At 34.3% G+C, this 144,179-nt stretch overlaps 1 long non-coding RNA gene across 1 annotated transcript; it reads left to right on the top strand.

Annotated features, from left to right (window-relative positions):
* Nucleotides 1–139,593: 139,593 nt before the first annotated feature.
* LOC126940658 (uncharacterized) lies at nt 139,594–143,081 on the top strand. The gene is made up of 2 exons (XR_007720856.1): nt 139,594–139,929; nt 141,940–143,081. It is a non-coding gene; the product is annotated as an uncharacterized LOC126940658 (long non-coding RNA).
* Nucleotides 143,082–144,179: the final 1,098 nt, after the last annotated feature.

Raw genomic sequence — 144,179 nt, 5'->3', positions numbered from 1 at the left:
ATACTCACACAGAGAAGAGTGAGAGCAAGCTTATAAGCAAGTCGTGTCTTATAAGGACACTACTCTTATCAGGATGGCCCTCACTCTTTTGATCTCATCTAAACATAATCAATTTCCAAAGTTTCCATCTTCAAATACCTTCACATGAGCGACTAGGGCTTCAACAAGTGAATTTAGAGGGATGGGACAATTCAGTCCATAGCACGTAGGTAATTCCTCATATATTCTCTCTCAGCTCATATATCAAGCCTTCCCTGGCCATCCTGTTCACAATAGTTCTATTCCTCCCCAGGCATTTTTATCATATTACCTATTTCCTCAGTGCATTTACACTCTTCCCTCGCTTCTTTATATTAGATTTAAGTTCCAGTGAAAGTAGCTTTTTGTGTTCATGCTGAAACAGTGATTACTGCAGAGAAGGCTTCAAAAAATGGTCCATGGGTGAGTGAATGAATCAATGGCTCACCATAATAATTCACATATGAGTGCTTTAGCAGCTTTAATTTTGGGGGAGAGGTGGTCTTTCTTAAATGGTCATAAATCAAACCAACTTCAGTTTTCATGCATTCACTCCTATTCTGTTATTCTGAGGCCACATGGAAAGTCATTAATTCTGTGACATAATCAACTGCACTTCAAAAATTTATAAACAGCTATCCAGACCCATTTATATTTTCACTTTAAAGGTTGTGTGTGCTTACAAAAACATTTAATATGACAGGTTTCTAATCCTCTTGTCATCACTGACACTTATCTCAGGAAGTTTTCAGTTTTCAAATGACCCTTTGAAAATGTGTGGTCCCAGTAGAATATAACACTCTAGGTAACGCCTCACTAAGCTGAGGCTATAATAGGACATCACTTCTCTTGTTAGGGGCTGTGTATTTTTATTAATGCGGAATAAAATATTTTGCCTTTTCTGAGGAAACATGATTCACAAACAATCTAATGGATATTTCCATTTTTAATTGTGTCTATTTTCTCAAAGCTAAAATCAGTTTTGCCAAGTGTCAAATATCAAGAATTTTAGGGCCTTTTAAACTGACATTTAAAAACCAAGAAAACAAAAAAAGTTATTCTAAATAGGTTAAGATTCCAAAATAAATCCAGAGGATTGACACAAAATGAGATCATGCTGTTTTCACAAGCGAGATCAAAAGAAGCTTCCAAATAATTCATGAGACTTCTGATTTATGCCATATGGCTGGCATCTTTGCAATAATCAGCTTGAACTTCCTATTTAAAAAATGATAAAGACCTTCAAAGGAAGCAATGAAAACAACAGAACCAAAAATTGATTAACAACCAATGGTTAAAATCAGTTAAATTTGTAACAATTATTTCCCTTTTTGGTTGGATTAAGACTACCTTTGTTTCAAAAGTGCTAGTCGTATTTAGACTCTAAATTCTGTAATGTCTAGAGCTTTGTTAAGAATATCACCACAGTAGTCAGATACCCTGGGTTCAAATCACAGGGTGAACCTTGTTGATTTTAAGGCAAGTTACTTAGCATCTTCATGCCTCAGTTTTCTCATTTGTAAAATAAGGGTATTAAAAGCATCGAATCAGAAATACATACAAGATATTTAAAACAATGTGCATATTACTCAGTAAGTATAAAGCAGGTATTCAATAAAAGTAAACAATTAATGGTGAGGTTATTATTATAGAATATAATATTTTAGTTTGCTTGAATACATTTAGACATATAGAATCCCGTCATCAATGGCTTCCCTATCGGCTAAGAAATTCACATTTTAGCACAAGAATTTTGTAGTTCTGTTGCTCTAATGGAAAAATTTTACCTTTGGAGTTATCTGGGTCACCATCACCACCGTCGCCACCTCCACTACTCTTGTGCCTCAACCCACTGATCTCTCCACTAGACCCTGGCCACTTCAGCTCCTTTCTGCAGACAGTGAACATAAGCATCAACTGAAGTTAGAGTCTTAGAAACTCAGGCCCTATCCTAGATTTAATTCTGAATCTTCCTTTTAATAAGACCCCAAGTTTATTCATATATTTATCAGTATATAAGAATCTCTGCCCTATATTTATCCAGGGCTGCAGCTTCTGGCAAAAGACTGTTCAAATCAGTAATTCTGAGATTATGAAATAGTACCTTATACACTGAAAATTTTTAGAGTCCATTAATAAATCCAGATGTGCAGGTATGGAATCAAAAGCAAAAAAGATTCTGAGATTTAAAGTTGTATCTACTTTATGTGTATACACTTGGGTATTACATAAAGGAAGGTAGAAATAATTGTACAGTGTTTCTTGCTGGAAGCAGAAATATCAATTGACCTTCAGCTCCAGATCTGCAAGAATATTTGAACAGCATCCAGTTAGATAGTAAATAGAGAAAGGACTTTGACAAGTACTGTTTGTATTAAAGAAAACACTTGGATAAATTTTTTCACAACAAATACAACACTTAAAAAAATTTATAATTGGAAAAGAGCCCAGTACACAGGAGACATTGGATAAGTGTATGTTGAAGTCAACCAAAAAGTGAAAAGAGAAAATTACAAAGAACAGACAATCTTTCAGATTTTAGGAAGCTCTCTTTTGTGGCAAAAGAGATAATTTCAAGATGATGCCCTAAGTGCAGGATAGGAGTATGTAAGGGTCATGTGAGAACTCCTGTATGCATCTCACCCAACTTGAGTGCATATGGGCGTAAGAGGGATATCTGTAAATGACATTTTTTCCTGAATTTAAAAAGCATGATTGCTGCCTATGGGGTTAGAAGGGAAGGTAATGACATTCCAGAAAAATTGACGTAGGCTTTCCTGTGAGTCATGTATGATCAGGCAGCAGCAGGAGATATCTTGGGAGAAATATCAAAATTCACAACATGGAGCTTCTTGCATGAGGAGCTTGTGTATGGTGGAGTGGGGTGGAAGTAATTGTAGAGGAGATTTGAAGTGTTTCAAGGAGAAAAATGCTAAGATCGGGTTTTAGTTTCATATAATAATTATATATAATAGCATTGTATGCTGATAATGTAATATATATATTTATAATTAATAAAACAAAAGCCTATGCATTAAGGGTTCAATTACTCTTATTTCAAAGATGAGAAAGTATAAGCTTAGAAAAGTTATTTTTTCAAAATTATGCATGATAGAGCCTTGCACATGGTAAATACTAGATATATTTCTTGCTAAAAGCAAACACACAAAAAATAACAACAAAATAATAGGCTTTACCATAGTTGGAACATTCAGCAGGACTGTAGTTTGGTCTATTTTTTTAATGCTCTCAATGAATGAAAAGATCTGATCAGTGAAAATGAAGTTTCCTTGTATCTTTTGCCTCTAACTTCATGATGGCCCACCTTCAGCTCTCTGGAGAAGGAAAAGCAGACATTTCTAGGGGAAGTAGTAAATGACTTCAGGTGATCTAGGCAGTCGTGTAAAGAGAGGGATCGGGACATCATTAATTCATGGTGCAGACAGGACTCTTGGCCTGGTTCACCTGGTGATTTGGTCCTCAGGGTAAAAATATGATATAATAGCACTGCACATCTTCGTCTTCAAATAACTTTCTTCTTGGTCACACTTCTCCAGTACAAACTGGTTGATCTTCATGTCTGGTGTGAAGGCTCAGCCTTTTATCTCAATTCATCATCCTCTTGGGAATTTTACTCATCTTTCTGTTATTTTTGATTTTTCATATTATGTAATTTATGTTTCTTTCTTGGTTTACCCTCTTACTTGAGGTACACATCTTCCAATAACAGATTTAAAACTGTTCCTTGGGAGAAAAATGTATGGCGATCTTAAATATCTGAAAATATTTGTATTCTACCATTATACTTAATTTTCTGAGTATAACATTTTCAGGTAGGAAATTATTTTCCATTAGAGTCTTTTAGCCATTGCCTCATTGCATTTCTTTTTGCTTCCAGAGATGCTATTGAGAAATTTCAAGCCATTCTGAGAGCTTATCTTTTATCTGATATTTATCTTTTATATTTTCTCTAGAAGCTTTTGATTCTTCTCATTGTTCATAGTGCTCTGATAGTCCACAAACATGTGCTTTTGAATGTAACTTGGTATGAATTTATTTTCATAGAATGTGGTAATCACTTAGAGTGGTATCTTTTAAATTGAAAATGGCCATTCTTTGGTTCTAAAAAAATTTGCTTATAATTTTCTCTCCTCTATTTTCTCTGTAAACTCTTTTTGGAAGAGGATTTTATACTGCAATCATCTAATTTAATTACTTTTTTCTCAAGTCCTCTTTGTGTTCAATTTTTTGAATTCTTCAACTTTATTACTAGCTTTTATATTGCGTGTTCTTTTCTATTATCATCTTTTAAATTCCATGAGTCCATTTTAATTCTAATTTTATGTATTATGATATCAGGGTTGCTACATCTTTTTGTACAATTCTGAAGACATTAAAATAGTTTTTAATGTCTGCATAATTTGTTTCCACTAATTGGCTTGCTTTCTGTTTATTTTGTTCTTTGTCATTTAGATTAGAAACTTTCTTTAGCTATCTGATAGCTTTTTATTGTTAGTTTATATGTAAGAGTAAAAACATTTAAAAAACAAAACCTTGACCTCAAATTTTGAACCTAGGATTAAGCATGGTGAACTTGGAATTCACTATAGGCTGATCTGAGTGGGGTGATTAATGGATGATTTCTCATTCCAGCATATTTGAGTCTTTCTTCTTGACAAACCAAATTTTTCATAGAAAAGCTCTCCAATCTCCTGTTCAGAGTGACGTCTGCCTTCTAGAGATTTGAAATAATAGGGAGGTAGCAGTGTAAGGTAGAAGGAGTGTGAAGTTTCAACATTCAACACCCAGTTTTTCCCTTTTAAATAATACCTATATATTCAATTATTCAAAGGATCTTCCAGATTCAAAACAATGTTTTACCCCCACCAATAGTATTGAGTAGGGTAGCAGAGGTTAGCTCTTAAAGACTTCTCAACTTTTTCTCACCCATTTATCCTTATTGAGGGGCATCCCTTCAGGTAAACCATCAGGTGAGGCTTGGATGTGTTGTTTTTCTTATTTAAACTATACCTCTCAATACCTAATCCATTACTATTCATAGTGATAATAGGTCCTCTCAGGGTTTACACTTAGTAGAAAAAGTATGTTTAGTTAATAAAAGTGTATTTATAGGTATGCATATGTTTGTAATAATTTTATAATTATAGTACTTAATTTTATCTTTTTTACTTTAGAGCAATCTCATATATTAGAACATATATTATGAAAAAATAAATATACAAAAAGCAATGCATTTGAAAAGTTATGACAAGAAGTAATAAATATTTAGAGATATGTGAACTAATGCAATTAGAACTCTCAAAGATATTTAGAGACATGTGGACTAATGCAACTATAACTATCAAAGATGCTAAGACAAAATCACACCCGTAAGCTGTAAAAACAATACCTCTGGCTAATACCAACGTCTCCTCTGTTAACACAGTGAACTTCAGAGTGAATTGTGTTCATTGTCGTTGAATGTACATGTATACTAACAAATAGTTAATATTACAAACAATGTGTAAATTATAGGACACTTATACTTTAAGGAGTTCTTAATTTATGAAGCAAACTATGAACACGATTGCATAGAGGATAAATTTTTGGTAAAATACATTACAAACCAAATTGTACTGAGTTTCAACGACCCCAAATGCTAATAAAGCAGAAGATAATTATATTAATTAGTAGATGTGACAGAAAGTGTTCTACTAGAAGAAATATTTGCAACATGGTACAAAGGGGTAGATCAATAAGGAGTGAAACTAATTGAGATTGCAGATCTCTCTATATATTTCAGAGAGACAGGCATTTTAAACTGGGTCATAAAATGGATTGGGTGCTAAAAGCAAATCTGAGATGAATGAGAAGGCAAAATGAGAAGGCAAGCATGAGATTTAGGTTAATATGAATTCAAAAGCTCCTGCCCAGTTTAGAAAATGGGAAGTTAAGGTTCGTTCTTGTTACTTCAGAGCAAACAAAATGTGAATTTAAAAGGAATAGGTGTCAAGATTAAAAGGACACATTTCACAGGACAGGAAATAGGTGGTCATGGGCATTCTTGTAGATATAAAATGAGTGAAGGTTGGCTGTTTTTTGATTTTTTTTCCTAAATGAAGACACTAAGGAAAAGTTGATAGATTTTACAACATATGCAAATGAGATTAGAAACCTGTTTGCACATTCCAGATTAAGAAGAAATTTTGAGTTTGAAATCTCTAAACAGCATAAAATACTATTTTAATGAACTATTAGGGCCACCTTAAATTTTACCAGGAGTATGGAATCAATCAGACATGATTTTTATAATTAATTTATGTATCAAAGTAAATTGTCTGACACATTAAGACTAACTGTCAGAGCAGCTATGATAAAACCACAGCAACAAAGCAATCGAACTTCCACAGTGTTAGTAAAAGATTTGGGGATATAATTGCTTGAAACCTGAATTAATTTGTTGAGAGTAAAAAATGGTTAATCTTAGTGGTTTGAAAAGATGATGAAATAGACTATAGAAAAATTATACCCTGACATTAAAAATATATTACTATATACCTATATTTTCCTCTCTTTCCTTCAGCTTCTCAGCTTACTACTATCTTCGTGTTGTCTTCATTTTCTAGGAGGTTTTCTATACATGGTGGAATATACATCTACTTTCGGAATCAAACCTTGTCTTTATGATTCATGTACAAATGAATGCTAAAAATAAAAAAAACAAAAGTGACAAATACCACTACATGAATTATTAATTAGAGAGTAATAAATTCCTGTCCTCTTTTCTTAAGATAACCCAGTTCCCTCCACTACTTTCACCACTGGAAAGTGGTAGAAGCAGTTGGTAGGAAATATTTCACTAGCAGTTCAAAGACTACATATAACCAATATTTAGTGAATACCAACAATGAGCCAGAATACTCTGCTACAGACACATTAGCAACAAGGAAAGAAAAATTTTGGTTCTCATGGAGCTTATATTCTAAAGAAACAAAATAAATATGAATAGTAAGCATATAAGTAAGTACATTATGTTTTAGAAGGTGATGCATACTTTGCCAAAAATGACAGAGTATAATAAAATAAAAGAGATTGGGAGTGCTGAGATTTAGGGTATTGTGGGTTGCTACTTTAAGTATGGTTCTTAGGGTAGTACTCACTGAGAAGGTGATACTAGAGCAAACCTTACATGGAATGTGGGGCTTATCATGCAGATTTATCTAGGAGAGTGGCATTCCCTGCCAGGGCTAATATAGGAACCTCTCTGACATTTTAGAGAAGTTGCAAGAAGGCTAGTGTGGTTAAAATTGGAGGGTGAGGAGACGAGGGCAGAAACTGTAAATCATTTGTGGTCTTGACTTTCATTCCGAATGAAATATGTAGATTTTGGAAGGTTTTGAGCAAAGGAATGACATAATCCAACTTATATTTTGAAAGGATCACTTTGGCCGTTCTGTTGAGACTAAATTGCAGATAAACTGAGAAGTAAGAAGGAAAGCATGGAGATCAGTTAGAGGACTTGGAGTAATTCAGGTGTGAGCCGATGACATTTAGGATGGATATCTGTGCTGAGCAATGTGTCATTAGGTTATTGCATTGTGCCATTTGGTTATTTCATTGTGCCAATATCTTAGAGTATAGTTACACAAACCTAGATGATATGGTCTACTATACATCTGGGCTACAAGGTACAGCGTATTGCTACTAGGCTACAAACCTGTACACCACATGACTGCACTGAATATTGTAGGCAACTGGAACACAATGGTATTTGTTTGTATAAACATATCTAAACATAGAAAAGATACGGTAAGAATACAGTATTATAAGCTTATGAAACCACTGTCATAAATGTGGTCTGTCATTGACAGCAGTTATTATACAGCTCATGACTACAGAGCCTCTGGTCCTTAAAGAGACAGTGTGCAAGCAAAGAACACATTTACCAGAGCAATCTAGATTCTATTTTCTATTACATTTTAATGATGCTTAATGAAGACAGCAATGCAGTAATGCTGTATTTTATCCCTCAAAATAAAAGAGGTAATTATATTGTAGCTAGTTACTAATAATGTGGATAGTCATGGATATAACATTTTCTATATTTTATAGGGCTTTTCTCTATCATTTATTTATATAATCATGTTCTCTCATTATTCTATGAGGTAGAGAATCCTGGTATTTTAATAACCTTTTATAAATAGAGAAATTAATGACCACTATAATTACATGCTTTGCCCAACTCATAAGATCCTCAAGAATTCCAAGTTGAAAACAACATAGAAAATGCTCACATTTGATCCTGCTATTTTCTCTGAAATATTGTTTTTCTGTTTAACCATCAATCACTTTTTATGAAATCATTTTATGCAATTGTGTCTATTTTCTTTCTCCTGATTCCTTTTAGCACCTGTGGATTCTGCCCTTGATGTTATGATTGTTCTTTAAAGGACAATTCCTTTGACTAGGGATCCTTCCTAATTCCTTTAATTCCTCTATTTCCTCCCCCTTTATGGAATTTAGATGGTGAATCATCTTCTTCTCCTTCTCCTTCTTCTTCCTTAAACTCTCTCATTGTCTTCTGTCTTGGCTCTGCTTTTATCTTCTTATAGCTCATTGGTTCCCCCAATCTTCTTTTTTTTCCCTCTCTTTTTCACTGAAAAACTTTCTAACTTTCGGTAATGTAGGAAGCTGAATGTCAGATTTCCCATTATAAATTAGTGCCCCATGTTTCATATAATTTTAATCATGACAACTGTAACATCCAAGTCTAACTCACTTATATGCATACAACTATCTTTAGGAGATTTTTGTTTGAATGTTTCATCACAACCTCAGAAATTTTAACACTAATTTTATAGGATGCTCTCAAAATTTACTATTTTTCCAATTTCTGGATGTTGACATTACTCATCTCCTTCTTGTTCCTGTTGATGCTTCAAAATGTTGATGTTATCTTTAACTCTTACAGGTTGTTCAATTACTTCTATTTATATTTATTTCCAAAGGACTCTCAGGTCAAACATTCTCTTTTATTTTTATTTCCATCAACCAAGACCTGGCACTCATTAGTCCACACCTGATTGACTTCAACAATATCATTGCCAATTTACTGACTTCTAGAACATTTTGCATATGCTGCCTATTTGCATGCTGTATTTAGAAATTCTGAGGTGACTTTTTCCTGCTATAGCATCAAGTCTGAATAGTTTTGGTTCTCAGTTTTGTAGATTACTTGACATAAATTTACTTCTCAAAATTTATTTTACAATTCCCCATAATTTTTTTGATTTGGTCAGAAGAGAGCAATGAACAACTAATGTCTGTAAAATGCCAAGTATATTCTAGGTATACGAGACACTAAAGAAAACCATAATTGAAAGATTTTAGCCAGGCATGGGGGCTCATGCCTGTAATCGCAGCACTTTGGGAGGCGGAGGCGAGAGGATCCCGAGGTCACGTGATCGAGACCATCCTGGCTAACACGGTGAAACCCCGTCTCTACTAAAAATACAAAACATTAGCCGGGCGTGGTGGCGGGCGCCTGTAGTCCCAGCTACTCGGGAAACTGAGGCAGGAGAATGGGGTGAACCCGGGAGGCAGAGCTTGCAGTGAACGGAGATCGCGCCACTGCACTCCAGCCTGGGCGACAGAGAGAGACTCCGTCTCAAAAAAAAAAAAAAAAAAAAAAAAAAAAAAAAAAAAAAAAAAAATTAAAAAGAGAACATAGTACATGGTATAGTCCCTTTGTGGATGTCTTTGAATAAGCCAATATGGCGATATGACATGTTTTGCAAAAAGTAGGAAAACTTATTCTGAAAGTGAAATCAGGTGGCAAATGCTGGCACTGTTAGTTAACTTGTTATGCTTCTGTGGTAACACGGATGAATGACTTAGAGACATGCATAAGCAATACAGGCATATTTTCTCCTATTTAACTTTTATATCTTTAAAATTGAATACTGAAGTAATGTTCATAAGCCTATAACCTGAGACTGAACTAACATTGAAGAAATAGGCCCATAAAAGAACTCTTGGTCACGTACAAGATCAGTGCTCCAGTTACCTTTACAGAAGTTGTTAGAAGCTCTCCATAGAAGCTGGTGCATTTCAGGGAGCTAATGGATTTAATGAGGGTGGTAGTGAAGTTTTTCATTCTCGTCAAGAAAAAAAATAAAAGGAAAAAAAAAAATGTCAGTGAGCTTTTGAACAAATATATCAGTGATTTGCAGTATCTTTTTACCTGCCAATAATTGGCATATTCTTTTTGATACTTCCTTTTAAGCTCATTTCTGAATAAAACTAAGTAACAATTATGTGTGTGATGTGCACTTCTGAGTCGGTGTACATGTGTTTAATAGACAAAAAGACAGACAGAAAAGGAGGAGATTAAACAAATGGCGAGCCTCCTATCCACAAAAATGTTTTGTAGGGAGATTGAAGAAATGGCTATATATTGCAAATGTGGGACAATATATGTTGGGGGTGGTGAAAATATTAAGATAGCGAAAGACCTGAAGCCAAAAGACTGGACCCAAGTGTGACTAACAAAAAGGATAGGCCACTTCTCCTGGATACTTAATGAAACTAGAAAGACATGGGGCTCTCAGCATAAGTGGTATAGGATTTGAGTCCATTTAATTTGTGGGTTCAGCCACTGCATTCTGCCAGGCCATGCCATGTTAAACTGGCCATGGGAGCAGCTGCCAGCCAACACCCCATGCATCCAGGCATAACACATCATATATCATGAGGAAATAATAACCATTTTTCTCATCAAATTGCAGTGAAGTGAAAAGAGCACTAGTCTAAAAAGCCAGCATTCCAATAGAATTTAAAAGTTCTATCATTAGAGTCAACTAAGAAGGCTACAAACAAATGTAAACAAGTTAACAAAAAACAAAACAGTTAAGTTGGCATTTAATAGGAAGGAAACCAAGCATATATATATATATATATATATATATATATTCCCTAGGTGATATCAATGCTAGTTAAGAACCATTAATCCAGATGGAATTGAAGATTCTTATATATTCCAATAATATTCAGTGCCTACAGTTTTCATAGCAGTTTATAATATGCATTTAAATACATATTTTTCCTTTTTTAAGCAGACTGAAGACCCTTGAAGACCTTAAGAGTTGATGTTTTTGTTTTATTTTTATGGCTTTTATATCCTCAGTGCTTAGCATATCACCTGGCACATACTAAGTTCTTGGAAATATGTATTTTATGAATATTTGTGATTGAATACATGACTGTACAATCCCATATTTTGTTTTTCAGTCCCACTGGTATTAGCTCTGTGACATCTCTTGGCAGGCTGTTTCTCTTTATTTGTGCATGACTGGATCCCCTTTCTATTATACATTGGCCAGGTAAGTTTTCAAATAACTCCAAGCAAACAGCGCTGTGGCGTATCTCTTCTCATGTTACCATGCAACGTAATTGTATTAGTTTTCCTTGGGTTGGGGGCACACCAAAGTACAACAAATTGGTTCCATATGAACTTTAAAGTAGTTTTTTCCAATTCTGTGAAGAAAGTCACTGGTAGCTTGATGGGGATGGCATTGAATCTATAAATTACCTTGGGCAATATGGCCATTTTCATGATATTAATTCTTCATATCCACGAGCATGGAATGTTCTTCCATTTGTTTGCATCCTCTTTTATTTCACTGAGGAGTGGTTTGTAGTTCTCCTTGAAGAGGTCCTTCACATCCCTTGTAAGTTGGATTCCTACGTATATTATTCTCTTTGAAGCAATTGTGAATGGGAGTTCACTCATGATTTGGCTCTCTGTCTGTTATTGGTGTATAGGAATGCTTGTGATTTTTGCACATTGATTTTGTATCCTGAGACTTTGCTGAAGTTGCCTATCAGCTTAAGGAGATTTTGGGCTGAGACAATGGGGTTTTCTAAATATACAATCATGTCAACTGCAAACAGGTACAATTTGACTTCCTCTTTTCCTAATGGAATACCCTTTATTTCTTTCTCCTGCCTGATTGCCCTGGCCAGAACTTTCTCAGGGGTAGAGCATTTGACTGCATTCTGTTGTTTCTTTTGCTGTAAAAAGCTTTTTAGTTAAATGTAGTTTGTAATGTAGCTTTTAAATATATTTTGAAATCATAAACTCTGATCCCCCACCTTTGTTCTTTTTCAAGATTGTTTTGGCGCTTCCTGTTCTTTCGTGGATCCATATAAATTTTAGGATTAAAAAATATTTTTTTTTTGTAAAAAATACAATTAGGATTCTGATAGGGATTAAATTAAATTTTTAGATTGCTTTTAGTAGTATGGATATTTAACACTATAACTCTTCCAATCTATGAACACAGAATGTCTTTCCATCTGTTTATGCCTTCTTTAATTTCTTTCATCAATATTTTATAGTTTTCAGTGTACAGGCCTTTCTCACCTTTATAGTTAAGTTTATTCCTTATGATGCAATTACAAAGGGTATTGTTGTCCTCAATTCTTTTTCAGATACTTATTTGTTGTTAGTGTTAGAAATGCAACTGATTTTTGTCAGATTGCATCCTGCAACTTTAATGAATTCTTTATTAGTTTTAAATTTTTAAAAAACTCTTTATGTCGTCTTTAGGATTTACTATGTCTGTGATTACGTCATCTGCCAACAGAGACGAATTAACTTCTTCCTTTCTGATTTGGGTGCTTTTATTTGTTTTTCTCGACTAATTGCTCTGGCTAGGAATTCTAATACAATGTTGAATAAAACTACCAAAAGTGGGCATTCTTGCCTGATTCCTTATCTTTGAAGCAAAGCTTTCAAATTTTCACCCTTGAGTTTGATGTTAGCTGTGAGTCTTTCATACAAGGATTTTCTTATGATGAGGTATTCTTCTTTTATTCCTAGTGTGTTGAGTGTTTTTATCATGAAAATGTGTTGAATTAAGTCAAATGCTTTTTCTGCATCAATTGAGATGATCATGTGATTTTTATTCTTAGTTAGTATGGTTATAACATTAATTGATTGTTGTGTGTTGAACCATTCTTGCATCCCAGGAAAAAAATTCATGTGATCACGATTTATGACCTTTTGAATGTGTTGTTGAATAAAATTTGCTAGGTTTTATTGAGCATTTTTGTATCTCTATTTACCAGGAATATTTTCTTGTAGTTTTCATGTGGTTCCTTTGTCTGACTTTGACATAAGGGTAATTACAGTCTTGTAAAATAAATTTAGAAGTCTTCTCTCTTCACTTTTCTGGAAAAATTTGAGAAGAATAGAGTTAATTATTCTCTGAATGTTTACTAGAATTCACCAGTGAAGCCATCTGGTCCTAGACTTTTCTTTGTTGGAAGTTTGTTTGTTTTTTGTTTTTGTTTTGTTTTGTTTTAAATTACTGATTGAATCTCCTTAGTACTTATAGGTCTGTTAAGAGTTTCTGTTTCTTTAGAATTCAGTGTTGATATGTTGTATGTTTCTACACATGATATAGTTATTCTAGGTTACTCAGTTAGTTGGCATGTAATTGTTCATAATAATCTCTTACAATCCTTTTTATTTCTGTGGCATCAGTAATAATGTATTCTCTTTCATTTGTGATTTTGTTTGAGTAATCTTTCAATCTTAGCTAGTCTAGCTAAAGTTTTGTGGATTTTACTTATATTCAAAAAACAATTCGTAAATGTTTTCTATTCTTTATTTCATTTATGTTTAAATGTCTTTATTATTTCCTTCCTTCTGCTAATTTTGGGCATAGTTTGTTCTCGTTTTTCTAGCTTCTTGATATGTTACATTAGGTTGATTATTTGAGATTATTCTTCCATTTTAATGTAATTTACAACAGTAAACTTCCCTTTTATTACTGCCTGTGCTGCATCCCATAGGTTTTGGCATATTATCTTTTCATTTTTGTTTTCTCAAGACATCTTCTATTTTCTATTTTGATTTCTTATTTTACCCAATGGTCGTTTAAGGGTGGAATGTTTAATTTCCACATATTTATGTATTGTCTGGTTTTCCTTCTGCTATTGATTTTGAGCTAGATTTTATTGTGGTCAGAAATGGTACTTGAAAAGATTTCAGTCTTCTTAAATTTAAGACTTGTTTATAAACAAACACATTTGATCAATCCTTGGTAATGTTTTATGGGTACTTAAAAACAATGTGTATTCTGCTGTTTTTGCTTCGATTGTCTTGTATATGTCTGTCAGGTCCATTTGGTCTAGTATTGTTCAAATCCTCTATTACCTCATGATATCCTGTCTGAATGTTTTTCTTCACTGTTGAAAGTGGTATTTGAGCCTCCTACTATTATTGAATTGTTGTTTATTTCTTCCTTTAGTTCTACCAATGTTTGTATTATATTTTTAGGTGTTCTAATGTTAGGTCCAAATATATTTTTTAATTGTAACATGTTCCTGGCGAATCAGCCCTTTTTTCATTATATAACTTCCTTATTTGTCTTTTGTGACAGTTTTTTACTTAAAGTCTATTATTTTGTCTGATACAGTTATAGCCACTTCTGCTGTTTTTTTGTTTGTTTGTTTTTTTGTTTTTTTAGTTACCATTTGCATGGACAGTCTTTTTTAATCCCTTTACTTTCAGTCTATGTGTATCCTTAAACCTAAGGGGATTTTTTTTGTAGACAACATTAGATAGTTGGTTTTTTCTTTTTTATTCTCATTCTAACATTATTTTTTGTCTTTTGATTGAGGAGTTTAATCTCGTCACAACATTAGATAGTTGGTTTTTTCTTTTTTATTCTCATTCTAACATTATTTTTTGTCTTTTGATTGAGGAGTTTAATCTCGTCACATTTAAGGTAACGATTGATAAGGAAATATTTATTATTGCCATTTTGTTGATTGCTTTATGTTAATCTTGTAGTTATTTTAGCCATCTTTTCCTCTCTCGCTGTTTTCCTTTGTGTTGGCTGATGTTTTATATTGATATGCTTTGATGTCTTTCTTATATATTTTGTATATCTTCTATACAGATTTTATTTCTGGTTATCATGAAACTCAAAATATATTTATAAGTGCATATTTTAAGCTGATAACAACTTAAGACTCATCACATACCAAAAATAGTCTTACTTATCTTCCTCCCCCTACTTTACACTATTTTCACAGTTTCCATGTATTTATTTTGTATATGTAGTATCATATTTTTTGTTAAAGTTTTTTAAAAAATTGTCTTTTAACTTTTGTACTATGATTAAAAGTAATTTACCAACCATTATATTATTCTATACAGTCTATACATTTGTCTCTACTAATGAATATTAGTAAGAAATATGATACTCATTTAAAAAGTAAATATATAGAAATTATTTTATGCTACCACCTTGCTGTATAGCATACTTTCATTTTAACATGAAAAACTCCCTTTAGTATTTCTTGTAAAGCATGTCTAGTGGTAATGAACTTTCTTCACTTTTGTTTCTCTGGCAAATACTTTTTTCTCCTTTATTTTTAAAAGACAGTTTTGCCTGGTATAGTATTATTGATTAGCAGTTTTATATTTTCTGTCAACACTTCAAATACACAATCCATTCCTTTCTAGTGTGAAAGGTTCTTTCTGAGAAATCTGTTGATAGTCTTACAGAGATTACTTGGTGCATGACAAATCGTTTTTTTTCTTGCTACTTTAAAATCCATCTTTTGACTTTTGACAATTTGATTATAATGTATCTTGATGTGCATTTATTTGGGTTCGTTTGATTTTGCAATTTTTAGATCTAGATGTCCATTTTCTTCACCAGATTTGGGAAGTTTTCTGTCATTATTTATTTAAATTATCTTTCTGTTTCTTTCTCCCTTCCTTCTCCTGAAAATCCTATAATGCATACATTGGTTAACTTGACTGTGCCCCGTAAGTTACTTAAGTTTTCTTCTTTTTAATTTTTTTTTACCTGTTGCTCTTTTGACCGAATAATTTCAAATGATCTGTCTTTGAGTTCACTGATCTTTTATTTGCTTGATGTAGTCTGCTCTTGAATCTTTCAAGTGATTTTTTTTTTAGTTCATTTATTGTATTCTTCACCTCTATTATTTGTTTGCTCCTTTATTTATTATTATTATTATTATTATTGTTTTTATTGTTGTTATTATTGTTTGGAGACAGAGTATCACTCTGGTACCCAGGCTGAAGGAGAGTGACAAGATCTTAGTTCACTGTGAGCTTTGCCTCCTGGTTTCAAGCAATTCTCCTGCCTCAGCCTCCTGAGTACCTGGGATAACAGATGTGCACCACCAAGCCCAGGTATTTTTTGTATTTTTAGTAGAGACTGGGTTTCATTATTATGGCCAGGCTGGTCTTGAACTCGATGTTGGCAATGCTGGTCTGGCCTCAAGTGACCAGCCGACTGTGGCCTTCCAAAGCACTGGCATTACATGTGTGAGCCACCACACTGGCCCTGCTTGTTCCTTTAAAAATAATGTTTTCCGGCCGGGTGCGGTGGCTCACACCTGTAATCCCAGCACTTTGGGAGGCCAAGGTGGGTGGATTACCAGGTCAGGAGATCAAGACCATCCTGGCTAACACGGTGAAACTTTGTTTCTACTAAAAATACAAAAAAATTAGCCAGGCGTGGTGGCGGGCACCTGTAGTCCCAGCTACTCGGGAGGCTGAGGCAGGAGAATGGCAGGAACCCGGGAGGCGGAGCTCGCAGTGAGTCGAGATCGCGCACCGCACTCCAGCCTGGGCAACAGACCGAGACTCCATCTCAAAAAAAAAAAAAAATGTTTTCTATCTCTTTGTTGAAATTCTCAATTTGTTCATGCATTGTTTTCCTGACCTCACTGAGCATCTTTATTACTGTTAACTTAAATTCTTCACCAGGTAAATCGTACATCTTCATTTCATTAGAGTTGGTATAGGGAGATTTACCTTGGTTTTTTATTTGAAGCATATTAGCCTATTTCTTCATCTTCATTGATTTTTTGTGTTGGTGTCTCTACATTAGACAAAGCAGCCACATATCCCAATCTTGATGGGCTGGTGTTATATAGGTGAAGACTCCTGTCAATCAGCCCAGCCGGAGATTCTGAGGGCCTCTCAAATATCTGTCCTACTCCAATCCACTTTCTTTGTTCTTTGCAGGCCCTAGGTGTACAGGGTAAACTAGGTCCTATCTGTACAATGGGATAGTAAGATAAAAGCAAGTTCCTTAGGCAGCTACCAGAAATTTTGGATCATTGGATGCACCATTCAACTCTTTACCTCCCCAGAGAGAAGCTGAGAGCTGCCGTTTTTCTTTCATTATCTTTGTGCTGATCCTAGGGGCAGATGTTGTGGTGAATGATAGCTCACACCTCATCTCTGTTCTACCCCAGGCAGCTAGTTAACGTCAGATTCATCAGTACCCTTTGATAGGCAGGATGTAAGTCAGTTCTATGGGTCCATCTGGAGGAGCTGGGGCATTGGATCTACTCCTCCTTCCCGGGGGAGAAGCTGGACGCCATCAATTTCTCCCATTTACACTGTGCTGAGCTGGGAGGAATAGCTATGGTGGCTGCAAGCACAAGCCACCATCTATTTTTTTCTTCAATGTGACCTGACTCTGCTGGTCTCATCAGCATTCCAAGCCTCACAAAACAAAAGCCAGTCCTCCAGGAAGCTTCCGCCAAGAATCTATGGCATTGGATGTATGGACCAACTCTTTCCTTCCCCTGAGAGAAGCTGGGAACAAGGGGATGTCTTTCCAATTTTATGATTCTATTCTTGGGGCAGTGATTCCAATGAAAGGGTGTTCATAGTCTCCCCACTGGCTTTGATACATCTGGTCCTGTTTAGCTGGGGAAAGAGCCTCTCAATCATCTTCAGGATTTCTTACGAAAACATTTCTGTGCTCATTGCCGAATCAGTGTAGTGGTGGAGGAAAGGATGTTCCAGGTTTGCCCCCAACACTTCTTCCCAACTTCACTCCCACTTTTGGACTTCTTAGGTCTAGAAATTTTGTTCTATTTATTAAATCTGTAGTGTTTTTAAACAAAAAAGTGAAGATATTGACTCTGAAATGGTATATCTACAATTTTTCATAATTTATCTTCTCATGAAAATATTAGGAAAATCATGTAGTTACTTTGTTCATGTGTGCATATAAGCGTTTTCACTGTAAAATATACTGTGAATATTTTTTTACATGTTATGCTATGATCTAAATGGCTGTGCTTTCTAAAAATACAGGGAGTGAAACTTAATCTCCAGTTCCATCATACTGGGAGATAAGGGATGTGGGAGGTAATGGAATCAGTGTCCTTATAAAAGATGTTGGAGAGAGCTTGTTTGTTGCTTCCACCATCTGAGGACACAGCAGTGAGGCACCATCTCTAAAATGGAGGGTAGACCCTCATTTACTGCTGGATCTGCTGTTACCTTGCACTTGGATTTTCCATCCTTCATAACTGTGAGCAATAAATTTTTGTTGTTTATAAATTATCTAGCCTAAGGCATTTTCTTACAGAAGTTTGAAAAGACTAAGACATGTTCTATTATCAACACCAAATAATGCACAATAATGGTAAAGAACTGATTTTATATCAGGGTTTTAAAAATATTACTATGATTACTAAAATCAAACATCCTTTGTTTATTGTTTCAAATGTATAATTTCATGATATAAAATTATGTTCTAACTTCAATTTAAGTACATTACATCTGTAGAGATATACATTAAACATTTTAATATGTAAGTGAGATGAACTAAAACAATCAATGCTGAATAGACCTTCTTTCAAATACATATTAGGTTAAGTTTACTCCCTGATGTGTACTCTAACAAGAAAAATGAAACATTTGATGGATTGTAAAGATAATTTAACATGCTTTAACATTTGCCTAACAGAATTTGATTAGGAAGAACAAGGCATTTTGTTTCTAACTGTTGTAGCCTAAAGCTTGCTATAAATACATACGTACTACTCATCCAGGGAAACTAACAAAATTAATTGTTGACATTGTGGGAAGTCACAACATTGTAAGATTTTATAGATTGCAATTTATAAGATACAGCAGGGCATACTTGTTTTGTTTTACGTGCCCTGCAGTGGAAAATAATTTATAGGCAGTATTCAATAATATATTTATTAATAATCAGCAGAAGAGATGAGTAACACATGAAACCTGAGAATGCTATAGTTTTGAAAAATAAGACTAGGAAAGTCAGATAATTCTATCAGCAAAACTAAAAATGCAATAAACTATTAGCCAAGGTTAAACTTTAAATTAAAATTGTAGAGTGAAAAAAATCACAATATACTTGTTCATCATCAGATTCAAGTCAACATGAAAATCAATGCTTATAACTTCATAAATATTACTTAAAAATTCAAAAGACTCAATTAATTGAAGAAGGCTGTTCTTTCTCTTTCCTTTTTTTTCTTCATTTAGCTAAATCTATTTTCTCATTCCATAGGTTTATTTGCTTTTCATTCTCTCTTCTGTTTCTACATATGCACATTTCTATTTCAGTCTGTGTTCAGGATTTGAACTTCGTTTCTACTTTATTACTTCCTCTATCTCTTAGCTGAGATAAACCAACTAATTTTCTTCCTCTTTTTTTTTTTTTTTCCCATTTTAGATCTGTTCCCAGAAATAGCAATTGTCTGATGAGATTATGAAAGAGTAGAATAGAATAGAATATCTATTTTCCTATTGGAAATGTCAAGCAGAATATATATGAGTGCATGCCACATAATAGATATCCATTAAATGTAGATTATAGATTTTAAAATTTGCACATGGAGGAACTCCATCTAGAACCTCTGTACTACACATATGTTCACGTTTCTTCTCTTTAAGGTTTCAAACTCCAAATTTTTGGTTTAAATTAAACACACTTTTATTCTCTATCTTTTGATATTAACACAGGAATAGACACACATATATAAATACTCTCTTTTTTTATTTCATTGCGTTTTTGGGAAATAGGTGGTGTTTTGTTACATGAATAAGTTTTTAGTGGTGATTTCTGAGATTTTGGTGCACCCATCACCTGAGCAGTGTATGCTGCACCAAATCTGTAGTCTTTTATCCCCCCACCATTCCCCACAAGTCCCCAAAGTTCACTGTATCATTCTTATGCCTTTGCATCGTCATAACTTAGCGACCACTTGTAAGTGAGAACATACCATGTTTAATTTCCATTCCTGAGTTACTTCACTTAGAATAATGCTCTCTAATTCCATTCAGGTTTCTGTGAATACCATCATTTTTTCCTTTTTATGGCTGAGTAGTATTCCATGGTGTGTATATGTATGTATACACCATATATATAAAATGCAACTCTTTCTAAAAATTGCATTGTGGTTAAGAGTTTCTGCTTCTGCAGTGGCAATGAGAGCTGAGGAAGCTGAAATTCCAGAGATGAAAGAACTTCAGAGAGGGGAGCTGACATCTGCATTCACTTTTATTGTGGAGGATGTGTTAACTTTGAGCAAGAACACATGTTTCAGAACTGGGTGTTTGTATTACAAAACTAATGGCGATGAAGAGCAAGTTTTGGTGGGAACTTGAGAACCAGCTTGCCGGGCATATGCCATTCTGAGATTTTACAGGACAGTAATATAAAATTAGTCAGGAGTCTCTCAATTTTGTGAAAATATCGAGGGATCTCTGCAATAGAGATATTTTAGAATTAGGGACTGACTGGGGGAGGAGTTCTGCCTAGACACTATACCCAGTGTTTGAAAAACTTGGGTGATCAAAGTAGAAATCAAATGTAGACAATTTCCTGGGTCTTCAGTCTACATTGACTGAGCACAGTGCCTATTTAGATTAAGGTAATTAACGTTCATTTTCCTGATACGTTTTGGCTGTGTCCTGACCCAAATCTCACCCTGATTGTCATAATCTCCACCTGTCAAAGGCAGGGTCAGGTGAACACAATTGAATCATGGAGGTGGTTTCACCTGTAATGTTCTCGTAGTAGTGAGTAAGTCTCACGAGATCTGATGGCTTTATAAATGGGAGTTTCCCCCTACGGAAGCTCTCTTGCCTGCCGCCATGATAGTGAGGCCTCCTCATCCCTGTGGAACGGTGAGTCTATTAAATTTCTTTCCTTTATAAATTACTGGGTCTAGGATATTTATTAGTAATGTGAGAATGGAATAATATACTCCTTACCCAGCAGAAGGAAGGACATGTCATCTCTCAAGAAGATAACATCATTTGGAGACTTTAAAAAACCCAGTATTTATCATTAGAACAAAATTATTAAGCACATCCAAACTATATGACCAAAATAAAGAGGAAAGCACAGTGAACTCAGATCTGCAGTGATTGCTTTGGAATTAGCTGACGAGGGCTTGAAAACAGCACAGAACACTGACATCTATGAAAAGGAATCATTAGAAAGAAGCAGTTAAGCTAATCAGGAAATAGGCCAAAATTTTCAATACGAACTTCATAAAACACGGTTTTAAATGGTCAGTAAACATATGAAAACCTGTCAATTGCATTCTCACTAAAAAATGCAAATTGAAACCACAATATGCTATCACTGCACACCCACCATAATGAGAATAAAGATAAAAACAGAAGATAGCAAGTACTGTTAAGCGTTTGTAGCAACTGACATAAATTGGCACATTTGCATTAAAAATTATTTGGTAGTATCTTATAAAGTAGAACATACACGTTCACTTTGATCCAGAAACTCACCCTGTTGTATACGTCTAACACATATATTCAATAAAAGATGCATACAAGATGTTCCAAATAGTTCTATTCACAATATTCAAAACTTTGAAACAACACACAATGCTTATTTACTTTAGAACTGGTAGAGTATATAATAATGGCATACAATCAACCAATAGGCATAAGTGAATCAAAACTAGACAATTACTTGGAAGAATTTCTCAAATAACTTTGAGCAAAGTCAGCCAGATATAAATACTACATACGTTACAGCTCAAATTACATTAAGTCGAAGCAAAGGCAACATTTAAAATGTTTTGAATTCAGGATGGGGGTTTGATCATTGGAGTGGAGCACCAAGAAGCAATTACAGGTTACAAGTAATGTTCTATTTCTAAATTTCAATGTTAGTTACACAGGTGTGTGAACTTTTGTATTAACTAACTTTTATATAATGTTTTGTCTTGTTATAATTCATTAGAGTTTCCATTAAAAATAGAACTTTAAAGTCATGGAAAGTTGTAACTACCGCTAGAGAATTTATACTACCAAAATAATGTTGATCTTTAAGGTAGTCATATTTGGACTTTACACTGCATTTATCTCTGCATGAGACTAGCACTATGTAATTTATTGTCTATATTTTTGGAATTGCTTTTGAATTCCTTTGTGCAAAGTATTTTAAAAAAATCAGTATTATAACCATTCTTTAATCTCTTTCGTCAATATTAAATGCATTAAAATATAACAAGTAAATGATAAATTTTTACATTAAATTACTACAACCATTATAAGATAAACCAGTATTGTAGACAAGTGGAAATTTAGAAAACTTGTTTTAAACAATGTGGTAGTAAAAATGATCACAGTGTCATTTTCAAAGAGAACTGAGATACTTATAAATCTAAAAAAAAGCAACTCAGGTTGTTATGATGATATTCCCCATGAAATAAGTGATCGTACGCTTGTGGCTCTCTAGGAGTCTTGCCATGAAAATTCTGTTGATGTAACCTAAATAGGATATTTATTTACAATAGCTGCTCAACGCAGATACTACCACACAGGTGTTATTAATATGACATTTTAAGCTTTTTATAAATTAGGTCAACATGCCAGTTCTTAGCTGAACGTAAGTTCAAAATACACAGGGAATAGACTCACTAATATTATCTGTTGAAAATTATTCTTAAAGGAAAGCACATAGAAATAGGTTGAAAGCATATGTTTCTTAGCATACTGAAGTATAGATTTCAGAATAATTTTGTGAAGGTTATGATTGCTGCATTCAAAATTTTAAAACATGCACAAGTTCTAAAATATCTGACATTCAGTCTGTCATTTCTCTTGGAATTTTCATCCCATGTATCATTGTGTTTACTTTCGATTGTTTCTAATGTGATTGTTTTTACTTTATATTTTTTCAACTTGACAATAGACCTGGATTTCGCCCATAAGGCAGTTTCAGCTTGCGTTTCATCACCAGTCAGGCTGCTGTTAGAATCATCCTTTTACATCTAGTTCTAGATCCTTGAGGAATCGCCATACTGTTTTCCATAATGGTTGAACTAGTTTACAATCCCACCAACAGTGTAAAAGTGTTCCTATTTCTCCACATCCTCTCCAACACCTGTTGTTTCCTGACTTTTTAATGATTGCCATTCTAACTGGTGTGAGATGGTATCTCATTGTGGTTTTGATTTGCATTTCTCTGATGGCCAGTGATGATGAGCATTTTTTCATGTGTCTGTTGGCTGTATGAATGTCTTCTTTTGAGAAATGTCTGTTCATGTCCTTTGCCCACTTTTTGATGGGGTTGTTTGTTTTTTTCTTGTAAATTTGTTGGAGTTCTTTGTAGGTTCTGGATATTAGCCCTTTGTCAGATGAGTAGATTATTATACTTTAAGTTGTAGGGTACATGTGCATAACGAGCAGGTTTGTTACATATGTATACTTGTGCCATGTTGCTGTGCTGCACCCATCAACTCGTCATTTACATCAGGTATAACTCCCAATGCAATCCCTCCCCCCTCCCCCCTCCCCATGATAGGCCCCCGGTGTGTGATGTTCCCCTTCCTGAGTCCGAGTGATCTCATTGTTCAGTTCCCACCTATGAGTGAGAACATGCGGTGTTTGGTTTTCTGTTCTTGTGATAGTTTGCTAAGAATGATGGATTCCAGCTGCATCCAAGTCCCTACAAAGGACTCAAACTCATCCTTTTTTATGGCTGCATAGTATTCCATGGTGTATATGTGCCACATTTTCTTAATCCAATCTGTCACTGATGGACATTTGGGTTGATTCCAAGTCTTTGCTATTGTGAATAGTGCTGCAATAAACATACGTGTGCATGTGTCTTTATAGCAGCATAATTTATAATCCTTTGGGTATATACCCAGTAATGGGATGGCTGGGTCACATGTACCCTACAACTTAAAGTATAATAATAATAAATAAATTAAAAAAAAAAAAAAAAAGAATCATCCTTTTAGATCTTAATCTGGGTTATAATTTGATGTAAATTTAACAGTCCAGCGATCAGGAGTCTGATGTTTCCCAGCAGGAAAACTTCATTTATGTGCAGGGTTTTTTGTGTCTTTGTTTTTGACCTCCCTCGCTTTCTTGTTTTTGGTGAAGCTTCTGTTTGGAGGCAAAAGCTCTTATTTGCAGGCCTTCTTGTGAGACACACCTGTTGGCATATCTTTTGGTGCTACTGCCAAGGTATGAGAGAGAAGTCAGTTTTGTAGCTGGGATTGTGATGTTTTCCCAATTGAGCCAATTGAATATTTTTGAACCACAGAAACAAAATGGCTTCTGAGTTGTTTGTTCATTCTTGATCCTCTATCTCGGGTACCCACACCAACAATATTAGGGTGGTCAGTGACCTTTGGACAAGTTGTTCACTGTGCGTTTCTGATGAGCGGCTGTGATATTTCTTAATAGGGGAATATTTTGAATGACCCTTGCAGGGTCAGCACTTTGTACTGTATTTGTTGAGCTAGCATCCTTTTCTGCTTTCCTACCTCTATTAGTCTGTGTTCATATTGCTATAAAGAACTGCCTGAGACTGAGTAACCTATAAAGAAGAGGTTTAATTGGCTCACAGTTCAGCATGGTTGGGGAAGGCTCAGGAAACTTCCAATCATGGCAGAAGGTAAAGGGGAAGCAAAGACCTTTTCCACAAGGCAGCAGGAAGAAGTGCTGAGCAAATGGGGAAGAGCCATATGTAAAACCATCAGATCTTGTGAGAACTCACTCACAGTAACACCATGGGGGGAACCATCCCAGTGATTCAATTATCTCCACCTGGTCTCCCTTGACATATGGACATTATAGGGATTATGAGGATTACAATTGAAGATGAGATTTATTTGGGGACACAAAGACTAACCATATCACTAGCGAAAGATATATTTCTTTTATTTTCACTGGCTTTAAGTTTAGTGTAAATTGTTTAAATTCCTTGAGAGAAGTTGTTTTGTTTTGTTTTTGAGATTTGAGTCTAGCTATGTTGCCCAGGCTGGAGTGCAGGGGGGCAATTTCAGCTCACTGCAAACTCCACCTACAGAGGTCAGGATTCTCCCACATCAGTCTCCCTAGTAGCTGGGATTACAGATGCACACAACCACACACAGCTAATTTACTTATTTATTTTTGCATTTTTAGTAGAGACAGGGTTTCACCATGTTGGCCACTCTGGTCTTGAACTCCTGACCTCGGGTAATCCGCCTGCATTGGCTTCCCAAAGTGCTGGGATTACAGGTGAGCCACTGTGCCCAGCCTATAAGTAGTTTTAAATAGTTAAATGTTCAATACTATGCTCCAAAATTAATGACTTTAAATGAGAAAAATCTTAATTCAAGTCTTGGCTCTTTTACTTTCTAACTATATGAAATTGGAGAAATTATATCAAATTCAGGCTTTAGTTCATTCCTCTATATTATAGAAACATTTTGTAGGTTTGTTGTGGAGTTTAAATAGTTGATTAATATACAGTACATACAAGAATGGCTGGCAGGTATCACACACTACATTAAGATTAGCTATTATACTTACTGAATATAGTCTTAAGCTATTTTTTAAATATGTGACTTGCTACTTTAGAATTCCAAAGGATAACTTCTATCCCTTGAAATATATATATTTCATAAATATATCTACTTCATAATATGTATTTCTTAAATACATAATATATAATGTATAATGTATATTTTATTACGTATATATTTTTATAATATATTTTACAACATATATATTTCATAACATGCTATATATATTACAACACATATATATTTTACAACATATGTAATATGTATTTTACAACATATATATTTTACAACATGTATTTTACAACATGCATAATATATATTATATATATTTAATTTTTATTGATAATCCGTGTGATTTAGTACTAGGTAATAAACTGTAGTTTACTATAAAAATGCAATACAGGCAAAGAAGATAAATACATTTGTATCAGGAGCTAATTGTACAATATAGTAATTTATTAAATATCTTGCCTACCAAAGGAGTTACAGAAACGTAAATATAATTATAGTCTTCAAGATCCTTAAAGTCTGGTAGTGTCAACATTGCCATAAGAACTTATAGGTGAGAGTTTGAAAGGTAGGGAGAGCACTAGTAAAAAAGAGTAAAGAGTGTCACAAAGTGTTACATGTAGTTAGTTAAAAAGTGTAGTTAAGTCTATAATTACGGTACATAACTGCATTGAATTAAATCATCTTCTGTAATTTATTAGTGCTTCACTCATTTATTAATATTTTGTGCATTTAAATATTAACTTCCCAGATATATTTATAGCTAGAAAACATTTTTCATAAAAGTTAAACATAAATGCACTATAAGTACACTACCTGCCCTTAAGAATAGTATAAGTTACCTTATACCCCCAATCCCCTAATACGCTAAATTTGACAAAGTATCACTTTAGGTATTTTGGGATGTAGTAGGAATGTGTATTAACTGAAGTAGTGGGTTTCCTAACAAGAAATGTCATAGATGATATGGATTATTGATATTTTCAGGAAAAAAGTGCACTATGTAGCGTTAAGGAAGACTTTATTCAAGACATCCCTGTAGGATCAAGACTACTATATCAGGGAGAGAGACTGAACTCAATGCCAAGAAAACAAAAGGAGGGAGAATTTTGAAGGGCTCGAGTGAAGGGTAATTCATGGAGTTTAGTTAATATCAGTAGGTCATCTGTGTTCCCTCATTGGTGCTACTGTAAGTTAGGTTCCTAAGCTCTCACAAGAACTGGGAAATATGGGCGTTTTCTTACTTGATTACATTTCAAAGGAATGGCTTCTTGGTTCATAAGAAAGATATACTTCATTGTAAAACCAGCAAGAGATTGGCAGACAATTTACATCTCAAAGTGGCAGAGAAAGAATTTACAGTTGAAAGTTTTCTAAATTAAATGCTCTGAGAAAAAGGATATCAGAAGTCTGTATTCAGGAAGCTGGAGAAAACGTTAAGGCTTCCTTGGTCAATATCCTTTAAGTATTTGTAGTTCTATTTTATATTTCTTAGCATACTCGTAGGTAGACTAGAAAACAAAACAAAAAACAACCAAAAAAGAGAAAAAGCTCTACAATACACAATAGCCAAACATGTGTGAAGAAAGTTTCAATATGTTACCATGATGCTAATTCAGTCTTGCTATTTAATGTTTAACAAGACTCACAGGTAGTAATAATGAGACTTCACAAAAAGAGGCAGATTTAGTGTAGATTCATGTCTCAGAGTAATGATGAAATTGCACACACATCACTGTTTTTGAATCTTGAACCTACTGCTATGTTAATGCACAATGTAATGATTCAAAGGTTGCCCTGATTTGCCAGATTATATTTCATTCAGTGTGAACAGATGGTGTTGCATTTAGACAAATTGTTCCTTGAAACAAAAGATTCAATTCTCTGCTTTACAGAAGATACATATTCTGCCAACTATTTTTTTCAAGTAAACATCGTATTAGGTAAATAAGAAAAACCGTTATAATTATGGTGAAATTACCTATCAACACTGGTGAATTCCCATGGACCACATTTTCACTTAGTTGTCTTCCATAGATGGAACATATTTTTAACGCCAATGATACTGACATTTCAAATTTTAAGTATTACTGAACTACAGGAATTTGCAATTAAATTATAAAATGCCAGATAACTATATAAAAGCTATACTTTCTAAATAGCCCTAAAATGTTTCAAAATACAATTTACCTTAATTTTTGAACAATTTCTGGTAAGTAGTGGAGGAAAAGGAAAACAAAATTCTCTCGAGGGAGAAGATGAGGGTTTGATGTAGATTATATGTACTTTTTTAAGTTTAAATGTTATTTATAACAAAAACCAGTGTTTTCAATTGAGTTTCTTTTTTAATTCAGAAATTATATACATATGTTTTGCTAAAATTTTACATTTATTTAACATTATATTTATATTTTTTATTTTTTCAATTTAATTTTTATTTTATTCAAAGGGTACATGTGCTTGTTTGTTACCTGTGTATTACATGTTTAATAGTGGGGTTGTGGCTACTAGTGTACTCAGGAACCAAATATTGGACACTGTACCCAGAAGGTTAATTTTTAACGCACACACCTTTGCTACTTCCCCTTTCTTGAGTCCCTAGAGTCAATTTTTTCCATATGTATGTCCATGTGTATCATCTGTTTAGCTCCGACTTAGAACTAAGAACACACAGTATTTGTTTTTCTGCTGCTGTGTTAGTTCGCTTAGGATAATGGCCTCCAAATACATCTGTGTTGCTGCAAAGGACATCTTTTTGTTCTTTTTTTATGCTTCATAGTTTCCATGGGGTATCGGATCAACTGTTGGTGGACATTTAGGTTGGTTCCATGACTTTGCTGTTTTAAATAGTGCTGTAATAAACACACAAGTACAGATGTCTTTTTAATGAAATGACTTATTTTCCGTATTCTACTAGATACCCAGTATTGTGCTTACTGGGTCGAATGGTAGCTCTTTTAGTAGAGATATCTTTGAGATATCTTCATACTGTTTTCCCTAGAGGTTGAACTAATTTACACTCTCATGAACAGTGCATGAGCATTCACTTTTCTCTGCATCCACATCAACTTTTTTTTTTTTTTTCTCTTTTTAATAAAAGCAATTCTGACTAGTGTAAGATAATATCTCAGTGTGGTTTTAATTTGCATTTCACTTATGATTAGGGATATTAAGCAGTTTTTCATACGTTTGTTTGCCATTCATTGTATTTCTTTTGAAAAATGTTCATGTTCTTTGCCCAGTTTTTAATAGATTTTTTTATTGTTGAGTTTGAGTTCCTTGCAGAGTCTGCATATTAATACTTTGTAGGAAAAACTTAAATATTGACCTAGGCAAAGAATTTATGACAGACTTTGAAAGCAATGCAACAGAACCAAAAGTAGATAAATGGGACTTAAACTAAAAAGTTTCTGCCCAGCAAAAGAAATAAGCAACAGAATAAATGGACAACCTACGAAACAGGTGAAAATATTTATTGGCAGTGTTTTTTTTTTAACTTAAGAAAAGCTGCAATCTCAATATGTGATCAATTATGTAATAACAATAATTGCTTTATCATCACTGTCACCATCATTATAATAATCACTATCATATTACCATCATGTATTAACCTAGAAGGCAGAAATATGAACTAAAAACACTTTATCTCCAAATACTCCAACTAAGTTGTTTCTGTTTCTCTTGAGCAATGTAAGAGCTCTCTATATCTGTATCTCTTTTATCTATCAACCTTTGCTGAAATGTTCCACAGAAACTGCTGTTGTTAAAACATTAAACACGTATTTCATATTGTCAAACCCAATGTTTGCTATTCTTAACCTTTTAACATCCTCAATTTTCCTATCTCTGTAAATGGTGCCATAATCGTTTAGTTGCCCAAGCCAAAATTTTGAGGTTATGCTTGGTTCTCCATTCCTCTCCATATGATCTCTAGAGGTTATATAATATGTAGTTATATCTATCAACTTCTCTGCACTTGCTGCTGCCATTTATCCTGTATATGTCAGTAAATATTTTCTTGTTTATTGCAGTTCTCTTAACTTGTCAACCTTCTTATGTCTCTCTAACCCATTTTCTGCATGGCATACAGAACTATCTTTAAACAAGAGGATCATGTTACTCTAGTTAAAAATGTCTGATTACTTTCCTGTGTGTTTAGATTAAAATTAAAACTCATTTAAATGGTGCTTTCTGTTCAAGTGCCTACTTATCTATGTAACCTTAAATTTCACATTCTTATCCATGCCCATTTTATTCTATCTGACCCAGCCACTGTTCATTTTCTTAAACGTAGCCACTGCCTCAGTGTTTTAAAGACTTCATACCAGATTATTCTTTTCTTGTAAGATATTTCCCTAGGTTTCTCCATTGCTCTTTTCATCTTTTAAGAACCAATTTTAAAGTTACCTCCTCAAAAAATATTTATTTCAATCTTAAGTTTTACTCTATTTTCTATTAATTTTGCTCATATGCCATGTCTTAATTTGTAGCTGAATATTGCTTGCTTACTTTTTTGTTGTAACCATGGTGAAATTACCTGTCAGCTCTAGAAATTTCCTATGGAGCACATGTTTCTTTTATAGACTTGAAGTCAGAATTTTAAAAAAATTTATTCCCTAAATGAGACAATTTTTAAATTATGTTTCCCAGTGGCATATCAACTATAGTATATACTTTGGGTCATAGGAACTGTGCATGTATTTTTGACTGCTTTATACTCAGTGCCTGGCACAACAATTGGCACATAAAGCTCTAAGTTATATATAAATAGGTTGAAACAAAGAATAGGGGAGTAAGAAAGTTTTTCCATGGAGAAAGAGTAAACCTTTTGCAAATTTCTACCACTTTCTTAACCAAAGTCTAGAATATTTTCTTTTATTTTTTACTTACCACAAACAGAGGAAATATTTTAAACTGAAGCCTGCATTTCATTATGCTACATGATAGCAACCCAAATTTGGAAATCCATATCAATTTGTATTATATAAAACACTATATTTTGATGGTGACATCTTTTGACAAACACATTCCTTGGTAGAATAGATTGTTAGTCTGATCCACCAAGAAGAAAATTTAAATTACAAACATAAAATAAAAAGCTTCCATCAATTACATCTTTGACTGCTATGCTGATTTCATATATACTAAACTGTGCTACAGATTTACAAAGAACATGATATAAATGTAGCCTACTGATCAAAATTTCTGAGTATCATTAGTTAGCAATTACTGAGTTCCTTTGCTTTGAGAAAGAGTAATAAATAACTTTGAAATGGAGGCTTGCACTGTTTTTCCTCATCTGAAAGAAGAGTATCTACCATACTCTACTTGAACACAGCTGGAAGTCTTAATAAGAACATCAAGTTCTCCTTCAAGCAAGGTTAATTTAGAGCTTTTGTGCCTTCAGAACCGTCCATAAATTAATTTCTACAACCTATAACATTTTTATTAGCTCTTTCAGGAGAAAATTTGAATGTAATGTGCATAAAAATCCAATCCTATAATCTCACATTTCCTGTATAAGATGAGATGAAATACCATATAGAAGTTTCTGTGCTCTATTTTATGCTTATCAATTAGCAATGTTATCAAAATAACGTGAGTTTCATGAAAGCAGTAAAATACTAAACTGCATGCTGATTAGAAATTTCTTTTCTGCTCTGATAAATTTTTCAATGTATCTTCTAATCTCTATTTTTAATACAAAGCTGCTTTCTTTCTTATCAACATTAGTATAATCCATTGTGTATTACTTGCCAATAGATCCCTTTTTTTTTCATTTCTCATTTTCTAGTCCATGATTACATAAACTTTATCACTTATTTAACTACTTTTCCTAAGTTAACCAGGTTTCCTAAGCAACAAAATGGATTTTGGACTAAAAATATTACTGACAGACCATCTATCATTAATAAATTCAGACTGGCCTAATTTATTTTTAAATAAAGTATGACTAGCCTTTTTTAACCTAATCAAATTATACAGTGGTATTCAGCCAAAAAGGAATTTCCTTTATGGAACTGGTTTAAAATTCACTTCAAGGTCCTTAAATTGTTAACTCATGACAGTGTGAAATTCTGTAATTTCTAAATTGCGATAGAATGTATAATTTCTTTCAAAAGAATAAATTATTTAGGAATGTATGCAATTTTGCCTTTGTTCTTATATTTTTAACATATATTTAAATATACAGGTATTCTTGCATAACTTAGATATGTATATGCACTGATTTTAGTAACATTCTTTAACATGTAGATGTTTATATATCAGTAACAGATATGATAATTAGGTGATATCTATAATTATATATGGCATAAGTAAAGAATTTAATCCAATAGCCAAATAAAGAATAAATATTAAATATAATTTAGAAACTGTCTCCTCAACATGACTAATTCTTCCTTTCTCTCTTCCAAAATCAAATATTCTGTATTTTATGTTAAACATTTTATTGCTTTTAATTAATATATTCTTTAATTTTTATAATTCTTATACTTCATATAAATGGATATTATGTGTATCTTTCTGGAAGTATGTTTAATATGATTTAGAGAATCATTCATGTTGAAGCCTGTGCCTGTTTGTTTTTTTTTGTAAATAAAGTAATCCATTGCACATATATAAGACAATGTATATCCTTCGTACTATATTCAATGCCTGACTTATGCAAATACTATACTATTAATATCATTGTGCATGTCTCCTGAGTATGTGCTTTTATAGGATGTTACATGGAACAGGAACTTAGGGGTCATAATTTGTTCGTGTTCAAATTTGCTATGAAAGATGTTTTTAAAAGTGAGTCTACCAATCAATGCACATCTGTACAGGGAAAAGCAACAGAATTTTTTTTTTTTTTTTTTTTGAGAAGGAGTCTCTGTCGCCCAGGCTGGAGTGCAGTGGCGCAATCTGGGCTCACTGCAAGCTCCGCCTCCCAGGTTCACGCCATTCTCCTGCCTTAGCCTCCAGAGTAGCTGGGACTACAGGCACCCGCCACCACACCCGGCTAATTTTTTTTTTTGTATTTTTAGTAGAGACAGGATTTCACTGTGTTAGCCAGGATGGTCTTGATATCCTGACCTCGTGATCAACAGAATTTTTTAAATCACAAAAATGTAAACATTTGACATTGTACAACATTACAAAACTTCTTTGAACCTATTGGATATAGAATATTATTTTAATTTACATGCCCCTAATTTTAAATTTGTAAGTTTTTCTTACAGTCACGAGACATTGGTATTTTCTTTACTGTAAACTGTTTTAGCATAACTATTTGTCAAAAAATTATAATCTAAAATAAGGAACACCTATAAATTATAACATGTGTATTCATGGTTGATGCTTATACTTGGCTGTTTCTCCATTTTCCTATACTTTAATAGATGTTTCTCATCTAGTTTAGATTACAATATTTTGACAAATAATTATGCTAAAATGTTTTCCAGTCTGTGCTCCCCTTCTTTCCTTATACTATTTGTTTTTTATTGAACAAGTAATTAAATATGATATAGTCTCATTTATCAATTCTTTTATGACACATTATTTTAGTCTTATTAAAATTATTTTCCCTGTGTAGAATTAGAAAAATCTAATCATATTCTAAAGGACACTTCAAACTCTGTGATAGTACATATTTATCAACTCATATTCACTAATATTCACTAATTCCTATTTATTAGCAATAACACCATAAATTATAGCTACAAACCTGAATGGCATTTGGTGGATTCAATGAGGGTAATTTAATTTGTAATATCTTTAATCGTTTTCCTTAGCTGTGCTATTAGGTTTTGTGTATTTCATGCAGATGGGTATATGCATGTTTTACATACATACTTTCTGCTTCTCTACTATTCCATTAGGGAATAGATAATCTTGTTTAAGGGAAGTGCAAATCTTAAAAAACAAGAGCTTATAAAAGGGTGGGAAATTAGAAATGTGTGAAAAATGTAAATAAAGCTAATGTGCAATAAAAAATAGAAAATTTATTAAAGATGGGACTCAGTAAGAAAAAATGACATCCTTTTAGTTTCAAAATACGAAAAATGTAGAGTTAGAATTGATACCAAGTTTAGAAGATATAAAAGTGTGAGAAATAATATATATGTAACCTTCTATAAAGGAGGAAATATTAACTTCAACAAAAACATAATTAAAAATAGAATTTAGAATAACCTAAACTAAAATAAATGTCACAGGAAAGAAACTATAAGCAATTTTAGATATCTATGTTCAGAATAATAATAGTTTACTGTAGTGGTAGAAGAATACCAAATATTTGACAAATAATCATATATGGGTTTATGGTTCTAATTGTATTACAAAGTTCACAAATATTAAAGGATATCATTAAATTGAAACATGGTAAAATTAGTTTTCTTTTTTTGGATCTTCTCAGTCTTCCAAATTCTACCCACTGGGGGAAAAATAAAACCTCCTAAGATGTCTGTCTAATGTGAATTTGAAGTTCAAAATGAGATTTTCAAGGCTCAAAAATAAAATTAGCAAGTAAAATAAGTGCATACATAATGGAACACTAGAGATATTATAGTGTGTAATGGACTAGGATAATAATTGGTTTTCCTTGAATATTTCATCCTTTTATGTTTGAGTATTCTATTACAATCATGCAATTTTATTTTCATATTGGGTATTTCTATTCAATAGTACAGCAATATGAATAAACTTTATTATTTTATTAGTTTGATAAAAAAGTGGAAGTAGAATGTTTTGGGGGCCGGGCACGGTGGCTCATGCCTGTAAACCCAGCACTTTGGGAGGCCGTGAAGGGCAGATCACCTGAGGTCAGCAGTTCGAGACCAGTCTGGCCAACATGGTGAAACCCCGTCTCTACTAAAAATACAAAAGTTAGCCAGGCATGGTGGCAGTTGCCTGTAAGCTCAGCTACTTGAGAGGCTGAGGCAGGAGAACTGCTTGAACCTGGGAGGAGGAGGTTGCAGTGAGCTGAGATCCTGCCATTGCACTCCAGCCCGGGCAACAAGAGTGAAACACTGTCTCAAAAAAGGTTCTGAACTATTTCCATTACTTTGTGTAATTTTCATCACTTATTTTTTAAATAGAAATTCTCAACTATGTTATTATTTCATGTGTAAAAATCTAAATGTAAAACATTTATGCAAATTTTAGATCTTATCCATCATATTTCATCTAGTTTTCAGTACTTTAAAATTAAATTATTGATACTGCATAAAACATAGCTTATTTATGATCTCTATAGTCCTATCTAAAAATTTCACTCATCCCACAACATGTTTATGACACTGTCATTAAAAATGATTTTGCATATGGCCGTCACCAACATTTAAGCTTCACATTTGGATTAAAAATGAACACTTTAGTATATGCAAAATCTTAAAGATTTGAGAAATAAATGTATTAAAACATAAACCTAGAGATAATATAAATGCATTTTTGGTCACAGGATATATATTTGCTTCTTATTCATATTTTATAAGAGTGGAACTTCTGGATAGAGAGTATAGTTATTTCGTGAGAATATCATGAAAAACATTTTGCTAAACTTGTTAATGTTCTGTGTTTCTGCTAGAAATATTAATATATTCCATGGTAAAGTATTTTTTAAAAAACATTTGATATGCCTAAAGATTAAACATAAACAGTTAAATGAAATATATGTATTTTGAAATTCATTTTCAACATTTTCTTTAATATTAATCAGTTCATGTTTGTCAGTTGAGAGATGACCTTGTTTGTAATACATAGCTACATGTATATGGGTAAGCATGAAGGTGTATATATCTATAAACAAATCCAAAATGTGTAAAGTGTATTGATATGTGACCGTAATACACTTTTAAAATGAAGAAAGGATATTTGTAAAGTGTTCGTTTATGCCCTACCACCATCCCACAAAGTAGATACTTTAATTTATAATCTGACTTAGATTACGTATCTTAGACATCCTTGTCCTATTATTTGGGAGAGCTGATATTTGAATGTAAGTATATAAGTTATAAATTTTGATATAAAATTATTATAAATTTTAAAATTAGTGTGTACTTATGATTAAATACTATTTTATACAAAATTATCTAAAATGATTTTACAAATATTATATTGATTTTAGCTATATCTCAATTCCAGTAAAAATCTTATTTATGTGACACTACCTTCATAATCAATATTGAATTATTTCTGTAAAGTATCCTTCCCTTGGCAGTCTCTTCCCTATACTCGTTTTTTTCTCCCTAACATTTGTTATCAGCTGATGTAGGGTTTATTTTTAATCTTCCTCTCCCTACTACAACTTAAGCTCTAAGAATATGAATTTGTGTCTCTAATTTGTATTGCACTGTAAGTGTTGCATGTCTAGCACATGAAACTTTACCTGGCACATGGTAGTGCTAATGATAACACTTTACTACTATTGCTGCTGCTGCTACTAGTACTACTAGCAGTGGAACATTCCTAATCTGAAAATCCAGAATTCAAAATGCCCCCAAATATGAAATTTTTTGAATGCTAACATGCCAGCACTGTGGAAAATTCCACACCTGACCTCATGTTCTTTGAAATAAGGTATAAAATTACGTTTGGGTGATGTATATAAGGTATAAATGAAAATTAACTGAATATTGTGTTGAAATTTGGCTACCATCCCCAAAATGTCTCATTATGTACATGTAAATACTCCAAAATCTGTATAAATCTGAAATCGAAAACATGTGTGGTCCCAAATACTTTAAATAAGGGATATTGAATTTCTATTACTACTAAAAGTTAACATCTGTGCAGAGCTTATGTTCCAGGAACCATTCTTAGGTTTTTTTTTTTTTTTTTTTTTTTTTTTTTTTTTTTTTTTTTTTTTTACATATAACACATTTAATATTCAAAATAACTTTATGATATATGCAGCATAATTTATTTCAGAAGGGGAAACTGGGGTGAAGAAAGGCTAAGCAAGATCTTGCCAAATTTCTCACACGAGTAAAATTTGTAGCCTGAATTTAGCCCTTAACTAGTTTATATTCTATAGAATTTTACTTTATACTCATTATTCTACCTTCACTCTGAAGATATTATTTTAAATTAAACAACAGTGATGGGATTTCACATATATACAATTACAAACATTATAGATCAGAAAATGACTTAATTATCAGTGAATTTTTGATCACTTGCAGTTTATCATAAATGAAATTTCCTAAGTGATTTTCCTTCTGAAATATTTATTATGTGTTGAAAGTAAAAACTGAGTAATACCATTTTACCCTTTCTCTTTAAAGCATTATTCTAAGTAATGAATCCTTAACAAATGACCTAGAAACATTTTAATCAGTTTTTTATTACACTCTCAATAGAAATTTATTTCTTGGTAGATAATTTGAAAATAACTGTAACATTGGCTATGAGAATCATTTTATTGTTCAATGTAATTTGCAATATGTCTTAAAAAGACTCTTTAAAAATTTTAATATCTGTGTTGCAGTCTAATTGTAATATTGATTGAGTTATTTAATGTAACATTTATTAAGGATGCATTTATAAAGAAGTTGAAATAGCCTCAATCCACTGTTTCATTATACAGAATTCAAATTTAGCCAAAAAACTTATTGGTTTAACTTGTTGTTTTTGTTGTTGTTATTGTTTTGTTTTGTTTTGTTTGCTACTGAGTCTGGCTCTGTGGCCCAGTCTGGAATGCAGTGGTGTGATATCTTGGCTCACTGCAAACAATACCTTCCGGGGGTTCAGGGAATTCTCTTGCCTCAGCCTGCTGAGTAGCTGGAACTGTAGGTGCCCACCATCACATTCTGTTAATTTTTGTATTTTTAGCAGAGATAGGGTTTTACCTTTTTGGCCAGGCTGGTGTTGAACTCCTGACCTCAAGCGATCCACCCGCCTCAGCCTCCCAAGGTGCTGGGATTACAGGCATGAACCACCGTACCCAGTCAGGTTTAACATTTTAGAAATGTAGGTTGTTGACTTTCAAAAGAAAAATGTAACTAAACATACACAATATGTTGTATATCTCATGATGAAAACGTGTGAGTTCCCAATGCTGTTTATAAGTTGCTACACGGGAAGACACAACTTCTTGCTCCACAAAAGCCATATTATAAACAGTGTTTACTTCTCAGAAGGGACAAAAGTGGCTATTTTTGCATTAATTGATTCATGTATTTATTCAACTAACTTTAATTGAGAGCTTATTATATCCTAGGCTGTGGTCTAGAACTGTCAGAACAGCTGGGAACTAGATAAAGGTTTCTCTCCTCTCTGCATTCATCTTTTCATAAGGAGACAGGAATAAAGCAAATTAATATATACATATATTAAAATTTTCAGCAAATGATAACTGATAACACTTAACAGCATGATTAAAAATAAGTGTGTATGTGTAAGTTGTTTAATGAAGTGATTTGCAGTCATAATGTGAGTAATGAAAAATGGCCATATATGAACTTCATATATTTATTTATTTTGAGATGGAGTTCACTCTTATCAGCTAGGTTGGAGTGAAATGACACGATCTTGGCTCACTGCAACCTCCACCTCTTGGGTTCAAGCAATTCTCCTGCCTCAGCCTCCCAAGTAGCTAGGATTACAAGTGCATGCCACCATGCCAGGCTAATTAGTAGTATTAGTAGAGATGGGGTTTCACCATGTTGGCCAGATTGATCTCAAAATCCTGACCTCAGGTGATCCACCCACCTCAGCCTCCCAAAGTGCTGAAATTACAGGCCTGAGCCGCCGCTCCCGGCTTATGAACCCTGTTATGTAAGAGGGGATGGTGTTCTAGACAGAAAAAAAAAAAAAGATAATAAAACTCAGGACAGTCTGACATATTCAAAGAAAGGAAAGAACCGTGATGCAGCTACTTTAAGGTAATTGAAGGACCAAGCTGAGGTCAAACTCAGGTACAAGGAGGACAGGAGAAAGAGAGATTGTTTCCTGAGGCCTGCTCCTGAGGTCTGGGGGGCCTCAACATAGAAGACTTTAACGAGGGCTATGAGAATTATGTGTCAGGAGCCGTGAACAAAAACCAATAGTATACATGATCATAACATCACTGCTTTTCCAACACAGATCCTTTACATCAAAAGAATATACAACTTCAGTATAATTGCATTGTTTGTACACAAAGGATAAATGCTTGAGGGGGTGGATACCCTGTGTTATAAGATGTGAATATTCACATTGCATATATGTATCAAAGGAAGTCAGATATCCCATATATATATATACACTATGTACCCACAAAAACTAAAGAATCTTACACACACACACACACACACACACCTCAAAAGATACTGCCACGTTGCTAGAATCTCATTTAGTCATTTAGTCTATCATCATATTGTATGAATATGTCTCCCAGGGAGAGGCCATTCAGATTTACAGGCTTTTTTCTTTTAATCTTGTCAGGTTTCAAAAGCAGGAGTGGTCTCAGCAAACATAGACACTTTTACTTTCAGGCATCTGGAATAATTGAGCTAACAGGCAATGCCATCTCTTGCGCTGAGACTCTATCAAGATGTTAATGTGATGTTGGATTTCCTTGAATTTATAACCCATTTATTCATTTCTTTATCCTCCGCTACTATTTCTACTCTCCATCAACACTCAAACTTTTTTGCCTTTGGAAGGGACATTAGAATTGCCACTGTGCTGGTCTAGATTGTAGGCAGCAATACTAGTCTGACAAGTACCTCTGCCTTGGCCCACTCCCATTCTGACAGGGTAAACTTACATGGGTGTAGATCTGGTGAGCTACTTTTACCATCAGGCGATATGGCTACACTCATTTTTAGCCCCAAGTTTGTTAGATGACATGAAGGAGAACCCATCCCCATCAGACCCTTAGGAATTCTGACCTAAAGTTTAAAAACATAGTGACAGTTTGTTGCTTAGAAATTATGCCTGCTTCCAGCACCTGTAGTTGCAGCCCTGCTCCTAGGACCACTGCATCAGGTAGGGGAGGAAACAAAATTGGGGGTGATTTGAGGAAGAAAGAACAAATTATAGTCATACTAGTGTACTCCTCCCTTGGCAAGAATAGCATAGTTATGTCAACATCCTTCCCACCTCCTCTTTTCCAGATTAACCAGGAAAACAGAAAAATCTAATGGGGACATTCTGTTAGTCTCACACTCGTGAAGACAGCCCTTCGTGTTTTTATCTCATCTGTTTTAGACAACTGATATTTAAATTGCCCATTTTACTTCTCTACCAAACTTATCACTCTGAGGAGGAGACCTCTCTGCCCATTGTTGGACATTAGAGCTGCGCGGTGTGTTCCTTGTTCTGAAGAAATGACAGTTGGCCGTCCAAATTTGTGCAGTATATTCTGTTTTATTTTAATGGCACTGAGTATTTGCATCTTTTACCAGTAAAGAAATCTCAGTCTAAAGTCAGTGTCTATTTCTGTCAAGACCCATTTGTAGCCCCCACAGCTACCAGCATCAGTCTCACTTGCCAGCTCTCTTCTGAGCCTTCTCATCAGGGAATCTGCCCCATAGCCATCTGTAGTTCTGTCTCTCTTGCTGACAATCAGAAGAGTGTTTATTGGCATTTTGTGCCTTAGAGTGTGCAAGAAAAACATGCCTATATTTCAGACCATCTATGCATTGCTTCAGAACCCCTATATCTAGTTATTTCAGGGACGGTGGCCACCTCAAGGGAGGACATGGAATGTCTACTTATTGATTCTAGTCGTCTTCTGAACCTGAAAGGGGGTTCTTCCACTGGCCATCAACCTGTCTTACTTTAAAGTACAACTCAAATGTCTATAAGACTGTGCCCCATATGGGGATCGTTTTAACAGGCCAGGCTTCCAGTGCCCTTCTGCCTAAACATGTTGCCAAGCCATTGGCTACTATCCATGAGTCAGTAAAAATGCAAACATAGGGACTTTTATCATTGTTTGAGTTTGTTCATCAGTGGTAGGGGAATAGCATGCAATTCAACCCACTGAAATGACTTGTTTTTACCTTCATTGATCAAAGTAGCATCCTTCCAAAGAGGATAGTGTCCATTCATTTTAAAACTCATCCAAAAACCAAACAGTTCTTGGTTGGTCAGCTGAGAGCCATTTATAGGTCAGTGTGGAACCCGGCAGCTCCTCACACAGTTCCTGAGGCAGTCCTGGGGAAAAGAGACTTGCTGCTTATGAGGCTGTCTTCCATGTATTCCACAGGTAGCGTGATCCTGTATAAACTATTTCCATTATTCAGAACTATTGTGGGCACTACCATCCCATTAGAGTGTTTCTCTGAAATCACTTGAGAGAGCATGGGTATTTCAGATGTCAAGATGAATTTTATGTCCTTCAGTCATAGGAGTAGTTTCAGTTAAAAGCCAGGTAGTAAATATGCCTCAAGTGGAAATTCTCTAGCACAAAGTCCCAGGAGTCCTTGCTGGAAGTCTGTCACAGGCTGTTGCGATAAACACCAGGAAACACTCTAGAGAGAGTTATCAGGTGGGGAGTTTGTCCCTACCAGCACTCTCGCTTCTACTCTACACTCTGTGGGCTAAGGCAATCTTACTGGTTCCCATTTAGCATGGTCAATTGATATTGTTTGAAGGGCAGCTTTAAATGCCTTCGGTTTCACAATACTAGGCAGTGTGAAACATCTCTCAGTAAGACACAAGATCCATTCCCATAAAACCTTTGGGCAAAGGAGACACAGGGTTTTTACATAAAGCCAGTTTAAACATTTCAGCTTTCATAATCCTATCGACGCTTACATTTTTATAATCTAGTCCCAGGGACTTTTCTTCCCCACCCTTAGGCTGTATCACCTTCCTTTGGGCAAAAGGCTTTGGGTCCTCAGGAGTTAAGCCAAGGAACCCGGGTCTCTCTGTCGATCATTTCCTGGATGAATCAGTCTAACCATTACCTCAGGAAATTCCAGGTAGGGTTTCTCATCATAATCTTTACCATCTGTCTTTTGAAGTTACTCAAACTGGAGTAAATGCAGCAAACTAGTTTGAGGCCCTCTAGTATTGGGAGACCACCAGGAGTTACTTCTGGTCCACCCAACTTTCAATGGTATTGTGTTAAGATCTTTGTTTCAGCCCCGTCAATTTCTACTTTATTTCATTTGCCTCTTAGTTTCACTCCTATCAATGTTTTGTTATTGTTAAATAACCATTGAAAAATTGTCACCTTCCTACTATGAGTCCTTTTATTTTCCCTTTTGCCTTTCATTATCTTGTAATTAACCTAATGTTTTTGTTAGCATCTGTAAGACCCAGGAGGGGTAGCTGAGACAGCAAGTTTGATAAGGCATCTGGAACTGTCGTTGGCTTCTGTAGGAGTAACATCAGATAGGGTATCCATATAGAAGAGGACTCCATAACCACAGCATTTATCATGACCTAGGTAGTGGGCATATTCAGTGGGTAAATATCCCAGTCACCACAAAGACAGTCACACATGGGTTGCTTATGAAACATCAGCTGCTTCATCTGGGGTGCTCCACTTGGCATTTATAAGGTAAACAGACCTTAGAGTAGCTTTTATCTGGCCCACCAAGCTGGCTGTTACCTCAGGAATAACCTGTGTGTCTGGATCATATACCCCCATCTGTGATTTTTCAGTAGTGAACTGTGGGTCCTGCATCAACCCAAACATGCTCTTCTAGTCTGCAGCATTTGAAATCAAAGATACTGTTCCTAAATTAATTATTCTCAGAATCCATTGTAGTAAAGGAAGCTGATGATACTGATCTACAAACAGAACAATTTCTTTACACCATACCCTGTAGTTTCAATAGTTACTTGGTTTCATCCTTCCCCAACATTGACTACTTTCTTGGAAACCAAAAGCCTCACAGGTACTTTCTGTCGTCCCTTCATAAATTTCCCCTTGTAGGGGTGGCTCTGAGGCTAGTGGCCTGAGCTCAGACAGACTGACATCTGAGCTTGGTCCAGACTCAACGGCCCAACACAGCATTTTTTTTTTTTTAACTTTCATTTTAGCTATTACTGATAGCAGTAATCAAGGTTATGATGTATCACATTTACCTTACTAGTTTGAATTTCCTTATGTGTCTGGTAAACCAAATCCCAGGGAGTTGAATCCATGCCTAAATTCCACTGGTAACTTTTATTTTTAGTTACTGAGTGCAGCAAAACTGTGACTCCGTACCGTGGGTAACCACATAGCCACACAGAAATTAAAAGGTTCTTCATCCCCCATGCTTTGATCTTTTCTCTTGTGAAATCACATGTTTCTGTTAGCCTGGGCAGTCCTACCACATCCCACTTATGACACCAATTGTTTGGAAACGCTCTCAAGCTGTTTTTCTTGTGCTCTCACACCAACACATCGATCAACACAGAAGACTTTTGTGACTACATGTGTGGGGTTTTCCCACTCACACCAAGTTGTAGATACCAGCTGAGATTCCTCTAAGTCAATTCAACTCTGATACTACCTTTCTGGAGGCAGCCTGAGATCCCACAAGTTGAAGGGCCTGTCCCCAAGACTGCCCCATACCGCCGATACCAGTCACAAGTCTGGGCTTCTAGAACTTCCAGCTGACTGGGTGCAAGTTGGGGTTGCCATGACTCCCTCTTTGTGCTTCACTAATGTGCCAAAGCAGCTCAAATAACTGAGGAAAACAGTTACTTACATTTACCAATTTATCCTAAAGAATATTACAAAGGATATCAATGAGGAGATGCATAGGACAAGGTGGGGGTGGTGTGCCAAGGTTCCATCCTCTCCCTGGGGCACTACTCTCCAGGAACTGCCAGATCCTCAGCTATTCAGAAGCTATGTGAACACTTCTTTTGGGTGTTTATGGAAGCTTTGTTACTTAGGCATGATTCACAACCAAGTAGAAATGTGATTTGGTAAAAAGAATAGAATTGCATACTAATAGAGTGGGAAAACCTGACAGGGCCTGTCCGTTCAGATTCTTCTTGGCCTCTCTGTACAGCATTTCTTCCTCCAGGAATGGGACAGGACCCTCTCTGGAATTAGGGTCTTTTGATCCACAATTAGGTTAGAGTCTTGTCTTGGGCAGGTAAAAGGAAGACAGGTCAGAAAGAGAGATTGATTCTCTTTGCTGAGTTCTGCTCCAGAGGCCTAAAATGCCCCAGCATTATAACAGAAGACTGTAACAAGGAATTTGGGAATTATGAGCCAGAAACTGAAAACAAAACAAAACAAAACCAAAAAACTGTGTGTGTGTGTGCATGTATACATATATATAATATCTATATCATAAAATCACATGTTTGTTTTAATGCTGTAGTCTTTTAGAGTATTAGAAGAATAAAAATAAACAGTATTCATATTTTCACCACCTAAAATTTAAGATTTTTTAATGTTCGATTTCAATCATGTTATTATGTAAGAAATAAACATTTCAGAAAGAGCTAAGCGCCCTTTTATTTATGCCCCAACTCTATCCTTATTCTGTTGGCTTATGTGGCTTTTTAAAAAGTAATTTTTAAAATAGACTTTATGTTTTAGAAGTTTTGGTTTACAGAAAAATCGAGCAGAAGATTCAGAAATTTCATATATATCCCTTTCCCCAACACATGTGTAATTTATTTTGTTTTGTCCCCCACCAAAGTGGTACATTTGTTACAGTTGGTGAATCTGCCATTTTCATCCAAGTTCTTTGTTGACATTATGGGTCACTCTAGGTGTTTTGCATATTATGGGATTGGACAAATGTATAATGACATGTATCCCCCGTTATAATATCCATGTCAAACAGTGTTTGTACTTTCCTAAGTATCATCTGTGTTACACTTATTCAGAACATCTTCCCCACTAAACCCCAACAACAACTTCTTTTTTTACTATCTCCATAGTTTTGCCTTTTGCAGGATTTCATATAGTTAGAAACAGGTAGTAGGTATTCTTTTCAGATTGGTATTTTTCAATTTAGTAAAATGCGTTGAAGTTTTTTCCATGTCTTTTAATGATTTGATAAATAAATTTTTGTTAGTGCTGAATAATAGTCTATTGTCTGAACATACCACAGTTTATCCATTTATCTATGAAAGAACATGTTAACATTGGTTGCTTTCACATTTTGGCAATTATGACTAAAGCTAATATAAAAATATATGTGCAGGTTGTGTAGATGTACATTTCCAGCTTTTTAGTGTGATTATTTAGTATGGTTAAAGGCATCATAGTTACATTTCAGTAAGAGCTCTTATATTTCAGGGATGCATACTGAAATATAGATTAAAAGGTGTAGTGACTGATGATTGCATATTATGAGATAAAGGTAAGTTGGAAAGACAAAAATTATGGGTTATTTTATTTAAAAAATGATTTATGAGTACATGAAGATTCACCTAATAAAAGGCTCACCTAAGAAAAGGCTCATCTGGAGTCTTAGTTAATTCAGTCTTTTTTGCATCCACCATTTGTCCATCTTCCCAAAAGTAATGTATACAAAATGTGTGTTTTTGTTTCTAGTTGGTACAATGGGATTGATGGCATGTCTTTAGAAATTTTATTTTGCTACTTTTAATATATAACTTCAAGGATATTAGAAGCAGCCAGGTGACTTCATATATATGATAGTATATTTCCAGGAGGCTTATGATTCCAGGAGATTTAAGGGGTAACACGCCATCTATTTGTTACTGGGACAGTAAGTGATGGGGTAATTGTTGTTGGGAAAGGTCATATGAAGCAGATGCTCAAAACAATCTAACCTGGGTTTTTTCATAGATTCAAGGAACACAGAGTCATGGATCAAATATTTTATTTATCCCGGGAATACTCTCTTGCCTGAAGAAAATGGAATCACCACTATTTTCTTAACAAATACATGTTACAGACATTTGCTCTCTCAATGCCTTCTCTTCAATCTTTGATATATTCTGTGTCACAAATAGTGATCATGTGACCATTTGTAATGCCCACAAATGCCATGGATTACCATTTTTCATTTCCTCTGTCACAGATTTATCTTAGGAACTCTTAATATGTAAGCAATCTGATCCCAGATCCCCACTTTGTGGATCTATTTTCCAGAGACATTGTAAGTGCTAATTACTTTGTCAGTCAGTGACTAATAAGGGAACAGATGGCACTCTCCAATTAAGATGATTCCAGAATTATTTGAAGGAGCAGAGATCTTCAGTAAAAGAAAAGTCCACCAGAAGGAAAGCAGGCAGATAAATGTCTCAAATCCACATTTATTCCTTTCTTCAATTTCTTGCTGGGGCTCCTTTTTGGAAACCACAGGACAAGATAGTCCATTGAATTAGGGCCTATGTGTCAGACTCTCAGAGTAGAGAACAAAGTGGAGAAGATTGATCTCTAGTGGTAAACAAAGGATACTTGGGAAACAGCTGTCTTCGGGTTGAATATGTCATTTTGAAATAAGAATAAGAATTTCAGAGTAAGGAGCAGGATTTCATACCCAAATGGAGGGGAACAAAGAAGTTTTGTGATCAAGTCCCTAGTTTGGCAAGACAGAAGCAAAAATGTGGGAGTTGTTTTATGACAAGGATAAGGGTAATTAATTCAGTTTAACAGTATAAAGCTAGTTTTCATGTTACTGATACATGATGATTGAATATCTGACCCTGACCTACTGACCTTTACAATGGAAAGAGTTAAAGAAAAGCTCAATATTCTTGTTTTTATTTTTATTTTTTATACTTTAAGTTCTGGGATAGAGGTACAGAACATGCAGATTTGTTACATAAGTATATGCATGCCATGGTGATTTACTCCACCCATCAACCCATCATCTATATTAGGTATTTCTCCTAATGCTATCCCTCCCCTAACCCCTCACCCCCAGACAGGCCCTGGTATGTGATGTTGCCCTCCCTGTGTCCATGTGTTCTCATTGTTCAACTCCCACTTATAAGTGAGAACATACGGTGTTTGTTTTATTCTGTTCCTGTGATAGTTTGCTGAGAATGATGGTTTCCAGCTTCATCCATGTCTCTGCGAAGGACATGAACTCATCCTATTTTACGGCTGCATAGTATTCCATGGTATGTATGTGCCACATAAGAAAAGCTCAATATTCTAATAGCACCTATAACCATGATACACATACACACACACAGCAAACCAAAATATAAGAAATAAATATTAGATAAATATATATGTATATAGATTTAGCAGAACAAAATATAATAAATATCAGAGTAAATTTAAATAGGATATATTTGTATTAGTAAAAAAGATTTATGTGAGTTGTAACTGACTGAGTTGTGTATATTGTGAAACACCAGTGAGAAAGGAAAAGTTTTGCATGATTTTCTTGAAATGGAAGAAAAAGTTTTGCATGATTTTCGTGGTGAAAAGTAAATGGAAAGAAAAAGATGTTGGATTACATAGTTCTCTGTTCTGGAAAATAAGAAATATTAACAATCTTGATATTTATAATTAATAGTCTATTTTTAGAATTCAATCAATAGGAAGAAATTTTTATATCAGAAAGGGTTCCTGAAACGTGATTAAAGTATATCATCCAAAATAATTAAATGATTGCCTACCTCAAACATGATCAAATCAACCAAAGACAGAGAGTCTGCTTGTACTCAATACATATAAAATATTTTATAATATTACTATACAGTAATATTTCAGACTTACTATTACAATAGGCTTACTCTAATAAACTTGTTCTAACTGAAAGGTATGGATATTTATTGACTAAGGAAGAACATTCTGTCATTACATGTAAAGGAACATAGCACTGACTGTCCCAAGGTACAAAGTCCAGGTTCAAAAACTCACTCACTTGATCTGTGATCTCAGGCAAGTTCTATAATCTGTCTCTGCATCAGTTTCCTCACACAGAAAACTAACAATTGGCACTTTTTCACAGGCTTATTATAAGGGTTAAATAAATTAAGTTATGCAGTGTTCCTAGTGCAGAACTTACAGGTAGTAACTGTCATCATTATGATTATGTTTACTGCATGTTCCCAAAGATTTGACATTATCAAATTGATTTTTAAGAAAACATTGAAGTATAAAAGCACAAAAAAGTGCCTTACTTAGTAAGTGGATATTTCTCAAAGTATATGTAGCCATTTAACCACCCAGTTTGAGAAACAGAAAATTACTGTTTCCTGAGAGGCTCTTCTGTGTAGTGTCACATTTGCTGTGTCCACAAATGTCATCAGATTATTTCTTGGTTCAGTGTTTTCATAGCCTATATAACTGGAACTTGTTTTTTGGTACAATTGGAAGAATATGATTTCATTAACAGGTACTACTATTCTGATGACTGAAAAGGAAAATGCACTGACATTTAGATTCATAGTCAGAAGTTATTATATTCCATTTTATTCATGTTAAAAAGCCTGATCAACTCTGGGTCTCCTAATCAATTGATAATGAGACGTGAAGAACTATGTCTTGGATTGCAATCATATCACTGAAAACTATATACTTGACTGTAGTCATGTTACTGAGAAATCCTACTCTATCTCCTTTGAGCATCTCCCTTCTTCCAAGTTCAACTATGCTAACTATCCAGGTTTTTGTTTTATTAAGATTTTTTTTCTTCTGGTTAACAAAGATCAGATGAGCACTAGAATAACATGAAATAGTGATTATTTTTATCTGAAACTTACACCAAATAAAGAAGAGTCATCAGGTAAAAATTAAAATGAACTAAATCCAAACACAACAAAAAACAATGCATAAAGAAAAATATGTCAATGTAGTTTATCATTATTTACTGCACATCTTCAGCTAGTGGTGAGATCAGCTTTCACATAGCCATAAATGGAAAAGAAAATTACACCTCTAAACCCTTCCATCTTCCATACGTAGATGTGTCTTTCTTTAATAAAAAATAAATTGTGTATGTTTGAGGTTTACAACATGATGTTATGAGAAATATACAGACAGTAAAATGGTTATTACATGAAGCAGATTAACATATCTATTATCTCACATGGTTTTGTTTTTAACAAGAGCAGGAAAAATCTATTTAAAAATCTCTAGTATAATACAATGCGGATTTATTAACTGTAGTCCTCATGTTATAGATTGGCTCTCTAAACTTGTTCATCCTGCATATTTGCTATTTTATATCATTTTATCAACATCTCTCCATTTTCTTTCCTGTGCCCTCACCCTTTGTACCACTGCTTCATTCTCTATGGCTGTGTATTTGAGCTCCATTTATTTTCATTCCATATATATGTGAGATTATGTAATGTTTTTCTTGCTACGTCTGTCGTTTTACCTAGTGTGATGTCCTTCAGGTCCATCCATGTTATGGCAAGATGTCCTTTTGTAAGGCTGAATAATATTTTTCATTTCCTATAGGTGTACACATACATGCACACACCCCATATTTTCTTTATCCATTCACTTGTCCATGAGCATTCAGATTGTTTTCATATCTTGGCTATTGTGAATAATGCTGCAATAAACATGGGAGAGCAGATATCTTTAAACAGTAGTGAATATCTCCTTTTCATATATACCCAAAAGGGGATTGCTATGTATATGGTAGTTCTATGTCTTCAATGTGGTAGTTACTAATGTCTTTAGTAAGTTCTATACTCCTTCATAATGGCTGTAAACTCCACAGTCCCACCAACAGTGTGCTAGGGTTCCCTTTTCTCCACAGCCTCATATTACTCCTTGAAACACATTTAATTGAAATATGCCACCATAAGGCAAATTGAAACAAAACTGGTATTAATGTATGAAATCTTATCTAAAACTCATAATTTTCAACTTAGGAATTTTTTTATTAAACATTTAATTTGGAGAAATGTAGGATGTCAAATCAGACTTGTAAAAGTTACTTTAGTCTATACGACTTTAAATATTATTTAAGGCAATTATTTTATCTCATAAATTATAATAACTTACAATATGGCTTAAATTCACATTTACAAAATATTTGAGGGAGTTGAATGTTTTTGGATGCATGATAAACATCAGTAAGATACTTTTAAAATCCTGGATAATTTTTGACATAAAATTAATTTGTATTATTGATGTTTGAGAAACATACAAATAATTGTTCCTAAAAATTCTGTTGCTTTCATATCCCAATTTCATCTTGCCTCTGTGAATCAAGTTACCTGAGATTCCCAATATCATCCTCCTCTCTTCTACTTCTTTCTTCTCCTCCTATGATATGTTCTGTTAATTACAACATTTACATTGTTCCTTCTTTATACTGTCAAATCCACTACGCCTTCTTCAGTTGCCCTTGTATAGTGATCGGTTTCTTCCTGGTCCCTTTGCATCCAGTTTTTATTCACCAATGTATTATGCACTTTGTCACAAGCTATCCCAATATACAATATATCCCAATGTACAATTCTTTCTTCAATTATTTTGTTTTGTTTAGTTTTGTTTTAGAGACAGGGTCTCACTTTGTCACCAAGGCTCGAGTGTAGTGGTGTGATGCTTATAGTTCCAGCCACTCGGAAGCTGAAGCGGGAGGTTCATTGCAGCCTTGGACTCCTGGTCTGAAGTGATCCTCCTGCTTCAGCCTCCTGAGTAGCTGGGGCTATAGGCATGTACCACCACACACTGCTGATGTTTATTTTTACTCTTTGTAGAGACGAGGTCTAGCTACGTTGCCTAGGCTGGTCATGAATGCCTGGCCTGAAGCAAGCCTCCTGCCGAGCCCTCCCAAAACATTAAAATTACAGGCGTGAGCCACTGTCCTCAGCCCTGAATGTATAATTCTGATGATTTTGTCCCCTTGCAAAGACTTAAATACTTCTCCATGCCAATAAAACAATAGTATTTCATATAGATCTTTAGGCCCTAAAAATATATCTATAAAACATATTATTTAATTCTTCTTCTTTAACTCCAACTGTCCTGGAATGTAATGCCAGCCATTATTTATATTTTCCCTGCCTTTGGGTCTTCAAACTTTACACTAATTAAAGGCTGTAAGATTTCTTTGTCACATTCACTTAAGGTCATACATCTGGACATAAAGGGATTACTACAGATTTTAATTTGAGTTTTTAGTATAGTCACATTGTTTTTGAGTATAGGCTTCAGTTCAGCAAAAAAAAAAATGTTATAGAAGATGCTTTTATTCAGACTGCGTATAAGCATGAGGAGGAATCAGTGTTTCATATTTTAAAATATGGTTTGATGTGCAGAATGGTGTAGATGCTAAGGACTTCTAAGTCACTAATTGTGCTTGCACTATTATATTTAATGCATGGATGACTGATCAACCTTAAAGATTCATTTGTGCTCATTCTTTAACCCCAGTTAAAACAAGAATTCCCAATTCAGTGCCACCAACTAATGAGACTTATTTCAAACTGTGCTTTATGGAGATAATTTGTTTTTTGAGATATCATTTTAAGACATTTTAGATAAGTGATATAAATGCAGCCAATGCGAAATTTAGATAGGGTATAAATGAAAATACTGTGCTGATGACTGTCTTTTATGAAATAAGAATTATTTTCATAAGAAAGAAAACAATTTCTATGTAGCTATTTTTTTTTGCAACAGGCAGGCATAACAGTATTTAATATTTCCAAAAATGAACATTGCAAGCTAATTCTAAAAATCATTGTACCACAGTCTCATCTGCTACAATGCTCTTTTAAGTTGTAGGATGCATAATTCTGTATTATAAAAGGTCTATGATAAGTACATGTTCTAGTGTAACTTTATCATATTCCACAAACTGAAACTGTCAATGGCCATACAATCACAATAATACTCTATTTTCTTTAGATGGTGCTATGGTTTGAATGTGTTCCCAAAAAGCATGTGTTTCCCTAATCCAGTTTTTTGAGAGATGGTAGGAAATGTTTAGGGTATGAGGGCTCCACCCTCAAGGATGAATAAATGCCACTTATTAAAGGGTTTGGGGCTGCATGTTTGAGCTCTTTCTCTCTCTGTCTGTCTTAGCTCTTCTGTTACGGGATGAGTTAGCAGGAAAGCCCTTGCTACATGCTGGCCCCTTGATCTTAGACTTCCCAGATTCCAGAACCAAGAGCCAATATATTGATGTTTGTTGTAAATTACCCAGTCTGTGGCATTCTGTTATAAGCACACAAAACAGACTGAAACTGATGAAATCAATAAAACATTATTTTTAATAAGTGAGTTAATGATTACAATAATACATTTTCCATCGTGATATATTCTTTAAGGGAAATGTTATGCCCACAAAATTCAGTATGTTTATTTGTAACTAAAGATAGTAGAATATAACAAAATAAATATTTAATAAAGAGTTTAATCCTGGAATTCTCAGGTATTTAGTTTTACCATTAAATAGATTATACTTCACGGAGAATAAAAAATTCTTTGTCATTTTAAATCAACTATTGGCACAATTATGCTATGTAACGAACCACCCCAAACCCCACTGGTTTATACCGAAAACATTTGTTTTTCTTGCTTTCTGTCTGCAGTTCCCTTGGAGCAACTTTGCTTCAGGCTGTGATTTAGCTGGGCTTGGCTAGGCATGCCTGAGCTTGGCTCCAGTTGATATGGATTCAGGTCTTTTTCAAGACTGTTTAGGCTTAAGGGGCTATAGCTACACAGAGCATGCTCTTACGGCAGACCAGTGCAGCAAAAGAAACCTAACCAAATTACAAACTTCACTTAAAACTCCTGCTCATGCCACTTCTACACATATCTCACTACACACACACACACACAATTACCTTGTTAAGTGGAAAATCATACTTTCAGAAATATTGCTGCTGCTTGAAGAGGGAGGGATTATTTATTGGAGAGTAATTTGTGTTATTGCAGTCCCAACTCTTGTTCCCAAACATCCTCTTTCCTCTTGCATGTAAAACATACATACACACCTTCCTTATGCATCATTAAAGGTCTCATTTATTTATGCCCTTAGGCTAAAATTCTAGAATATTGAGACTACATTAAGTGTGAATTTAGCTTTTCTTGCTCCAGAGACCAATAAACAAAAACATACATGAAACATGCAATTTTGAAAAAAGAAAAGAAAGAAGGTTCAGAACAACTGGTGGAATTGCAACATTTGAAAGTGGAAAGAATTTGAGTCATATAGAATTCAGTGGTATATGGCAACTCAGAATTATTACTGGATAAATGTTTTCACTTTACCCTTTGTTTAGATAGTTTACTGGTTTAGGATTCTGCTTTCTTGTTTCAAAACAGGTCCCAGATTCAATATTATTGACAGTATTTGCCTCCACTTTCCAGGATGTCTTTCCAGTTCTATCTTCCTCCTTGGAGGAAATGACTGGAGACTATTCCCTCCTTGGCAACTTGAGACTCATTTAGTCCAATTACTACCAATATATTGGTGGCACATGCATTATGCTTTACCATCTCAAATAGTTTATTTTAATACAGTGTGTGGGTGCTTTCATTAGCACAGCTGTCTGAAATATGTGGTGATTTTCTATGTATGATCTTAGGTAATTCCATTTTCCAAAGAACATGCCCACACTTTCTGATTTGTGACTGTATCTACCTACCTACCTACCTACCTACCTACCTACCTACCTACCTATGTATCTGTCTACCTCCCTCTCTGCCTCAGTGTAGACTTGACTATAGGTAATTTGGATAAAAACATAATGTGGGACAGGTGCAGTGGCTCATGCCTGTAATCCCAGCACTCTGGGAGGCTGAGGTGGGTGGATCACCTGAGGTCGGGAGTTCGATACCAGCCTAATCAATATGGAGAAACCCCGTCACTACTAAAAATACAAAGAAATTAGCCAGGCATGGTGGCACATGCTGGTAATTCCAGTTACTTGGGAGGCTGACAGGAGAATTGCTTGAACCCAGGAGGCAGAGGTTGTGGTGAGACGAGATCCCCAGCCTGGGCAACAAGAGTGAAACTCTGTCTAAAAACAAACACTACCACCACCAAAAATCTATAATGTGTAGGACAATTAGCCTATTAAAGCCAACTTAATCCTTTTACATGTCTTTGATTTTATATTTGTCTTAATGGCATGTCTTGTGATCGCATGTTGAATTTTGCTTTTTTCTAGTGGCTACTTTTTAATGGTCACAACTTTGGTTAGAAATAATTTTAATTACTATTCAGTTTCTTATCTTTTTCTGTTCTTTCACATTTCTGTTGACAAATTGGCTATCCTTTTATAAGCTTATCAGGTTTGTTATTGTTATACCTTATCAAATATAGTCTACACTATTAAAGTTTTACCTATAAACTTCTTTGATGAAAATTAATTTACTAGATACATGTGTAGAATTTTTCCACTTAGTGAAATGACAGTCTTTACCCAAAGTCATATTTCTACATAATAGATGCCTTTATTTTTTCAGCCTCTTAAAAGGGTTTCCTCACTATACATTACTATCAGCACCCTATATCTGGTATCAATTTCTGTATTTATCAGCTCTTGTCAAAATAATGCTATAAAATACAACATCCTGATTGAGTTGTTTAAACCATGAACTTTTATTTCTCCATTCATTGGTGTAGATATTGGCTGAGGCTCTGTTTTAGTCATTGGATCAGCTGGCTTTCACTGGGATTGGCTGGGCTTGTTTCCAGGCAGCAAATCTCATCTTAGTTTCAGTTGGTTTCATGTATTTTTGTTCTAGTGGCCTAGCTGAAAAAGAGTGAATATTTGCTGATCAGTTATAGAATCAATCACAGTTCTATATTTCTCAATGCCATCATATACAAACTGAAGATCATACTTCTGATCCCTAATATGACTCTTAAACTGAATAGTGATGATGTCAATGGAAAATAATTTTCATAACAGACATACTCATTTGGTTAGCCAATTCCTACTCATATCTACATTTCTAGTTGTTTCAGTAACCTCATACTATTTAATATAATTCAGTTTTAGAGTGGGCACAGATATTATCCATTTTTCTCTGAATAACTAATAAAGTGGAAATAATAAATAGGCATGATTGTTAAAGTACTCGCCTCCTTTTCATCTATAGTGATTCAGTTAAATGACAGTGATAAATAGTGTTATTCCCCCCTCTCATTCTAAAGAAAGTATACTTTGTGATGTACTTTCTCTTATACTTGGTTAAGTGATTTGATTACTGTTTAGCTATTGACTGGTGTATTGCATGGTATTGAGATAAAACAGTTTATAAAACATATATTTGAATATGTATTTTAGGAAGTTGTTGATATGATTTTCACAAGGGAATATTGAATATATCTGATATATTTAATGGTATCCTAATTATAAAATAACTTTATAAATGTACTTCTTCAGTAGTGGTACAACTTTGTAATATCATTTTTATGATTTGTAACTTTCAATATATACAATTATATGAAATGTATGCAGAATATGAAATATATATTGGCAGTCATATGCAATATATGTGATGTTGCACAGTAAATTAAATCTTATATGAAGATTAATTTTTAATTCTTCATCAAATTGAAGAAACTATTATACTTTGTAAACATCTCCTTTATTATCTAATTCAATAGAAATGTTGAATATTTTTCAAAAACAGTTGAAGTTTGCATGCACTATCAATGCCTTCTTAAATATCTTATCAAGGACTCCTTGAATATCTATTAACGTTCACAGCAGAACCTTAATATAATTTTGCTAAAATTTGTCCATATTATTAAGGAGTCATGTTACTAAAGCATATGGGTATATAAATAGCTTATGATTAGAAATATTACAAAAATAAGACTCTTGACTTTATATGCATTTTTATTTTTTGCTATTTCTAGTATGGGTTTTACATTTTAGGTTTTTAAATTCTTCCATATCATAATGGTCCCAATTGGAATACAGAAAACTTAGTTATCCAGTCATAAGTTCTTAACTGGTTGTTTACTTACTATAGGAATCAGTCATAAGTTTAGCTCAAACAAATGTTTAGAATAACTTATCAATTATTTTAAAAAATAAATTTGTGTGGAAGCATACATTTATCAAGCTTCACAATATAGTTTGGCAATCACAGAAAGTTTTTTGTATTAGCATGCATCAAGTTGTAACTTCTCCAAAACCCAAAATAAATGAATTATTATGCTAACTTTTAAACAACTCTAATATTGTCAATTATAGTCAAGGGATGTTTTCTTATAAAATTGCCTACAGAATGAGTTTGCAAATGGAAGAAACAGGCAAAAGTGAGTTTTAACCAAACAACTTTTTACAATGTAACAAGATGTATCAAAATATAAATGTATTATAATCTTTATGTACCAGTTACTTTTCTACAAGATATAATAGATAATAATTAAGACATATAATTCTCTCATACTGATCCACTCATTGTTAATAAAATAATCTTTAAGTTGTTTATATTTCAACCTCAATGTTTACTATCTATGTATTTATCTATCCATATATCTATCATCTATCTGTCCATTCATGAGAGTGTATCAATTAGGATTGCATTTTGCTGCGAGTAACAGAAAAACCTAACAAAAATGGCTTAAGTAATTCAGTAACTCAGGGGATTATTTATTTAACATACCCAGAAGTATTGGATCTGCAACTGAGAACTAGTGGGAAGACCAGAGAGGTCCCCAGTGACTAGGTGCCTCTTCTCTCCCTTGGTTTGTGGCTTTTATGCGTATATAGAAATATTTACAAGCAATGATAGTTGGTATAATGAACACATTTCAAAATCAATGGCTTTAACATGGTAAGATTTCATTTCTTATTCATTCAAAGTCTCAGGCACTACCTTAAAATTTAACATAAATTGGTTGAATTTTCAGTATAAGGTTTGAGTTCCCTAAGAGAAAGAACTGTGCTTCTTCAGTCTCGTTAGATTATTATTTATAATGATGCCTAGAAAAATTCAAATCCTTAAGAATGGCATATTACTAAACTAATATGGTTCTAGTTACTATTTTGTGTTCTTCTTGTGTACACTAGCACCGTTGTTTGCCTACACACAGCACAAAGCATAGGGGCCATAGTGATGAATGCAGTAACTTTCTAACCTATTAACACTTCTGGGTTATTTGAAAAACTACTTACTGTAATCTGTAATGGGAATGAATTTAGCAAAGAGAGCAGGGAAAGAGAGAGAGATAATGAGTTTGTTTCTGATCTTTATGAAATTCTGATTGTCCTCTACTAGTCTTCTATTCATTTCTTATAAACTTCAAACTGAAATATTAGGTAAGTGCATTAGTCTGTTCTCACGTTGTTAGTAAAGACATAACTGAGACTGGATAATTTATAAAGGACAGATGTTTAACTGACTCACAGTTCCACATTGCTGGGGAGGTATCACAATTATGGTGGGAGGGAAAGGAGGAGAAAGCCACATATTTCATGGGACCAGGAAAGAGAGCATGTGCAGGGGAACTCTCTTGTATAAAACCATTGGATCTCCTGAGACTGACTCACTACCATGAGAACAGTTTTGGGAAAACCACCCCCGTGATTCAGTTATCAACACTTGGCCCCACTTTTGACACATAGGGATTATTATAACTCAAACTGATATTTGGGTGACGACAGAGCCAACACATCATTCTGGCCCTGACTCCTCCCAAATCTCATGTCCTCACATTTCAAAAAAAATCATGCCTTACCAACAGCCCCCATTTCAGCATTAACTCAAAAGTCCACAGCCAAAGGTCTCGTCTAAGACAAGGCAAGTCCCATCTGCCTAGGAGCCTGTAAAATTTAAAGCAAGTTAGTTAGTTCACAGATACAATGTGAGTAGAGGCATTGGGTAAATACACCTGTTCCAAATGGGAGAAATTGGCCAAAACAAAAGGGCTGCAGGCTCCAAGCAAGTCCAAAATTGAGTGGGGAAGTCAAATCTGAAAACTCCAAAATGACCTCCTTTGACTCCATGTCTCACAGCCAGGTTGTGCTGATGCAAGAGGTGGGTTTTCATGGTCTTGGGCGTCTCTGCCTCTGTGGCTTTGCAGATTACTGGCCCCCTCCTGACTGCTTTAACAGGATGGCATTGAGTGTGTACTGTTTCTCCAGGCACGCAGTGCAAGCTGTCAGTGGATGTACCATTCTGGGGTCTGGTGAATGGTGGCCCTCTTCTCACATCTCCACTAGGCAGTGCCCCAGTGGGGATTCTGTGTCAAGGCTCCACCCCTACATGCCCCTTCTGCACTGCCCTAGCAAAAGTTCTCTATGAGGGCCCCACCCTTGCAGTAAACTTCTGCCTGGACATTCAGGCATTTCCATACATCCTCTGAAATCTAGGTGGAGGTTCCCAAACCTCAATTCTTGACTTCTGTGTACCCACAGTCTCAACACACCATGTGGAAGGAGCTGCACCCTCTGAAGCCATGACCTGAGCTGTACCTTGGCCCCTTTTAGCTATGGTTGACGTGGCTGGGACACAGGACGTCAAGGCCCTAGGTTGCACAGAGCATGGGGGCCTCAAGCCCAGTCCACAAAAACATTTTTTCCTCCTAGACCTCCAGGATTGTGATGGGATGGGCTGCAGTGAAGACCTCTGACATTCCCTGGAGGCATTTTTACCATTGTCTTGGCGATTAACATTTGGCTTCTTGTTACTTATGGAAATTTCTGCAGTGGGCTTGAATTTCTCCTCAGAACATGGCTTTTTCTTTTCTATCACATCATCTGGCTACAAATTTTCTGAACTGTTATGCTCTGCTTCGCTTTTAAACATAAATTCCAATTCCAACCATATCTTTGTGAATACCATAAAACTGAATGCTTTTAACAGTACCCAAGTCACCTCTGGAATGTTCTGCTGCTTAGAAATTTCTTCTGCCAGATGCCCTAAATTATCTCTCTGAAGTTCAAAGTTCCACAAATATCTAGGGCAGGGACAGAATGCTGCTGGTCTGTTTGCTGAAACACAGCAAAAGCCTCTTTTGCTCCAGTTCCCAACAAGTTCCTCATCTCCATCCAAGACCACCTCAGCCTGGACTTTATTGTCCATATCCCTATCAGCATTTTGGTCAAAGACATTCAACAAGTCTCTAGGAAGTTCTGAAATATCACACATCTTTCTGTCTTCTCAGACCTCCAAACTGTTCCAACTTCTGCCTGATACCTATTTCCAAAGTCACTTCCATATTTTTGGGTATCTTTACAGCAGCACCCGACTCTACCCTTATACATTAGTCTGTTCTCATGCTGCTGAAAAAGATATACCTGAGAATAGGTAATTTATAAAGAGGTTTAATGGACTCACATTTCCACACAGCTAGGGAGGCCTCACAATCATGGTGGAAGGAAAAGAAAGAGAAAGGCATGTCTTACATGGTGGCAGGCAAGAGAGCTTGTGCAGGGGAACTCTCAATTATAACACCATCAGATCTCATGAGACTTATTCATTACCATGAGAATAGTATGGGGTAACCACCCATATGATTCAATTATGCCCCACCCTTGACACATGGGGATTATTACAATTCAAGGTGAGACTTGGGGGGGACATAAAACATATCAGTAAGAAAATGTAAAACAGCAACCATGAAATAAAACATTTGTGTAATATAAACTGAATACAAAGTAAGCATTCTTAAGAAATTAATTTAGTGGGCTGGGTGTGGTGGCTCATGCCTGTAATCTCAGCACTTTGGGAGGCCAAGATGGGCAGATCACAAGGTCAGGAGATGGAGACCATCTCAGCTAACACAGTGAAACCCCGTCTCTACTAAAAATACAAAAAATTAGTCAGGCATGGTGGCGGGCACCTGTAGTACCAGCTGCTCTGGAGGCTGAGGTAGTAGAATGGAGTGCACTTGGGAAGCAAAGCTTGCAGTGAACCAAGATTGTGCCACTGCACTCCAGAGTGAGACTCTGTCTCAAAAATAATAATTTAGTGATATACATGTATTTCATAGACTTTTATGTGTATATATGCCTGTGTGTGCTTGTTTGGCTAATTATATAGCTGCCTTTGCAATTGGTATGGAACAATACCTTGGATTATGACTTGAGGTATTTTACTTTATAATTCCATATTGAAAGCAGAGACTCCTAATTAAACAATCTTAAAGAATAGTTTTTGTAGAAATTAAAATTCCAGAGAATTGCCACTGAGTCTTTAATATGGATAACAATAAGACAGATCCTTGTGTGTAATTTGTGTGATACATAAAATATCACAGTTATGTCTCTCAAATTTTGATTTATATAAAGAAATAATTCTCAGATGAATTGTGCTTAAGTCTCAAATGACTAGTATATATATTTGAATATAAAAAAAAAAAAAAAAACAGAATCTATTTAGTATTTTTCAACTCTGCTATTTCACTACTGAAGCTTCATGTTGTATCTTTTAGTACTGAAAAGATCTTGTTTGTGTGTAGTATTTTTGTTGAATAAAATAGGAATTTAAGGCATACCTTCTGGAAAATGTTTATTTTCAGAGGAATATTTCGGTATGACTAGCTTACACTTAACACATATAAAAATATTCACAAACTTTGCATGTTACTTTAGGATTTGCATAATGTTCAGTAATATTGCATTCCAGTTATATATATTACTCCATATGGTTATACAGAGCAGATACATTTCCCAATATTTTTTTTGTTTTTAACACCTTAGAATAAACAGAAAAGTGAGATTCCAAGGCTTTAAAAAAAGCCATCTTTAATTATTTGAGTTGAAAACAAAAAATATACATGATAAGGCAAACAAAATCTATATCACAGACTGTTGTGAAAAAAAATCATTCCCAAAGTAATTAAGTATATTAAAAAATATCAATTACAAAGTTAACCTAAATTAGAAATAATTGAAATTCAGAAATTTTCACCATTACGCTACTGATTTTATAAGTATAAATTACATATATACATAAAACATATACATAAATAGGGTTCAGATGGAATATAATTTTTATATATGCTTATAATTTATGAGGTAGAAAGCACTACTCAAGGCCGAGGAATTACTGTAGAATTAACTATTAGTATACTGAAAATGTGGAGCTTGGTCTTTAGAATCTATAGAATCTATAGATTCAAGTTTATGTCTCAATATGCCAACTATATTTGTTACATGCCTTTGAATGAGGAGTTTACCTTTCTAAATTTCTGAATTTAAATAGTTTTTTTTCATTTTTGAAGAGAACGATTATGATAGCTAATATTGTTTGTGTGTCAGACCGTGTACTACATTATGCTGTTTAACACTTATAAAAAGCCCAAGGGGTATGCCTTAATATTTTCCACAATTTATAGAGGATAGTCTATAGACTGTGATATATGAATAGTCTAGGCATGGAGTTGTTCAAGTAGTAAATAACAAAGCAGTAAAACAGTTTTAAACAATCTGATTCTAGAGCTCAAACATGTAACCAACAGAGTCCATGACTTTTACACAGGACTTTTATGAAGATTCAATTAAAACCTATTTCTAAAATTCAAAGTAAAATTCATTGTATGTAGAAAACTTCAAGACTTACCAGTTATTATTACTATTAATATGATACTGGTTTACTTTCATAAAATATGTGAGTACTTTTGGTAAAAATCCACTTAATTTGTTCAAGAACAAATAAATACCAGTTACAGCAAAGACACATAAACATCTCCTTAAATATACTATTTTAAATTAAAACACTTTCACACATTAATTTTAAAACAACTTTCTGTAGATTTAAAGCTTTTCAGTTAGCCATTTATCTGTTTTATTGTAGTACTTGCGTTTTACTATTTTAAGTTTTTAAATAATAGTCATTAGATCATGACATTCCTATATTTAAGACATTCCAAGGACTTTTGATCAACTCAGCATAGAATCAAAGCCCTTACCTGACCTCATACGATCAGCACAATGTTTTTTCAGTGTCTCCAAACACGTAGTACTCCATCAGCAATAGCCTTTTTGCTCCTCCTGAAATATATTTGAATATGGATTTTTCACCTGGTGTATTCTCTGCCAGAAATCCTCTCTCCCCATTCAATAATTCAGCACACATAATTTAGGGCTGAGCTCATTTATGAGCACAGCAAAGAAGCCATTCCAGTCAAATCTATTTAAAAGGCTTTCACCTCATTTTTATCCCTTAGCTAGCTTTATTTTTCTTTATATCACTTGAAAGTATGTTACACTCTATAATATTTTACTTGCTTAGTCAATAACAATGTTATACGTTTCATAATGACAGTATTTTGTATTATTAATCTCATTATACCTGGCACCTAAAAGGGAGCCCAACACAAGGCATAAAATAATATTGTTGTATTGATGAGTAAGTAAAGCCATATATGAGCTAACTTAGCAGTCTGGGAATTGAAGTCCTTTGTCCTTCTTGAATAAAATACACTGCTAATGCAGTCCATACAAAATCGAGGTTCAAATTCTTTCAACTTATATTAGAACATGGGGGATAAATGGGAAATGATCTGAGTGCATTCATTTCTAGGTTGATGTTTACAAGTTATTTTTCTACTTTCATGTTTTCTTACACAAAATCAATTTGATAACATAGTTTAAAAATTGTATTACAGAGTTTCAAATTTCCAAACCACATATCTCTTGCTTTTCACATTTATATTCCATTGGTTTATGTACTCATTAACTGAGTTGAGTAATTTGAATAACAAGTATGAGTGAGACAACAAATTTCACAAAAATTCTTCTGTGATCACCAGTGAAACTTGTGGGGAACTTAAGCTGACAAGGAGCCTGTTGTTCCCTGGCATTCAGAAAACCAAAGCCACCAGAAGGGTACATTCTACAGAAGGGAATGGAGAACGTCTGTTTTTTAAGCTAGTTAGTAATGAAAAGAAAAGATATCTTCTACTATACATTTGTATTTCATTTGAAATTTACAACAGCCTCTTGAAGCAAGTAAAAAACAAGTTTATTTATGAGGAAATTGAAAACTTACCTAAAAATACTCATAAGTGACAAAATTGGGAATGAAATCAAATCCTGTTTCCCTTTCACTGTGCAACATACTTTGTAAAATCTGAGGAAATGAGCTAAAAATATTTAGGCCATTAGCTTCTTTCAATAAGTCCATTGTCTCTAAATAAGTTATTTCATGTATTGAAAAAAGAAAATGTTACATCAGAATAGGGAGGAAATCAAATGTCTCACTGGGTAATGAAAAAACACACACATACATATACATACACATACCTGCAGACACACACACACACACACACACAGGCACTGCTTGGTAGATGCTGCATTGTATGAAACTAGAATTCCTCTAGTGAGTGTAATGATAAAACTTCAGCACAGAACTCTTTACTGAAGAAATATGACAGACATTTTTAAATTTTCCCTGATATGATTCACAGAAGTGAAGATATCGACTGCTTTTTCATTGTACCACCACAACTCTCAGAGAAAAGAGAACTTTCTAACATGAGAGACATTTTGAGGATTTCCTGTTTAGTTCCAAAATGTATATGACAAAGCCCATATGTAAATTTTTTTGGTGTTTTGGACTTTTTAACAATTTATTGAAGCTCAGGTTCTCCACTAAGAATAAAAATTAAATGCATAAAACACATTGGACTAGAATACAGTAGATTACATTGAAATATAGTAATCAAAATCTTAGAAAAAACATTTGTGATTAAGCAATCTGTATACTTATTTATTAATAGATTAAATAAAAAGATCTAAAGAGAAGGATGTTAACTATTTTTTTCAAGGTAATAGCAAGTGAAAATTATGACAAAAGCCATCTTATGATATGAAAATGTGTGGATACTATTTAAAAGTCATATAGTGCTTATTTTGTGGTTTGCTGCCTATATTCATATATAATGAGAATAATTTCCATTAATGTTAGTGAAAATAAAGATACACTATTTGTCTCATAAAAGTTCAGGGATCTCTTTAATTCTGCTTACAAAACATTACATTTCACAGAATGCAGAAGAATTCCTGCTACAGAATATTCTATGGCCCACATATCTTCTTTTTCTTTTCTTTTTATTTATATTTTATGCTTTATGTATATTTTAGTTTTGGATTTTATGTTTTATTTCCCTTCAAAAACTATAATCAATTCAAATATAAACATTGCACATTGTCAAAATTATATTCTGCTTAATATGATAGAGTTTGACTTGGAATTAGCTTTGCAGCAATAACACAAAACATTAAGAGAGTAAAAATATTGAGAGAAACCTCCTACCATAAATTCCAATTATAAAAATTAAGACAGTTATTCAAGAAAATAATATAGATATAAATCTAATGCTTTAAATATTTGTAAATGTTTTTCAAATAAATTCTTAATATGAAAATGTAAATGTAGAGTACTCGACATTTTTATTATCTTTTAAAGAAAGGAGTTCGAAAAGATTCAAGAACAGTGCATGTGAATTAGGGGATATGTATATTTTTTAAGTCCTGAAGTACACCTAAACAGTGGAGTACTGAAAATTAAAACAGATAGAAAACAACAAAATCCCTTGCCCAAATGCTTTTGCAGCTTAATTTACACATTCATTGTTTCACAGGAAAATTCTGTGACTTCTACCTTCAGATCCAAATTCAGATATGTGTCACTGTCTTCTTGTATTTGTGTTTAAATGTATGCTTAGGTGACATGCAAACAAAGCTGAGAGCTTTAGTGTGTAATCTAAGATGCATCCAAGCACTTACAGCTTTATAAGCACTACTTTATTCATTCAGACAAGTATACCAGGTATATAATTCCCACAGTGACTTGTGTTACATAGGGAATTGGTGAGACCATAGATCACTTATTTTCATTAAAAAAAAAAAAAAAATGCTAACACCTTCACATTCGCATTTATTAGGAAGCTAATCTGACAAAGTGAGGAGGAAGTCCCACATCTTTATTTGATTTGAGTGAGCTGGGTGTCCCGGAGATGAGTGTTTCCTACCTCTGGCCTTCTACCAACAAGAGTACAAAGGAGCCTGGGGTCTGGTGCTCCGGGAAAAACCACTGCTTTAATTCCCTGACTCCATTAAGAAAGCCTAATCATGGAATCCATTCTTGCTTATATCAGCCACTACATTTCCCCCAAGTGCTTGTTCCTCACAGATTATCTCTCAGATGGTTCAAATAAAGCCGCCTCTGATCAAAATATTTTAAAGTTTGTCCCAGATACCACACACTTTCATTTTATCTTTTCAATTTTTTTCTAAATTATTCAATAACATCCAGCATGTGCTCTATTTTCCATTTTTTTTTCATTGTTTGTCTTCTGATTTTGATTGTAAACTCTGCTAGATAAACCAATTTTGTTTGGCTTATGTACTTGTATGTCCCCCATATTTTGAGTAATGCCTGGCAGGTGGTACTTGATGCAAAAGTTGTTGATGGGTTAATCAATGACTAAAGGAGATGTCTCCAAATAGGATATATCCTCCTCCCAGTTTACCTTAGCATCTCAAATCCCAGTATTGATGACCAAATTGATGCTTTCTCATGCCACCAGACACCCTCGATCTGCACATACTCTATTCTCCTCCTCAGTTTTCTGAACAATAAAGAGGAAAATGTTGCAGCTAGAAATTGTGAAATCATCTCTGTCTCCAGCTCTTGTTTCATTATCATTGCAGTCCTAGCCTCAAATATGAGTAGAACATTTCAAAAAGTTTCTGAAAAGTGTGCTTCCTTTCAGGAGATTTGGAATCCCTGACAGTGATGCTCTAACTTTCATTACTGGCATATCATTGTCATAGAAAGATATTCTAGTGTTACTTTTTTCACCCTTAACATGCGTTTTCTTCCTCCGGTTATCATTCTCCTGGTCGAAGCAGCATCAATGTTTATCTTTAAATAAAAACAGACTATCATACTCTCATGAGAAACTATATAGATGAGTTCAAATTTATAGTCTAAAAACATCAATTTATTTCATGCTTATGTTTTAGAAACGGTTCTTCAGAAATAAAAAAGATTGAGATTTTCTTGACATTACTTCACTCTATAATATTTCTACTTATTCATAAACTAATTTCTCTATATGTAACTGGAGTTCATTCAAGTGGTATGCTAATTTGATTTTATAACTAACTAAATTATTTCAATACCAAATAGTGACCATCCCTCCTTTTCTAAAGGAGAGAAGGAACATTGTGGACCCCATGTTAATTACTGCACTAGACTCACTGTGCCAAGTGCTTGGGTATGAGCAAAAGTTACCTGTCATCCTCTCCCCTTCCTGTGTTCACCTGTCTTTCTGTGTTCTTTTTTGCCTTTCTCTCCATTTGGTGGCATGCTCATTTTTCAATCACTTTACCTTGGCATCACTAACAAACCTACTTTTTTTTTTTCTCCCACATCCAGGCTGTTCATCCAACACATTTCAAAATTCTGTTATTTCTTCCTGTTCCTGTCCTTAAAAGCTGTCACTTCCTCTCTGTTCCTGAAGCCAAAAACCTCATCCTAATATCTTTATCTACAGCAACATGTTCTCCTCCTCTACTCAAAATTTATTCTGTGGTTTATTTTATAAGCCACATAAATTAGCAAGATTCCTGTTTTCCATTCAAGGTGATTACCTATTTTACATTAAGTTTCTTCTGACTTGATAGAAGCTGAGTTCTTTTTTATTCAACATGCTCTTCTTTCTGCATGTTCACATGGAGACATGCCCACTTTGCCTCTCCACATTGTTTTGAATGCTAGACATGATTTGTTTATAATTCCTTTCATTCATATCTCTGAGTTGAGAAAACTCAAACCTTACACCTCTGAATCAATCAGGATAGGTTAGGAAGTGCTGTGGTGACAAGTAAGCCCTGAATTGCAGAGGCTCACAGCAAAGGAAAATTTTTACTCAACACCATTCTCAGGTGTTGAGACCACTTCCTGTGTAGTAGTTCAATGGTGCCTTTACTTTAGGTCCAAGGTGGGCAGAGTAGTGTCTGGATAGAACATTACAGGTTTGTGGCAGAGGGATATGGAAAGTATGTACTGGCTCATTAAACTGTCTGCTTGGAACTGAAAAAGTTCAATTCTGTTCACATCTTGTGAAAGTTAGTCTCATGACAGTTCTCCAGTTCAACAAGGGTGAGGATATACATGTTACCTGCTGGTTTGCAGAAGCCCTGAGCACCAACCTGTTTGGTCAACAGTAATATAACCTTCCCCGCCTTCACAGTCACTGCCACTACCACCAAAATTTTGGTATGTAGTTTGACCAAGAAAATTAAGTTAACCTGGAAATATGAAAGGTGTAGTCTATCATCTCTGCGAAATGAGATTGTCAATTTGAAGCAAGGCTTTGGCAAACTGTAAGTCTGTGTGGCAGAAGCAGGGCAAAACTCTATCTTGGAAATGTGAGTTCCAGAAGGACAGATAAGAATAATGACACAAGGCTGCTGCAGCTTCTTCAGTACAGTTGTATACACAGGCATTATTCGTAGGAAATTATTTTTCCTTCACATATAAGAGGCCGTAATATCGTTTGTGAATGTCAACTGCTTAAAATAATAAGTAAATGAAAAGAATCAATTAGCAAATGCATTAGGCAGGGTACCATTGTGGGAGAAAATGACTGACTTCAGGACCCTTCTCAGAAATGCAAGAGAGAACTAATGTGAGATTCAAAGATTTGCCATTCACAATTGAATTTGAACACTATCTAGGTGAGATTCCTGATTTTAACTAAGCACATAATACATTTGAATTTAATAGTTGAATTCCAGTGCTACACTACCTTTTCCACTCTAGTTATTTAATATAAATTATAAAATAGGCTGAGGCAGGCAGATTACCTTAGGTCAGGAGTTTGAGACCGCCTGACCAATATGGGGAAACCCTGTCTCTACTAAAAATACAAAAATTAGCCGGGTGTGGTGGCAGGTGCCTGTAATCCCAGCTACTCCGATGCTGAGACAGGAGAATTGCTTGAACCTGAGAGGCGGAGGTTGCAGTGAACCGAGATGGTGCCATTGCACTCCAGCCTGGGCAAGAAGAGCAATACTCCGACTCAAGAAAAAAAAAAAAAAAGAAAAAGTTACAATTTTGTTTGACGTCTACAAAACATTAAGTTTATTGAATATGTCAGTTGATTTTAAAAGGTTATTATTTTAGGAAAGTATAATAATTCCAATTGCTTCTTTTGCATTAGATAATATCAACTGAACATAAAATATTAATGCCATGGATGATCTTAGAAATGATTTCCTACAGAGTCCCAACCTGTCCTGGGACATTTCTTATGTGTGCTTGGGTAAGTATTTTTTCCCTGCTTTACATTTCTATTAAGCAGCTTGAGCAGCTTGGTCCAGCTCTTGTTAACATATTATGTTATAAACACTTCTACTTTTTAGAAAAATCTTTCTTCCTGTTTACCTGAAGTCTATCTGTATTTCCGTAATGCCTAGTCTATGATCATGGTTCTGCTTACCGGAAAAAATAAAAGGCCATTTCATCTTTTATATAAAATAACTTCAAACATTTGCCAATAACTATGGCTTCTTTCTTACCTTTTCCTTCTCCTTTCTTTCCCTTTTCCAAAATAAATTACTTAGTATCTCTGATGTTCTCTGATACGACAAAAATTACAGATCTTATAAGAGTCTGATAAAATTTACCAGGACCTTTTCATTCATTTAAAAAATATTCATTGCCTGTGTATTCTATACTATCAAGAACTATACTGATCCAATTTTGAGTATTCAAATGCAGCTTCTGCTCTTAGGAAAATTATAGCCTGTTTGGGAGACAGATATTTAGAAAAAAATATATAAATTAATATATAGTAACATAGTATGATGCATGTTCTGAAGGTAAATGACAGTGTGCTTTAACACATGGTATATAGAACAGACTACCCTGGATGGGCATGTTACACTAGCACTTTTATTAACTTAGCCTCCCCATTTTATTTGCTCTCTTATATCCCAAGCAGCATTAGCTTTATTTGCAGTAGCATTAAAATTGTCACAAGTTTCTTGTCAATAATATGGCTTTAGTATTAATAGCTTAAAAGCATATAAAGCATATAGAGAACTTTAAATTCTACCTTCCAATTTATATTTTGCCATAGTATCTTCTATTTAAAAACCCTAAGCAAACCAACAACAACAAAAAAAACCCACAAAGTCCACAAGACAAAGAAAGAAACAAAAACCGTGCAGGTTTTTCTGAATTTTCATGCATTTGTTTCGAATTATTTAGAGGGAACTTAAGTTACATCTTAAGCTTAGTTCTGATGGATTGTGGTAAGGGAATGAGCTGCTATTTAAGTTGAACCTGAAAACCTTTGGTAAGTGTCAGATTAGATCACAAGAGACAATTGTTGTTTGTACCCCTTTGCTAGAGTTCAACAGTAAGCCAGAGTGCCATGACTTGTTTTCATCCAGCCGAGAAGTAAAAGTCTCTTTTTATTCTTTTTACAACTTAGTAATCATAGAATTCTCAAGAAAGGCCTAAGGTAGAAAATGTATTGAACTAGATAGAAATTAGCAATTTAACGAAAACTGCTGCTCTTGTCCTGTAAAAATGAAATAGATGATTGAAACTTAAGACATTAAGAGGTAAAAGAAACTGCATTCTCAAAATTATTTTTTGAAGGATCCAAGGAGTTGTTTTTCTCCTTTTTAAAGAAAAATTGTAGTTGTAACTTGCTAAAAGAAAATGAAATCTTTAAATTTCATTACAAAGGGGGAAAAAACAGAATCTGATCTAGATAATTTATGTATATGTAAGATTCATTAGAAATAGTTTCATATAATTTTTCACTGATGACAAAAGCAAAAAAACAAATGTTTCCTGAATTGATACATTTTCAGATTAATAATATTATGAATCTAATTTATAATTTATGAAAAATTCTAAGGTATTAATATATACTGAAAGAACAGTAGTTTGATTTGACCAATTTTCTAACATCAGAAATAAACACTTCAAGTAAAACATTACAATAAAATATATATACTGCCAAATGAAAAGTTAATTCATTTTCTTAATCTATAATATATATAGACAGAGATAAAGAAAATGTGTTGTTTACAAAAAAGATGACAAGGAAATACAGTAACTATCTGTAAAACCAAATTTTTATTCACACCCTAGCATCATGCTGAAGCCCACTGAACGCAAATGAAATACTTTTCCCTTGTGTATCCGTATTTCTCAAGTAAACTGAGGAGTCTGTGTATTATCGACTTCAGTCTGTGTACGTCTAAAGGGGGGCCACTGTTGGCTTACAAGTCAATTTTTAAGATACCTGGGGCTTTGCCTTCTTTAACAGCCCTTTTGCTCAGAATGTTCCAAGCTGTCTGGGCTTGCCTTGCAATTGATCCTGGATTTGAAACTGACAACTGTGAACCAGTGAGAAAATGATGTGGCAAGAGTTGCCATGGCTGAAAAATATTCAAAGAAGGGTCTGCTTGGGCAGGTTGTACTTCATACTGTATCACAGACAAGAATGCAAATTCTTATCTCCTGAGACCCCTTAGGCCACAAAGACTTTGTAATTTTATATATATATGTAAATATGTATATATAAAATTATAATTATTTAATTATATATATAATAAGTATATAAATTGTAATTATGTAATTATATGTATACTTATATATATGTAAATATGTATATATAAAACATTTTATATATATCTAACATATTTTTTTTCCCAAAAAGTTAATATAATGCCTATACTTTTTTTTAAAATTAGTTTTTGAGGCAAGGTCTCTTGTCACCCAGGCTGTAGCACGATCACGGCTCACTGCAGCCTCGATCTCCAAGGCTCAAGTGATCCTCCCACCTCAGCTTGCCAAATAGCTGAGACTACAGGCATGTGCCACCATGCCAGGCTAATTTTGTGTGTGTGTGTGATTTTTGTAGAGACAGGGTTTCACCATGTCTTCCAAGCTGGTCTCAAACTTCTAGGCTCAAGCAATCCTCCCTCTTAGGCCTCTCAAAGTGCTGGGATTACTGACATGCACCACTGTGCCCATCTCATACCAAATATTATATAACACTTTGAATGAGTTCTGAGGCAGCACCTCATCAAATATATTAATATTTCTGTATCCAAAAGATGTGATAGTTGCTTGAAGAGGAATAAATAGCAATTAGAGAGCAATTTATTGCCATTGAGGTTCAATTTGCAAATGAGTCAAATAATTTTTTAAAAAATTATATTTTGAAAACTCCATATATTTTTTTATCGTAGATAAGGTATTATAAGCCCATATTTACAGAATATTTACTGTGTATCTAAGATGTTTCAGGGAACCTGGAAAAAGAATATGGAAGAGTAAGAAAGACAAGTTCAACCTTCTGGGTTCACACACATTTTAAGAACCCAGAGGTTTGGATTTACAATGGAAAGGATTGTATTTTAGGCTTTCCATGTGGGAAGGTGTGAGTCCGCCAGGAGCAGAGAATTTTCTCATGCAGTGTCTCCCATAGCACTGTAGAAGCACCAATTGGCAATTACCTCACAACACTATAAATATTTTTATTTATACTCTCTCTCTCACTAGACTGTGCAATCCTTAGAAGCAGGAATTATGTTTTATATTTATATTTGCTGCACCCAGTTCATTGCCTGGAATATGAAAAGCACTAAACATGTATTTAATAAATAAGTATAATAAAATGATTTCTGCCCAAGTTTTGGGGTAATAAGTCAAATAACTTAAAGATTCTTAATTTTATGTCCTAGATTTTACTAAATTTACCCCTCAACGAATCAGAGAATGTTTATGAAAATAATACAGATTCATAATATGCAGGTGTGGAAAGCAAATTCAAATCCTGATACTGGTTTCCAGTACTGGATAGGTCTCTCATTGAAATTACATCAATGAAAGCTGGAAAAAAAAATCAGAGTAAGTAAAAGACACAATACACTTGTCACAGGAATATTTTAAATTTGAAATACTGTGAACTTAATTTGAATAAATGAGGATTAATATCTGCTGAAAAAATGGCATTTATTATTCCTGACTTCTATTTTTTCCTCAACTGTTAAATAAAAACCAAATAATGACAATCTCTGTGCTATATAACTGTCAAATAATTTTAAGAATGAAGTCATTTTTCTTTTTTTGAGATGGAGTTTCACTCTTGTTGCCCAGGCTGGAGTGCAATGGCACGATCTCGGCTCACCGCAAACTCTGCCTCCTGGGTTCAAGCAATTCTCCTGCCTCAGCTTCCCGAGTATCGGGAATTACAGGCATGCACCACCACACCCAGCTAATTTTTCGTATTTTTAGTAGACACAGGGTTTCTCCATGTTGATCAGGCTGATCTCGAACTCCCGACCTCAGGTGATCTGCCTGCCTCGGCCTCCCAAAGTGCTGGGGTTACAGGCATAAGCCACCATGCCTGGCCAAGAATGAAATCATTTCATGTCAATATTATTTAACAGAGGAGATCAGGAAAGGGAGTAAATAATAGGGGCTAATTTTTTTTTTTTTTTAGAAAGATGCTTTGAGGTATGTTGAGAGATTGGAACGACCACTACAGAAAAAAGAACAATCTTTTAAAAGATTCAAGTTAATGTTGTATAGAGGAGATGCAGTGATAACTAAATATATATAGATTTAAGAGGGTTAAACTGAAAGATCTTGACAAGGGGAAAGTACATTGCAGATGCCTAGGCATGATTATTAAGGGATAATAAATTTAGATCCATAAGTTGTGTTGCATTCTGATTTAATTTGTAATATTTAATACGGATATCATGGGTTTTATCCAGTAAAATGTGTTTTTAAACCTAAAATCTGTAATTACATTCAAGTTGCAACAAATCGCACTGGACAATCACCATGCCAACAAGGATTACTACATATCTTCAAATTTTGGAATTATAAGAAGTATTTGCAGAATTTCAGCAAAATTAACTTTCTAGGAGAGGAAGGATGCCAGATCTGGCAAAACCAGAAACCGATGAAAAAATTCAGAAGCTTCCTTTTTCAGGGAATGTGGGCCATTCAAATGCATGGGTGTTTTTGCTCAAGAATGATGAGACTCAGGCAGACTCATGATATCATTCAGATTTCAGATCTGGCTAATCACAGCAGACTTCTAGCTAGGGGAAGTAGACAAAATAACACAATAGGCCACAAGGTTTAAGAGAGAAGGGAGAACCAATGAAGAAAGACCTGTGGTCCCCAGAGGCTACCTACCTTAAGATGCTGCCTTTTGACTAGTTTAGAGCAGACTGTGAACAGGTAAGGACTAGAAAATACTCCAGATAGGGCCACCATGACCTAAAGAATGAAATGACAACATCAGTGCTATTGTCAACATAGGACATACAGTCAGAATGAACAAACAAAAAAAACACAAGGGCATATCTAGGAAGAAAGAAGAGTAAATTTAAATTGGTAAGTACATTTTTTTTTTCAGTTCTCAAGCTAAAACCTGATGGATTCACCTTTATGTATCTTTTTGGTGGCATGTTTTTTCCCGTTTTCATATGTTGACTTACATTATTGGCATTTAAGTTGCTACATCTACCCCAGAAGCTCCTTGATCTATCTTTAAGAACTTTCAACTGAGAAGTTTTTCAACCATACTGTGGGTATCATTTTTTTGTGTGTGGAGGCAAGGGGTATTTCTGTACTAATAACTTTTTTTTTTCCCTTAAAACTAGGGTTGTTTTTAATTTCTCACTTTCCCCTGGCCACTGAGAGAGAAAACTGATATTTAACAATGTGAACAATTTGGAACTATGGAGCTATAGAGCATATGTGTTATCAATTGCTTAGGAAAATATTTGATAGACAGTAAAATACAAATTTCACACAACCAACAGAAAAAAGAAGTCAGCAAGAAACATATAGCTGAGAAATCAAGACTAGGATGACCTTCCTGCCTTACCTCCATGTATACAAATTATCTGTCTTGCTCATTCCCATGTAAAGAAAGCATCTGAGAGGAACAGAATACAGGCATACTTTATTTTATTATTGCTGTTAGCTCTATTGCACTTGGCAGATAATGTGATGTTTTAAATTGAAGGTTTGTGGCAATCCTGGATCAAGCAAATCTTCTTGTGCCGTTTATCCAACAGCATGTTCTTACTTCATGTTTTTGTGTCACATTTTGATAAGTCTCACAAAACTCAAACTTCTCCATTATTATTATATCTGTTATGATTATCTGTGATCAGTGATCTTTCATGTTACTATTGTAATAGTTTTGGGGTATCAACAAACTGCGCCCAAATAAGATGTCAAACTAATAGATAAATGCGTGTTGTATGTGTTCTAACTGCTCCACCAACTAGCTGCACCTCCTGCCGCGTTTCCCTCTCCTCTCTCTCTCCTCTCTCCCCTCCCCACTCTCTCCCCCCCTCTCCCCTCCCCCCTCTCCCCTCCCCCCTCCCCTCCCCCCCCCTCTCCCCTCCCCCTCTTTTCCCCCTCCCCCTCTCCCCTCCCCCTCTTTCCCCTCCCCCCTCTCCCCTCCCCCTCTTCCCCCCCTCCCCCTCTTCCCCTCCCCCTCTTTCCCCTCCCCCTCTTTCCCCCCCCCCCTCTCCCCTCCCCCTCTTTCCCCTCCCCCCTCTCCCCTCCCCCCTCTCCCCTCCCCTCTTTCCCCTCCCCCTCTCTCCCCTCCCCCCCCCTCTCTCCCTCCCCCTCTCTCCCCTCCCCCCCCTCCCCCCCCCCCCCTCTCCCCTCCCCCTCTCTCCCCTCCCCCTCCCCCCCCCCTATCTCCCTCCCCCCTCCCCCTCTCTCCTCTCCCCCCTCCCCTCCCCTCCCCCCTCCCCTGCCTTTCCCCCCTCTCTCCCCCTCTCCCCACTCCCTCTCCTCTCCCTCCTCTCCTCTCCTCTCTCTCTCTTCCTCTGCCTGTCTCTGCTCAGGCCTCCCTACTCCCTGAAACACAACAATATTAAAATTAGGCCAATTATAACCTTACAATAGCCTCTTAAGTGTTCAGGTGAAAGGAAGAGTTGGACATCTTTCACTTCTGTCACTTTAAATCAAAAATTAGAAATGATTAAGTTTATTGTGGTAGGCATATTGAAAGCTGTCATAGGCTGAACACTACGCCTCTTGTGCCAAACAATTGCCAAATTGTGAATACCAAGGTAAAAAATTCTTGAAGTAAATTAAAATTGATATTCCAGTGGACACATGAACGAAGGGAAAGTCAAACAGGCTTATTTATTTATGGAGAAAGTTGCAGTAGTCTGGATAGAGGATAAGATGAAATCACAACATTCCTTTAGCCAAAGCCAAGGCCTAATTGGACAAATTCCTACCTGTCTTTAATTCCATGGAGACTGAGAGAGATGAGGAAGCTGAAAAAGAAAAGTTAGGAGATAGCAGAGGTTGGTTCAGGAGGTTTCAGTAAAGAAGCTGTTTCTATAATGTGCAATTACAAGGTGAAGCTGCAAGTACTGTTGTAGAAGCTGCAGCAAGTTATCTTAGGAGGTCTAGTTAAGATCATTGATGAAGGCAGTTAACACCACACGACAGATTTCCACTGTTGACGTCACAGACTTCTATAGGAAGAAGATGCCATCTAGGACCTTCATAGCTAGAGAAGAGAAGTCAATGCCTGGCTTCAAAGCTCTAAAGGACAGACTGATTCTCTTATTAGGGGCTAATGCAGTGGGTGACTTTAAGTGGAAGCAAATGCTCATTTACCATTCTGAAAATCCTCGGGCCTTTGCGATTTATGCTAAATCTATTCTGCCTATGCACTATAAATGGCACAACGAAGACTGAATGACAGGACATCTGTTTATACCATGGTTTACTGAATATTTTAAGCCCACTGTTGAAACCTACAGTTCAAAAAATGTCTTTTCATTTCAAAATTTTAGTTGTCATTGGCAAGGCACTTGGTTACCCAAGAGCTCTGATGGAGAGCAAGGATATTCATGCTGTTTTCATGCCTGCAAACATAACATTCTGCCCCCCATAGATCAAGGAGTAGTTGTGATTTTTAAGTCTCCCTATTTAAGAAATACATTTTGTAAGGCTATAGCTTCTATAGATAGTGATTCTTCTGATGGATCTGGGCAAAGTGAACTGAAAGCCGTCTGGAAATAACTCACCATTCCAGATGTGATTAAGAACATTCGTGATTCTAGTCAGGAGATCGAGACCATCCTGGCTAACACAGTGAAACCCCGTCTCTACTAAAAAGACAAAAAAAATTAGCCGGGCATGGTGGCGGGCGCCTGTAGTCCCAGCTACTCAGGAGGCTGAGGCAGGAGAATGGCGTGAACCCGGGAGGCAGAGCTTGCAGTGAGCCAAGATTGTGCCACTGCACTCCAGCCTGGGTGACAGAGCGAGACTCCATCTCAAAAACAAACAAAAACAAAAACAAAAAAACAAAACAAAACATTCGTGATTCATGGGAGGGGGTCAAAGTAAAATGGACAGAAATTTGGAAGAAGTGTACTTCAACACTCTTGGATGACTTTGAGGGATTCGAGCCTTCGGTGGAGGAAATGACTGCAGATGTGGTGGAAATAGCGAGAACTAGAATTGTAAGTGGAGACTGAAAATGCTACTGTATTGCTGCAATCTCATGATAAAGTTAGAATGGATGAGAATCCATATTTGTTTATGGATGAACAAAGAAAGTGGTTTATTGAGATGAAATTGTAACTCCTGTTGACAACGCCATGAACGTTGATGGAATGACAACAAATAATTTAGAATATTACATAATCTTAGTTGATAAAACAGCAGCAGAGTTTGAGAGGATTAACGCCAATTTTGAACAAAGTTGTACTGTGGGTAAAATGCTATTTAAAAACGTGGCATACCACAGGGAAATCTTTAGTGAAAGAAAGAGCCAATCAATGAAGCAAACTTCATGGCTGTATCATTTAAAAAAATTTCCACAGCTTCTCCAACCTTCAGCAACCACCATGCTGATCAATCAGCAGCCATCAACACTGAGCCGAGTCCCTCCACCAGCAAAAAGATTGACTCTCTGAAGGCTCAGATGATTGTTAACTTTTTAGCAATAAGGTTTTTTTTCTAAATTAAGATATGTACAGTTTTTTGACATAATGCTGTTGCACACAGTGTACTGTAGTATCTTGTAAACATAACTTTTATAGGCACTGGAAAACCAAAAAGTTCGTGTGACTCACTTTATTGCAATATTGACTTTGTTGCAGAAGTTTGGAACAGAACCCACAATATCTTCAAGGTATGCCTTCACTAAAAACAACTGGAAATCAGTATTGAGAGAACAAGCGTGCCCTCAGGAATCCATCAAAAGTAGCTTAACAGAGCAACAACATTTTTACATTAGTTATAAAATATCCACATTATTTAAGTACAAGTATTCCTGGAAATGTCTTTGGTACCTTCTTACCTCCATTAGAATATATATCATTGCCATAATCAAAAAATCAGCTTATTTTTTTCCCATTTTTTTTCAATATTACATTTTGTGTGAAAAATAGCGTAGAACATTGGGAGACCTTTACAAAGTTATGTGATAGCTGCTACATCATTCAGCTGCATCCACAGGGTAGAGATAAGGGCTAACCCTGATAAAATTAAGTGAAATTGCTTCTGTCACCACTCCACATGGTTCTTTGCTTCTGTCTCTTACTTATTAACTTTTTTTGCAGTAACTAATTAGCAAGCTGACCATAAGATGCCTTATGATGACTGAAATCTCCTTGTTCTTCAAACAGGGTTATTTGACCCCTAACTGCCTGGTATCCTAAAATCTTTTTTCTGACTATCTCTGTCCGGCTAAATTTAATAATTTCTTGAGAGAAGAATAAGAGTAGATTAGATACATTTCTTTATTTTATTGGTGCTTATTTTGCACTAGAAATCTGTGTAGTGACAATCTTATTGTCACAAATATTATTGACTGGGATTTTTTCATAGTTGCCATGTGACTTTTATCTCATTTAACTTGAGATTTATGAAATGTTTACCCACTGATCTAGTGGATGTTTACACTAACAGAAAAAATGCTGAGAGGCAAACAAAGTAGAATTAATACTCTTATTAGTGATTATTACTGGGACTTCTGGTCTTCATGAAGATCCATAAGTACTCTAAATTCAATAACTATTTCATACCTAATATGAAGATAATGCACACATAATAACTTTAATGTGAGTTTTTTCCTCAAAGACATTTAAATATAGAAGAGAGGAAATTATACATGCATGATAATACAAGATCTAGCAGTGTAACAAAATTAATTTCTCCCTTAATGTTCAGTCTTGTCATAATACTCATTAATGTTAACACACACACACACACACACACACACACACACACACACACACAAAACTCTCTGAAGATCTCTGAGGGAATTAGGAATTCTGATTAACCCTAAAAGATAATCTCCCAAGATAGTCTTAGCATGTGAAAATGTCGTTTTAAACAATGGAATGGGGTTATTCATTATGCTGTGGCATAGGTGCTGGGAAAGAAAAAAAAGGGCTACCTAAAATGGTGATAGTTACATATGAAATAGTATACACAAAGAAACTTTAATGAAATGGGGTCTCACAATGCTGACCAGTTTAGCCCTGAACTCCTGGGCTCAACCAATCGCCCTGCCACTGCTTCCCAAGTAGCTGGGATTAAAGACATTGCATCACGTTTGGCTAGATTTTTCTAAAACAATTCGGAAGACTTCTAAAATTTTCAGCTTGCAGAAAGAGTGAGCTAGAAAGAATACTGTTGACATCCTGATGATAATAAAATAGCTGAACAAATTGCAAATTAACTGTTCCTTTGAAGCTATTAGAGACCTGAAATTACAGAGCAGCCAAGTAATCTGAAATATGGGGAAGGAGATGTCCAAGATATTACTTGAGGCTGATTTGCGGAGAGAACACCAGTAAACACTCTCACTTGAGAACCCTAGTGGAAATCCACTGCAGCTCATGAAAGGATCTACCCTTGAGATAGGGGCACTCATGCTTTATCTAGTTGTGAGTGGGAAGGTTTGGTAGTCTTGCCTAAATGCAGAGGTTTCCATATTGTAGGCCCTAATGAAAAGGGAAAATCAGAATAATGTAAAATGTTAAATAGGGTAGTAGGTAGAATTAACCAGATAAAAATCAAAACAGGCAGGAGTTTGAATTTTTGTGATAAAGAAAGCAGCCAGAATGAGCAAAGGCATGGAAACAAGCCAATTGGGCTTATTACTTATTAGTTAGGATTTTAATAGGACTGCAACAGAATATATTTGGTGAGATACAATTATAGATAGGGAACCTAAGAACAACAACAGGGAAAATTCTGGCATGTTAGGGTAAACTGGATTAGATTATTCTTGAATACTGGCAAATAGACATTATAGGAAATGCAAAGACTGATTGACTTGGAACTGACATAGAGATCACAGATATGAGTCTGGAATTAGGTGCGAGATTGAGTATTTATTAGCTCTAAACCTATTGAAAAATATGGTAGTAGGAGAACTTACTATGAAAATAAATATAATCTGGGTATACCATTCAGCTCCAGGGATAGTGAGGCAGCAAGGAGAAATATACAGTCTACTAGCGCATGATATAGTCTTTGAAACACATTTATCAAATTACAAAAGAAATCTGGGCACTATGAACATGTAAGCAAGTCAAACAAACAGTTAATCAGATAGGAAGGTCATCTATTTATTCTATTTTAGACAATTTTGGACCCAAAGGCTTTGTGAGAAAGAAAAAATCAGCAAATGTGAGTCACATTTCATGACAAGGAAACTGTGTTAATTTTCTAGGCTCCTATAACAAAGTATCATATATGGGAAGTAAACTTACAGAAATTTATTGTCTCACACACTTGGAGGCTAGAAGCTGGAATTGAAGGCATATGTTAGGGCAATGTTTTCTCTGAAGCCTTTAGATCAGTTATTTCCTTATCTTTTCCAGCATCTCATTGCCTAGGCATTGCTTTGCTATGGGACCATAACTCCAATCTCTTCCCCTGTCTTCACACCTTCTCTCTGTGTCTGAATGTTTCTATGTCTTCACATGGCATTCCCCCTGTGATGTGTCCAAATTTCCCTTTCCTCATAAGAACTCAGTCACATTAGATTAAGGTCCACCCTAATGACCTCGTTTTAACTTGATTAAATCTGTAAACTCTATTCCCAAATATAGTCTCATTCACAGGTACTAGGGATTAAAACCAACGTATCTCTTATTTTTTAAGGGGGAGAGGCACAATTTCAACCACAACAGCTAGAAACAATAGAGAAAATTTATTTACAATTCTTATATTGTTGGGAGAGGCAATAATAACTAACAAAAGGCAGCATAACACTAGCTAGTGTGTACTTAGCCTTCAGTGTGTCCTAATTACTGTCCTAAGCAATCAAGAAAACTATTAGTTTAGTTAACCCTTACAGAAACCACCCAAAGTAGGTACTGTTCCCTCCCCCCCAAGACCTCATAGATGATGAGTGGTAGAGCCTAGGTCTTCACCTATAGGCAACATGATTGTGCTCTTCGAGTAAGCAGGTGATTTAGTCACATGAGATTATAGAAAACAAAGTTCGTGAGATTTCTGGTATTAGCTAAATCAGTAATAGTTAGAAACTAAGAGCCATATCCGTGTGATACCTTTTCATTAGAGTATCAGAAAACATGTTATATTTGGAAGAATAGCTCAGATATCCATAGTGAGACACCGAAGGAAATTGAAAAGAGACACTCATGTCTCCCAGGATATGGAAAGAAAGAACTCTCATGAGATTAGCTAAAGGCTTTTGGAAGACTTTATTGTTACCCATAATGTTTATGCCAGCTTGATGTGGCTAGGAAAATTATCACTGCAAATAATTACATTATCAAGGAAAATTATTGCATAAAATTTAATAAAATACAAAGGCAAACATCTGGAAGAGGACATGGAGAAATAGAATTTAGAAGAATAGATTAGAAATCAGGATTGTATTATATCATGGAAAAAATTGTATTAGAATTTTTACAAAATTCTATGTGCAGAGATAATAAATTGATGAGGGCAGAGAAAGGAATTCTGTATTGAGAACTGATTGTTAAGCTTTCATAGATCAGAAGATGTGGAATCATCCCTCACTGTGAAAAAGAAATTTTGTGCTTGCTGCAGATGGAAATCAAGCTGACTAAGAATGTTGATCAAGAGGGAGGAGAAATGGTACAGTAGCTTGTTGACAGTACCTTGGAGAAAACCTTGTGAGTGTGTTTTACTAAAGCACACTAGTGTAAAATAACTACTGCTATGAATAGAGAGCCATATAATTGATTTTTCTTCATTTTCCAATTTGTAAGCATTTGGAAAGATCCAGTGATTGATTAGAAGAGGTGGAAAGCATAACAGGGTCCACTTCTATTATAAATGAAAGGTTTGCTTGATCTTTACTGCTCTATCAGTAGCAGTAAAGATTATGCAAACTCAAAAGCTAAATATATGGATGTTCAGGTGTCAGCTAGGGGAAAATGCTTAATTCTCTTGAATAAGTGGTCCAAACTCTTTGATATCACTTTGCTTTTCTGGATAACATGCTGAGCAGCCTGAGTGAATGTTGGTTTGAAACACAAATGTGCTCCTGAAAAAAGTTAATAAGGAAAGACAATGTAATAGTTTCATTCAATTTAGCTTTATTGAAAACAACCAAGAAGCTGAAAATTAAATGATGCTTTGCTAAATTAATTTTTTATGAAATAAATGATTAATTTGGGATGAGAAATTGTTTAATTGTGGTGTGATGCAAAATATTTATTTATGTAATAGTACTGTGATTACAGCAGTCATGAAGACCAAGAGCCAATCCGACACACTTTTTTGTAGGCACGCCTAACTAATTTTAGTAGAATCAGGCAGAAAAACAGACATGCAGAAAAAAAACAGATTTTCACCATAATCTCTGCACCCTTGTGCTGTCCATGGTCCTGGGAGAAAGACGTCTCCTGCTGGGAGTTATGCATGAATATAAGCCTGTTTTGTTATTCAGAGAAGCTACTTCTGCTTGGAACTTTACAAAACAGTATCACTTCATGGGGTTGAGTATCTTTGAACAGTAATTCATTACATTTTGTAATCTCAGCTCTTTTAGTATTGTCATTCTTGGTACCTACACTTATTTTTCAGTGCATTTTTCAGAGTGTTCTCTTATTTTCTAATTGCGGCTGAAATAACATTTTCAAGCACACCATGCAGAGTTGTGTTGTTCCTTACACATCACACTGCATTCTTCCAGGAATTATATTTTCTTGAAAATGAAAGAATGAGAAAGCAATTTTATCTTTTATTTTTCTCCCACACGTATCTTTTCCCTCAGAAATGAATTTCAATATCTTTCCGAAGAAGCCTGGGTTTTAATTATTTTCTCAGAGCCTGACAATTCAAATTTCCCAGATGATAAATTAAATGTGTAATGCTTGATTATATATCACATTTCATTTTATGCAACTGGATAATACCCACGTGAAAGTTATTCCCTGGAAACAGACCAATGAAGTACCATTCAGTACACTGCTGATTCAATACACAAAATAGTACTTCAGTATTCAGAAACAGTTAACAAAACATCACAAACTATGTAACTTACTTTGTGGAGATATTTTAATAATACCAATTTCTTCATAGTTTGCAAAGCAATTGCAAAAGTGTTATTTTGTACTCATAAAAAAACCAAGAGATATCTATTGCTGTCTCCATTTTATAAAAAAAATAAAAAAGATATTACAACGGGAAGATTTTGTTTTGCTAAAGTACCCTTGACTGTTAAGTGGCAGGGCTGAGCATTTTACACTTACCCTCTGACAATAAGTTTAAGGCTAGTTTCTATAGTACAGCTTCCTGTAGTTTTGTACGTATGAGGCTATTTAAGTCCTCTTCTGAGAAAAGAAAATATTCTCAGTGTATGATATTAAACTAGCAGCTTTTAGTGCTTAATCTGGAAAATGCAAAGCAGAACTACCTTAAAGTGTTTGAAATTCACAAATTCTATAAAATAGTGATTGAATGAAAAATATATGTAGTCATAAACGGTATAAACTAATTTTTTGTCTAGGGCTTTTGAAAAAATATGATTGTTGGTTAACAGAACAAGTATTTCTCTAGCACTACAGCAGACGTTTTCTTTCTAGTGACATGCATGAGTGGGTGGTGAGTATTTCAGATCAGAACATTGAGTTCTTGTGAACAGACAAAGAATATATAATGACTGGATTTACTCTCTCTGCTAAGCTTGGACATCACAAAGACTTTTAGAAGTAAACGCCAATCCTTCTTCAAAAGGAAAACAAGAAAGCAATCCTAGATAAATCTTGGCTACAGATAACCTCTACAAAATATCATTTCTTGATGCTTTTTCTTTGAGAATAATTCCAAAATGCTTAATCAGACAAGTATTAAATTATATTTTCTCCTTTGTGAGCATTGGATAAAATGAAAATGTGTTTTGGTTATAATTAAATACATATGTCAAGTGCTAAGGAGATATTTCTTCTCTTGTATTCTACTTAAGAATGCAGGTAAGATTTTGGAAAAGGATGTCTATTAAGTCAAGAATAGTTTTCATTTTTATAGGAGGTTAGGTTCAATATAGAAGCAAAGAAAGATATAGGTTCGTTTTTTACTCTTGTGTGAGTAACATACAAAACAAGAATTTACATTGAGGCCACATGTTTTTTGGGCAAATAAGACATATCCTTCTTCCTTTCTTTTTCTTTTTTTTTTTTTTTTTAAGATTGAGTTTCACTCTTGTTGCCCAGGCTGGAGTGCAGTGGCATGATCTTGGCTCACTGCAACCTCTGCCACCCGGGTTCAAGTGATTCTTCTGCCTCAGCCTCTCAAGTAGCTGGGGCTATAGGCATTTGCCACCAGGTCCAGCTATTTCTTTTTTTTTTTTTTTTTTTTTTGTATTTTTAGTGGAAACAGGATTTCACCATGTTCGCCAGCCTGATCTCGAATTGCTGACCTCAGAAGACCTGCCCGCCTCTGGGATTACAAGTGTGAGCCACTGCGCCCAGCCTTCTTTTTTTTTGTTTTTGCTTTTGTTTTTGTTTTAACATAGCTCTTCACATTTCAGAGAAGAGAAAGCAATATTTTACTTCAGGTTTATAGAATTCGGAGTTGTCATCTTCTTGGCAGAAAAATTGAGTAATCTGCTTGTAATGTTTGTGTACTACCTATTATACATGTGAATATGCACAATTTACTCACATTTACTGTGCATCAGGCATCAGTTTCCCCTTCTGAAAAGAAAAAAAAAAGCAAAAATGAAGAATTAACTTGATAATTAATTGAAAATATTAAGTTTTTTGGTTATTTCTGGTAATTACAGAGAGTGTTCCAGGCTAAGGAAATAAATGCTAAGTAATGAACATTGGTTTTTTTTTTCCTTTAAAATGTAAAAGGGGACTAGAAGAAATACACGTTCAGTGTTAGATAAAAGGTTTTCAACAACTATATTTGTCATTCTTAGCTCCTCACTTACTCCAAGTTTATGTAGAAAAGACTAGAGATTCAGTCGATTTGAGAAGGAGGATGCCTTTGACTTGAAAAAGACTTGTCAGAGTCCTCTGCATTTTACATCTCTTTGCTGTCTCCAAGAGCAAGGGATTTTTTTTTTTCTTATTTCAAGATGAGCTCAGGAAGTCTCACGAGATTTGATGAGATAGGGAAGGCTGGTCTATAAGGAGACGAGATTGACATCAATCATTGCTCCAACAAGATGCTTTCTTAGCTGACAAATCTTGGCTTGTTCTGTGTTGCTATTGGAGATAAGTATGCCGAAATGGGTTTTATGCTTATGGAGCCTGCCCTTCTGAAGAGTTTGATCAATGCAAACACAGACTCACATCTTTTGTCTGGGAAAGACTCAAGGTACTAGACTGGCTTGGCTGAATTCACCTGCAGTGGCAGAGCAAAGGTAATATTGCAGTGAGAGTTTGTGCTGGGTTTCTTTGCCTCTAGAGATGAAAATAAAGCTGTGTCTCCAGTGGTCAACTCGAAGGGACATCCCCTTTGCAAGGAAATGGCAATGTTGGAGGTCTCCTCTGCAGAGTAAATTGCCTTTAAAAGATCCCCAGTGCACTCTCATGAAAGAATAAAAATAACATTTGTGTATATTTGCCATTGAGAGTATACCAATGCTAGATTACAAATACACCAGCCAGGACTGAGTATGGTGCCTCATGCCTGTAATCCCAGCACTTTGGGATTCCAAGCTGGGCAGATCACTTAGGGGTTCGAGACTAGTCTGGCCAACATGGCAAAATTCCTTCTCTAGAAAGAATAAATATTTGCTAGGCATGGTAGGTAATCCCTGCTACTAGGAAGGCTGAGGCATGAGAATCGCTTGAACTCCAGGAGTTGGAGGTTGCATTGAGCCAAAATCTGCCCACTGCACCCCAGTCTGGGTGATAGAGTGAGGCTCCCTCTTAAAAACAAAAACAGAAAACAACAACAAAACACCAGCCACCAGGTAGTACCTTCCCCAGCCCATTGTCACACTTGCCTCCCTATTCCATCCCCAGAGGAGCCAGAGGCAGCCCAATCTAGCAAGGAGAAGCAATGGATGCCTCAGGAAGGGATACCATACCTTTTCCTACTGCTCTTTGGAATTTTCAGACCAGAGTCCAGGCAGAGAGAAGATGTGCTTAAAATGAATGATAGCTATAATATTGATATTAATGTTAGCTGGACTTTAATATATGAAAATGAGCTTTCTAATATCTGAAAGTCAGCAAGAATAATTTTGCATATGAACATAGTATCCAGGGGGCAAGAAGGCAAGATCTGACAGAGATTACTTAAAGGAAGAGGTAAGAAAGGAATATAGATTTTATACATTGTACAGCACTGAGTTCAGCTTTGTAAAAATATCAGTACTGCCTTATCAATGACACTTTCAAAAAATTACTCAAAGTATTACTTAAATATGTCTTTGATCCTCATTGATTTCATATTAGTCCAAACCACTGACTTGTCTCACTTAAATGATTATACCAGTTCCTGATTTGATCAGACTATGGTCTGAAAATTTAGAGCAGCAGGAAGACAGTGTGATATCCCTTCCTGAGGCATCCACTGCTTCTCATTAGATTGTGCTGCCTCTGGCCCCTCTGGGGATGAGCAATAGGAAGGGAGGTGAGGCAGTGGGCTAGGGGAGGTATTACCTAGCTGGTATATTTGTAATCTAACATTGGTATACTCTCGAAGGCACATATACTCATGTGCTTTGATATTATTTCATGGGGGTGCACTGAGCATCTTTGAAAGGCAATTTCTCTACAGAGGAGACCTCCAACATTGCTATTTCCTTGCAAATGGGATTTACCTTCAAGTTGACCACTGGAGACGCAGCTTTTGTTTTATCCCTACAGGCACAGAAACCCAGCACAACCTCTCCCTGCAACATTCCCTTTGCTCTGCCACTGCAGGTGATTCCAGCCACTCCTATTGTTTTTCCTCCCCTATTTACAGAGCAAGAAAAGTGTTTTTCTCAGAAAATAATTTAGGTCACATGTAACTTCTTTGCTTAAACATTTCAATGGCTCCATATTACATTTACTACAAAATCTAGACTGACTTGGCCCACATGATCAATTCTTCACATGTTTCTCCTTCTTTGTAAGCAGCTTCCCCATTTCTTACCTGTGCTTCAGACTCCCTAAACTCCTGTGATCATATTCCGGCTATTGGTAAGCTCTTTCTTGCATATGATTCCCAGTGTCTCTTCTCTCCATCTCTGCAGGTAGCCAAATTATCCAAGTGCACATTCCCTCTTCAAAGAAGACTTCCTTGAACTTCCTACATAAATGAAGTTTCCTATGCATTTCTTCATCTCAGCTAATTATTTTCTTCTTAACAGTATTTGTTTGTGACTTCTCACCCTATTATCAAAAATATTAATTGTATGCTTAGTTTTTTTGCTAATTTTTGGGTTAAAAACAGTGACTCTACACTTCAAACAGTGTCTGCACATGGTAGATGTTTAATGGAATGAACTCTCATGTTACTATCATCTTTTGGAAGCCTACAAAGAGCTGTGAAATGAAGGCATAAAAAAAACTTAACTACTTACTATTTATGCCATTATTAACTTGAGCTTATTTTTTTGTCAATAAGATCTAGGTTTAAAAATTGTGCTCTGTATGAATTTCAGCACATTTAACTAAAATCTTGGCCTTTTATTTGTTAAATAATAATATAGTAATACTTGGCCAAACAATCTATTCAATAAAATACAATATTTAAAGAGCCTAAGACTTAAAGTCCAAGGTTATGATTAAACTCCTCTTCTTCAAATATATAAAAATATGTTACATATTTAAAAGTCATGTAGATTACTATTTTTATAAATAGGTAAATTTGTATCCAGAATATATTTATAACTAAACACATGTATCTGTTTACCACAAAAACTACTGACACGAAATGTGGTATGTGAGTTAAAGTCAAAGAAAAACATGGAAATGTCTCGAGTATCACTGCTCTGTAGGATTTAGATGGTAGAACCCCCAGAGATGACTCTGATGGGTGAACACAGACAACAAAAAATATATATTTAAAAGACTCTGGACCATAATTTGTATTGGTAAAATGAAAATTCAAGTTCAATTGTAAAACTAACACCAGAAAAGACAACCAATAACACTATTATTAAGAAATTAATTCATTCTTGATAATAGCAAATTATGTCAAATTATTCAGTTGACTTTAATATAAATATGCCAAAGGTCATCTGATATATTACAACTTTAATAGGTATAAAAATTATGAGAAACCTTGTAAAAATGCATTATCTGAATCAATAAATTTGCATTGAGACCTAGAATTATGCATTTCTTAGAAACTCCAGGTAGTACTAATGCTGGTGTTCTGAGAACCACATATACTATAACAAGTCTTTAGAATGAGGTAATAGGTAAATCTAATAAGGAATAAATTGGAAATCCAGGAAATGAAAATAATAGTGATATCAAACAATTCAAAATATAAGAAGCTCTAGGCTGGATAAAGCCAAAGACAAAATTCACATTGAGGCATTCAGAGAAGATTCAGTCAACAAAGATAATGAGAAAAAATACATAAAACAAGAACTAACAGACACAAAGGACATATTAATCCTCCAGAAGAAGCATCCTCTTCTAAATTATCATGGATAAAAAGCAGAATGAGAAACATAAAGCAAAAATTCCTAATAACTCACAAAGAAAAAGATCACTTCTAATGGAAGTGTAATAATGCACCAGCAGACGTATCTTCAGCAATTAGGTGTCAGAAGCAGGAAGGAAAGCAAAGTAAGCATATTCTGAGAACTGTGTCCACAGATAAAATAAAAAGCAAAGGCTTTTCAGATATATAAAACCTAAGTAGTGTAATACTCATGGACCTACAGTGAAGTAATCACCAAATAATTTACTTCTGTGAGAATAAGAGAATCAAGCGAAGAAGTCAGATGGAAATATATGTATGCATATATGTATATGTGTGTATGTATATATGTGTGTGTATATATATGTATATATATTTGGCTCAAATATATATATATATATATATATATATATGAGTCAAAAGAATGGTAACATATACAACATATACCAGTAGGCAAATCTCTGCCAATGTAAATTGGTTAATTTTATGTGTGACCTTAACTGGACCATTAGGTGCCCAGATATTTGATTAAACATTATTCTGACTATGTTTCTGAAAGTATTTCTAGATAAGATTAATGTTTAAATGAATATACTGAGTAAAGCCGATTTTTTCATCTGGATGTGAATGGACGTTATTCAATCTGTTGAAGGCCAGAATACAACATAAGGCAGAGTAACGAAGAATTCACTCTCTGAATGACTGTTTTCAAGCTGGGACTTAGGTCTCCTGCCTTCAGGCTTGGTCTCAGATTGCACTTACACCGTCAGCTCTTCTGGCTTTTGGACTCAGAATAGGATTGGGGCTTAAACTGTCAGATTTCCTGGTTCTCAGGTCTTTGGATCCTGATTGGAATGATATCATTGGCTTTCCAGAGTCTTTAGCTTGCTGACTGCACATCTTGGAAGTTCTCAGCTTTCATAATCAATTACAATTGAATATGAGGTGATTCTTTATATATACGTTTCTTATAATAAATATATGTGTACCAATTTCTTATATATATTGCATATTTATATGTTTCTATATTTCTTATATATAAGTATACATATGTTTCTTCTATTTGTTTTATCTCTCTGGAAGACTGATTATCTACTTATTGATCTGTCAATCTACCTATAAGGGTAAAAACTAAACAAATGTCTTAATTTAGTCAATTGTAACAAGTGGAATAGGAAGGGACTGTTCTGTATGAATCCTGTCTAGGTGTGGTTTTGGTTTATGAAGAAGCTAAATATGTGCTGATTAATGTCTATTAAATAATAAATATACAAATAGAAATACTGATTAATAGACATTAATCCATATATATATATTTATATATTTATATTTGTCAATTAAAAGTAATGTACACATTACAAAATGTACACATTAAATACATTCAGTTATTTGGCTCAACACAGAAAAAATTCAAGACATTTATATTTTTAACAAGAAAGAAGAAAGCAAATTTTTTAAAGATACTACATAATAAATAGATACCCACAAGAGAACAAAAATAAACTGAGGTATAATCATTATCATTAAAATGTAATGTGCTTATTATATTTAACAAAGACTATCCAATTGGATTTAAAAATACTATCTACAAGTTTGTTTGGAGAGATGCCTAAAATATAGGAGCTTAAAGACTGAATAAAGAGAATAAACATAACAGGGGAAGGGGGGAGAGAGAGAGAGGAAAGAGAGCACCGTGATCTAACAATATTAATAGTATTCAAAATGTAATACTCCTAATGGTGTATATAAGTAGGCATGAGTATAAGAGTAACAGTTCACTGAGGATATGTAAAAATCATAAGAACATAGCAATATAACTTTAAAATGTTTAATTCTCACTACCAGGTATATACAAAAGGAACTCAAATCAGTATGCCAAAGAAATGTCTGCACTCCCATTTATTGTAGCATTATTCACAATAGTCAAGATGTGTGAACAACCTGTGTTGTTAACAACTGAATGGATTTAAGAATGGGATATATATACTTAATGAAATACTATTCCACACTTAAAAACAGGAAATCCTATCATATGGGATAACATGGATGAACCCAGTGGTCATTATGTTAAGTGAAATAACCCAGGCATAGAGAAACAAATGTTGTATGATCTCACTTATATGTAAGATAGAAAACAGCAGCACTCCTAGAAAGCAAAACGGTGGACACAATAGGCTTAGGGGGAGGGGTGAAAGGGAAAGGGGAGTTGTCCAATATGTACAGTTACAGTTAGATAAGAGGAATCAATTCTGGTATTTCATTGTACAATAGAGGAACTATAGTTAATATTGTTTTCTATATTTTAACATTTCTGGAATAAAGTATTTTGAATATTTGTACCACGAAGAAATGAATGTTTGAGATGATGAGTATGCTAATTATTCTGATTTGATCATTACAAAATGTATACATACATGGAAACATCACATTGGACCTCATAAATATACACAATTTATATTTGTCAATTAAAAGTAAAATTTAAAATAAAATATGTAGCCAGGCGCGGTGGCTCACAACTGTAAACCCAGCACTTTGGGAGGCCGAGGAGGGTAGATGACCTAAGGTCAGGAGTTCGAGACCAGACTGACCAATATGGTGAAACCCTATCTCTACTAAAAATAGAAAAATTAGCTGGGTATGGTGGTGGGTGCCTGTAGTCCCAGCTACTCTGGAGGCTGAGACAGGAGAATTGCTTGAACCCAGGAGGTGGAAGTTGCAGTGAGCTGAGATCGTGCCACTGTACTCCAGCCTGGGTGAAAGAGTGAGAGTCCATCTCAAAAAATAAAAATTAAAATTAAATAAAATAATTGAAATAAATTATTTAAAGTTTCATAGAATTTTAAGGCAATGTTTTTAACATAGCTATGATACTTGCAGATTTTAATATATTTCTTGAAATTTTAGATAAATTTGATAAAAAGTAAGGATATTTAATATTTGAGAACACAATCCATCTGATCTAACATGGATGTTAACCCCTGACATACATAATAAGACATACATTCTTTTCAGAGACACATGAAATATATTTAAAATGGATGATTAAGTATTTACAAAGAAAATCTTAAAAATACAATTTTTGTAGAAAAAGCAATGCAATGAAATATCAAGTTTTTAAAAAAAAATTTATTTGAAAAATATAATGTGCATTTCTAAATAATTGTAAACAGAAATTCATATGAGAAACTATAAATATTTAGAACTTAATAAAAATGAATGTAATATGTTTACATTTTGTTAGATTTGGTCAAAGTCCTGATTAGAGGCAAATTATAGTGGTAAATGTATGAGTTAAAGAGGAAGAAATCATGAAATTATATTAGTTAAATATTGTAATTCATGAAAATAAAAAATATGGAGTAAACAGAAAAGTAGGAGAAAGTAAATGATAAATATCTGATATTAATAAACAGAAATATTAAATCTTGGGAGAAGGAACCATAGAGATAATAACAAAACCAAAGTATAATTCTTTGAAAAATTAAGATACAAAATGATTCATCAAAGCAAACTAGAAAAAAAAAATAAAGAAGCAAAACAATAGAGTTAGACTGGTGGAAGTTGTTTAAAAATCTTAAAACTCTGAAAGGATACTTGAAAAAGAGATAGGGATATTTCAAAATAAATTTATCAGTTAATATTAATGAAATATAGAACCATTACTTGAATCAGTGGCCAAAAAACATTTCTTCAAAAAGTTTTAGAAAATATCTGGCCCATATAGCTTTTAATGTTTTAAAAAATTCTTTCAACAAATAGACAATATTTATTGTATTCAAGCTATTCAAAGAATAGAAAAAAAGGAAGTACTCCATAACACATTTCATGAGACCTATGTAATCTCAACGATAAAACTGGATAAAATTAGAACCAGAAAATGCAATTGTAGAGCAAACTCATTTGTGAACGTAGATGTAGAAAGCGTGCACACTGTTACCAAATTGAAACCTGCATTGTTTTTGTATAAAATAAATCACATTTAAAGTAAATCATATTTAAATCCGTTTTGTTCTAGCATAGCAAAGAGCTTTAGTATAAACAAATTGAAAGTGTATTTATACCTTTAAAAATAACAAGATAATCTCAGTTGTTGCACTGAAATATTTGGTAAAAATTCAGCTATTACTCATGAATAAAAGCAAAGACAGAAACAAAACCCTTAGCGAATCATATCTTGAATGTTCCTTAACCTGATAAAAATATATTTAAGAATCTGCATTACATATTATTATCTTTATTGATGAATCTTTAGTGATATTGCAAACTCCTGTAACAGTACTCAATTCAAACTAAAAGTGATCTGTTTTAGCAATTTGTGATGTCCCTTGTAATAAAGTGGAAGTGGTCAGAGTGCACACGAGGGATAATTTGGCAAGGCAGGCTGTCAGGTCACTTAGCTTTATTGAATAAGCGCACACACACACACACGTTAAATATATTGTATATATATTGTAAATATAAGTATATGTACATCATATATATGTTTTATATATATATATATATATAGAAGTCTTCTGAGGCAGATTCTTGTTTTCCTTGGGCTCAATTGAATCTAACAAAAGATGTTTAGCTATTTCTCTACACGTTCTCATGCCAATAGTTTTAAGCTGTCTGCAATGTTCCTTCTCTTACATCATGCATTGGGAGAACATTTAAAGAGAGGACAGTCATATCTATCTGTCTATCTATATATACAGAGATAGATATGAATATAGATAGACAGATATGACTGATCATATCTAAAGAACATTGCAGATAGCTTGAAATTATTGGCATAAGAATGTGTAGAGAAAAAGCTAAACATCATTTAGTAGATTCAGTTGAGCCCAAGGAAAACAAGAATCTGCCTCAGAAGACTTGCCTGCCTAACATCTACACATCTTTTTCACATATATTCCTGATTGTAGTTGTAGTAGTTTAGCTCAAAACAGATACTCTCAATGTTTTGTTTTGTTTTAATTTCAGCACAGCTGGAAGATTTATTTCATTGCATAGTAGGAAGAGCCAACAATTACTATTTAATATTCTTTCAAATATTGCTTTAAAGAGTGTACACTTTTGCTATTAACTTCCTCGGCATTTATAGATTTATATTTTGAATCTATTTAAATTTATTTCATGAAATTTTCATAAAGGTCAAAACTGTCTCATTTATAAATATTTAAATAGCTGCTAGATATCCCTGGTGAAAACAAATATCACATGGATGGAATATGGTAAAATGATTGCTTTACTTTGTTATCAGCAAATAATAACTTACAAAAAATCAAAACTTTTATGTAAAATATTTTAATTACTGTGTTTATTTATGATCGTGTGATGATAGAACTCTGTTGCACATTTGACATTGAGGCATAAGATTTGGTTTCTTCCAATGTCTTCACAATTACTCCATCAATAAAAAATATTCATTAAATACATTATATTTCACATATTCAATAACTTTTTAGAGTGTTCAAGAACTTCAGAATTGATCTGTATAAGATTAAAGTGATAGATTATTTATAGTTCATTAAAGTGAGATGCCTTAAAAGCATTGTTTTTACATATTAGAAGTACATTAAATATTTCTGTTCTATTATTAGAACCTATTATTTTTTTAAAAGGATCACAATATGAATATTTTAATAGTTGTATGTTACACTTGAAAGTTTTGTTTTCTATGCACTTTAAAAATAGATCTTTTTTATATTCCTGTAGTAGATTAACATATCAATCAAATATATTTCTCATTTATTTCTTGCCAGCATCTAATAAAAATATTCCTTTAGCCCATGCAGGAATTAAACTGGAAAGTTTTATTTTCTTTTGCCCAATGATAATATATATTTTTTTAAATTTTGTATTTTATAGTAGTTTCACATGGTGTTAAAATCTTGCTATGACATGAATCTCAAGGTTATTGTTTTCTCTTATGCATGTACTCTCATCTGCTGAGAAGAAATTCTTATATTTCTGCTGCAACCTATTGCGTTTCCACCTTTTAAAAGTTTGTTTTGCACTACTTTGTTGAATACTGTAACCATTTATTTACCACGTGTTTTTGGAAGGAATAATAAAAATAATTCTCCCTTTCAATGGTTTGAATCAAAGTCATTATTTTAACTTTTCTTAATTTTACTTTCATATTTATTCCAAAGGAGTTGTTCTAAAATTAATATCACCGATATTGTATTTAATATAATATTTTTGAGAATAATCTTTACAGAGATAATTAAAATGATTGTTTCCAATTTTTTTATTTTTAATTGTATATGTACGTAGTAGGTGTACATATTTATGGGACACGTGAAATGTTTTAATAAAGGCTTGCAAGGTGAAATAATCACATCAAGGAGAAGAGGGTATCCATCTCTCAAGCATTTATGCTTTTGGTTACAAACAATTCATTTATACTTAGTTATTTTAAAATGTACAATTACTGACTATAGTCACCCTGTTCTGCTATTAAATAGGAGGCCTTATACATTCTTTCTGATTTTTTTTGTACCCATTAATTTTTCTTTTCTTCTTCCCAGCTCCCTACTACCTTCTCAGCCTCTGGTAACAACCCTTCTACTCTCTATGTTAATTAGTTCAATTGTTTGATTTTTAAATCCCACATATAGGTGAGAAGATGCAATGTTTGCCTTTCGTGCCTGACTTATTTCACTTAACATCATGATCTTCAGTTCCATCCATGTTGTTGGAAGTGACAGGATCTCATTCTTTTTCAGGGTTGAATGGTAGTCCGTTGTGTATATGTACCACAATTTCTTTATTTATTCATCTGTGGATGGATGCTTAGGTTGCTTCCAAATTTTAGCTATTGTAAATAGTTGCTGCAACAAACATAGGAGTGCAAATATCTCTTTGATATACTCATTTCCTTTCTTTTGGGTACATACCCAGCATTGGGATTGCTGGATCATTGGTAGCTCAATTTTTAGTTTTTTGAGAAACCTCCAAATGGTCCTCATAGTGGTTGTACTAATTTACATTCCCACCAACAGTGTACAAAGGTTCCCTTTACTGCACATATTGACCTGCATTTGTTATTGTCTTCTGGGTAAAAGCCATTTTAACTGGGGTGAGATGATAGCTCACTGTGGTTTTGAATTTGCAGTTCTCTGATAATCAGTGATTTTAAGCACCTTTTCATATAACTATTTGCAATAGGTATGTCTTCTTTAGGGTAATTGCTAAGCAAATCTTTTGCCTATTTTTGATCAGATTATTTGGTTTTTCTCTATAGAGTTGTTTGAGCTCCTTATATATTATGGTTATTAATCCTTGTCAGATGAGGGGTTTGGAAATATTTTATTCCATTCTGTGGGTTGTCTCTTCACTTTGCGGGTTGTTTCCTTTGCTGGGCAGAAGCTTTTTAACTTTATGTGTCCATTTTTGCTGTGGTTGTCTGTGTTTTTGAAGTATTGTTCATAATTTTTCCCCAGACCAATGTCTTGGAGATTTTCCCCAATGTTTTCCTGTAGTGGTTTCATAGTTTGAGGTCTTAGATTTAAGTCTTAAATCCATCTTGATTTGATTTTTGTAAATGGCAACAACTTTGTTGAATTTAGCAGTTCTGTTTTTCTTATGTGTACGTGTGTGATGTCTTTAGATTTTTCCAAATATAAGATCATATCAGTGAACAAGACAATTGGAATTTTTCCTTTCCAAGTTTGATACCCTTTAATTCTTTATCTTGTCTGATTGCTCTAGCTAGGACTTCCAGTGCTATGTTGAACAACAGTGTTGAAATTGAGCATTCTTGTCATGTTCAGATTTCAGAGGAAAGGCTTTCAGTTTTTCTCGATTTAGTAAACAATGATTAACTTTGAAGAAAATGTGAAGACTTTTGAATAAAATTTACTTTAACAGTATAGGTATAAATTTATTATCTAGGTATATTCTTAGCTCAAGTTTTCCCAGATTAATTGTACTAATTACTTTGCAAAATACTAACATTTAACAGTAAAAATATTAAAAAGGGGAAAGAAAAAATCTTATTTATAGAATAATGCTAATTAAATATTTAGAAGAAATGGTAAAAATAGAAATATCACCATTTAATAATCATCTTAATAAAAACTGACTGAGGAAAAATTCATTAGTCAATGTGAAGTAACTAGATTATAGGTGCAAAGATATTCAAAAAGCCTGGAATTATTGCCCCACAAATTATCAATTAATGATAAAAGGAACAGAAATAATTTTATAATAAAAGTAGTTTGTGAATACTACCTTAATATCACCAATTACGGAGCCATTAGAAAATTACCATTAGCTATTTATTCTTGTTAAAGATGATATTTTATTGCAATAGAGTGATGACTTTTTCTCTCTAAATAATTGCTATATGTATATGTCTCTGTGTGTGTGTGTCTGTGTATATATACACATGAAATGAGATGATATAAAAAGGGAACCTATTTTCAACCCAAATAAGTATTTTTTTCTTCAACACTAAATATAGCTTGTTAAAAATAAACATCTGTCAAGTAACTTTTTTCTTTTTGTAAGATTGTTTATTTCTATTAGTAAAGAAATATTGAAAGTCATTTCATAAATTAGAATGATTTAGACTTTATATATATATATTTTAATATACTTTAAGTTCTAGGGTACATGTGCATAACGTGCAGGTTTGTTACATATGTATACTTGTGCTATGTTAAAATTTTAGAAAAAGGTAATATGTTATTATATAATATATAGATATTTACCAAATAGATAAACATTCATTGAGAATGTGTGTGGTTTACAAAAGTCTCTGAAATTTTCATTTCTAAACACATTCTTTGTGAGGTTTGAATTCTCAGTTCTCTGGAGTTGATGTGGCTCTAATATGATATAACAATGGAAATTTTATTAATATATATTTTTAATGAGAAACTAATATTTAGAAGGCAAATGTTGAATAAACGTTTTTATATTCAAAGTTTATAATCTAGTAGATTGATTCAGAAAAACACCCCAAACTTATAATGAAGACCAAAGTTAATCAAAAGCTATTTTCTCCCTATTGCTTCACTAAAGTATAGTTTCTGCTTTTACTATAAAATCCCAATTCCTTATATGAGGAGATGGTGCTTAATCTTAGATTATGGTTTGAAGCAGAATGACAAAGCAATATCAATAGTTTGCTCATTTGTGTTGTGGAGTAGTATTCGATTATATGAATATATGACAAGTTGGTTATCAGCTCACCTTTTAATGGAAATTTAGATTGCTTGTTTTCATTTATTATGAATGAAGTCACTAGGAACAATCATGTAAAAAGTTTTCAACTTTTTGTAACCAGTTGATTGAGGGGCGGGGGGAGTTGAGTTCAAATACCTCTGCCCAGTGACACAGCATGGAAACATCAATAACAAATAGAGGGAGAATGTTGACATTTCTCTAATAATAAATCATATTTTCATAGCAGAAGCTACAACAAATTTTATGGACCAATAGAAAAATATTTCTCTATGTCACAGAGATTTTACAAGGCAGTGCATCTAAGGCTGAGTGTTTCACTTTAATGTTTGTCAATGTGCTATTTAATTTTTATCTAATTCCCAAAATATCAGGAAGAATATGAGCTATCATGCTGACAAGGATATTTTTGAAGAGTTGGGATTTGGAATGCCCTTCCCCATCCTGAAATGTTCTGTGCATCTGAAGTCTCAAGTGCTTTCTAGTACTGCTATATGGCACAGTATGTTTTTTGGAATGTATATTTCAGATAGGCTGACAAATATTACTGATAGCAGAGACCTAAAGCTTAGGATAAGATAAAGCCATGTGTGTAAGGGATAAATTTCATGAAAGGAGAGCAAAGATTTATAGCCAGCTGTTTGTAAAAATGATGCCTTAGGAAGGAAAGGAGGGGATACTTGTCAATATGGTGGACTGAACTAATGAGGGTAGGTCCTAGACACTGAAAAATTCAAAAACTCCAGGAATCATGTTTTAATATGTGTGATTAGGCTCAAAAGAAATGACAACAGAATCAATTCTAAGGTACAAATAAAAAGAGGGTAAAGCAGAATTTAGATCAAAATATTTTGATTTGTTTTAAAATGATGGCCATGCCATAGACCTTCACATTTAGCTAGAGGGAGATGAAACTGAGTATCTTGCACAAAATCATTACTGAGGAAATGCTAACTCTGCTTCTAAATGAGACTCAATTTTTACCCCAATGTCTTGGATATGAAGCAAGGAAGCAGGAGGCTTATAAGGATATGACTATGCTTAAATTGCCAATAAGTTATAGAAACTACAAATCAAAAATTATTTTTTGAATGGTCTGAATTTAGACAATCCATATGGGTTACAAAACAAATAAAATGTTTTATAGGAAAGTTTGCATATGAGGTCTTTCAAATATGACAGAAAACTTCGATGGTATATAATAAAGAGCTAAAAAATAACTAAAGATAATAGAGAACTGTGAAAGAGACTTTAAAATAAGCATATATAAAGTGATCACACTGAAAAATGAAGTAGAACCTGAAAGGAAAAAATACACTAAAAATGGGCATATTAAGAACTAGAAATTCTATATACATGAAAATATAGTCATTGAGTTAGACAAAATACTAACAAATAGACAAACCAAACTAGTTATGAGAATTATTTTAAGATGGAAAAAAATGAACTAGAAGTAAGGTGGAAAACCTGAAGAAAGAAAAGCAAGTTTTTGAATTGAGGCTTGGCAACAGAGATAATTACATGTAATGTGTTAGTCTATTTGTATATTCTTTTTGTGGACTGTGTAGTCAATTTAGAACAGTTCTAAAATGTTTTTCTCCTGTGATTTTATTTTCCTTAATTATTTGCACCACTTCCAAAACTGTACATTTGACAAATGTACGCATTGCTACTGTGGTCACCAAAATTGCAGGGGCATCAAGGAAAGTGAGCCTGTCTACCTTGAAATTGTTACTGTTGTCTTTAAAGAGGTATCATCATCTCTTTGAGGGTTCTCTCAAAGTGTTTGCTTTGAATGCAGTAACTCATCCCAGAGATAGAAACAGAGAATAAGAACATGTAACTCAAAACAGCATGTCTGGAGTGGCGTCAGACGAATCCTGCAATTCCAATACATTTTATAAGATGATGACTTTAGAACAGAAGAATAGGGAAAGGAATTTTGGCTACAGTATCATATGAATCCCATTTTTAAAAAAGTTATAGAGTTGTATGGAAGTTTAACGATGGAATGCTCATGTAAGCATGAGTTCCTATGGATATTTTATTTTTAGCATTTGACATAAACATTGAAGAATGTGTAAAATGTTGACAAAAAGAGATAAAAATAATCTTATGCAAAAAAAGAAATGCCACAAGCAATGTCACATAATCTGACTTGGAAAGAGGGAACGGTGTTCTTTACTGGATACTGAAAGAAAAAATGGGGTGTTAAACTAGAAAAGTGGGAAGTGTAATGTGGAGATACTATAAGACAGTTTGAAATAAGGAGTGAATATTAGAAGAGAAATCTAAGAAACAGATGAAAATTAAAAGTTGATCACGGAATACAGAATAAGGAAAACAGCCAATTAGACCTACAGTTTGTAAAAATAAGGAGGACAAAAATTGTGATAAAGAGGAATTTAAAAACAGACTCACTGATGAATTAAAAGAGAACAGATATTCAAGGTATGAGAGGTTATTGTCAAATGCTGAGATGTTTTATTGAAAAGGAGTGAAAGTGGGAAAGGAGTTTAGTGGAATGTATTAAAGCAAAAGGACATTATTGAAATTAATCTTTGGATGCCTATTGTTGATCTTTAATAGAGTGCTTCTTGAAGTGATAGTGGAATTTTCAGTTTTTAAAGTTAAAACGGTGTGCCAATTGTCATCTAAAAATACATTCCCCGAGCCTTTTTGGGAACATGGCTGCATCTAGCTGCTGTCGAGTCTAGAAAATGTCATTTTTAATGTATTCATGCCACTGTATTTTGAGTCTTCTTATATTGCAACCTAAACTTGATTCTAACTAAAGCAGATATTAGTATCACTAGAGGGTTGGTCCTGTGAAAGAAACTGAAAATACGTGACATTAGAATAGTGCTCAGGCAGTATAGGCAGGTAAGGTTGGAAAGCTGGTGACCCTTGTTATGCCATTATAGTTGATAAATTTTCGTCTTTGAAAAGGTAACTAAGCCACATTTTGTTAAGCAAATCAGGTGACTATTGAGCCTATATTTTCGAGGAAATAATTACAAAGATCCATAATGTTAACTATATGTTGCCTGTTTCTTGTTGCTTTATGCAAATTACTACAATAAAGAACCTCAGATGAGATCTGACTTACTTTCAAAACAAAATGAAAGGTGAAGTCCAAAAATATGGGGCTTTGCAGGGTGGCAATATCCAAATCATCTTTTTTTTACTCCCCCCAAACTGAAAGACAAAAATGTCAGTCTAAAAACATGTATTGATACTTCTGATTAAGATTTCTAATCCATAAAGGTATCTAAGTTTGTAGCAAACCTCAGATTTGGAGTATTGTCTTTCACTCCCATGTATTGTGTCAGAGACCTTCAAGTTGCCTCAATCAAAATAAGTTAGAAATAGGCACAGACGAGAAAATCACAAGTCAGGCTTAGGAAGTATGTCCATAAAATAACACTGTGATTTTCTTTTCCTGGCATATTAGTACTGAGGGGAAGCAAATAGGCCATGGGTCTAAAAATTTTTGAGAGAGCAATTACAAAGAAATCACAAGATTGACCTAAAAATTTTGATTGTTTATCTCTAAAACTATTCTCAGGCTCCCAGAACTGCACCTGCAAAAAGTAGTTGGTGTAAGTATGCAGCCTCCAAGGAGAATATAGATTCATTCTTCAGATGTAGCCACAGAAGCTGATGAACACAATCATGAACCTCCCAGAAGGCAGAGACATGTGCCATGGAAGACAGAGGAGGAGATCGTTTTTCTCACGGCTCAGAATCTGAGTCTACCCAATACTCAACTTTCTACAGTCTGCCTTTATTAGTTCTTCCCAAAAAGATATCATCATTAGTGTGAACTAACTTGTTTCCCATTCTATTTTGTCAATGAATTCTTTTTAACTACAGTAATTTTGTTTCTCTTCCACTCTCATATATTATTTTCATTAGCAACTTCAGACCCAGGCAAGAAGGGGTGCTGCTTTGGACTCCATATTTTGTCAAACTCAATTCGATCCTTCCCCAGCCTAACCCCAGTTTTCAAGGTAAGAATTGCGTAGGCCAAAGGGCAGTGATGCCTTTGTCTAGTTGAAGAATAGGCTCCACTTCTGGGCCATGCTTTGAATGTCTAATAGTCCACAGAGCCCTGCTCAAATAGACCCTAATTGGCTTCCAGGTATTTTACAGACCTTCTACCCATGTCATCCTCCTGAAAGTTGCTGGCCTTAACTTAAACCCAAGAACTGGCTAAGGGCAGCAATGTAGTCTGGCTTGCAGACTGGGGTGTCACCCGATTAATCATAAGAGAAGGGAGTGAAGGAAGAGAGGGTCATGGTTACAAATTCAGAGCTAGGGTTATCTTTCCTCGTGTTTTCATATAGTCTAGGATGTAAAAACAAGAATCTGAGGATTCTGAATTTGTCAACAGAAGTGAATAGAATGTATTATATTTAACAGTCTAATTTGTTTGGTTTATATATTTTTAATTTTATTTATTTATTTATTTTTTGAGAAGCTGGATTGCAGTGGCACAACCTGGGCTCAGTGTAACTTCCATCTCCCAGGTTCAAGAGATCCTCCCACCTCAGCGTCTTGAGTAGCTGGGACTACAGGAACGTGCCACCATGCCTGGCTAATTTTTGTTTTTTTGTCGAGACGGGGTTTCACTATGTGGCTCAGGCTGGTCTCAAACTCCAGTACTCCAGGCATCCTCCTGCCTAGGCCTCCCAAATTGCTGGGATTGCAGGCACGAGCCACTGCACCCGGGCTGTTTGTAATTATTTAATATTGTTTGTCTTAGCCATATATCAAGTTATTTATAAACAACATAAATTTATTTTGCACAGTTCTGTAAGTTGGAAAATCCACAATTAAAGTGTCAGCAGATTTGATGTCTGGGGAGGGCCCGCTTTCCCATAATGACACCCTCTCACTCTGTCTTCACAGGGTGAAAGGGGTTAGCTAGCTTTTTGAGGTCTTTTTGTAAGGGCACTAATCCCCTTCACAGAGGCTCTGCCCTCCTCATCTAGTCACCTCCCAAAGGCCCCACCTCCTAATAGCATCACATTAAGGATTAGGTTTTAATGTATGATTTTTGGAGGGACACAAACATTGTCCCGAGGGACACAAACATTTTGGAGGGACATATCATTGCATAGATATAGGATATGTAAGACTACATTTGTAGTATTTTTCTTGTCCCCATAAATATTGTCACATACCTGAATATGTCTATATAAAGTGAGGTTGGATATAGAGGACAGATTTTTTTTCTATTAGTTTATAAGTTGCCAGAATATAGGATCTGTTACAGAACCTAATAGAGAGGGATGCCCATTAACCACAGATTCTGAGATTTGTGCTGGAAGAGGTAGTAGGATAGGACCTTGGGCTTTGTCCTTTGGAGGAAGAATGAGTTCACTTTGTTGGAAGCAGAGTGTACACTGATAAATGGTTGCCATAGGACGGACTCTGGCAGCCTATCAGTTATTCCCTTCCAATCTTTTCCCCTCTCTTTTTCTGGGCATGTGACTACAGAGCTGTGAACGATTTCTGTTGTCGTCACACGTATCAGCCATGTGAGGCTCTGTAATAAGTTCTCACCAATGGAATATGAACAAAGTAATGTGTTCATTCGGTTAAAAGGAGATTTCTTTCTCTGGTCTTGCTCACTTTTCCCTTCCTGCAGACTGAAGTGTAGATATGGTAGAGGTGCAGCATCAGTCATGCTGATGAAGACAACATCCATGGGATTGATGGAGGAAGAAAATGCACTCAATAAAAATTCACAGAGAAAAGCTGCCTTACGTGCATGAGACAAACTTCACTCTTTATGCGATTGTATTTTTCCCCAGCAGTTTAGCCTTTAGTCTAAGAAAACTGCTTAGAAAAATACGGCCTTATTGTTACCTATTTAAAGTGGGCAAATGAGTTATTATGGGCAAATGAAGTTATTATGATAAGCACAAACTACTTGTCTATCTTTCATTAGAGTAGCTATGGGACAGAATGTGTAGACAGAACTCAGTTATAATGTCATTTTTTTTTCATATAATTCCTCATGCTTAAGAAGTAAGATATTAGAATTCTAGGAAGAGTCAGATTTATGTAGTCATTTGGAACCTTATGAATATCTTCAACTTTCAGAAAATATTACATATATACACACAATAGTTTATAGAAAATTTAGTATAGTGTCTAATATAGGGTTTATAGTACATAGTATACAGATTATATAGAGTATAGAAACTATATAGCATACAGAGCATTTACAGTAATACTTTATATTACTCTTCATGTATTCATTAATTTTAATATCTATTTCAATTTACTTTTCACACATTCGCAACATTTATGTTTTCTAGAAGTATTTTAAAGTTTCCATTTTTACAATTCACAGAATAATAAAATTGCCCAGTTGTTTTAAAATTAGGTAGAAAATAGTAACTTATAAGAAACTACCTAGAAGCAAGCACATCATTAACTTTATGAATGTATAAATGAGTTTGTCATTTGCTAGAAGCCAATGAGATACATACTTGGTGTCTAATTTGTCAAGCATTACTTTTTGAAAATATTAAGCAGAGACATCTTCTAAATCTGAGTCATAGACCAAGTCTCAGCCTCTCTCTATGTACATAATATATAATATACTATATATATATGTGTGTGTGTATATATATGAGTGTATATATATATATCACACCCATACACACACACACGCATGCACACTGTTAGGATCAGTTGGTTTATATGTTTTTAAGTCATGTATTTTTTAACTGAGATTCTGTCTAGATGTTCTATCCATTATTGAAAGTGGGGTATTCAAGTCTCCATCTATTAATGTAGAACTATCTATTCTTACCTTCAAGTTTGTCAGTACTTGCTTCATATTATTTTAGGACTATGTTGTTTTGAGAATATATGTTTATAATTACATCTTCTTAATGAATTGACCCTTTTTAAAATATACACCTCCCTCTTCCTCATATACCAGTTATAAATTTACTTTGATATTACCACCGTAGCTTTCTTTTTGGTTGATATTGGTATGGAATATCTTTTTCTATCCTTTAATTTTCAATCTGAGTCTTTAGATCTAATGTGAGTCTCTTGAAGTTGTGTCGTTTTTGGAATTCACTCCATTTTGCCTTTTGATTGAAGAGTTTGATACATTTCTTTTTCAAGTAATTATTGATTTAAAAAGGACTTCTGCCATTTTGCTGTTTTTTTTCTATATAACTATATATACTTTGCTCTCATTTTCTCTGTTATTACCTTTTCTGTTTGATTTTAGTTGAGTTTGCAAATAGGGCGCTACTTAATTCCCTTCCCTCATTTTTTGTGTATTATTTTGTGGATATTTTCTCTGTGCTTATTATAGGTATAATATTCAAGATCCTGTATTTATCACAATGTACTTTGAATTAAAGTCAACATCCCCAGCATGCAAATACCCTACTCCTATGTAACTTCACTCCCTTTTATGTTGTTTCTCTTATAAGTTACACATTTCTACATTTTATGCTCAGAATTATAATGATTTTTATATAATTATAGTTATTTTGATACTGTTTCTGCTAGAAATTATTTCAAAAAGTTATAAATAAAAAATACAGTAATATTGGCTTTTATATTTAATTATACATTTCGATAATTTCAAGTATTCTACAGTTTTGTTCTCAAACTATATTTTCTGCTTGCTCAAATCTTCTGTCTTTTAAAATGTCTATTATAATTTTAGCTCCAGAATTTATGTTTAGTTCTTTTTGGAATTTCTTTCTTACATTCTATTTTGCTTGTACATCATTTTCATGATTTCTTTTAGTTCTTTGTTTTTACTTTTATGTTTTTCTGTGAGGACAGTTATGTACCACATAATGATATTTCAGTCAATGGGAAACCAACCACATTTATGATTGTCCTCCCATAGGATTATAATATTGTATTTTGACTGTACCTTTTCTATGTTTATACATGTTTAGATACACAATACTTATCACTGTGTTACAGTTGCCTACAATATTTAGTATAGTAACATTCGGTACAAGTTTCTAGCCTAGGAGCAATAGGCTACACCATATAGTCTAGACATGTAGTATGCTATACCATCTAGCTTTGCGTGAATACAATCTGATGTTTGCACATTGACAAAATTGTCTAATAATGCATTTCTTAAGACATATTCCCACTGGTAAGCAACATATAACTATATTTAAAACCTTTTCTAGTAAATGCAATGTCTGGACTTCCTCAGGGACAGTTTCTGTCAATTTATTTTGTTCTGTTACATGGGCCATATTTTCCTATTTGTCAGCCTTGTGATTTTTGTAGAAACCTGGATATTTGGATATTACTATGTGGTAACTTGGAGATTCTCTCCTGTCCTCAAAGTTTATTATTTTCTGGTTGAGACTGTAGTAGACGTCTGTTTAATTACTTTCTAACGTATTTTTTCAGACTGAATAGTCTTTTCTCGTGTAATAACTGACATGTCTGTTCTTTAGCTTGTGTTCAGCTATTGTATTGGCATTTTTTCTTTTGTTTTTATTACTAGGGTCTAAAACAAACAAGCAAACAAAAAATGCCTCTCCCAATATTTGAGATTAGCTCTGTGCGATAAACACAGACGTTTAGCCAGACTTGCATTAAGTCTATTGATCGGCCTGAGATAAAAGCTTTGGGTCTTGTTGAGCATGTGTCTTGCCCTGGACATATATGTGGCTTTCTTAATTGCCTTGTATGCATGGACGCTTTTGAATGTCTTAAATTTTCAAAGAAACTCTCCCCTAGCTGTTCCTCCTCAGCCTTAGGTAGTTTATTACATGTCTAGAACATAATATTTTGTCCAGGCATTTTTGATTTATTAGATCATCTTGTAGTTTTTTGTTTGTTTGAGATGGAGTTTCACTCTTGTTGCCCAGCCTGGAGTGCAATGGTGCCATCTTGGCTTACCACAACCTCCGCCTCCCAGGTTCATGTGATCCTCCTGCCTCATCCTCCCAAGTAGCTGGGATTACAGGCATGCACCACCACACCTGGCTAATTTTGTGTTTTTAGTAGAGACGCGGTTTCTCCATGTTGGTCAGACTGATCTCAAACTCCCGACCTCAGGTGATCCGCCCACCTCGGCCTCCCAAAGTGCTGGGATTACAGGAGTGAGCCACCATGCATGGCCCATCTTGTGGTTATTTTGAATGATGCTCATTCTTTTTCCAGCCTGAATCCTTAATTAAGTGCAAGATTGCTGAGCACCTTGTCTCCATCCTTCAAGTAGTCTTCAAAGAGTTTATAGCAGGCATGCACAATAATTTGCAAATGAGGTTTGTTCTTCTCTCTTCAGTCCCAGGACCCAAGGTCCTACATTGGGAGCATAAGGTACTTTCAAGACTGTTACTATGCTGTGAAGGGGGTGGAACAAGGGAAAGCAAAAATATCACAAATATGTTTATTTTTTATATCAGCTATCTTTTTCTTCAGTCAGCATTTGCTTTGTTGCTTTGTTGCAGCATTTCTTGCTGTAAACCTGGAACTATTTTTTAGAAATTCTAATGAAGTTGTATCTGACTGGTTATGCTTATTTTTCAATGTTTTTGTGGAGAGATGATAGTTAAATCTGGCCATTCCATTTTGCTGAGGTCATCCTATCTCTAAATATGCCTCCCTAATCCTATTACAGGAGATTGCAAGAGGACAACTTGGCTCTAAAATCGATGCATGAACATGCCATTTGAATTGACCTCGCCAAAAGATGCCTCCCTAAATCCACAAGAACCTCCTTGTTTGAACACAGGTAGGCACTTAGAATTTTGTGATATATTTTTGACCCACAGCTTATTTAGAAGTTTTTTGTTTAATTTGAATATATTTGTGAATTTCCAGGGGCCTTTTTTTGTTGATGATTCTGATTTTATTCCATTTTGTTTGGAGTACATTCCTGATTGATCTCTACTGCTTTACATTTACTCATTCTGTTTAAGGCTTGGCATTTGATCTATTCTGGAAAATGTACCATGAGCACTTGGGAAGAAAGTGTACTCTGTTGTTGTTGAGTCAAGTGTTCAATGCATATTTATTAGGTCTTGTTGATTGTTAACTTTACTACTGCCTTGTTAGTCTTCTTCATAGTTGCTCTAACCGTTATTAAACGAAGGACATTGAAGTCTCCAATTATTGTGGAAATGTCTTTTCTCCCCTGAGTTCTGTCAGTTTTGCTTAGTGTACTGTTAATCGCTTTTTAGGTACATATATATTCATAATTCTAATGTGTTTCTAATGAGTTGATTATTGTATGATTATCAAATATCCCTCTTTTTCTTTTGGTAACTGTTTTGGTGTTACTTTATTTGATATTGGTATAGCCACCAGATTTTTTGTGTTGCCAACAAGAAATATTATATTCCATTATTTTACTTTTGATTTTTTGTATGTTTAAATCTAAAATGTGTTTTGTATAGAAAACATATAGTTGGAACTGTTTAAAAATTTAATTTGACAATTTCAGCCTTTTGGTTGGATTTTTAATTTGTTCACATTTAATATCATTGCTGATAAGGTTTGGGATACTGACATATGCAATTTTGCTGTTTGTTTTTTTGTATGTCTCATGTTATCTTTTTTACTGCTTTTGCATTGAGCATACATTTTCTATTGTAATGTTTAAATTTATTTAATACCTTACTCTTTTTTTAAAAACCATTTTCTTAGTGATTTCTCTAGGGTTTACTCTTTACAGATTAACAGAATCTACTTTATATTAATACTAACATAATCATCATGAGATATAGAAATGTTATTTCAGTATAGCTCTATACCTTCTTCCATTTTTGTGCTATTATTGTTTTATACATTACATTTATGTATGTAAAAAACCCAAATCTGCATATTATTATTGCTGTACATGCGTTCATCTTTTAAAGAAGCTGAATGAAAAAGGAGAATAAATATATACTTTAAAATTTTCATATTAACTATTTTATCATTTCTGATTCTATTCATTAGCTTCTGTAGATTTAAGTTGATGCTATTGATTCAAGTTACAGTCTAGTACAATTTTGTTACACCCCATTTAAGTTTTCTCCTACCCGCCTCTTTTATTCTATTATCTGATATATTTTTAAATGCTGTAAGTCCAATGATACAATTTCATGCATATTATTTTATACACTTGCTTTTAAAATCACTTATTAAGATAAAGGACAGGAAATATGTATATATATTTCACATATACAGAATATATATTTCACATATACAGAATATATATTTCACATATACAGTATATATTTCACATATATACAGTATATTTCGCATATACACAGAATACATATTTCATATATACAGAATATGTATTTCATATATTACAGAATATTTCATATATACAGTATATATAAGATATATAAACAGTATATATACTATATACAGTATATATAATATATACAGTATATATACTGTATTTCATAATTACATAAATACTTCAATCAGTTCTCTTTCTTTTTCTGTTTTTTGTTTTTAGATTTGGATTATCATACAAGGTTACTTGCTTTCAACCTGAATAGCTTACTGTTATACATTGTAAAGCAATTTTCCAAGTAACACATTTGCTCAGTTATATTTGGGTAATGATTTTACCATTGTTTTTAATAGATACATTTGCTGGAAAACAATTCTTGGTTGACAGTGTTTATGATTTCATAGCCTCTCTGCATTCTGGCTTCTTTATTTATTTATTTTTTAATGAGTTGTCAACTGTTAGTGGAATCCCCTCAAAGGTAACAAGTCATTCGTTTTTTTCCAACTCCTTTAAAGATAGACCTCTTTGTCTTTTAATAAACTTTTATAATATGTCTGTGTGTGAGTATCTTTGGATTTATCCTGCTTAGAGTTTATGGAGCTTCCTGGGTGTATAGATTTGTTTTTCATCAAATTTCAATTGATTTCTGTCATTTAAAATTATTTTCTTTTGTTAGTTTCTCTTTTAGGTACTCACAGTAGTACACTAGTGTTCTTAATGTTGTCCTACGTTTCCCTGAGCTCTGTTTATTTTTGTTAATTAATGAATCTTAATTTGCTCATTCTTTCTCCTGGTTTTTATTACATAATTTCTATACATCTTTAAGTTTTTTTAAATTATTATTTTTTTTTTTTACCAGCTGAAATCTTCTCTTAAGACACTCTAGTAAATTTTTAACTTGGATTGTATGTTTTCATTTCCAGATTTCAATTTGATTTTTAAAAAGTAATTTATATCTTTCTTAATAGTCTGTTTGTGACATTGTCATTTTACTTCTGTAAGCATGAATTCTTCTAGTTTTTACAAATATTTTTAATAGTCCATTAATGTCTTTGTCTATTAAGTTTCATATGTTGGCTTTCTCAGGAGTCACTTCTAATTTTTTTTTCCTGTTCATGTGGTAAATATTGCTGTTTACTTGCAAAGCTTATACCACTTGCTTAAAACTTGACATTATAAGTAATATATTCTAGACATTATGGATGCTCACCATCACTCCTTTGCCAGGTCTAGCTTTTGTCGTGGTTTACTTATGTGGTTGTTTAGTGGATGAGATGGATTAATTTTAATGTCCATGGGAACAGTAGCTATAATATCTCATATTTTTCTGATATTAGTAAATATTGTGTTTTTTTTGGTCTTAGTCTGACTACTGGTTGATTGATGCTATTGATCATTTCAATAAACCAGCTTTTGGTTGTGTTGATTTTCTTTATTGTTTTTCAATTTTTGATTTCATTGATTTTTGCTTTTTGTTATTTTTTACTACTTCTTGTTTGCATTTTAAATTGGTATTTTCAGTGCCCTAATTTAGATTACCAAGTTTTACAAGTTTTTAATTTTGTAATTATGGAGTTAATATGACATACTGCCTTCTAAGCACCGATTTTTGTTGCATCACACAAACTTTAATGAGTTGTATTTTTATTTACATTCACTTCAAAAGTTTTAATTAAAAAATATTTTTTACCCATTTGTTACTTATAATTGAGTTGATTAATCTACAAATATATGTGGGTTTTCCACCTATACTTCTCTTACTGATTTTCAGTTTAATACCACTGTGGTTTAATAACGTATTTTGAATGATTTTTTTTCTTTCAATTTTTAAAATAAAATTTATGGCCCAGAATGTGGTCTGATTTGGTGGATGTTTTATATGAGTTTGAGTAAAATGTGTATTTATTTGTTTTTTGTTGGATGGAAGTTTCCATAAATGTCATATACATTAGATGGATTTATAATGCCATTTATGTCAACTTCATCCTTCTTACAGTTATTTTGAAAACTACAACTATAATAGTGGATTTGTTTACTTATGTCTTACCTTCTCTTAATTATGTGTTGTGTATTTTACCACTGTAGCTAGGTGTATACACATTTAGAATTATATCTTCTTGGAGAATTGACACTTTTATTATTATGTTGCAACTCTGTTTATCTCTAATTGTCCTGCTCTAAAGTCTGCTATTTCAAAATTAATGTAGTGACTCCAGCTTCCTTTGTTCAGTTTTAGCATGGTAAATGTTTCTTCATTTATTTCAAAACCATCTGACCCTTCATATTAAAAAGTATTTTTACAAATAGACATATTATTAGGTAATTTTTTATTCATTATAATCTCTATTCTTCAGTTGCTGCATTTAGACTGTTCACATTTAAAGTTATAAATTATGTAGATGGATTAATAACAGTCATATTTATTATACTTTCTATACCTTTTCAGAGGCATATAGTTATGAGTTCTTTGATTTTATTTGTGTGTTTTGTATAGCTTCGTTTTACTTTTTCCTTTAGTATATCAGCTACACATTTTAAAAAACATTTATGTTGGTTTGCTCTAGTGTTTACAATTTTTTTAACGAATCTAATTCAACTCTTAAGTAACACTACTTGTCTTTGTATGTAGTTTATGTGTCTTATAATGGAGAGTTCCAAGTTCCTTCCTCCTGTCTCCCATGATATTGCACTCATCCATGTTTTATCCATGTGCTATCATCACATGGATAATCACACATTTCAACTTAATACTTTTAAAAACAGTTATTAAGACCAATAAGAATAAGAAAAAATATTTTCCTTCATCTTCATTTATTTCTTCTCTGATATATTTTTCTTCATGTGAAACCTTTTCTTACTTACATCATTTCCTCATGCCTCATGTCTGTGGACATATTTTACAAATCAAGTTTGCTAGAAAATTCCTTCAGTGTTTGCTTGTCTAAGAAATCATTTATTTCTTTTTCACTTTTGAAAGTTAGTTTAGCTGGACGTAGAATTTTGAATTCTATTTTTCTTTTTGCTTTCTCCTTCTATTTTTCTCTTTTTTTTCTTTCAAGTCTACATGTTTGCTCAGCTTTCTGCTGGCTTGTATTGTTTCTGACAAAACATTAGCACTAAAGCTTATCTTTATCCCTTCAAAGGTAAAGTATTCTCACCTTGTGCTTGTATCTTTCAAAATTTTATTTTTGTCTTTTTTTCTGAAATTTGAATATGCTATGAATAGGAATAGTATTTTTTGATACATATTCTGCTTTGATTTCTCTGTGCTTCCTGGAACTGTGGTTTGGTGTCTGTCATCAATTTTGAAGAGGAGTTCTCACCCATGAGCATTTTGCATATTTTTTTCTGCTTTGTTCTGTCTTCTCATTCTGGTGTTCACTTTTGACATTACACACTTTTTAAAGGTTTGTTTCAGTTTGATTGACACGTAGAATTGTGCATATTTATGGGTACAATGTGACGTTTTGATATATGCTTACATTGTGTATTAATCAAATGAAGGTGAATAGAAAATTAAGTACTTCAAACTTTCTTTGTGGTGAGAACATTCTGAATGCTGTCTTCTGTTTTGAAATACATGATACTTTGTTGTTTATAGTCATCATACTGTCCAATAAACACCAAAACATATTCCTCATATTTAACTGTAACTTTGTACCTCTTGACCATCTCTTCTCCTCTATCATCTCTCCTCCCCTCTCCAGCCTTGTAACCATTATTCTGCTTCCTACTTCTATGATATCGACTTTTTAAACTCCCATGTATGAATAAGAACATGCAGTGCTGGTCTTTATGTGCTTGGCGTTTTTTGCTTAACATAATGTCTTTCTGGTTCATTCATGTTATTGCAAAGGATGGTGTTTCCATCTTATTAAAGGCTGAATAGTATCCATTGTGTATATACACCATTTTTCCTTTATTAATTTGTTGATGGACACTGTAGTACATGTCCTGGCTACTTAAGTACAACTGAAATAAACATGGGAGTGCAGAAATCTCTTTTTATTTCATTTGAATATATACATTTTGACATTTTCCCATAGTTCTTGGGTATTTTGTTCCTTTTCTTTTCATTCATTCTTTTTCTTCGCACTTTATTTTGGGAAGTTTCTTTTGGCCTGTACTCAAATTCAGTGATTCTTTTCATAGTCATGTATAGTCTATTGAGTCCAAAAACATATTCTATATGTAGATTACATTATTTTTGAATTTCTAGACTTTCTTTTGATCCTTTCCTAGGTTTTTTTTAATTTATTTATTATTATTATACTTTAAGTTGTAGGGTACATGTGCATAACGTGCAGGTTTGTTACATACGTATACTTGTGCCATGTTGGTGTGCTGCACCCATCAACTCGTCATTTACATCAGGTATAACTCCCAATGCAATCCCTCCCCCCTCCCCCCTCCCCATGATAGGCCCCGGTGTGTGATGTTCCCCTTCCTGAGTCCGAGTGATCTCATTGTTCAGTTCCCACCTATGAGTGAGAACATGCGGTGTTTGGTTTTCTGTTCTTGTGATAGTTTGCTAAGAATGATGGTTTCCAGCTGCATCCATGTCCCTACAAAGGACACAAACTCATCCTTTTTGATGGCTGCATAGTATTCCATGGTGTATATGTGCCACATTTTCTTAATCCAATCTGTCACTGATGGACATTTGGATTGATTCCAAGTCTTTGCTATTGTGAATAGTGCTGCAATAAACATACGTGTGCATGTGTCTTTATAGCAGCATAATTTATAATCCTTTGGGTATATACCCAGTAATGGGATGGCTGGGTCATATGGTACATCTAGTTCTAGATCCTTGAGGAATTGCCATACTGTTTTCCATAATGGTTGAACTAGTTTACAATCCCTCCAACAGTGTAAAAGCGTTCCTATTTCTCCACATCCTCTCCAGCACCTGTTGTTTCCTGACTTTTTAATGATCGCCATTCTAACTGGTGTGAGATGGTATCTCATTGTGGTTTTGATTTGCATTTCTCTGATGGCCAGTGATGATGAGCATTTTTTCATGTGTCTGTTGGCTGTATGAATGTCTTCTTTTGAGAAATGTCTCTTCATATCCTTTGCCCACTTTTTGATGGGGTTGTTTGTTTTTTTCTTGTAAATTTGTTTGAGTTCTTTGTAGGTTCTGGATATTAGCCCTTTGTCAGATGTGTAGATTGCAAAAATGTTCTCCCATTCTGTAGGTTGCCTGTTCACTCTGATGGTAGTTTCTTTTGCTGTGCAGAAGCTCTTTAGTTTAATTAGATCCCATTTGTCAATTTTGGCTTTTGCTGCCGTTGCTTTTGGTGTTTTAGACATGAAGTCTTTGCCCATGCCTATGTCCTGAATGGTACTACCTAGGTTTTCCTCTAGGATTTTTATGGTATTAGGTCTAACATTTAAGTCTCTAATCCATCTTGAATTAATTTTCGTATAAGGAGTAAGGAAAGGATCCAGTTTCAGCTTTCTACTTATGGCTAGCCAATTTTCCCAGCACCATTTATTAAATAGGGAATCCTTTCCCCATTTCTTGTTTCTCTCAGGTTTGTCAAAGATCAGATGGCTGTAGATGTGTGGTATTATTTCTGAGGACTCTGTTCTGTTCCAATGGTCTATGTCTCTGTTTTGGTACCAGTACCATGCTGTTTTGGTTACTGTAGCCTTGTAGTATAGTTTGAAGTCAGGTAGCGTGATGCCTCCAGCTTTGTTCTTTTGACTTAGGATTATCTTGGAGATGCGGGCTCTTTTTTGGTTCCATATGAACTTTAAAGCAGTTTTTTCCAATTCTGTGAAGAAACTCATTGGTAGCTTGATGGGGATGGCATTGAATCTATAAATTACCTTGGGCAGTATGGCCATTTTCACGATATTGATTCTTCCTATCCATGAGCATGGTATGTTCTTCCATTTGTTTATGTCCTCTTTTATTTCACTGAGCAGTGGTTTGTAGTTCACCTTGAAGAGGTCCTTTACATCCCTTATAAGTTGGATTCCTAGGTATTTGATTCTCTTTGAAGCAATTGTGAATGGAAGTTCATTCCTGATTTGGCTCTCTGTTTGTCTGTTACTGGTGTATAAGAATGCTTGTGATTTTTGCACATTAATTTTGTATCCTGAGACTTTGCTGAAGTTGCTTATCAGCTTAAGGAGATTTTGGGCTGAGACAATGGGGTTTTCTAAATATACAATCATGTCATCTGCAAACAGGGACAATTTGACTTCTTTTCCTAACTAAATACCCTTGATTTCTTTCTCTTGCCTAATTGCCCTAGCCAGAACTTCCAACACTATGTTGAATAGGAGTGGTGAGAGAGGGCATCCCTGCCTTGTGCCAGTTTTCAAAGGGAATTTTTCCAGTTTTTGCCCATTCAGTATGATATTGGCTGTGGGTTTGTCATAAATAGCTCTTATTATTTTGAGGTACATTCCATCAATACCGAAATTATTGAACGTTTTTAGCATGAAGGGCTGTTGAATTTTGTCAAAAGCCTTTTCTGCATCTATTGAGATAATCATGTGGTTCTTGTCTTTGGTTCTGTTTATATGCTGGATTATGTTTATTGATTTGTGAATGTTGAACCAGCCTTGCATCCCAGGGATGAAGCCCACTTGATCATGGTGGATAAGCTTTTTGATGTGTTGCTGAATCCGGTTTGCCAGTATTTTATTGAGGATTTTTGCATTGATGTTCATCAGGGATATTGGTCTAAAATTCTCTTTTTTAGTTGTGTCTCTGCCAGTTTTTGGTATCAGGATGATGTTGGCCTCATAAAATGAGTTAGGGAGGATTCCCTCTTTTTCTATTGATGGGAATAGTTTCAGAAGGAATGGTACCAACTCCTCCTTGTACCTCTGGTAGAATTCAGCTGTGAATCCATCTGGTCCTGGACTTTTTTTGGTTGGTAGGCTATTAATTATTGCCTCAATTTCAGAGCCTGCTATTGGTCTATTCAGGGATTCAACTTCTTCCTGGTTTAGTCTTGGAAGAGTGTAAGTGTCCAGGAAATTATCCATTTCTTCTCGATTTTCCAGTTTATTTGCGTAGAGGTGTTTATAGTATTCTCTGATGGTAGTTTGTATTTCTGTGGGGTCGGTGGTGATATCCCCTTTATCATTTTTAATTGCGTCAATTTGATTCTTCTCTCTTTTCTTCTTTATTAGTCTTGCTAGTGGTCTGTCAATTTTGTTGATCTTTTCAAAAAACCAACTCCTGGATTCATTGATTTTTTGGAGGGTTTTTTGTGTCTCTATCTCCTTCCGTTCTGCTCTGATCTTAGTTATTTCTTGCCTTCTGCTAGCTTTTGAATGTGTTTGCTCTTGCTTCTCTAGTTCTTTTAATTGCAATGTTAGAGTGTCAATTTTAGATCTTTCCTGCTTTCTCTTGTGGGCATTTAGTGCTATAAATTTCCCTCTACACACTGCTTTAAATGTGTCCCAGAGATTCTGGTATGTTGTATCTTTGTTCTCATTGGTTTCAAAGAACATCTTTATTTCTGCCTTCATTTCGTTATGTACCCAGTAGTCATTCAGGAGCAGGTTGTTCAGTTTCCATGTAGTTGAGCCGTTTTGATTGAGTTTCTTAGTCCTGAGTTCTAGTTTGATTGCACTGTGGTCTGAGAGACAGTTTGTTATAATTTCTGTTCTTGTACATTTGCTGAGGAGTGATTTACTTCCAATTACGTGGTCAATTTTGGAGTAAGTACGATGTGGTGCTGAGAAGAATGTATATTCTGTTGATTTGGGGTGGAGAGTTCTATAGATGTCTATTAGGTCTGCTTGCTGCAGAGATGAGTTCAATTCCTGGATATCCTTGTTAACTTTCTGTCTCGTTGATCTGTCTAATGTTGACAGTGGAGTGTTGAAGTCTCCCATTATTATTGTATGGGAGTCTAAGTCTCTTTGTAAGTCTCTAAGGACTTGCTTTATGAATCTGGGTGCTCCTGTATTGGGTGCATATATATTTAGGATAGTTAGCTCTTCCTGTTGAATTGATCCCTTTACCATTATGTAATGGCCTTCTTTGTCTCTTTTGATCTTTGATGGTTTAAAGTCTGTTTTATCAGAGACTAGTATTGCAACCCCCGCTTTTTTTTGTTCTCCATTTGCTTGGTAAATCTTCCTCCATCCCTTTATTTTGAGCCTATGTATGTCTCTGCGTGTGAGATGGGTCTCCTGAATACAGCAGACTGATGGGTCTTGACTCTTTATCCAGTTTGCCAGTCTATGTCTTTTAATTGGAGCATTTAGTCCATTTACATTTAAGGTTAAGATTGTTATGTGTGAACTTGATCCTGCCATTATGATATTAACTGGTTATTTTGCTCGTTAGTTGATGCAGTTTCTTCCTAGCCTTGATGGTCTTTACATTTTGGCATGTTTTTGCAATGGCTGGTACCTGTTGTTCCTTTCCATGTTTAGTGCTTCCTTCAGGGTCTCTTGTAAGGCAGGCCTAGTGGTGACAAAATCTCTAAGCATTTGCTTATCTGTAAAGGATTTTATTTCTCCTTCACTTATGAAACTTAGTTTGGCTGGATATGAAATTCTGGGTTTAAAATTCTTTTCTTTAAGAATGTTGAATATTGGCCCCCACTCTCTTCTGGCTTGTAGAGTTTCTGCCGAGAGATCTGCTGTTAGTCTGATGGGCTTCCCTTTGTGGGTAACCCGACCTTTCTCTCTGGCTGCCCTTAAGATTTTTTCCTTCATTTCAACTTTGGTGAATCTGGCAATTATGTGTCTTGGAGTTGCTCTTCTCGAGGAGTATCTTTGTGGCGTTCTCTGTATTTCCTGGATTTGAATGTTGGCCTGCCCTACTAGGTTGGGGAAGTTCTCCTGGATGATATCCTGAAGAGTGTTTTCCAACTTGGTTCCATTTTCCCCCTCATTTTCAGGCACCCCAATCAGACGTAGATTTGGTCTTTTTACATAATCCCATACTTCTTGCAGGCTTTGTTCATTTCTTTTTCTTCTTTTTTCTTTTGGTTTCTCTTCTCGCTTCATTTCATTCATTTGATCCTCTATCGCTGATACTCTTTCTTCCAGTTGATCGAGTCGGTTACTGAAGCTTGTGCATTTGTCACGTATTTCTCGTGTCATGGTTTTCATCTCTTTCATTTCGTTTAGGACCTTCTCTGCATTAATTACTCTAGCCATCAATTCTTCCACTTTTTTTTCAAGATTTTTAGTTTCTTTGCGCTGGGTATGTAATTCCTCCTTTAGCTCTGAGAAATTTGATGGACTGAAGCCTTCTTCTCTCATCTCGTCAAAGTCATTCTCCGTCCAGCTTTGATCCGTTGCTGGCGATGAGCTGCGCTCCTTTGCTGGGGGAGATGCGCTCTTATTTTTTGAATTTCCAGCTTTTCTGCCCTGCTTTTTCCCCATCTTTGTGGTTTTATCTGCCTCTGGTCTTTGATGATGGTGATGTACTGATGGGGTTTTGGTGTAGGTATCCTTCCTGTTTGATAGTTTTCCTTCTAACAGTCAGGACCCTCAGCTGTAGGTGTGTTGGAGATTGCTTGAGGTCCACTCCAGACCCTGTTTGCCTGGGTATCAGCAGCAGAGGCTGCAGAAGATAGAGTATTTCTGAACAGCGAGTGTACCTGTCTGATTCTTGCTTTGGAAGCTTCCTCTCAGGAGTGTACTCCACCCTGTGAGGTGTGGGGTATCAGACTGCCCCTAGTGGGGGATGTCTCCCAGTTAGGCTACTCAGAGGTCAGGGACCCACTTGAGCAGGGAGTCTGTCCCTTCTCAGATCTCAGCCTCCGTGTTGGGAGATCCACTGCTCTCTTCAAAGCTGTCAGACAGAGTCGTTTGCATCTGCAGAGGCTTCTGCTGTGTTTGTTATTGTTTACTGTGCCCTGTCCCCAGAGGTGGAGTCTACAGAGACAGGCAGGTTTCCTTGAGCTGCTGTGAGCTCCACCCAGTTCGAGCTTCCCAGCAGCTTTGTTTACCTACTTAAGCCTCAGCAATGGCGGGCGCCCCTCCCCCAGCCTCGCTGCTGCCTTGCGGGTAGATCACAGACTGCTGTGCTAGCAATGAGGGAGGCTCCGTGGGCGTGGGACCCTCCCGGCCAGGTGTGGGATATGATCTCCTGGTGTGCCTGTTTGCTTAAAGCGCAGTATTGGGGTGGGAGTTACCCGATTTTCCAGGTGTTGTGTGTCTCAGTTCCCCTGGCTAGGAAAAGGGATTCCCTTCCCCCTTGCGCTTCCCAGGTGAGGCAATGCCTCGCCCTGCTTCAGCTCTCGCTGGTCGGGCTGCAGCAGCTGACCAGCACCGATCGTCCGGCACTCCCCAGTGAGATGAACCCAGTACCTCAGTTGAAAATGCAGAAATCACCGGTCTTCTGTGTCGCTCGCGCTGGGAGTTGGAGACTGGAGCTGTTCCTATTCGGCCATCTTGCTCCGCTCCTAGGTTTTTAAAAAATCATTTTGCTAACATTGCCCATTTTCTTGCATCTTATCAACAACTTTAGGACAAAGCTTATATAGTCTTTCTCTCTGGAGAGAAGGCCTTTGTTTTGCATATAACTCTAGTAGTATGTCACAGACTTTATTCATTTTCCCCTGTGAGAGCCACGAGATCTTTCTCAAGTGTTTACTGTGAGAATCTCCTAGGAGTTCTGGCTGTAAAGCCCATGAAAATGTATTGGACCACTAAAAATATTCCCTCAATTATTTTCTCACTCTCACCCAGTTCACAATCATCCTTCGGCGATTTGTTATAATTACTATTTAAGTGTGCATGCAAGTTTTTGCTATTGTTGGTTGGTGTTTTGTAATGCTCATGCTTTGTTAAATAATAGGAAAAAGGATGCAATATATATGTTAGGACTTTTATATAATGTGTCCTAACAGTTTTTCTTTGCAGTGGTTTCTACCCCAGGTAAATAGATCTTGGCTGTAATCACCTGGATCAATCTGTCTCTCTAGATATTTAGGGGTAGTGATTTTCTTTTCCACCTCAATTTGCTTTTCCAAGTCAATTATCTGATAGGTCCAAGAAAATTTATTGATTTTCCTTTTGTCCAGTCTTTGATTATTGTAAGGATGTAAGCGGTGGCTTCTGAGCTCTTTTCATGTCTGAGCTGAAATTGGAAGTTTCCTAAAGGGGCCAGAAGATGTTCAATTTGTCTGAGTTTTAATAATTATTGTCTGTCTATGAACTTGATTGTCCATGTTTTCAGGCCAGTGTTCACAGTACATAAAAATGATTTTGATAAATTGCTTCTATTTTACTGGTTGGTTGGTTGGTTGATTTATTTATTTTCTGAAATGGACTTGGTTTGTCTACGTATACCCCTTGATCATTAATCACACAGAAGAGTTCTTTGGTTCTGTCTTGATTTTGGTTTGTGCAACCATAATGGAAGACTATAACTATAGTTTGAATGTCTTTAGTTCCATAGGTTATAAATTCTAATTATATGATGTTTTCTCCACCAATTCCTTTCTACAGGAAACATACGAAACATTAAGGCACATGTACAAGAAACCCACAAAAGAAAAAAACCAAATTATACTGTCTATTTAATATAATGACATATTTCCTTTACTATAATCATATTTATATTGTATTTTAGCTCTTCATAATTTTTCACATAAATCCTTTCATTAATTACATTTTTTCTGTTGTTTTTCACCTTCTAACTTGAAAGCAGAACATAATAAAGAGATCAATAAAGTCTACATATTATTATCAACTTTAAGCATTGAAATTAAGTTGAAATCAAATAAAAATAATCTTTAAAGCAAATAGAAACACAGGTTTTCTTAAATGTGATATTAACATCATTATTTAAATAAGGTTATTACCATAATCTGAAATTGCAATGAAATTGTCTACTGATGAGAAAAGTGTTTTTAAATTATATTTAAATATTTGGAAATGGGCTATCATAACAGTACATTCACTAGGAAGTCTTCCTAAACAACTATAAACATCATAATTTTAATAACAATAAAAATATTTTGATTGTACCATACACCATGCTTTATGCCTACTTATATAACCACTAATTCTCAGACTAACCTAAGAAGATATAAAGTATTAGTCCAGCTAAAATTTATCATGCAATATTTTAAATATTCAAAAAGAATGCATTAAATATTAATACACTGATATCCAAATTTTAGTATTACACTAAATACGTGCATTTGAACTTATTGTTTACCTTGACTGATAACATCCCTCTTCACCTCTAATGTAACCACTATCCTGGATTTCCTTTAAATCATTACTGTAACTTTAAAAAATTTATTTCTACTGCCTAAGCATGTTTTACACTTTTTACTTTCTACACATTTCATCTCTGTGTCCTCTTCCACGTGCTTTTTCAATTCAGTATTTATTTAGTTGAATATTGATTGATACTTTGTGATATGTAGCTTCAGTTTATTCAGTTTTATTGTGGATTACTATTTTATAATATTTATTTACAGAAATATTTAAATATTAGGCTGTTTTCCCAAATGTTCTTTTTGGAATAGGGATTTACTCTTGTTTTGGGTGAGATTATTCTCTTAAATGTATACACAAATGTGGACTTTTTTGTTTTTTCTTTTGATTTTTGAATCTTATGAATTTTGTGACTATTAATCTAGTTTATGTGTTAAAAATACTTTCTTGCAGATTAGGACATCTTTTTAGGAGCAAAAATTTTAAATGTTGATGTATTCTAATTTATCATTTATTCCTTGATTTGTGTTGATTTTAAATACATTTTTTACAACCTTCAAAGCATAAACATAACACCTTACTGCTCTAAAAATTTATACAGATTTTCAAGTATGTCTTTAATTCATCTTGAATTCATTTTTATATATTGCTTAAGATTGTGATATATTTTGATCTATATTATTGACTTTCATTAGTGTTATTTGCGGAATTGACCAACCTTTACCTTGTCGTATAGAAAGATTGAGTCTGGTTCTCCACCACCCTATTACTTGATTTGTCAATCTTTATGCTAATAGTAGAGAAATTTAATAATTAAAATTTTATGGTCATGGTATATCTACTTATGTTTATGCTTTCCTTTCTAATATTATATACATTTTTTTGTTTTCATCCTTTTTATATGTATTTATTTTAAAATTCTCAAAAAAGTTATACTTGTCACATACAATAAGACATTTTGATATATATACGTATGCATATATAATATGTGTGTGTGTATATATATACATACATACATACATTGTGGAAGGACCAAATCAAACTAATTTTCACAGGCCGGGCATTACCTCAAATACTTATTATGTTTTTGTGATGAGAACATTTAACATTAACTCTGTTAGTTATTTTTGAGTACACAATTCATTGTTATTAACTATAGTTTCCATGTTATACAATAGCTCTCTTAAACTTATTATTTTTGCCTAAGTGAAAATTTGTATTCTTTGACCATCACCTCCTCAGTCTGCCCCAACCATCCACCCACCCACCCATTGGCCAACTCCCTTTTAACCAACAGTTCTACCTCTGCTTCTGTGAGTTTGACATTTTGAGATTCCACATATAAGTGAGATCTTGTGGTATTTGTCTTTCTATGGCTGGCTTCTTTAACTTAAGGTTTTCCAGATTCATCCATGTTGCCAAAAATGATGGGATTTCCTTCTTGGATGCTTAGACTGATTTAATATCTTGGCTATTGTGAAGAATGCTGCCATGAACATGAGTGTGCAGGTACCTCTTCAACATACTGGTTTTATTTCCTTTAGAAGACATACAGATGGCCAGAGGGTATAAGAAAAAATTCTCAACATCACTAATCATCAAGGAAATGCAAATTAAAACCATAATGAGATATATCAACTCATATTGGTTATAATTAAACAAGATAAAAAATAACAAGTGTTGGTGAAGATGTGTTGAAAAGGAAACTGTTGCCCACTGTTGGTAGAAATGTAAACTAGTAGTCATTAAAAAAAAAAAAAAAAAAGGAGGTTTCTCAAAACATTAAAAACAGAACTGCCCTATGATCTAGCTATCTCCGTTTTTTTTTTTTTTTTTTTTAAGTATTCTCCACAATACAAAAAAAAAGGTAAGAAAGGTTATTACCTACCGTGATTCAGAAGGTGGGTAGAGGGGAAGAATATATAAAGTGATGAATTATGTCAGTCTAAACTATATAGCACAAATAATGGAAGAACATAAAATGTTTTCATTACATCAGATAGAACTCCAAAGGAATATTAGCAAAAACCAATCTGACATTGACAACATAAAATTGCTGCCGCAAATGTTGGTTGCTCTTTTCTACTCAAAGAAATGTCTTTGGGCTTTGCTGTTCATCTCTATTAAATATTTGTTTCCTGTTTCAGCAATCTTTCAATAAACTATAATGTCCTTGCATCATTCTTGTATCTCTCCTTTTTTCTTGTTTCTTTAAATGATATTCCTATTTCATATTATTTTAGCCTATTTATCATTCAAATGTAACTAAGTGCAATACATTTTTTTCATATACAAGATTTTAAAGGATAAATATTCTTCTAAGTATCATTTGGTCAGCGTCCCACAATCTATATCAGTAGCATTTGCATTATGATTCAGTTATAAGCATTTTTATTAATATGGAAATATTATATATTAAGATTTACCCCATATTACATTTCAATGTTTTTATATTTTCTCTTCAGTCATATATACTATGTGCTTATTACATGTTTCTTCTATGATTTTGAAGTTTTGTACTTTATTTCTCTTTTCTAAGTAGCTATTAAAATTATATATATTTCACTAAAATTTGAAGTAATGTTATCCAACTTCTTTTCAAATGATGCAGTGTCCTCAACATACTATATTTAAATATTTCTTTTCCTATCACTCAATAATAAAAATTTATTATCCACTACTCTTATTTTATCTAAAAGTCATCAATACAGGGAGGACATTTAAGTTTTCGTGTCAACAATTGTTTAGATTTACCTACACATTTACAGATTTTATCTTCACTGATTATGCTTTTCAGTCTTAATTATAAGACGGTTTTCTCTCTTTCTGAATTTAACATAAAAAATACAACAAAACATGAATGGATGCTACAGACACCATGTTTTTTTTTGTTTGTTTGTTTTAGAAAATCCTCTCATTGTAGTATCATTCTGAAGTGATAATTTTTGATTACTCCTCCAATTATTGATCCTGCTTAATTTTACCAACCAAATCTATACAATTTAACCTACAATTTTAGCAATGTTGAACTGTTGTTTTGGTGGTCCTAATCAGTCTTCATAAAGTAATTTTAGTTGTTTATAATCTATTTCCTTTTGATGAATTTATCTCAATTTGTCTCAGTACTTTACTTCAAACTACTATTGATTATACCTGGAAGTTATCTGAAGACTTGAACTCCAATTTAGATGTTAACTCTCTGAGAGTCAATTCATTCACTACTAACAATAAAATCCCCACTTTGTAAAATCAAATTACTTTCGTGAACTTACACAAAGGGTATAATAGCTCAACGTATTACATTTGTCCACAATCCCATGCTCCGCCTTTGTACTCAGTAATTTACAAGGCCTGATTTTATTATTTAATTTGTAAGCCTAAGCTTTGGGCAATTTTACAGATGTCCAAGATGTTTATTGGCAGGTGTTTTACTGTTTAGAATATTATTTGTCATGAGAATTGATAACTGTTAAACACTCAGAAGTTTTGATACTTAGTCAAAACACACATGTTGACTGTCTTTGGGATAGAAATGCTCACTGATGTTAAAGCACACATTACAGTGAAGATGGTAGATGAATGCTTCACACATTGTATACTCAACTGTAATGAAATATGGTAAAGACCCATGCAGGCCTAATTATGATGTTCTGATAAAAGTGTGGGTGCTTTCAGGGGAGACTACCCTGATAGAGTGAATTATAAGGAATCAGTATTTTAAATGTTATAATTGCTTCCGTGGCTGTTGGTAGCTAGAAATTGATAAGGGACCATCTGCAGTGCACTTTTACAGTTTCTTCTATTTCTTGTTCCAAGAAATAGATATGATTCTGTGTTGTAACAGCTTGCTATCTATATGATCCCTGATTGCATGATAGCTTCTTATGCAAAAATATGAATTCCCAACCTTGCTATTTTTTTGATCAAGAAACTGGTTATGTGGGGATGGTGGGGGGAGCAACTTTTGAATTTTCTATTTTCTCCTTCCATTTACCTATGCTTGGTCAAAGAAATTAGAACAACTTTACTCCCAGGTTTTATCTTAGTATAAGGCTTACAGTTATTGAGAAAAGCACAGTATCGTTAGAGAATGGAAAAACAAAAAAAACCCCATACTTTGAATCTAAAGTGTGAATCAGTAATAAGCACAGTCAAGTATTGGGAGAGAGGGAATAAGCAGGAAATGTGAGACACTGACTGAGGAAAAGGACACTAAAAAAAGGGTCTGGAGCCCTGGGTGGCAGCTTTATGCAACGCAAAATTGTGCCGGCCCTTAATTCAGCATCTAGGGAACTAACAAAACCTTCTGCAATGTGTTTTAAGGCCCATATATTCGAAGAGCAGCATATAAACAGGCTATGAGATAAAACTTCATGATTGTAGCTTTACAGTACACAAGCTAATGCGGGAGACTGTGCGCCTTTAGCTTCTCTAGCACCTACTTCATCTTTCCTCCTGCTCACTCTTCTTCTTGTCTTTCTCCTCTTTCTTCTCATTCTTTTCTTCTCTTGTTTCTTTCCTTTCTTCTTCTTTAATGAATATAATCACAAAGATAGGCATCTGGAAGGACCCTGGAAAACATTGTCCTTACTATACTTAATGACTTTAGTTTTACACTTGAAGTCTCAGATCTAAAACTAGCATTTTTTGTGCAAAGAAATATTAGATGAATAAACTTTCTCACATAAACAGTAATTAACTTTCAGATTAGGTAGAACCAAATTCTATACCTGACAAGCTCATAAAGTATTAAAGCCTTAAAGAGGAGAATTTTAATCTGGCATAAGAAATACATCTAATTTTTAACAATTTTTATATCTTGAAAATGGTCTGTTGCTTCAGGTAATTCAACATAATTCAAATGGAAATGCTTCCAAGAAAAGTAAATATAACTTATTTTATCAAGCGCCAATTTTGTATCTAATGAGAAGCAAAACTGAAGGCACAGTTTTAAATTTGTATTTTAAGATTGTTGGCCCAGAAAAAAAAGAAACCTTTTCTCTTTATTTTAAATTAGACTCATTCACCTACAACTAGGAGTTCACTTTAAGTAGATTGTAATAAAACAGGATTCTAAGATTAAATTATATTATTAAATTAAGCACCTACTCTGTTACAAGAACTATTCTAGACCTGGGAATTTCAAAAGGAATAAGGCTGAAGCTTTTTTTTTCTTTATTGTAGTTTCTAATCCAGCTGTAATGAAGACAGACAACAGTCAAGTTAACAAGTAAGTACGAGAATTTCAGGTTAATATGCGTTGTTAAAAAACTGAAATTGAATGAGAGGGAGGAACTGAAGACAAAAGTCTGGGTTTGGTTGGGGAGAAGCATGACATGTTCTATTTGAGCCTTTCAATTGCCTGGATAATAAATAGGTGGAGGTAAGTACATCTGATTATCAGTCAAGAGCAACGCGAGAGAAAGTGAGTGAGTTCAAAGGAGGGTAAAGCAATTAGGAAATGCTTGGCTTAAGGAATTTTCCATTGCTAGAAGGCAAGCTGAGTGCCTGTGGTTTCCTCTCTTAAGATGAATTTAAAGAGGACTGGTGGTCATGATATTTCAATTGCAGAGATGCACTCAGGAAAAACACAGACGAGTTATCTGTTTTGTTTTGTTGATAAGAAGAAAAATTTCCTTGTGTTTGCAACTTTTTCTTGTAATGGTGGACTTGTTATTCTAAACAAGAGGCATGAAAGATGATGCATGGTGATAATAAGATAAAAAGTAGCTGAACGCAGGATTTTAAGTCTTGGTGAGTTCAAATAAATATTGTATTCCTGGTATCCAATCACTTGTCTGAAATCCTTGGAACCAAATATGTTTCATAATTCAGCATGTTTTAGGCTTAAATAGTTAAGTTTTTAATGTAACACCTCCAAGAAGCATTGGAGAAAACCTGCTAATCAAATATGATTCTTTTTCTGCTCTGAACAAATGCATAGTCACACCTAATAAGAAAAATAATGACCATAAAAACGTGATGAATGAAGTCAATCATGTAAGGTTTTACCACAAAGTGTGTTTTAGCACCAAATTTATGAAAGCACCATTTTCTTTTAAAACTTTTAGTGTCTTGGAATTATAGATTAGAGATTTTGAAAGTGTTACCACTTAAGTGAACAAGAAATATAGGAGGGGGTTTCAAATCACAGGATACTTGAATTAGGTATTTCAGAAATTATGCTATTATATTGACAGGTTGAAAAGTATGGCTATGAGATTGGGGGATAAAGGTGGAAAATAAATTATAATTTAGTTGGTGGGCTACACAAATTTGGAGACCAGAATTATGGGCAACTTTTCCACATGGATATGGATCCCGTGGAGGAAAAGGGATAGAAAGAAAGAGTGTGAACCAAGACTCAAGAACCTCATAAGTAAAAAAGTGCCTTGGATGTTTGTAGATGACAACAATGAAGGGAAAATATGTCTATTTTTGGTCAAATATTCTTTTCTTCAAACTCTTTGGAATTATAAAGTTTATTCTTATATTGTATTTTAGTCCTTAGAAAAATGACTCACTTTCCCATCACACATTTGAAACATGGAAAAGAAAATAGACTCAGGAAATTACATAAGTCTGTTAAATAATTCCAACAAGAAGTCTGTTAACCACCCCGTCCTTCCCATTCTTGAGCAAACAAAATATCACGAGCTTCAAGTACGAGAAATCAAACTTTGGACTTAGAGCCGGAAGGTTGTACCATGCACGCTCTCCTTGAGTAATGACAGTTTATTTCTCCTCTTTCTTTTCCTTTAATAAAAAACAAAACACAATGAAACAAAACTCCAATGGAAACTTGTATTATTCAGGTAACATGTGTATTGCCTTTCACCAAATTATGCATTGAGATGTATGTACATTGAGATAACAGAAAATATCATATCATCAAATCAGATACAGGAATCTCAGATCTTACCCAATATCAAACTTTAATATTTCTTTCAAAGTAGAAGTAGTCGTGAAGCACAGATCAAGCGGCAAGTCTAGAGCTACAGATGTATTTTCCTATTTTATTTCCACCCTCCTTAAGGAAACAATGATGTCTAGCTATAATATATGAGTTTTCTAAGTGCTATATGTTGTTATTGTTTACATAAAAGGCAGTCATTTTCATCAATAAACAGGCTTATTTTACATACCAAAGCTTTCATGACATATTACAGGAAGCTATATTCCCTCCTCTCCAAAATCTATGGATTACAAGTTTGTCATAAGAACTCCTAGTCAAATAATGTATATGCTATTAGTAAATACCATCAGTATATTTTGTTAAATATCTTTTATTAGCATATCTTCAAGGGGATTTGATCAGAATGGATCATAGGGCTCTGGGTAACTTTTTTCTTCTGGAGACACTTTCCAAGCTCTGTCAATATCTCTTTGACACATATGTCTCAGTTGTGTTTTTATGTGTCTTAAAGTTTCCTCAAAATTTTATTCAAAAAAATGTACTTCAAACCCCAATGTCCATCTGGATTTGAAACAAAACAGGGTTCAGGAGTTATTGCCATAATCTTTTTATTAATAGCTGTGTTCCTTCTAAGACCTTTTAATTGTGTATTTCTAGCTCATTTTTTTTGTTTATTCATAGTCATTTGAATATTTGTAAGATTATAATAGGGCATGTAGTGTTTTAAAAGCCAAATGTATTTTTCTAGCCAGTAAGTCTTCATAAGTATTACATTAATTAGAGGCTTTAAATAAGCTTCCAGAAATATTCACTCATTCTATGATTCATGGTGTACAAGAGTCTGAATTGCATTTAATTTTGACAATAAAATTATAACCTTTTTGTTATAATACATACATGTAGCAGAAAGTAAAGCAATGTTTTACATACCATACATCAATTAAAATTACAGTACCATTCTTCAGTTCTTTGCAGCAGATGTGACCTTTGACCATGTACCGCATATTCCCAGTCACGGGTCCTTTGACCAGATGACACTGACCAGTAAGTTTAGGTTGTACTGGTTTGTGAATGTAAGCATATTTCAGATATCTTCTACAGGATTCTATAGATATTGATTTCCAGGTGTCATGTTGGTCACTATTCATCCACTCCTATAACAACAACTTGATGGTGTTTTTTTGTTTTTGTTTTTCCCTCTATCCACTGCCAGCCAGTTGCTACAAGAAGTCAAATTCCCTTTTTAATTATGTCAATTCTATATTATATATAAAGACTACATTTTTCAGAGATATTCTGCCCTGAGACTTACATTACTGTATTTCCATTAATGATCATCAACTTCTGTACCTCTAGCAATCCTACCTTTTAAATATATTTATTACATACTATTTAGAATGTCAATAGTTCTTTCTGTGTGATGGTTTAAGAATGCTATTGCCATTGCCAGTGGTATCATTCAAAATGGAAAAAGGTTCAGGACTATCACCACCAAATTGGAAGTGCTTTCATGCATAAATAGAGAATTGTGCAGCAAAATTCAATCTTGTCTACAAAAACAATGGGTTGGATTGGAGTGAAGATGTTCCTCAAAAATTTAATAGATAACCAAAAAAGATAATTATGTATGAATAGAAGTGTTGTTTCAATATCTCTCTTAATTGGTAATTATCCAATTAATCTATGCACTTTCAGCCTATAAACCATGAACTTCATGGTAGCTGTAGTTGTGTGCTGGTCAGTTGAGACAGTGGCGTGTCATGGTGGGAGGGTGCCATTTTTTATCTGAATTATCCAGATGGAATTTTTAGTTGTACCGATCTGGAAACAATCTGATATTTTGCACTATTTGCAACAAACACTTATGCCTGCCAAAATTTCATGGATCCTGGTAGAAGATATAAGATTCCTTGGTCAGAGACAGAAGGAAATATTCTTACTCCTAGTGAGGGCGAAAACCCGAGTATCAGGGGTTGTATAGAATGATGGAAGGAGAGCCAGCAGACACATGCCAATGCAGAGGGGATTTTCATATAAAAGGAATTGTGATTTTGGGCAATCTAAATATTTTGTGTACAAACATTTCCGCTCTTTATTCCAAAGGGATATATGATCTCTTATCTTCCAAGCTGTAAGCAAATGTTTTCTTTGTTCCTGAAAGAGACACTATCTTCCAAGGCAGTTCCCTACATCCCTACACAAACATTCTTAAAAAGATTTCTCAGAACAAAATGCAGCTGGTGCCTTAGTTGCAAAATAGCAGACGCAAGAGAGGCCCACTGAAAATTTATCCCCAAAATATCCACTTTTTCTTTCTATACTGTCTTTACTTCGAGATAATTTTTTGAGGTTGCCATTTTATTGTCCATTCTAATTTTTGTCACAGAGATGGAACCAAATACATTTAGTTTGTTCAATACAGCATTTAAAGTCCATTTGTATGACATCCATTGTAGGGATTACTTCCCATAAAATACACAGTATAAATATAGTAATCCCAATAGAAACCCCACCAGTTAACCAAGAGTGGCCCTTAGAGAGATCTTTAAAGTCATCTTGGGATTACAGGATGAAAAGATGATGTTTCCTGAAATAATTCAATTTCTCTTATGATCATTATGAAATCATAGTTCACAATGTTTTAGGAAAGGAAACACTTTAATTTCTGTCTTCCATATAGAAGTACAATTCTATGATCACACATTGTGTTTCTGAAAAGAAAGTGAAATTTAAGATTATGGAAGCCTTTCAGGTGGAAACTGTGTAAGTTGAGGACACAGTGTGATACTGTTTCCAACTTAGCCTCTCAGCCAGCCAATCAATGACTCTTAATTCAGGCACTCCTACCAGTTAAATGGGCGGCTTTTTGTTTCTACTGACAAAGAAACATAAGGTTCAGACCACGTAGTAAGGGTGGCGGGAAGGTTTCTGATTGCCCCGATATTTGGCCCCAATGACAGTAAAGTAACCTGCTTGTGTATGTGGGAGTTGCTTTTGCCAGATTTTCCTCTTAGAGGGTTTTGAATATACCACTGCTACTTCCCAAGTAAACTTCATTGAGTTGCCCTCTCCTGATTAATACCTCTCTAACATTGCACATAACATGATCAGTATTTCTACTCTTAAAAGTTTCTGATGACATTGCCTTATTGATGAGAGTATTTTTGGCCATGCCTGGTAACAACCTATCAGTGGTCTTTCGAATGGACCATAGCTAGCTATATCAAATATCTTCTAGCATAAAAGTATCAGGTTAGCATAGTAGTCAAAAGTCAGGTAAAAAACAATTACTGAGAAAAAAAGCGTTTACTACAAACATTTCTTTAATCAGAGTTAAGAATTTTAACTCTGGAATTTTGTGTTGTTCAAAGTTTACTATTATGGTTGTCTTGAAAAATTCCCATTTCCTAATAGGTTGGCCATTTGGAACTGAGTTATGAACAGACAGCTCCTTAAAATGGATGGGGCATTACACACTGCTTATACATAATATTCATTGACATTATAAAATCAGACAAAGGCAATGGATCTACAAATTAATATATACGGTCACTATTTTTATTTGAAAATACCCAACCTTGACCCTATTTACCTCTACATCTGCATAAATCTCCAGTATCATGTTCAGAACATCTTTACTGCCCATAGCTAGACCTTACTATATATTGAGCACTAATATCTAGCAAACCTAAATAAGTGAGCATAATACTTGCCTCAAGTTTTTAAAAGTAATTTGACCTAAATACTTGCATCTGCCTGAGATCTCCCATTAGAAGACAGAAGAGCAGATTTTTGACCTCTCAGTTAAACTGTTTCAGATTCTAAGGTTCTAACTTGGTGGGTAAGTTCTGTTTCTGTTCAAGTATTTCTGTTTTAAATCATGACATGCTTATTTTAATTTTAATTTCTCTAGGTTAGAATACATTGGAAAAATGTTTTTTCTTATTTCTAAATATGGAGGTAGTATCCGAATGGCTTCCCTATCCCATAAATTTTGATAATGGGCTTTCAACTCTATAGTAGAAAATCATGATAGTTACTAAGTTATTGGGTCAGTTACTGCCCTCATTTTTTTTATTTTTATTCAAAATGGAAAGAGGTTCAGGACTATCACCACCAAATTGGAAGTACTTTCATGCATGAGTAGAGAATTGTGTAGCAAAATTCAATCTTGTCTACAAAAACAATGGGTTGGATTGGAGTGAAGATGTTCCTAAAAAATTTGATAACCAAAAAAGATAATTGTTTATTAATAGAAGTGTTGTTGTTTCAGAGTACCATCTTTAAATTATTTCTTTTTAAACTTGGCGTTTCCTTTAGTAAGATTAAAAAATACATATGTAGAATTCTTGCATTGTTATTGATGGTATCATAGTTCATTTGAGTAGTGGTAGGAGAATGCCCACAGGGTAGGTGGTATATAAGGAACAAAAATTTATTTCTCACAGTTGTGGAGGCTGGGAAGTCCAGCATCAAGGCTCTGGCAAATTTCATATCTGGTGAGGGTTCGCTTCCTAGTTCATAGAATCTTTTCTCAATATGTTCTTCATATGGAAGAAGGGACAAGGGAGCTCTCTGGAGTCTCTAAGATAATTTAACCCATTTATGAGAGTTCTATCCTCATGATATAATCACCTTCCAAAGACCTCACATGTAAATACCTTCATATTAGGAGTTAGATTTCAACATACGAATTTTGTGAGGACACAAAAATTCAGTCTTATGCATATTTGTATTTTAGATTGGAGTGAAGTGTAATTGATTTTATACCTCAGTATGACATATGATCTGATTATGGAAAAGATCTGAATATATTAACACTAATTGTGCTAATATTAACTAGAGTAGGGGAACTGCTGTTTTATTATCAATAGGGTAAACATATACGGATATGTTTCCTTATTTACTATTTACTTGAGTTCTAAGAGCTCTTGTCATTACTTTTGAAATTCAGATGAAGAAATTGATTCTTGAGTTGTAAATTACTAATCTAAGCACAAATTTCATAAGTGGAAGGCTATAAGGCTAATTAAGTTTTTCTGGCCTATGATCCTTTACACTATATGATGCTAGGAAAATAGTTAAAAGCATTTCAAGAAAGTAAGAAGAATCAATACCTCAAAACTGTTTTAAAATATACATTTTAGTATTGGAAGCCAGGCATCCTTTAAATTTCTAGCTGACTGTAAACTGAAAGTGTTGAAACAGTATCATGTATAGAATAAATGATCCATATATTTTTCTTAATTATACACAAAACAATTTCACAGTATATGTGACTGAAAGCTTTTAAGTGGTAATTATTGCAGTTAACATAACTCTTCTCTCTGAAATGGAAATACACTGCAAGAAACACACTGACAAGTAATTCTATACAATCGGTGAGGTATGTTTTTGTTGTTCATATACTTGCAGACCTCTGAGATGCTTATTTATTTTGAAGTCTTCCACTTAAATTCATATGGATCTGAATAATTTCCAGTCTAATTTTATTTCCTCTGGTACTGTAAAATATTTTCAATTGAGAAGTGGTATTTATTCTAATGTCATGCTGTGCTCAGAAATCTCACATTTTCTAAAGAAGATGCCAAAGTAATCTGTAGGATCCATTTTCAGTGTTTTCATGATTACAGGAACTTCTTCTGTTTTGAAAATTCTTAGACCTAGTATAGCATAAGCATGAGTGGAAAAGGAATGGATATCTCTTATGCAAAGAATCATTTATGGATCTTTTGTAGGTATACAGATCCAATATCCTCTAGGGCGAGACACAAATCCCCATAATATCCCCATGTGTACAATTTTGCATTTGGTGCTTGGTTTTAGCTGACAGATGGGTAAAATCACAAATAACTGAATGACTCCCTACTGACTTCACAGCTGCACTGTGGAAGCTGAAGCTTGTGAATTACTGCAGGGACGGTCAACAAGAAGCTACACCATATTGCCCATATTCATGAGTAAGGATGTTGTTTGAAATATGAGCTTGGAATTATGCATAAAAAACAAATTTTTATGAAACAGTCTTTTTAAGGTATAATATTTAGTTTAGAAAAGGGTCATAAAATTTTTAGTGGTTCTTGCTATGACTATTATGGAATTTAACAGCATCAAATTAGCATAAATATGTTTTCTCATATTTCTGACTTTTTTCTTAATGGCTTATGTGTCTTTTAATATAATACTCCACATATTTAATTTGAAATTAAATGGTGTATGAATTTTGTTTGAATTATATTAAGAGATTGCATATGTCTTTCAAAATTCCTGTTTATTCAGAAATGCATATAAGCAATAATAACTGAAATTAATCCAAAATTACACTGATGGAAATGGTCTGAATTTTGTTTTATGACTTAAGTTAGCTTTGGAAATTTTGCCTACCACTTACTCTTCCTTTCTTTTGGATTGTGTCTGACTTTTGCACATGAGGAAGTAGGAGATCTTTCCTCATGTGCTTCTCATTTGGGAAGAAAAAGTGGAGAAAATGCCACTCTTCCTCTCACTACTTCATGAGGAATGAGGAAGAGAGTCTGTTTTGTGCTTTAATAATGACATTCTATACACATTAATAAAAATGATCCCAAATATATCACATGTATCAATTGGATTAGATAATTTCATAAAAAGAAATGAATAGGAATGAAAACAAAATTATGAAAGAAGTACATTCTTTTGTCCCTCAGAAATTCCTTGAGAAGGTAGAATGTTTTACCCTTATGGCTCAGGGAAAGAGTGTTCACATGGTACAAGTGGTTTTTTCCAATCTCCCTCAATCTATTGTTTTGAAAAACCATGTAACCATGTGGTTGGTAAACTGTAGCAGAGACTTCACATGATTTTCTGTTATAACAACAAGATTTCCAGGACTCCCTTTCAGTGGAGATATGGCCATGCGGCCACATTTTAGTCAATGAGATGTAAGAAAGTGCTCATTAAAAACAATCATTACGCATGTCCCATGGCTCATTTTCTTTTTTTCTACTTCATTTTCTGGTATGCAGATTAAATGTTACAGTCACCAGTAGCCATCCAATAGATTATGATAATGAATCTCACACATGGGGATGTCAGGATGATAAACTGGAAAGAACCTTTGTTCCTGAGCATTGAGGAGCTATAATCCTAACCTTGTTCTTCCACCTTCCTTCATTTACATGAACAAGAAATACACTACTGTTATGTGAAAACTTACGTTGAACTTCACTGTTTCTTGCACTAAGTTTAACCCTAAGTCAATATCTAAGCCTGCAGGAAACATTTGAGAAAGCAACATATTTTCTCCTTTCTATCTAATTGAAATTCTGTGTCCTTTGACCAACATTTCCCCGATTCCTGTGCCACTCCATGCTCCCACCAAGAGCCCCTAGTAAACATCATTCTTTCTACTTCTAAATTTGACTTCTGAAATTTCTCATATACTTGGGCATTTGCATTTATCATCCTGTGCCTGGTTTATTTCACTTAATATAATGTCCTCCAGGTTTATCCAAGTTGTTACAAATAACAGGATTTTATTTATTTTTATAACTTATCAGTATTCCATTATGTATGTATACCATGATTTCTTTATTCATCCATTGATAGACACTTAAGTTGATTCTATATCTTTGCTGTTAAAAATGATGTTGCAGTGAACATGGGAGTGAAGATATCTTCAAGATACTAATTTTATTTCCCTTAGATATATAGCTAGTAGTGGGACTGCTGGATCATGTGGTAGTAATATCTCTAGTTTTATAGTGACCTCTATAGTATTTTCTAAAAGGGATGTACTAATTTACAGTCCCACCAACATTGTTCAAGGGTTTTTCTCCACATCCTCACTGACATTTGTTATCTTTTTTATGTAATTTCCATTTTAACAGTTCTATATTATTTCTTATTGGGGATTTAATTTGCATTTACCTGATGACTAAAAATGTTGAGACTTTCTTCATATATCTGTGGGTGATTAATATGTCTTCCTTTGAGAAATGTCTAGTCACAACTTTTGCCCATTTTAAAAATCAGGTTATTTGTTTTCTTACTATTGGGTTTCTTATATATTTTAAATACTAACCTCTTATAAAATGTATGGTTTATAAATATTTTCTCTCATTCTATGCATTTTCACTCTTTTGACTGTTATGTTGGTTGTGCAGAAGCTTTTTAGTTTGATGTAATATCATTTGTCTATCTTTGCTTTTGTTGTTTGTGATTTTGGTTTCCTGTTCAAAAATATCATTGCTCAGATCAATTACATGGAGATTTTCCTTTTTGTTTTCTTCTAGTAGTTTTAGGTCCTATGTTTAAGCCTTTAAGACATTTTGAGTAGATTTTTGTATGTGATGTGAAAAGAATATCTAATTGTATTCTTTCATGTGTGAATATCCAGTTGTAGCAACAACATTTATTGAAGATACTGTTCTTTTTCCATTGTGTGTTCTCATCAATGTATTGTAAATCAGTTGATTACAAATTTATGAATTGGAGTCTCTATTCTGTTCCATTGGTTTATGTGTCTATTTAAACCATGGCTCTTTTGGTTTCCTTAGCTTTGTAGCACATTTTGAAGTCAGGTAGTGTGATGTTCCTGCTTTGCTTATTTCACTGAAAATTTCTATTGAGAATCCTTCATGGTTCCAAATGAATTTGGGGATATTTATTCAATTTCTGTGAAAAATGATACTGGAATGTTGATGTGGTTTGCATTGAATTTGTAGATCTTTTTGGGCAGTTTGCACACTTTGACAATATTGATCTTCCAATCCATGAATGTGAGTTAACTTCCCATTTATCTGAGTTTTCTTCAATTTTGTTCACCAATGTTTTATAGTTTTCAGTATATAGGTATTTAACTTTTTTGGTTGTTTTTTCCTAAGTACATTATTTATTTTTTTGTAACTATTTTAAATGGTATTATTTACTTGATTTTTTTGGTGGGGGGTGATGGATAGTTTAATGTTAGTTTATAGAAACACTACTGGTTTGGGGATGTTAATTTTTATCCTGCAACTTTACTGAATTCGTGTATTAGTTCTAATAATTTTTGGTGGAATATTTAGTGTTTTTTATATGTAATTATGTCACCTGAAAACAAGGACAATTTAACTTTTTCCTTTCCAATTTAAATGCCTTTTCTTTCTTTTTCTTTCCTGACTGTTTTTGACTAGGACTTCCATTACTATCTCAAATAGACATGGCAGAGTTAGCGTCTTTGTCTTATTCCTGGTCTTAGAGGAAACACTTTCAACTTTTCACTGGAGTTTCATGTTACCTGTGGATTTCTTGAAGATGAGCTTTGTTATGTTGAGGTATGTTTCTTCTATACATAATATGTTAAGCCTTTTTACCATGAGATGATGGTAAATTTTGTCATATCCTTTCTCTGCATCCATTAAGATTATCATGATTGTTGTCTTTCATTCTGTTAATGTGATATATCCCATTTATAGATTTGTATATGTTAAAATATTTTTGCATCCCTGGTTTAAATACCATGTGATTATGGTGAATGATCCTTTAGGTGCACTGTTAAATTCGGTTTGCTAGTGTTTTCTTGAGGAATTTTTCATCTATTTTTATTAGGGATGTTGGCCTGTATTTTTATTTCTTGTAATGTCCGTGTCTGGCTTTGGTATCAGGATAATTCTGGCCATGTAAAAATGTTTGGAATTATTCCCTTTTCAGTTTTTTGAGAGAGATTGAGAATGATCAGTCTTAGTTATTCTTTAGCATTTGGTAAAATTCAGCAGTGAAGTAATTGGGTCCTGGGATATTATGATATTTTCTGTTCAGATTTTCTATTTCTTTGTGATTCAGTCTTGGTAGGTTGTATGTATCAAGAAATGTATCCATTTTCTCTAGATTACCTAATTTGTTGGCATTTAATTATTCATATTAGTCTCATAATCTTTTGTATTTCTGTGGTATCTAATATAATGTCACCTCTTTCATTCCTGACTTTGAGTCTTCTCTCTTTCATTCTTAGTTTAGCTAAAGATAAAATTGTTGATTTTATCTTTTTTTTTTTTTTTTTTTTGAGACAGAGTCTCACTCTGTCGCCCAGGCTGGAGTGCAGTGGCCAGATCTCAGCTCACTGCAAGCTCCGCCTCCCGGGTTCACGCCATTCTCCGGCCTCAGCCTCCCAAGTAGCTGGGACTACAGGCGCCCGCCACCTCGCCCGGCTAGTTTTTTGTATTTCTTAGTAGAGACGGGGTTTCACCGTGTTAGCCAGGATGGTCTCGATCTCCTGACCTCGTGATCCACCCGTCTCGGCCTCCCAAAGTGCTGGGATTACAGGCTTGAGCCACCGTGCCCGGCCGATTTTATCTTTTTTAAAAAACATTTCTTAGTTTCATTGATCTTTTCCATTGTTTTTCTAGTGTCTGTTTTAATTATTTCTACTTTGATTTTTTTTTCATTTCTGACAATTTTGACCTTTTTTTAGTTCATTTTTAAAAAGTTGTTTATTTAAGATCTTTTACCTCTGTTGAGGTAGGTGTTTATTGCAGTGAACTTCCCTCTTTGAACTGCTTTTTCTGCATCCCATTAAGTTTTGGTGTGTTGTATTTCCATTTTAATTACTTTTTTAGATATTTTAAATTTCTTTTAATTTATTCATTAATACATTGGTTGTTCAGGAGCATGTTGTTTAATTTTTATGAATATGTGAATTTGCCAAAATTCCTCTTGATATTCATTTCTAGTTATGCAACACTGTGGTTTAAAAACATACTTGATATGATTTCAATCTTCTTGAATTTGTTCCGACTTATTGTCTTACCTGTGATCTCTCCTAGAAATATTTTGTGTGTGCTTGAGAAGAATTTGTATTCTGCTGCTCTCGGTCGAATGTTCCGCATTTGTGTATCATGTTCATTTGTTCTAAAGTATAATTTAAATATGATGTTTCCTCATTATCTTTTCTCTGAAAATCTGTATCTGTGTATTGAAGTCCCCTACTATTATTAAATTGTACCCTGTCTCTCCTTTCTATTAATATTTGGTTTATATTTTTAGGTGTTCTGATATTAGTTGCATATATATATATATACACTCACATACACACACACAGTTGGATAAGTTCTTAATGAATTTGCCTCTGTATCACTATATAATTACCTATTTGGGGTTGGAAGATCTTAGTAAAATCCTTTTTTATAGTTAGAAGAGACTTGACTTGTTACCATCTATGTCTCAACAGGGAAATCATGTTGTCCATATGCCATTTTCATTATTGAGATGTTAAAGGGGGGTAAACATTTACCATTAAATTAGCTTGGTTGAATTCTGTACCAGTTGGGATTCCAGAAAACAGAGTCAACTGATATATAACAAGCATGTGTGCTGTATAAATGGATGATGATTATATACTAAATTTAACTTAGTGTAAGAATTAAATTAGAATTTCTATCTTTCTAACCAATTCACCAATAGAGGGTATTGAATAACCAACTTAAGGAAAATTTGAATTTGAATGGAGGATATACCTTTGCTAAATTATTTCCTTAGGGTAGAGGAAAAAAAAAAGAGTAACAAATAGAAAGTATGAAAAATATATCATTTAAAATAAAAAAGGACATATATTTTATACACAGAAATGAATAAATCATGTAGATACAAACACACAAAGATCTAAATGAACTAAGCTACATACTACACGTATATTAGTAGGAAGACTTAGTATCTTAAGTCATAAGTATTGCACATATATGTATTATGACAAAATGTAAAAAAATTCTTGAAGAGCAAGGTGGCATGATATATACTATTGAATATTAACATATATTATCATTACAAATTACAAAATGTTTAAGACTATGTGGAATAGTCCCAGGGATATAAATTAACAATGAAAAGTAATAGAGAAAGACATATGCGTATTATCATTTGACGTCCTATTTAATTGTGATGCTGGGTCAATTGTTTTCCTATAGAACATAAAAGAAATCCAAATCAGTGCCTTATCTCATGCAAACATATAAATTGTACATTGATTAATAATCTGTGGCCGGGCGCGGTGGCTCAAGCCTGTAATCCCAGCACTTTGGGAGGCCGAGACGGGCGGATCACGAGGTCAGGAGATCGAGACCATCCTGGCGAACACGGTGAAACCCCGTCTGTACTAAAAAATATACAAAAAAAAAAAAAAAAAAAAAACTAGCCGGGCGAGGTGGCGGGCGCCTGTAGTCCCAGCTACTCGGGAGGCTGAGGCAGGAGAATGGCGGGAACCCGGGAGGCGGAGCTTGCAGTGAGCTGAGATCTGGCCACTGCACTCCAGCCTGGGCGACAGAGCGAGACTCCATCTCAAAAAAAAAAAAAAAAAAATCTGTGTATTCAAAATCTACGTGTGTAAAACCACATTACTTGAAAACTTAAACGTAGTGTTTTGGGTTGGCTAGGGAACAAGAATCAAAGTGAATGATAGGGATAAGAATAATTTATTTTAGAGATTAGATCTTTCACATTTTTTGTAAAGCTAAGATGCTAAAGAGCTAAAAATCGATTAGAATATAAGAGACACAATTAACCAAGAACAACACAGTGGTGCTAGTGAAGAAGTCCATGGAAGGTGGTTTTCTTCATTTCTGGTAGTGGACTTGGAGCCACTGTACAGTGGCTGATAGTCAAGAAGGAAAGATGTATGCAAAGTGAGGAGAGTAAGATCAGAAATCATAAAGACAAATTAAAATCTTTTTCTCACTGCCTCTACGCTTGACGTGACAGCTGATCAGCAGGAGAAGTTCATACCACTTGAGCTGGATCTATCTGCACATGCACCTGGCCCAGGAAGCTGTAATGGGAGATCTGATGAGCAGTGGAGAACTGAACCAAAGCCCTTGGCTTTTGCTCCATACCAGTCAGGTGAGCCTGCAGATAAACCACAAGATGTGCAAGTGTTTGCTTACTTGCAATAATACTCATAGCTTAATAGCTTTACTTCTGCCTTACAAACCTAATTGAAAACAAAATAAGAAAAGTCTTATTGCCGACCTAAACACAGAAAGGAGTAAGTAAAGGGTTACTACAACAGGAAAAAAGAAAGACAAACTATAAAGTAATGGAGTTAACTAAGCAAAATTAAAATCTTCTGTTTTTCAAAAGACAACACAAAATTAAAAATACATGCCACAGCCTGCACAATATATTTGCAATACACACACTCATGTAGATTAACAGTTGTAATATAAATTTTCATATGAAGATATGTGCCAAAAGAAAAAAAACAATAGATATCATGAAATAATTGATAGATCAGAAGTTGAAAAGTCAGCAAATGTTTGAAAATATACTCAACCTCGTAATATCCAGTTAATATGCTTTGGAAATGTATGTGGTAACCTCAATTCCATGGGATTGGTGGAAATTAAATAGTTGGATGAAACCAAATGCTGTGAATATGTGGAAGAACAGGATACCTCAAAAAGTGGTAAGTGGGAAATCCATTAAAATATGCACTAAGAGAAAATTGGGGCAATATCTAGGAAAGTAAAATATTGTCATAACTTTGGGTCCAGCATTTCTACTCCTGGTTATACGCTCGGCAGACATCACCTTTGTACAAAAGTAGATTTGTACAATGTTTCTATTTTATCATCATTTGTAATTACAAATATTAGAAAGGAACAATCCTCTGAAGAATAGGAAAGCTGTGCCCTCTTTTGTCCAAGAAATTTTTATGAAATTCCAATATATTTGTGGATATATCAACATGAATAAATTATCAAACATAATATTAAGCCAAAATGCATAAGTATATAGAGAATAGGTTGTACAAGAAAAACAAAAATGAAATTAAAAGCTATTATACCATATATTTACAAAAAATTACATCCTTTCTATGTGTATCCAGTAACTAAACAAAAAATTCAATAAAAAAGATACATTTAAACCTCTAGATGACTGAGCTAGAATCAGGAATCCAATTCCTGAGCTGATCGGGAATCAAATAATAATTTATTTTTAATTTGTAAAATATAATTTGTAGTTCTTTGGGGAGATACAAATGATTGATAAATTATTATTTATGCTCTTTTTAAGTAGTGATATAAATCAGCCAACCTTCTATCATTGAACAGCCATGGAAAACTTGCATAAGCAGTGACTAGACATTCATGGACTAATTGCATAAATCCATTTCTTTAGCATGAAATTAAGTCTCAAATAAGATAAAGAGCTAAATTTTGTGTAACAATTTATTTAGTGAATTAACTCTTCAAATATACACCTTTACCTCCAACTTATCTTCCACTCCCACTCATCTTCCACTCCCACTCATCTTCCACTCCCATTCCAACAAAAAAGGGGGAGGGAATAACATGCTAGTGCTGGATTTTAGATCAATTTTCCTTATGTATTCATACGCATGAGCACCTCTGGAGGGGTTGCTGTAAAACATGCTGCTGGGCCCCAACCCTAGACTTTCTAATTCGATAGATCTGACATGAAATGACTTGTGTTTCTAACAAGTTCCACATGATGTCCATTCTCCTGACCTGGAGGCCACTCTATGACTGCCCCTCCATGAGACCCAGGCAAGCAGCACCAGCAACATAATAAGAGCACCATAGGCTTATTAGAAATGCAGAATATCTGGCTGCAACCCACATCTGCTGCACATGTTTTGTATCATTTATAATATAACAGTGCTTTTTAAAAAATACATTTTTCTTTTACAATAGTTTTCTAATTACAGAAAAATTGTGAAGATAGTGCAAAGAGTTCCTATATATTTGACAGTTTCCTTATGTAGTATCTTATGTTACTATAGTATACTTGTCACAATTATTGAACCCATACAATATGTTATTAAATAAAGTTCACAACTTATTGAAATTTCCCTAGATTGTATTTACTATTCTTTTTCTCTTCCAGAATCTCATCATGATATCGTGTTGCATTGAGTACTCATGCCTCCACAGGCTCTTCTTAGCTGTGACTGCTTCGTTTTCCTTGGTTTTGCCCACCTTACGGTTTACAGAAGTAGTGGTCAGGTATTTGGTAGTGTATCCCTCACTTGGGCTTTGCTTGATGCTTCTCTCCTGAGAAAACTGAGGATATGCATTTTGGGGAGGAAGGCCACAGAGTTGAAGTGACATTCTTTTCACATCATATCCGTGCTACATACTATCGAAAGGGCTAATCACTGTTGATGTTAATTGTAATCACCTGGCTAAGATATTCTTTGTCAGGATTTTGACTTTAAAGTTACTCTTTATGCTTTTCTTTCTCAGAAAATGCTTTTTGAGATGAAGTCACTCTGTGCAGCTGACATTTAAAAAGTAGGAAATTATGGTGACAGAGTATCTGTATAAATTATGTGCAGTTCTTTTATTTTCAGAGTTTGGAATTATAGCATTCCTATAAATCTTATTACTAATGGCTCCATGAATTGTGCACAACTGATATGTATTAGTGCACATGTTAAAAGCATGTGGGCATGAGCTGTATTTGAAAAAACATTCAGATGGAAGAGCTACCTGTTTTGGAGTGAATCTTAATTGGAACTTAATGATGCCTCCTACTAATTTACTATTTCAGTTGAACCTACAATATCAGCTGTAGCCCAAAAAATATAAGAGCTGCAATTCATGCAATTCAACATCAGCTGCCAAGGCCCACCTGGACTGCACCTGCAAAACCAGCTGTGGTTTCTTTGCTCTCACAATTCATGTCAGGGTTTTTCAGCCAATGCATCATTGGTTTCGAATTTTATATTGTTCCTCTCTCAATCCTCCACCCCTCTAGTTTCTAAATGATAGAGAATAATTAGGTGAGGTTTAAACTCTCAGGACTATTCAGGGTTTGTGGAGAATAGGAAGGTTTCTTCCAGGTTACAGCACAATTTTAAGAGCCTGTCAAGAAGTATCCAATATTAACAAGTAGAAAAGCAGCATGAGTATGAGGATGGAATTTCCTACAATACTTAGTACATGGAAAAAATGTAGAACATACCAAAAAAAGCAGATTGTAAAAAAATTTCACAAATAAACGTAGTTATAGAAATTAATTTATAATTCACGTTTTTAATATTTTTATTATGGTAAAATATATAGTATAAAATTTGCCATTTTAACCTCTTAAGTATAAAATTCAGTGGCATAATTGTATTTAGTTTTGTGCAACAATCACCAGTTTTCAAAAAATTTCAGCACTCCAAACAGAAACTCTGTCATTTAGTAACAACTCCCCATTTTTTATTCCTAATCCATCCCCCAGTAAACTCTAAACTAAATCTTGTCTCTATGAATCTCACTGTTCTAAATATTTGTTTAAGAGGAATCATACAACATTGACCCTTTTGTGTCTGGCTAATTTCACTTTGCATAATATTTAAAAGCTTTATCCATATAGTGACGTGTATCAGAACTTCATTCTTTTTTATGGCTCAATTATATTCCACAGTATGCATACACACCACATTTTGTTTATCCATTCGTCTGCTGATAGACACACGTGGGTTATTTCCTCCTTTTGGTTATTGTGAATAATGCTGCTATAAACACTAGTGTGCATTTATCTGAGTTCATGTTTTGCATTCAACATTTTAAGGTATCACCAAACTTTTCCACAGCAGCTACATCATTTTACATGCGGACCAACAAAGTATGATTCTCCAAATTTCCCAGTTACTCGTCAACTCTTGTTCTCCATTTTCTAACTATAGGATACTAGTAGGTATAACATAATGTCATTGTGATTTTGATTTGCAGTGGCCTAATAACTAATGGTTTTTGAACAACTTTCATGTTGTACTCATTGGCCATTTGCATATCTGTAGCAAAATGTCTATTCAAATCCTTTGCCTGCTTTTAATTGGGTTGTTTTGTCTTTTTGTTGAGTTGTAGGTTTTTAAGTCTTGATATAAATCTCTTACAAGATACATACTTCACAGTACATTGTCTCATCTTTTAAATAAGTTATTTCATTCTCTTACTGATGTTTTTATTATCCAAAGGTTTTAATACTTTTTAAAACTTGTACTGTGAATATGATATGCCCTGTAATTAACAAATTTAATTAAACAACTTAATCTTTAAAAGTAATTGCATGAATATTTTTGTCCTATTTGTTTCGTTCCTACTTCGTGAACACCAATGATCTGTTTGACAGAT

The sequence above is a fragment of the Macaca thibetana genome, chromosome 17 (genome assembly GCF_024542745.1).
Source record: "Macaca thibetana thibetana isolate TM-01 chromosome 17, ASM2454274v1, whole genome shotgun sequence".
Taxonomy (NCBI): Eukaryota; Metazoa; Chordata; class Mammalia; order Primates; family Cercopithecidae; genus Macaca; species Macaca thibetana.
Note: the sequence above shows the minus strand (reverse complement) of the source record. Positions and strands in the feature narration are given on the sequence as shown.